Here is a 144179-nt window from a genome sequence, read left to right as displayed (position 1 = left end):
ATATATATATATATATATATATATATATTTTTTTTTTTTTTTTTTTTTTTTTTTTTTTTTTTTTACTTTATAGTTCTTCTGTTTTTCATAAAAATGACGATGGCAAAATCTGAGTTTGATAAAAAATAAATAAATAAATAAATTGACGACATAACTGTGGGTAATTGCGTTTAACATATAAACACATTTTTAACTGGAAAATAGAAATGCATGAAGCACATGCAGTGTCCCCAAGAGAAATCTGACTTACAGGTACATGAATTGTAATACCAAACTATAATCTGTAAAAGTAATGTTATGTTTGATGATCATGATTAAGGGAATGATTAACTGTACTGTATATTGACCAGTGCAGGATGTGGTGTGCATTAGCCAATTGTAATCCAGGAGGCAGTGTACTACCAGCCAATCCTAGAATAGGGGATTTACGATATACGAGTGAGAAACAAAATCCGGTTACTAGTAGAACGAGTTCAGCGTGAAGGAGAGGAGGCGGGGTCTCTCTCTCTCTCTCTCTCTCTCTCTCTCTCTCTCTCTCTCTCTCTCTCTCTCTCTCTCTCTCTCTCAGGACCTCGTTCCTGCCTTCACTTACAGCAGACACGCTTTGGATCCACAGCAAGGTAAAGGTTATTTCATTATCAGTTATAAACGTTGTCGATTTAATTCGCTCACACTGCTGCTGTATGATGACTACAGCAAAAGACAACCGATCACTCGAATGTTCTTGTTTCACAATGAAAAGCGCTTTCATCTGATGCAATTGGGGCTCTGTGTAATTGGGCTGTAATTTAGCTGTAATAAGAGTCTTACGGTACTGCATATGACATATTTAACCTCCGTCATCGTCGCGCGCGAGGCGTTCACTATACATAACGATGCCTCCTCGCCGTTACTTTTCTAAACCATAAATCCACCTAAAATCTTAGATCGGTATCGAACAGGATTCTGGCTCTACATATACATATAACCACATACATAAACACAATATATGCACAATATCCTTCTCACACCTACACCCCTGTGCGCGCGTATAGGTCTGCAGTCACGCTGCCTGCGCGCGTCGTGTGCTCGTCAGATTATGTGTGCGCGTGCGCAATAGGGTTTACAGTGGGGGCAGAAGCCACACTCAGAGACACCGTGAAGACCTCTGTTTCTGCTCACTGCACACACAGCTGTACACATATACACAATCATGAGATGTACCGGGTTTATAATCATATGGAAAACGTAAAAAACAGAAAAGGGTTTGCTTGTAAACGAATTTTATAATAAATGCTGATTTTATTAAAAAGTAAAAAAAAAATGTCAGTGGTCAGTTAACCGTTTTCATCTTGTTCCTGATGAACAGAACTGTGCAAAAGTTTTTGGCAGGTGTAAAGAAATGTTGTAAAGTAAGAATGCTTTTAATGTCATTTTTTCATTGTATATTTGTCAATTTATCAAATGCAAACATAATCTAAATCAAAACAATATTTGAGTGTGACCACTTTTTGAAAGACATGTCATTCTTACTGCTACATCATAAGATGTCCAGCAGTTCCATCAGCAAAGATTCAAAGGAAAGCAGTGGGACCAGGTACACTAATTCACTCTCTAGAGAATTCTGGTCAAAAATGATCTTTATGGTACAATTGAGGTCAAAAAGCCAGTCAAGGCTAAGTGAGTTAACTATGCATGGAACTGGGTTGTAGAAAAATGTCAGCAGGTGTCCTCGACTGATGAGACAAAATAAAAAAAATATTTGGCAGTAACAGGAGACAGTTTGTTCACTGAAGGGCTGAAGAGCGGTGCAATAATGAGTGTCTACAAGCAGCAGTAAAACGTGGTGGAGGTTCGTTGCAAGTTTGGGGCTGCAATTCTGCAAACAAAGTTGGAGTTTTGTTTAGGATTAATGGTGTCCTTAACAGGGCCAGTTCTAGCCAAATAAATTAGGGTGAGCTGGTACAAATAATAGGTGGGAAATCAGTGGTAGTGACCCCAAGACTGAATCCAGTTCTCATAACTAATATTTACAAAATTAGGGGGGAAAAAATCTAATTCAAACTAAAACTGAAAAGTGATTAAAAAAAAAAAACCTTTAAAAACTTTAAAACCTTTAAAATCTTTATTTTCACTTTGAACTACATAAATCTTGTTTTATTGGATCAGATTGGTTCTAAAATGAAATGATATACTAATATCAATGTATCAAGCCTGTTTTCAAAGTTTAGGACAAAATCAGAACATTATATAAAAGGTTTACTTTTTCCATTTTTTTCCCATTACTTTTCCGGTTTTTATTAAATATGTTTTTCTTTATCTCAAATTAGTACAGTATTGGAACATTATATAACCACTTAAATTTTTTTTTGCCAATTTTAATTACAAAAATGATCTTTTTTTATTAGTTTCCTCACTTTATTACTTACACATAACTAACAGCATTCTGAAACTTTATTTGTATTATTTATCAGTTATATCCCAATTTTTTTTTTCTGTCCATCCATCCATTTACCAGCAGCATTAGTCTTCTGTTTCCATTGACAAAAATCCTTACACATTTATTCTCTAAAGTATTTGTTATGAATTTCTCATGGGCCAAGATCTCTAAATGATACTTTAAATGATCATATGATGCTGAAGACACCAAACTCTAGGTCTCCAGCCATGGTCGTGTGCACGTCCAAGAAGAATATAATGAGCGTCATACATTACCGAAAGCATGCTTTGGGTAATTAGCTAATTTAAGCTGGACTGCAGCGTTGTTATTGAATTCGCTAACCGCCTGAACTGGGGCTAAAACAGCCAGGAGATGGGTGTGATTTGGGGCACTTGTTGAGGACTGAGGAGGAGTAGAGCTTGTGGAAGGTAAACTGAAATTAGCCATAGCCTCGGATGTGCGGCATTGCTAGAGATGAGCTGCACTAGGGTTGCTTATAGGCTTAAAAAATCATACATCACACACGTCAAGTTGTAATGACAATTGAATAAAGTGTAAAAAAATAAAAAATACAAATGTAATGTGAGTTTAACAAGCAGTCGTTACAATCAAAAACTAGGCTAACATAAAAAAAGAAATGCCAGTATGGAACTAACGCTTGTAAGTGTGTTGAACTAAAAGTAGTGTGAGGTAGGGGTAAAAAACTATTCTGTGCTGCTGAGGCTGTCTGGGATTACATAAAGAGACAGAATGATTTGAGGCAGCCTACATCCACAGATATGTTCCCCAAGATGTTTGGAACTACCTTCAAAAACTGTGCAAGTGTACCTAAAAGAATTGATGCTGTTTTTCAGGCACAGATGGATCATAACAAATATTGATTTGATTTGAGTTTTTCTTCATTTAATTCATTTACTTTCCATTTTGTTATTTGATTAAAAAAATAGTTACAAGTAGTTTTATTAAGCATTCTAATTTTGTAGCATTTTTTTCACACCTGCATAAAACTTTTGCACAGTACCATGTTTTGGATTTCCACTGAAAGATCCAGCAAGGACCCATTTGAATCTCTTTGGCAGAAGCAGTCCGGTGTTATATCATGTAACATCTGTTGATATTTGTTAGAGTCCAGGATGCCATGTACCCTAACAAAAATGTCTTCTGGCAGAGAAACAGTCCCAAAAAATTAAAGAACCACCACCAACAAGAGGCACTTTTCTAAATAGTTAACTCTCTCTCCAGACCAACCTCTGCTGTTTAATACCAAAAACCTCTATTTTGGTTTTATTTGACCATATTACCTGATTCTTTTTGAAGTTCCAGGAGTGTCTGGCAAACGGAACAATTTGTATTTAAACCATTCTCTATGTGCACCCAGATAATTACGCCACCAAGTTGATTTATAAAATTTCCAGTCCACTTTAACTTATTAATTATTGCCTGGTGAAATGAGAATTTCAATACGTTTTGCTATTTTCTTAAACTTTTGTCCGTTTTGTGAAGCTCAACAACCTTTTTTCTGATCTGATTATCATTGTAATGAATTACTAAAGGAATTTGGCCTATGTGTTACCTCACATTTATACCCTTGTGAAATTGCAAGTCGTGGTTAGATAATTTTTCTGTTCCTAATAAATTACTGTTTATTTAACAGTTAAATACTGTTAATGTAAATACAAGTAAACTGAATTATTTTTGCATTATTGCTTGGTAAAACTATTCGCTACATTAGTTTACTAGTAAAGTCCACATGACAAAGTGAATAAAAACAAATCTGCTGTTAACAAGCAGAATCACTGAAGGAAAGAACAAGAAACAAAACTACATACAGATACATAACTACATACAACTACATAATTAGCTGTATTCAAATGAATTAAAATAGGATGAATGAAACAAATACAAAAACACAATTACCAGCTTCACTTATTACAGTTTAACTTTATTTCTTTATTTCTGTTTTAGAGATCAGTGGTTGCTTTAGTTGGGCTCTTGACCCTTTAACATTAGTTTTTCTCAGAGTTTTTACTCTGAAATTGTAATTTGGTGGTTTTGGTTAACTATTGATGTTGATGTAATCAAAACCTTGGCCTGTTTTTTATAAGGTATTGTTTCAGTTGATGTTTAGTTGATGTTCTGAAAAGTTCGTTGTTTATGTCCATGTTTATCATTTATGCAAAAGTCAAACTGAAATAAAACGAAATGTTTGTTCATTTTCTTTTTCTTTTTTCATTCATTTTCAAAAGGGAAGCAGGTGAAACTAAAAGCAGAGTAGCGTGAAGGAGCAGTCAGTGCATTTAAAATCAAACTAAAAATACAGTTTACCTTCGGGCTTTTGATGGAGGAAGCGGGACAAAACTTATTGCAGGCGGGAGAAAATAACATATTTTTGCGGTAGCAGGAAAGAACTAAATTTAAGCTCTTGTGATGTAGCACATTCTGTATATGGCCTGATTTTAACTACTGGCATCCAGGATTTGGACTGAAGTATCTTGGAATGTTAGCGAATTTCTGATATTCTATCTTTATAAGACTCCCTGATGTACTCGCTCTGCATGTAGGAAGGGCTTCTTTCTTGCATTACTTGTAACAGAAACTGCTGTTAGTTGTGATCTTACAGTGTGGCATTTGAAACTCTAAGCCAATATCCAAAGACTGCTGTTATTCCACAGCTTGCAGCAGGTTCAAATAATATGCATTGTTTTGGGAACTCAATAGGCAAAGAGTTCCCTTTCCTTTTCCTATATCTTAGCAATAACAGACAGTATTTTTGTTAGAGTTCTGTGCCTTGTAAAGGTTAAAGCACTTTCATGATGCAAGATAAAGTGAAACATTAAACCAGAACTTTGATCAATAATTTTCTTTTGGAGATTAAGGTAAGAAGTTCCTCACTTCATTTAACTGTTGAAAGCAGTCTTTAATAGGAAACACAAAAATGTTAACATTTCCTTTCCATTCATTCATTCATTCATTCATTTCCTCCCGCTTATCCGTAATTCGGGTCGCGGGGGCAGCAGTCTAAGCAGGCCCCCGCCTTCGACTGCTGCCCAATCCTCACAGCACCGTCCCTTACGGTCCCTCCTGCAGGTGGTGAGCCCACGGGAAATTTCCTTTCCATGTTTTTTGTCAATTTGTCATAACAATACTGGTTAGCATGATTGCATTTAGGCAGGGGACAATCTTCATTCATATATTTAGCAGCACCTTCTTAAAAGCTTGCCCTATTGTTCTGAATTGCACATCCATTTGACTGCAGCTATTATTGTTTTGCACACACTCTTGTGTTTACATTGTTTATTTAGAGGTACACTTCTGTATACAGTTTACTTTTGCACATTGTACTGTATGACATACAATAGGTTTACTGGCAGCACTATTTTGTGTTTTGTGTGTTTGTTTTACAGTCTTATGTTGTCTGTTTGCACCAGGTTGCACTTTAGGTGGTGAGGACACTTATTTTAGTCCTTACCTCTGTGTTTTTCTGTTATATAGCTCTATGTTATTTTATGTTGTTTTTTGTAGCACCAGGGCTCTGGAGGAAGATTGACTCATATCACTGATGTACTGTGTTAAACTAGTAGATATTCCTAAAGCTGCTGGTACTGTATAAGTTTAAGTTGAGGCCTTGTGACCTTCATCGTAGCCTTAGCTGGCATCGGACTCAGACATAAAGGAGACTCGTCCAGAACACTCAGTTTTATTATTTATTTGCAATGCTGTGTAAAGGTCATCTTAATGTTTGTCAGGTATGTGAGGATTATCTGCATAGTTCCTAGTTAAGCCTTGTTGATGTTTAAACTCTGTTGGTAAACTTGAGATGTTTTAAGCCATCAACCACCAGAATGCCCCTAAAAGGCACAGGGATTAATTGGCCACCAAAATTACTACAGAAAACCACTATAACTGAGATTTTGGCTGCCTGCCTGAATTGCTGTTGCATTTTAACCCATTATGTAATTATATTTGTTTATGGCATAATCATGGTGTTGCTATTGTAAGATATATTTGAAGGTGAATCATTTACTACATCGTGCTCTTTACTTCTCCACAGAGGCACCAGTGAAGATTCTATGTTGCTGTAATAATCAACTTGTACTGCTCACACTGCTCTAGGGATATCATGGGAAACATAGACCAGATGAAATTCACTGCGGTGGACTATGCTATCTTCGTGCTTCTCCTCGTAGCATCAGCTGGCATTGGACTCTTCCATGCATTTTCAGGGGGCCGCCAGAGCACCACACGTGAGTTCCTGCTAGCTGACCGTAGCATGAGCTGCCTACCCGTGTCATTATCCTTACTTGCCACCTTCCAGTCGGCTGTAGCCATCCTGGGTGCACCAGCTGAAATCTATTCTTACGGCACACAGTATTGGTTCCTGGGCTGCTCCTACTTCCTGGGCCTGCTCATCCCGGCACACATCTTCATTCCCGTTTTTTACCGCCTGCGTCTTTGCAGCGCCTACCAGGTAGCCTGCATTCAAACATATTTTGATAGGGGTGAGTTTTCCAGGCAAAAATAATATAATGTTTCACTGCTTTCACTTATAATCTGTGCTTTACCAGCAAATGACTTTTCGTAGGTTTCATTTATTTAATTATTTATCTAATAATTAATTATAGGGTTTAATGACACTTCTGCTTGAGGGCAGTTTCTTTAGAAACTAAATAATACTCAAAAATGCTAAATATTCTGCTGTTTTTATGTTTTTGTTTTTCAATTATTAGAATTTTCTCAATTCTAAATTCTGTCCCTAACATTAATGCAAATATAGAGTAGATTAATGGAAAAGTCATTTGGTTTGTTTAAAAGTTATGGTTAGCTTTTTTTTTTTTTTTTTTTTTTTTTTTTAGCTAAGGCATAATAACGGTGTTTTTTTGTTTGGTAATACATTGTTGTTGTAGATTTGCAGAATCTGTTGTAATTTCAACTATTCACACAGTGCATGTACCAATATTTGCCTTTTGTCACTGATTGTTCAGTATTGTCCTGCTTATACAGTATTTTAGGTTTATGTATTATTTATGTGATTTTCTAATTCCAGTTAGAAATTAAAACTAGAAACATTCAGCTAGGAGAGCAGTCTCACAAAGTAGAAAGAGAGAGACACTTAAATAAAGTATATGTCTCTCTTCATCTCTTTGTGATAGCACTGATTTAAAGAAATGTCAAAACCCTCACATCTACAAGTCAGAAAAATTGAGTGAGATGAGATTTTATATATATATATATATATATATATATATATATATATATATATATATATATATATATATATATATATATATATATATATGTATGTGTGTATATATATATATATATATATATATATATATATATATACACACACACACACATATATATATATATATATACACTAGCTGAAAGTACCCGTGCTTCGCTACGGAAGGCAGAACGCTAAGCAATATGGCAATAAGCAGTAAGCACTGAGCAGGACTGGATGATCAGAGATCAGAACGTAACGTCAACAAATAACGTACTACCCATTTGTAGTACCGATACAGGGCAAACTACTGTGAAAATAATTTTTATCGTGCATCCAACATGTAATAAGAAACAATGTACTAAGTTTCATTAGGATTCGTACTGTTATTTCGAAGAGTTTACAATGCGTGAGAAATTGCGTTTTTATCCAGGGCGAATTTTTCAAAACCCTTTCTTAGTGAGCACCTAAGACCCAAGAGGAAGGTATGTTCCAAATTTCATTGCAATCCGTTCAGTGGTTTTTGAGATTTCGTGATGAGTGAGTGAGTCAGTCAGTGGTATTTGAGCTTTATAGATATATATATATACTTTTATATATATATATATATATATATATATATATATATATATATATATATATATATATATATATATATATATATATATATAATGTGTGTTGGAAGAATGTAAGTGAAATCTTGAATTTTGTATAAATATCTAATCTTGTTTCTTGTTTATCTAATCTTTTTACACTGCTCTTTCAGTATCTAGAGCTTCGCTTCAATAAAACTGTACGGATTTGTGGCACTGTGACCTTCATTTTTCAGATGGTGAGTTTGGTTTGGTCTGTGTTGCAGATTATCTTTTTTTATCTGAGTTGTTGAATAACTCATTCGGTAAATTAGTGCTCTGAAATAGTGTTCTCTTTATGTCCCTTTTGTCTAATTTAGTACGGTTAAGTGTAAGAATGTTTTTTTTTTTTTATATATTTTACGAATGTGAGACCCTTAAACTCTTTCTCCATTTTGTGTCGTTGTAGGTTATCTACATGGGAGTGGTGCTGTATGCTCCTGCTCTTGCACTGAATGCAGGTAAATAAACTTGTGCCTTTTAATAATTTTTTAATACTTAAAAAAAAAACTTAGTAAATATAATAAATGATAACAGATTTGTTTTTTTTATTAGCTAATAAATAACAAAACATTTTTAAACTGCTAGTAATTAGCTTTTTTTCCTGTGAATCTGACAGTAACTGGTTTTGACCTCTGGGGGGCAGTTTTGGCAATGGGGCTTGTGTGCACACTATACACAGCCTTGGTAAGCATGACCATTTGTCTCCCACCTAAACACTGTACAGATGCATAGAGGTAGTTGTGTATTTGCTGCTCAGTTTTTGCTGACACACTTAAATCATTTTAAACGCATTTTACTTGTATGATATCTGTTTATGATGTATATAATTGCACAGGAAGTAAGTCCTGTTAAACTGATTCTTAAACGTGTAAAGCTAATACATATTTATAAATAAACAATACTACCTCTATGTAATGAATAATTTTAGATATTTGTTTAGTATTCAGAGCCCTGACTTATTATCTCATGTTTCTGAGTTAATAATGGTTCACTGAAATTCCATCCTGTTTAATATTTAATTTTAAAACACTGGATTTTATTATCATTATAGTAAGGTGACACTGTTTTTTATGTTTCATTTATATTTGGTCATGCCACAGTGTGAGAAAGTGTTTTTTTTTTTTTCCCTATTCTTCTTAGCAGATTTGCTCTCGGTTGTTCAGGTTGGTTAGGGTAACACTTGTAGACTGCAATTTTCAAATCATATCACAGATTCTCGACAAGATTGATATCAGGACTTTGACCAGGACACTAAGGAACATTTATCTTTTGGTCCTTTAGCCACTGTAATGTTGCTTAAAATTGTGCTTGGGATGATTGTTTTGCTCAAAGGTTGACTGGTGCAGCATTATGCCGCTCTTCATTTTCCCTTAGATTTACAGTCTGACCATTGAACTTTCAATGGTGCTGTTTTTAAACATGAAATTGTAATCACTTTTATGTATGTCTGTATGTGTATATATATATATATATATATATATATATATATAGTATTTATACACAGTATTTATAAATATATATATATATATTGAGCTATTGAGAATTTTTTTTGCACCAGCTGTTTTTGTGATCTAATAAATCCTGAAAAATAATTTTGTTTATTTTTATGTGTACAGGGTGGCCTAAAAGCAGTCATCTGGACAGATGTGTTTCAGACAATTGTAATGTTTGCTGGGCAGCTGGCTGTCATTGTGGTAGGTGCCCACCAGGCAGGTGGCATTACCGAGGTGTGGATTAAAGCTCAGAACGGCAGCCGCATTTCAGGCATCGAGTGAGTCTGAGTTTTACTGTATATATACACACAGACACAGCTGAACTCATCAATGTATCGTACCACATATACGCTGTTACATTTGCCTGGTGTGCAAAACGTATCTAATCTATCTATCTATCTATCTATCTATCTATCTATCTATCTATCTATCTATCTATCTATCTATCTATCTATCTATCTATCTATCTATCTATCTATCTATCTATCTATCTATCTATCTATCTATCTATCTATCTATCTATCTATCTATCTATCTATGAGGAAAATAAGTGAGGAAAATAAGTATTTGAACACCCTGCTATTTTGCAAGTTCTCCCACTTAGAAATCATGGAGGGGTCTGAAATTGTCATCGTAGGTGCATGTCCACTGTGAGAGACATAATCTAAAAAAAAAAAATCCAGAAATCACAATATATGATTTTTAAACTATTTATTTGTATGATACAGCTGCAAATAAGTATTTGAACACCTGTCTATCAGCTAGAATTCTGACCCTCAAAGACCTGTAAGTCTGCCTTTAAAATGTCCACCTCCACTACATTTATTATCCTAAATTAGATGCACCTGTTTGAGGTCGTTAGCTGCATAAAGACACCTGTCCACCCCATACAATCAGTAAGAATCCAACTACTAACATGGCCAAGACCAAAGAGCTGTCCAAAGACACTAGAGACAAAATTGTACACCTCCACAAGGCTGGAAAGGGCTACGGGGAAATTGCCAAGCAGCTTGGTGAAAAAAGGTCCACTGTTGGAGCAACCATTAGAAAATGGAAGAAGCTAAACATGACTGTCAATCTTCCTCGGACTGGGGCTCCATGCAAGATCTCACCTCGTGGGGTCTCAATGATTCTAAGGAAGGTGAGAAATCAGCCCAGAACTACACGGGAGGAGTTGGTCAATGACCTGAAAAGAGCTGGGACCACCGTTTCCAAGGTTAATGTTGGCAATACACTAAGACGTCATGGTTTGAAATCATGCATGGCACGGAAGGTTCCCCTGCTTAAACCAGCACATGTCCAGGCACGTCTTAAGTTTGCCAATGACCATTTGGATGATCCAGAGGAGTCATGGGAGAAAGTCATGTGGTCAGATGAGACCAAAATAGAACTTTTGGGTCATAATTCCACTAAACGTGTTTGGAGGAAGAAGAATGATGAGTACCGTCCCAAGAACACCATCCCTACTGTGAAGCATGGGGGAGGTAGCATCATGCTTTGGGGGTGTTTTTCTGCACATGGGACAGGGTGACTGCACTGTATTAAGGAGAGGATGACCGGGGCCATGTATTGCGAGATTTTGGGAACAACCTCCTTCCCTCAGTTAGAGCATTGATGGTGGGTCGAGGCTGGGTCTTCCAACATGACAATGACCCGAAGCACACAGCCAGGATAACCAAGGACAGAGCCACTCCTTGGTTATCCTAGCTGTGTGCTTCGGGTCATTGTAGGATATAAGAAGCATATCAAAGTTCTGGCGTGGCCTAGCCAGTCTCCAGACCTAAACCCATTAGAGAATCTTTGGAGGGAGCTCAAACTCCGTGTTTCTCAGCGACAGGCCAGAAACCTGACTGATCTAGAGAAGATCTGTGTGGAGGAGTGGGCCAAAATCCCTCCTGCAGTGTGTGTAAACCTGGTAAAAAACTAAAGGAAACGTTTGACCTCTGTAATTGCAAACAAAGGCTCCTGTACCAAATATTAACATTGACTTTCTCAGGTGTTCAAATACTTATTTGCAGCTGTATCATACAAATAAATTGTTAAAAAAAAATTATACATTGTGATTTCTGGATTTTTTTTTAGATTATGTCTCTCACAGTGGACATGCGACGACAATTTCAGACCCCTCCATGATTTCTAAGTGGGAGAACTTGCAAAATAGCAGGGTGTTTAAATACTTATTTTCCTCACTCTATCTATCTATTTATCTATCTATCTATCTATCTATCTATCTATCTATCTATCTATCTATCTATCTATCTATCTATCTATCTATCTATCTATCTATCTATCTATCTATCTATCTTTCTAGAAAATCCACGGTTCAGGATATACCTCGGTTTTTAAGTCACGGTTCAGTATAATTTCGGTACAGTTAGAAGAAGAAATAAAAAAAAAAAGCCTGATAAATGCAATAAACGTTTTTTTTTCTATTGATTAAATTGATTAATCGATTAAATTGGAACAAACTAAATTAAGTAAAATTGTGTGTTTTTTACATTTAATATTTACATTTCTAGAAATATGTTTTACCTAACTTATCCACTTAATTCAGCAGACTTTGACAATGGCTTTCATTCCTTCCATCCTTAATTCATTCACTCCCTTGATATGTGGATGGAAGAAAGTGGCTGCAAAACATAATTTAAGTTTTACCATGCACTAAAATGTTTCGGTTTGAAAATGTATACCGTCAGAAATATTCAACCCCTAAAGAGTTTTAAGGATTTATAAATAAAACTCTTTTCAAAGTGCAGGATTCTGCTTTGGATGGCTTCTTAATGAGTTTAGTGATACATAAAATCAACACAGAAAATGTATGATGTAGTATTTGTGTGTAACAGTATATTTTGTTAAGATCTCCATGTCACAATTATTCAACCCCTATATAATATTGTTGTTTTTAAAGCTTTCTGACAGTTTTTATGGCCTGAAGTGGAGCTGAAACATCATTAAGCCTTTGGGAACTCTATAACGATCCTTCATTTGCTTCAGCTGTGATATATATATAAACCCCGACCATGAAGGTGTTCAAGGTGAGTTGCAATCATGGTAAAGACAAAGGAGCTTCAACAAAAGCTGAGAGAGGAAAATATTTCATCACATCTGAAGGGCCTTGGGTATAATAACATTTCCAAAAGATTTACCATTCTAAAAGACACCATTGGGAGCATTATAAGGAAGTTTAAAAGCTATGGAACAGCTGCAAACCTGCCTGGCCGTGGAAGAAAGCTTACAATTTCATCAAGGGCCCTTAGCAACGTAGTCAGGACAGCTAAGAAAATCCCACGTGTGACTGCAAGACAGCTAGAGGATGACATGATGAAGGCTGGTACAAGTGCTTCAGTGGCAACTATAAGACGTGCACTAAATAATCAAGGACTTCATGGCTGGACCCCAAGACTCCACTCCACTCTTGACCTGAAGGAACATCAGGAGTCGACTAGAATATGCCAGGAGGAATTTGAATAAAACTACAGAGTTCTGGGAGACAGTTCTATTGACTGATGAAACCAAACTGGAACTTTTTGTACATATGGACCAGCGGTATGTCTGGCATGCAAAAGGTCAGGCTTATGACCAGAAGAATACCATCCCCACGGTCAAGCACAGAGGTGGGTCAATAATGATGTGGGGCTGTTTTTCTGTGGCAGGAACTGGCAATCTTGATTGTGTACTTGGCATCATGGATTCCCGGAAATACCAGGTGATTTAGAAGAAGAACGTGATGCCTTCTGTTGACAAATTAAACCTTGGTGATCATTGGATCTTCCAGCATGACAATGATCCCAAGCACACCTCCAAATCAACCAAAGCTTGGTTGGGGAAAAGATGCTGGAGTGTTCTTGGAGTGGCCTTCTCAGTCACCAGATTTAAATCCAGTTGAAAATCTTTGGTGGGATTTGAAGAAGGCAGTTGCAGCACGGAAGCCATCAAACATCACTAAGTTAGAGGCTTTTGCACGTGAAGAATGGGCAAAGATTCCAATCGAGAGGTGTAAGAAGCTTGTCAGCACTTATCAAAAACGCTTTTTAGAAGTTATAAAAACTAAAGGGTGCTCCACAAGGTACTGAAGCTGGGGGTTGAATAATACTGCACATGCTCATGTGTTAAAAAGACACAAAAAAATTTTTTTTTTGAACTTCATTAATTAAAATTAAAATAAAACAATTTTCATTTGAACTTCAAAGTTAAGTCAACTTCTGTTGTCAAAATATCTCAAATATGTAGCAATAAATATTGTTTGTTATTTCACGAGTTTTTTTTTTTTTTTTTTTTCATTTATTTTCATTATTATTTTCACAGTAGTTTGCCCTGTATCCGTACTACAAATGGGTAGTACGTTATTTGTTGACGTTACGTTCTGATCTCTGATCATCCAGTCCTGCTCAGTGCTTACTGCTTATTGCCATATTGCTTAGCGTTCTGCCTTCCGTACCGAAGCACGGGTACTTTCAGCTAGTGTGTATATATATATATATATATATATATATATATATATATATATATATATATATATATATATATATATATATACACTAGATGTACGAAAGCCTGTTGTAGGAACCAAATGCGGAAAATGTTGGTGTCCACACGGACCTATTATGGTGTTGCGCAATGGCAGATAGCAGTGGATCAGTTCATACCTGCATGCTCGTTTTATGCTCTGTATTGTGCGTTTTATGCCTTAATACCACACACATTCATACAGACATCATTGCCATGAGATGATTGTTGCAGGTGACAACTCAAAGACTTTAATAAAGGCTACTGTATGAAGAATCTCTCCTCCACTGTCTGATTCTCTAACCGGAATCCTGTTCATATTTGGCCGCCTCAACCAGTTTAATTTAGAGGGATAACATCACTCCCTCACACTAGAGATTAGCCCGATACTCGGCTGAAACGAGTATCCAGTACGGATAAAGCACTTGCGCCGAGTACGAGTATTATACGAGTAATACGAGTGAATATCTGTACTCGGATTGAATGAAAATCATCATTGGGTAGCAACTGGTTTTGTCAGCGTTCTGTGATAGGCTCGTCACAGCGCCCCTCCCCTACACACATACAGATCCCGCCCTGCTCACTCACAGTCACACACACAACAGCTCTCTGTCTCTCCCTCAGTCACTCAGGTTCTACACACATACAGATCCCGCTCTGCTCACTCACAGTCTCACACACACAACAGCTCTCTGTCTCTCCCTCAGTCACTCGGGTTCTACACACATACAGATCCCGCTCTGCTCACTCACAGTCTCACACACACAACAGCTCTCTGTCTCTCCCTCAGTCACTCGGGTTCTACACACATACAGATCCCGCTCTGCTCACTCACAGTCTCACACACACAACAGCTCTCTGTCTCTCCCTCAGTCACTCGGGTTCTACACACATACAGATCCCGCTCTGCTCACTCACAGTCTCACACACACAACAGCTCTCTGTCTCTCCCTCAGTCACTCGGGTTCTACACACATACAGATCCCGCTCTGCTCACTCACAGTCTCACACACACAACAGCTCTCTGTCTCTCCCTCAGTCACTCGGGTTCTACACACATACAGATCCCGCTCTGCTCACTCACAGTCTCACACACACAACAGCTCTCTGTCTCTCCCTCAGTCACTCAGGTTCGCGGCTATTTTCCGTTAACGTTTAGGGTTTCTTCAGCTTTTTACTTCAGGTTGTAATGTTAATAATACGTACTTACTAACCAGTAGAGTTCTGGTAAACGTGGGTTCATTCAGACGTGGTGCTTGCTTGGTAGAATGCGACTCGCATTGCGTCTCTGCCTGTCTGAGATTTTTTTTTCTTTTTTAAACCTTCAGCTGTCTCTAACCAGTAACCAGACACTGAGTGTCTGACACGTTTTTGCTGTATTTCATAAAAAAATAACAGTAGCAAGCTAGTGTTATAAATATTACAAATTAATTAAGCTACATACACACACACACTATCTCTCTCGTGATCAAAACCATTTATCTGAAGCTCAATCCTGATGCTGTCCTGTAAATATTTTTCTAATCAGCAATAAATATAACCATTTCTGATCAACCCATATCAATTGCATGCTTAAAATAACATACCGGTTAAAGCCCTGCCTGTTTCAAGACAACCCCTGCCTACTTCTGGGTTAGGCCCCACTCACTCCGAGTACAGATACAGATAATTCATATGGTTTACAGATACAGATAATGCTGTACTCATTCATTCATTTTCTCCCGCTTATCCGTAATTCGGGTCGCGGGGGCAGCAGTCTAAGCAGGCACCGTCCCTTACGGTCCCTCCTGCAGGTGGTGAGCCCACGGGAAGGCGGCCCCACGTCACTTCGACGTCACAGACCTTGATATTTCCCTCGTAAGGGACCCCCATAGAGGGTTAAGGGCCTTGCTCAAGGGCCCAAGAGTGGCAGCCTGGCGATACCGGGGCTTGAACCCCTGACCTTCCGATCGGCAACCCAGCGCCTTAACCGCTGGAGCCACCACTCCCCCAATGCTGTACTCGCTCATCCCTCATACACACACACACAAGATTTAGACATGGAGAAATAATTAAGCTGTATTAAGTCTGTTCAGCATTGTATACTGTCCTTTTTCTCTTACTCTTGTGTCTGGCTATTCAGGCTAAATCCTGACCCCCTGGAGAGGCACACATTTTGGACATTGTCTGTCGGGGGAATCTTCTTAATGCTGGCACTCTATGGCGTGAACCAAGCTCAGGTCCAGAGATACCTCAGCTCCCGCTCTGAAAGAGAAGCCATTATGTCAGTAATATAACCACATTTCTGCTTAACTGTAAAGAAATAAATAGAAAACAACCTATACATGTGTTTAATTTGAATAATTAATGCAAATTCCAAAACATTTTTGTGTTTTTTTTATATAACTTGCTTTCTGGCTTTCTGCAACAAAAAAAAACCTGACATACTTTAATATGTCTATGTTCTGTACTAGGTCATGCTATCTGGTGTTTCCATGCCAGCAGATAGTTCTGGCACTGGGTTGTCTCATGGGACTGGTCATGTTTGCCCGGTATGGTGAAGACAGTCCTTTGGACAAGGGCTATGTTCAGACCAATGATCAGGTTTCGTCTTTCATGTCAAACAAACTTTCTGTAATGAAATGTTATTTATATTGACTTACTACTCCTAGATATTATTATAAAAAGATATATATTTTTTTAAATTCTCTTTCTGTAGATGGTGTTGTATTTTGTGATGGATGTGCTCAGAGACCTTCCTGGTTTGCCTGGACTATTTGTTGCTTGTCTTTTTAGCGGGGCTCTCAGGTAAAGGCCTTACATTTATAAATTCCTCAGAAACACATATTGGGTGCTTAGATGTTATCTTTGCTTGTTTTGTTTTTTACTTTTTATTGTAGCACAATTTCATCTGCCTTTAACTCTTTGGCAACGGTTACAATGGAAGATCTGATCAAGCCCTTTTATCCCGAAATGACAGAAAAGCGGGCCACTCTGCTGTCTAAAGCCCTTGGTAAGCATTGCTTTAACTCTTCCACCCAGAAGAGGGCAGTGGTAAAATTTTATTCTAAATGCTTTAAATAAAATACAATGTGCTTCGTGCACAAACCCAATAAACAGTTGGATTTTTTTCCACCATGTATCCTGGTTTGAGGAAACAGGATGTTATTACTTGAAACTGGATACCACCCAAGTATTATATTGGAAAGTTCCTTTTAATAGGGATTAATATTACCCAATCTGTCCCTCTGTGCCTTCAACTAACTGACTGGCTTGAAATGTGTGGTACAGCCCTTCATGTGGGTGGGAACAGTGAAATGTTGGTCGAGGCAGGTTTTTAAACCATTGTTTCCTGTAAAGACTCAGAGCTTGGAATCTGTGAAGGCCTAAAGATGTTCAAATGTGAAGACACTGTGCAGAAAGACATGCAGCAGTTCTTATTATATTCTATTATTTGTCTTTAATTATTCATTCTTAAATACTTGTTGTTTTACATTAATTTTGATTGCATTTTAAAGGAAAAACTACTGAAATGCTTATTGTAAAATCAGGTTAGTGTTTTAAATGCTAAGTCTGATTGGTGTGTGTGTTTATACTGTATTTCTATGTATTAGAATAGGAGGAGTAGAGTGTTAGTACACAAAATCAAAAGATTATCGATAATAGCTTGATAAATCTTTGATCTGTTGGTCTCAGCTCTTGGCTATGGACTGGTCTGTCTAGCTATGGCTTACCTCGCTTCTCTCATGGGCTCTGTGCTACAGGTATGGACTTAATTTGTTTATTTGAAATAAGTAGCATGCAAACAGCATAATACAGCACTTATCAAGAAATAATGGTATGACACTCAAACTCTAAATACACAATCTCTATTTAGATGGTATATTGTTGGTTTATGTACTCTCTAAGCTAACTCTTAGCTAAGCCGGTCACAAGTCTGGATAAATGGGAAGGGTTGTGTTATGAAGGGCATCCAGTGTAAAATGTGCCAAATCTTTTGCTAAAAGGGTGGAAATGGCAGTGGTAAACACTTATTTTAAGAAAAAGGAGGATCATAGGGTGATGTATAAGAGTTGAGGAAGGAGCACACAGGTGGACTATGTTCTATGCAGGAGATGCAACCTGAAGGAGATGGAGACTGTAAGGTGTCGGCAGGGAACAATGTACCTAGACAGTATCGGATGGTGTTCTGTAGGATGGTTTTGGAGGTGAAGAAGAAGAGGAGTAGAGTGAGGACTGAAAGAAGAATAAGATGGTGGAAACTGTAGTGTGAGATTCAGGGAAGAGGTCAGGCAGGGGCTCGGTGGTGGTGAAGAGGTGCTGGATGATTGAACAACTACTGCAGAAGTGATGAGGGAGACAGTTAGAAAGGTACTTGGTGTGACATCTGGAAATAGAAAGAAAGACAGAGATGTGGTGGTGGAATGAGGGAGTGCAGGAGAGCATAAGGAGAAAGAGGTTGGAGAAACAGAATTGGGATCGACAAATAGATGAGAAAAGTAGGCAGGAGTACAAGGAGATGCGGCAGCAGGTAAAAAGGCATGTGATGAAAGCAAAGGATAAGGCATATGAGGAGCTGTATGTGAAGTTCAACACTTAGGCAGGAGAAAAGGATTTGTACCGATTGGCTAGGCAGAGGGACCGAGCTGGGAAGGATGTGCTGCTAGTTGGAGCAATAAAGGATGGAGATGGAAATGTGTTGACTTGTGAGGAGAGCATGTTGAGAAGATGGAGGGAGTATTTTGAGCAGCTGATGAATGAGGAAAATGAGAGAGAAAGAAGGTTGGATGGTGTGGAGATGGTGAAGTGGATAGGATTAGTAAGGAGGAAGTGAGAGCAGCGATTAAGAGGATGAAGAATGGAAAGTCAGTTGGACCAGATGACATACCGGTAGAAGCTTGAAGATGTTTAGGAGAGATGCAGTGGAGTTTTCAACCAGATTGTTCAACAAGATTCTGGAAGGTGAGAGGATGCCTGAGGAATGGAGAAGGAGTGTGGTGGTACCGATCTTTAAGAATAAGAATGTGCAGACCTGCAGTAACTACAGGGGAATTAAGTTGATCAGTTACACCATGAAGTCATGGGAAAGAGTAGTGGAAGCCAGGCTGAGAGAAGAGGTGACCATCTGTGAGCAACAGTATGGTTTCATGGCGAGGAAGAGCACCACAGATGCCTTATTTGCTTTGAGAATGTTGATGGAGAGGTATAGAGAAGGTCAGAAGGAGTTTCATTGTGTGTTTGTGGATTTAGAGAAAGCGTACGACAGGGTGCCGAGAGAGGAGTTGTGGTATTGTATGAGGAAGTCAGGTGTGTCAGAGAAGTATGTGAGGGTGGTGCAGGACATGTATGAGGACAGTGTGACAGCAGTGAAGTGTGCAGTAGTAATGACAGACTGGTTCAAGTGGCGGTTGGACTGCATCCAGGATTGGCTCTGAGTTCTTTCCTGTTTGCATTGGTGATGGACAGGTTAAAGGACGAAGTCAGACAGGAGTCTCCGTGGACTATGATGTTTGCAGATAATATTGTTATTTGTGGGGAGAGGGAGTAGGTGAAGAGCCTGGAGAGGTGGAGGTATGCACTGGAGAGAAGGGGAATTGAAGTCAGTAGGAGTAAGACAGAGTACATGTGTGTGAATGAGAGGGAGGGCAGTGGAGTGATGCGGTTGCAGGGAGAAGAGGTGGAGAAGGTGGAGGAGTTTAAGTACCTGGGGTCAACAGTGCAAAGTAATGGATAGTGTGCATGTAGACAGCGCATGTAGGACATTTGAGATGGTTTGGAGATGGGGTATATTGGTAGAAGAATGCTGAGAATGGAGCCGGCAGGAAGGAGGAAATGAGGAAGACCAAGGAGGAGGTTTTAGGATGTTGTAAGGGAAGACATGCAGGTAGTTGGTGTGAAAGAGGCAGATGTAGAGGACAGTGTATGTGGGTATGGAGGCGGATGAGCCGCTGTGGTGACCCCTAATGGGAGAAGCCGGAAGAACAAGATGTGTATAATTGATGGCAGAAAAATATCTCTATCTTTTGTTTTCCAAAAGCCATAACTTTCAATTAAAGTAAACTATAGTTAACAATATGTATTAGAGTAGGATAACACCATTCAACTCTATATATGACCATTTCCCAGCAGCAAACGTTTGAAAGTGATAAAATGATAGAAATTTCTTAATGTATGCAAATCTGTTTTGTGTATCTGAATTTGTATCATTTTTTACTTTTATCCAGGCAGCTCTGAGTATTTTTGGGATGGTTGGTGGGCCTCTTCTTGGCGTCTTCTGTCTTGGCATGTTCTTTCCCTGTGCCAACTCTATTGTAAGTAGATTATTTATTTCAGACAATAGTTGTCTGAAATAAGCATTTAAATAATGAAGTGAGATTGCACAAGTAAAAGTAATGTTTAACTCACTTTCAGCAGGCTGTGATTCGTATGAAGGTGCAAGACGGCACATAATGACATTCGAGCTGATATTTAGTACAACAGCACTGTGTAATTGTGTTGTTACAACATGACTTTTATGCAACAGTTCTATGAACAAGCCACTCTATGAGCAATTTAGCAAAGCTAGATAACTAGACTGATTGTTGTGTGTTGCCATGCCAATTTACATATATATATATATATATATATATATATATATATATATATATATATATATATATATATATATATATATATATATACACACACACATACACGTACATATATAAACTTTTCACGACCGTAAACTGTAAAAACTTTGTGCAGCTGCATTCTGGATTAGTTGCAGAAGTCAAATGTCTGTCAGTGGCAGACATTTACTAAAATAAAGGGGTGAGTGAGTGTAGTCTTTAGATAATGAGGGCATGAACAAGTTCCCTGAGTTGCCTGTGTTGATAGAAATGGACAAATTCTTCTGCTCAAGTGAACAAGTTACAAATGTTAGATTCACAATGTAAGAAGAAAAAGACATTTGATTGTTTATTGTTATCTTAAGGTTGCATGCATTAATCTTGACTTGGAGATGAATCACCTGTAATGAAAAACAGTTTAGTTTTGCTGGAATTAAGTTTAAGCTTTAGCTGATGATCTGCTATCCACCATGAGATATCTGACAGACATGCTGAGATCCGAGCGGAAACAAGAGTCTGTAGAGAATTAATAAATTCAAGATTTGAGGGGGGAAAAAATCTAATTGTGATTTGTGACTTCAAATGTGATTTACTACTTACCGGTATGTATTTATTTTTTTATGTTCGTTTTATTTATTCATGCATTTCTGAGTTTTTTATGTAACGAGAAGCTACAGTGTTTTTATTGATGTTACTACCACTATTGTTACTACTATTGTTTATTAAAAAACACTTAACCTGAACAAAATTCCACCTGTCCCCTGTCAACTCCTAAATGTATGGTACAGTTTTGGGATGCTTGATTAAAGAACACATGAGGAGGAATGAGATATCTATTATCAAGTGTTTGGCTAAGATTCTTAAAACTTTTTGTTGACTGCCACCATATTTTTAACAAGGTAACTTGTTACTGCCTCTGTTATTAGTGAGGTTTTGTTGTAGTGTGTGACACTTTGTAATGATTGAGCCCTCTATCTGATGCTGGACTCGACAGCCATTCATTCATTATAGATTTGTCTATGATAGCTCTGAAGGAATTGATACAAGTTGATAGTATTGCCTTGCAAGGTTGACTGATGTAAGCAGGTTTTACAAAGTACATTAAAAAGTACATCAGAGCCTAATAATCCAATTAACTTTCCAAAAATGTGTAGGTACCAAGTCATCTGCATGATGTCACCTTTGTGAAGATAAACCATCTTTTCCAGCTAATGCTCTGAGCTTATTAATTCTGCATTTGTAGTTTTAAAAAGTATTTTTATTATGCCTCGATATTAATCATAGTACTTTCAGTAAGCAAACAGCTCATGAATACTTGTTACCTTATTTGATATTCCTTGATAATAATCAAAAAGAATTTGTCTCCACTTATTATTTATACATATATATATATATATATTATTATTATTATTATTATATAAAACAATTATATGAGCCGAAACAATTAAAATGAAATCTGCTCTTGCGATTTGATAATTCCACCATTTCAAACTGATGTTGGTTTACATATTAAAACCAAAATCATATTTGTAATTATTTATACCAATGTATTTATTTACATATTTATTGTTGTATATGTTGTATATATTTACATATTTATATTTTACACAACAAAACATAAAAACATGTCAAATGTTTAAACTGAGAAATTGTACTATTTACAGGGAAAAAAAATAGGGTCATTTTGAATTTATTGGCAACAACACTTCTCTTAAAAACTTAGGACGGGGCAACAAAAGGCTGGAAAAGTAAACATCAGTAAAAGAAACAGCTGGTGGAACATTTTGGAATATCGATCCTCGTTGGTGTGTCTGAGAGAATGATAGTGAATTATACGAACTTTGTTTCACGATGTGGAAAAATCTGATGTGTGTTTGTGTGCATTTCCAGGGAGCAGTGACTGGCTTGATAGCAGGACTAGTTATGGCTTTCTGGGTTGGCATTGGCAGCTTTGTCTCCCGTATGCAAGCACCCGGAACACCCATATTTAACACCACAATCCTTAATGACACAGGCAACACAACCGCCATCATGACTACAGTCATCACATCTATTACAGCAAAACCCAGGTAAATCTTTGGAAGGTCACAGATGTGATGTCTTTGCATGTGAAATCAATATTTAATTTATTTTAAATTTATTTAAAAAATTTACAAAAATTTTAAACATAGTCATGACTATGATGCAGACAATTGCAAATGTTACCGTTAGTAAACATGTAGCATCTAAATAAATTATTAAATTTTTTTGTGATGTCATCATCACCGTTTAATATTTATATATAAACATTAATATGTTAACTGAGCATGTGTTCAAAAAAAGATTTTTTTTAAGTAAACAAAATGAGAAAATTTTCCTGTGAGTTATTGTAATGTGTCTCTGTAGGCCGACGGGACTGCAAGCTCTCTATTCATTGTCCTACATGTGGTACAGTGCTCATAACTCAACCACAGTTGTAGTGGTAGGACTGTTGGTCAGCCTTCTCACTGGTATGTGTTTACACTGTATTACAGTTTTAAATATAGTAAGGATTTCATATTGTTTTGCTTAAGTTTTCTAAATATCCTATTTAAAAAAAAACAGCTGAAATACCTTGTGTGTCTTAGTGTCTCAGTCTTCGTGTCTCAGTTTAATTGAATGTTTAGCCATTAATCTACACTCAACTTCTTTGAGGGCCATGAGCCAAAAGTAAATGTTGCATTATACATGTATTATATTAAAATTTATGTTGCCATGGCTCCCCACATTTATGATTTAATATTACATTTAAAAACTACATAGAAGCATCATTCTGCTATCTGCTTAACTAATAAAATTTTATTTCATATGTTTTCTAGTTCAATTAAATTTATAGTACAATTAAAAAATCCATGAACATTTTAAGGTAAAAAGCTGTTTTCGCAGCTGTGGTTGCCAGAAATCTACCGTAAAAAAAATACGGTTAAACTGGTACTTTACATTGCAAAAATTGTCCTGTAAATTACGGTAAAATACTGTCAGCTCGAGTTAACCTTTTTTTGTTTGCAGAAACTGACTGCACCTAAATTAATAATTTGGATATTTTTTTCGGATAAGCGGGAGAGGATGGATGGATGGATATTTTTTTATAAACTAATATTTGTAATAATTAAATAATGTCCCATGACAACACTTACAGAATTATGCTAAATCATTAAAAGTTTAAATTTTAGTCAAATCTCTTGTAGATAATAGCAGCACACATTCATGTGCGTTTAAAATTAATGTTGAAATTAGTTACTGCCTTTATATAAATGATGTTATGCAACATACAGCAGGACATCAATATTTCTCTGCCCGTCCTTGACTTAAACACAGGCTCTACTCTCCTACACAGTGGTAACCCACAAAAAACAGCAGGAATTTGACTTTTAGGTTTTACAGTATTTCACTGTTTTTTATTTTATTTTATTTATTATTTTACGGTAAACTACTGGCAGCAGGGTTGTCAGTAAACTACTGGGTTTTTTTTTGTTTGTTTTTTTTTTACAGTTGTATATCACTGTTTAAATAAATTTCATAGCGTATTTTTTTATTTCACATATTTAAACCCTTTAATCCCACAGCAAAATCCTCAGTTTTAAAAGAGCACTTTTGTGTGTCCACACCACAGTGAAGTAACACTGAAGCAGTGATGAAGTTAATGAGACAATGAAGTGATTAATTAAATGAGGATTGAATTTTGATGAACACCTGTGAATAAGCAGAATCACTGATGGAAAGAGAATCAAGAGCAGAGAAACACAACTTACAGCCAAAGCTAAAAATAAAAATAAAATCAACTGAAAATAAAACACATTTAATCTCTCAAGATTTCAGCACAGTATCATTAAACAACCCTCAAAACAGCATCACCAGCTTCACTTATTAAAAGCTCTAATTGAGATTTTAGGTGTTTCGGTGTACTTTCATTTAAAGTCTCCATAATGGACATCAGTGTTTGCTATAGTGTTAACTATAACATAAAAAATAAAACAAAACAAAAACAAATTGTAAGAACATTCAGCTGGGTAATTTATTTATGCCGCAATGCATGCTGGGGGTTTTGTACTATTCTGGCACCCAGCATACATTGCGACATGAATAAATTACCCAGTACCCTTTGTCACAATGACAAAGTAAAAAGTAGCAAATAAAGATTTGCATTTTAGAAAATAGTGTTTTGCAAATGAATTAAAAACTAAAATCTCCCCTTGGATAAGCCACACCAGATCAAATGCTTGAATGCATCATTTGTTCTGTTTCATTATCATGACATATGGATAAAAGCCCCAAATGTAAGGTTCAACAATTCTGGAGCTTCATGCAAAGAAGAATAATAATTCAGTTTTTCTCCTTATCTGTGTACATCTAAATGCTCTGTTACTCTGTACTTATGAACAGGGCCCTCGAAGGAAAAGGATTTAACCCCAGGTACTGTTTTCCCTGTGCTGGGAATTCTGCTCTTCTTTCTACCTGAACGCTACAGAGAGAAGCTGTGTTGTGTCACTCCTCTGGGGTGCGAGGTAATGTTACCAACTTAACATTTCGCCTAACCCTTCGGTGTTGTATGTTAAAGAATGTGCTTTTTTTTTTGCTACTTTATTGAATTGTCATTAATTTGACAGGTTTTTTTTTTTAAAAAAACATGATTACATTAACCACCAGGTAAGTGACAGCCCCCAACCTGGGCCAATTTACTGTAGGCATTATTGCAGCTGAGTTTTTTCCAGAGTAACCTACAACAAAGATAAAATGCTATATAATGTAAGCATGTTGATGTTTAACCCAGCAGTTATGTAAATGGACTAAGAACTATCCAGATGTATTTGTAACCAATTACTTGTATACAGGTGTTAAAATTACTATATATTCTTACTAAGTCACATGTCCATTTATCTTGAATATTTAGTCCAAGGCTCTGGACAGGCAGTCATTTCAAAATGGAAAGAAAGACAACAGCACTGTCCAAGTCCAAGATGAAGACAAGAATGAAAAAGAGGAGTCCAAAATCTCACAGTCTTCTTACAAGCTGGTAAATGTGGAGCAGGAGACAGCTTTGTAGTGTCCTCTAATCAAATGCTCAGAAGGCCATATTTATTGTCATATAAACCATAAGAAATGACCATATTGATCTCAAAAAAGGTCCCTTTTTATGATGTTAACTGTTCGGATCATACTTTTGCACATTCTGATGTTATAATGATGAGGCAGTACTGAATTTAGCACTAAACTTAAATTGTGAGATGGGAAATGTACAATTAATTTTCTCAAAAAAATCGATAAACAGCCTCAGCGTTTGCACATTTCATAGAAATCTGTTGTGTGTGGCCTCAATTTTATTGAAACTTTTGTTTGAAATATGCTCCCAGTACAAAAAAAACTGTAGCTTGTGTCATTACTTTCTCATTTTACCCACAGTAGTAACCACATAGAAAAAAAAAATAATTATCAGATTTTTGTACACTTTACACACCTGTTCCCTGTTGTCATCGTTTTAAAATGTACTCTGCACAAAAATCACAAACGGCAACCTCTAAAACTGGCTAATGACTGACAGATACAGTTTTATGCTAAGTTAAATTGTTCCAGGTGGGTAGCTGTTGATGTTGATGATGTACGGTAAGGCACAATTATTTAAGAATATTTTGAGACATTTTTGTCTAAGGAGTATAAATGTTTTATATTGAGTTTAGCCATTATTAACCTTTACTCTAAAACCTCGCAGTTTGTAAATCAGTTAAGCAAATGGCCTAATAATCCTTGAAATGCCAGGAACTCCATAAGGGATGCTGCTGCTGGGAGACTTTAACATTTATTGGATTTATTTGATGTCACTGCAATGGTCAGTTGCTTAATTGTTCCATTTCTCCAAACGTCAGCACTCATCGATTATTGTAATCATTGTATCAAAGAAATGTGTTTTGTTTGCACTGTGCTAATGTTTAAAGCCTTCAGGTGTGTTTTATCCAAATACAGACACTATATATACTGAATATTAAAACCTGCAGTTATTTTATTTTAAATTTTTTTTAACAGGGTCATGTTTTATCTGCCAAACCCTCTAGCACCTAGGTCTTTAAATCGTTTTTTTTTTATTTAAAACCAGAAAGCCATCCTATGTGACATGGTTTCTTTTCTTTGAAAATGTAGTGTTTTTGCAAGTGTGAGATTTGTTTCCTATATTAACTTTGATAGTACCAGTGTAAAGTGGCATTTGTGATGTATCCTGTTTTTCTCATGCCATTTTCCTTCGGATTTATTTTAGTGTTTACATAATGGACCTGAAATTGATGTTCATCTCCAAAGATTTATAGATAAGATGGTTGCCTGACTTTCTTTGTTATTTTGCATTCTGGTTGACATGGAGAGTGTTTGCATTGTCTAAACCAGTGTTTCTGAAGGGCATTATTGATCATTTGACGATATCTGCATTCAACCTGTTACTACGAAGAACTTGAGTTTAAATGTTTATTTGTAGAATGACGGAATAAATACTACTAAACCTAGCTGCTGAAAAACTAGTAAACTAACTTCTACTGAAACTAGCTGCTCCCAAGACTAGATTATGCTGAGATCAGAACCCTTGTAGTTGTGCACTGAAGTAAATGGGTGTTAGTTTAGATCGAAGCATCACTGCCAGAGAGTCAGCCTGCCTTTTAGTATGTTAAACTAACAGGTTATTCGTTCTGTTGTCTTATCATGGTTGGATAGTTATGACATCATCATCATCTTTTCATACCTAAAATTACTTGAAAAATGTGCCCAAATGCTTTCTTTCATCACTTCATTTTCCACTGTCACAGTGTCAATAGGTACCTTCCATAGATTCATTTCAGATTGTTTTACAGTATATGAGGTTGAACTAAATCTTACTGTCATTCATTTAAAAGAGAAAAATATTTTATACTATATTTCCATATATGATTTTTAGATGTTCATTCATTCATTCATTTTCTTCCGCTTATCCGTAATTCGGGTCGCGGGGGCAGCAGTCTAAGCAGGCCTCCGCCTTCGACTGCTGCCCAATCCTCACAGCACCGTCCCTTACGGTCCCTCCTGCAGGTGGTGAGCCCACGGGAAGGCGGCCCCACGTCACTCCGACGTCACGGACCTTGATATTTCCCTCGTAAGGGACCCCCGGAGCATAGAGGGTTAAGGGCCTTGCTCAAGGGCCCAAGGGTGGCAGCCTGGCGATACCGGGGCTTGAACCCCAGACCTTCCGATCGGCAATCCAGCACCTTAACCGCTGGAGCCACCACTCCCCCGATTTTTAGATGTTGAATCTTCAATTTAATTAGAGAAAACTATACATTGTAAGAAATAAGTATATTGTTTATGGATTTTCTCTCCAGAAGTCCAGAATGCACTGTGATAGTCACTGCCGCCTCATGCCTTTATTTTTTTGTAAGCTTTTGAAAAAGGTCATTTTACTTTCGTAGGAAAGCATAACAGTCAAGTAATTACAATCCAGAGCATAATATTTGTATAATAAATATTATGAAAATATATATTTTTTTCAGTTATATATATTTTTTCAGTGATCTTCCATTTCATAGTCATTCCAACTGTGTATTACTCTTTCTCTCTCTCTCTCTCTCTCTCTCTAGATAGATAGATAGCTAGCTAGCCTCGGAGCTCGCGGCCTCAGCGCTCGCGCCCTCGCATGCTCGTGACTTTCATTCCGACCGGCGACTCTCATTCAGATCGGCTCGTGAGCAACCACGACCTGCTCAAAACGCTAGTTTTAACAATTCTAATCAAGGTTTATCTCATTAAATTTGTCTAATAATTAAGTGTTATGGAGTGAAATAGTGTTATTTACTCATTTAAATCGATTTCGTATAGTGTTCTTTGGGTTTTTACTGGGTTGGAAGGGGCGTATCAAAAGGTCGCGAAAATTCGGAACTCGCGACCAGTCTTGGCCCCTAACCCTCGCGAGCTCCGAGGTTCCACTGTATATATTTTATATACACATATATATATATATATATATATATATATATATATATATATATATATATATATATATATATATAAGGGCTATATTTTAATCAATTGTTTAAAATATTTCAAATGAATAATCGAAACCGAATCCACACATTTTTATCTGTTCCAAATGTACCTGTGTAAAGTTTTTAATACTTTAATGCTTTATGCTAATGTATTTTGAGTTTGGTTTCACTAATAATAATAGAGTATGATGACAAAATATTCTTAATTATGGTGTTTTAAATTGTCAATCATCAGGACAATAATTAACACGTTAATTCTGAGAGCCCTAATAAATAAATACATACATTATATATATATATATATATATATATATATATATATATATATATATATATATATATATATATATATATATATATATATATAAATAATTCATTCATTCATTCATTTGGCTGTGCCTTCACTCTGTTTCTATTATTGATTGGGTTGTCAGAGCTTCACATTATCTTTAGAAAGCACTATGAAGTGATGTGTTATGGGCTCTTGAGCAATGATAGCGATGACACTTTTCACACTTACTTGAGCAATGATAGCGATGACACTTTTCACACTTACTTGAGCAATGATAGCGATGACACTTTTCACACTTACTTGAGCAATGATAGCGATGACACTTTTCACACTTACTTGAGCAATGATAGCGATGACACTTCCTTTGTGCTCTTAAAAGCCAATCAAATCAATTTGTAATTCAAAACAATGTTCTTCATTGTGTACTCTTTTTGTAAAAAATTTAAGTCTACCTGGGATTTGTAGTGTTTATTGTTACCATTTAGATTCATTCCCTTTTGACTTGAAATCATTGGATGAAATCATTGTTAAAATTTTGTGAAATAAACATTAATATGAGGAAGAGTGTGAATGTATTTCTATAACAAGTAGGATAAACAGCAAAAAGGATGTCTGAGACAAAATATTACCATTGGTGTTTTGTATGGGCTGATACTGTTCAGGACAAATAAACCACTTCAAAATAGGGAGAAAAGTGAACAGCCAAAAGGCTGTTTATACATATTTTTTTAGAGGAATTAATATAAGCATATGTATGTGCATACGTTCATGCTTATTATGTAACATTTAAAGTATACATTATTGTTAATATTTCAATTGACAATTTTAAACAGAAAAACGCATTCAGTTACAGAGAAATTTTAGTACATCAATAAGAAGTCCTGCAGAGACAGCGAGTGAAAACCAAAGCAGAAATTTGTGTAAATTATTATTATTTTTTGTCATTATTTTGAAAGCATTTCTTTGAATTAGCACTCTGGTATTATTCTTGCTAATCTTAGTATTAGTATCGATTAGTAGAAACACAGTGTTTTTTACATTTTCCCCTCCACAATCTTGACAAACTTCTGGATATCCTGGGCCATTAGCTCTGGTTCTTCCATGGCAGCAAAATGGCCACCTCTTGGCATTGTGGTGTAGCTCACAAGTTTTTGGTAATTCTGTCTGGCCCACAGTTCTGGAGTGTGCACCAGCTCATTAGGGAACATTGCCAAACCCGTTGGAACAAGGACTGGGATTCTAAAGATACACAGGGCAGCAAAAAAGCTAATTTAGGAGATACTCAATTGAAATGAAAATAGCACAGAAATTCAAATACAATGATTTCTTCACATACTTTGAATATGGCGGAGAAAGCCCTTGGCTGAAGTTCTCCTTGTAGAGACGCATGGAGGGGATGATGGAACTGGTAGTCCAGTAGATCATTACATTGGTCAGCAAGTCATCCAGACAAAACTTACTGTAACGTAAGTTACGAGGGGAAAAAAAGAGTTAGCATTACCCCTGTACACCACCAAAGTGGATTTGAAATGAAGCAATCAATATGTGATTGAACTGCAGACTTCCACTTTAATTCCTAAACAGTTATATTTTGCAATACTTTTTGTTTAATCCACTAAATAATGGGTTTATAATAACGCTGTTGGGCCCCTTCATTGTTATACCCTCTTTCAGCAGGATACTGCACCTTGTAACACTGTAAAAATTGCTCAAGAACGGATTTAAAAACATGACAAAAAGTTCGAGGCCTCCGCACTCCTCAGATCTCAAGCTGATCAAGCATCTATGGGACATAGAGATCCCAATTCCAATTCATAAAGGCTTCACCTCATGGCTTACAGGATTTACAGGCTGCTAATATCTTGCCAGAATCCACAGCAAACCTTCAGAAGTCAGAGCTGTTTTGGTGGCACAAGGGGGGGATCTACAAAATATTCGTGCTTCAGTGACGGGATATGGCTAAAGTATACAAACTAAACATGCATTTGCAAGCCTCCATCTTCAAGGTTTGAGAACGTATGGTCAGTCCAGGTGGAAAACTTCTCCAGGATGTACGCAGCCAAGCCAACAGGAGAGTCATTCAGCCCACGCCCTGTAAATCAGAACATAATAAACAATAGAAAAAAAGATAATTACTCTTAAAAACTGGGAGCGTGAGATCAAACTGATTTTCTGCTGAGTGATGAATTTTTTTAACAATAAAAGATGGTCTTTTACCAGCAGTATCAGGCTTGGTGGCTTGTATGTGCATGTATCCTGACTCCTTCAATCTATTGACAATTAACTTTCGCCCAAGGGGAAAGATTCTTGTTATATCATGATGAGTGAAGCCAAAGAGTCTTGGGAAGTAGTGGCCCAAAAGCATGGATGATAACATGGTCAGATTTGTTTTGAATGGAGGAGCAAAGTTGATATGCAGACCCTTTACAATCCTGAAATAACAGCAAATCCAAGGGTATATTCACATTATTTTTTATCATGCATTCTAAAGTAGTATTTCTTGTAACTTAGAAAAAGGATTCAACCCTGAAATTAATCAGATTTGTTTCAATTACAAATGATTAAAGCACATATTTGTTCAGTCAGTATTTTCCACTCATGTCCTTCACAGATAATTTTCTAAATGAAGGAAGTATCAAAGTATTTTAAAGAAATTCAAAAACTGACAAAAAATTTGATCATAAATGCAAAAGTATTCAAACCTCTTAAGCTCTTAAAATCTATTTTCCTAACAGGGATATTATTTAGGAATTAAGTGTAACATCTAAGAGCTTGGACATCCCAGTAAGCTGTATTATACCACTCAATCAACTGCATGAATGTTCTACAGTGGCCAAATCCAGATCTGAATCTCATTAAAAATCTGTAACACTGTTAATAGCAATCAACAGGAAACATCCCACCAGCCTGAAAAACCTGGAGCAAATTTCTCTAAAAGAACAAGAACAAATAACTCCCAAATTGTGTCCGTGGGAAATTCACTGGCCCCAACAAGTCAGAAAGGCGTGACCCTTTTTTTATTTCATTAATTCGGAATTATTGGTAATATAAGAAATTGGATATAATATTATACCAGTAGATATAAAATAAACATAAGATTAGACTGGTTTGCAAAAATCCGATAATTTGAGGGGTTTAAATAGTTGTTTGAATATTTCTGGAATTCACTGGTTATGGCCACATTTATGTGTTTATTTGTATGTTAAAATGTTTGTAGAATATCACTTTACAGAAATGGGCAGAAAGTCTAGCTAGATGTGGCTGTGTGACTCTTACTTGGGCTCCAGCTGAGCCATGTTAGTAGTGATAATCGAGCCCCAATCTCCTCCTTGAGTGTAAAACTGGCTGAAACCGAGTCGCTTCATTAGCTTCAGGAACACTCGTGCTGCACACACAGAGTCGAAACCTACGCCAAACAGAAATCAGACAAAATCTATTTCAAGCATAAAGCAAGTGAAATGTAAGGGATGAAAATGGCTCTCCATTAGTTTCAAAACAAACAGAACATGAACTTTTGTGAACAGAAATAGTTGTATGAAGCCGGCATCATAAGTTTGCGTACCTTTTTTATGTGGTGCCTCGGAATAACCATAGCCAGGAATTGAGGGGCAGATGACCTCAAAAGCAATGTCCTCAGGGGACCTTGGCTCCGTGAGGAGGGGCAAAATGCCATAGAATTCATAAAAGGAACCAGGCCAGCCATGCACCATCATCAGCGGTATGCTACATGCTCCTTTCGGCAGGTTCTTGGGTTTCGCATGGATATAATGGACATCAATACCTTAAATTTCAGACAATCAGACAGGCACACAAGATGAATACTTTAAATGGTCATAACTAGTATAATACTATGATATACTTGATATACTATATATAAATATTAGGGATGTGCGTCTCCATAACTGAGGCCGATGCGATTCGCATCTGGATGCATAGCCAATGATCCAATACATTAAAGATACATATGAAGCGGCTACCGAAGCGATGTGATACGATTCACTTCAATTAAGATGCAGTGTGCTCCAAATTAGATTCAATGCAATATGATGCAATGGAAAAAAACACGATGCTCTGCAATTCAATAAAGTACAGATATTTCACTTCTTTTTCTTTTTTTCAGACAGACAGCAAATCATCAATTTACTAATATGCCTTCTGACTTCTAATACATGGTCCTTTCACAAACGCCTTTGTCGTGCAAAAGGAACAAATACAGTGGGGCAAAAAAGTATTTATTCAGCCACCAATTGTACAAGTTCTCCTACTTAAAAAGATGAGAGAGACCTGTAATTTTCATCATAGGTACACTTTAACTATAAAGACAAAATGAGAAAAGAAAAATCCAGAAAATCACATTGCCTTTATGGTGGAAAATAAGTATTTGGTCAATAACAAAAGTTCATCTCAATACTTTGTATATATAGCCTTTGTTGGCAATGACAGAGATCAAATGTTTTCTGTAAGTCTCCTCAAGGTTTTTACACACTGTTGCTGGTAGTTTGGCCAGTTTCTCCATGCAGATCTCCTCTAGAGCAGTGATGTTTTGGGGCTGTCGCTTCCAACTCCCTCCAAAGATTTTCTATGGGGTTGAGATCTGGAGACTGGCTAGGCCACTCCAGGACCTTGAAATGCTTCTTACGAGGCCACTCCTTCGTTGCCCGGGTGGTGTGTTTGGGATCATTGTCATGCTGAAAGACCCAGCCATGTTTCATCTTTAATGCCCTTGCTGATGGAAGGAGGTTTTCACTCAAAATCTCATTATACATGGCCCCATTCATTCTTTTCTTTACACGGATCAGTCGTCCTGGTCCCTTTGCAGAAAAACAGCCCTGAAGCATGATGTTTCCCCCCCCATGCTTCACACTAGGTATGTTGTTCTTTGGATGCAACTCAGCATTCTTTCTCCTCCAAACACCACAAATTGAGTTTTTGCCAAAAAGTTATATTTTGGTTTCATCTGACCATATGACATTCTCCCAATCCTCTTCTGGATCATCCAAATGCTCTCTAGCAAACTTCAGACGGGCCTGGACATGTACTGGTTTAAGCAGGGGGACACGTCTGGCACTGCAGGATTTGAGTCCCTGGCGGCATAGTGTGTTACTGAGGTTGCCTTTGTTACTTTGGTCCCAGCTCTCTGCGGATCATTCACTAGGTCCACTCATGTGGTTCTGGGATTTTTGCTCACCGTTCTTGTGATCATTTTGACCCCACGGGGTGAGATCTTGCATGTAGCCACAGATCGAGGGAGATTATCAGTGGTCTTGTATGTCTTCCATTTTCTAATAATTGCTCCCACAGTTGATTTCTTCACACCAATTCAGATTCAGTTTTCCCAGCCTGGTGCAGGTCTACAATTTTGTTTCTGGTGTCCTTTGACAGCTCTTTGGTCTTGGCCATAGTGGAGTTTGGAGTCTGACTGTTTGAGGTTGTGGACAGGTGCCTTTTATACTGATAACGAGTTCAAACAGGTGCCATTAATACAGGTAACAAGTGGAGGACAGAGAAGCCTCTTAAAGAAGAAGTTTCCACCATAATTTGCAAATAAATTTTTAAAAATCAGACAATGTAATTTTCTGGATTTTTTTTCTCATTTTGTCTCTCATAGTTTAAGTGTACCTATAATGAAAATTACAGGACTCTCTCATGTTTTTTAAGTGGGAGAACTTGCAAAATTGGTGGCTGAATAAATCAGCACTCTGATCACTATTTATGTCAGTGCTAATAAAATATATATGGCCAAAACTCATTGATATGTCCAAAAATATTTGGTCACTTTGCCCTTATATGGTAGTGATCATACACACCTTCAATTTTGGTTTTAAAATGGGGATATTGGTTCAGTTTGTCCACTTGTCTCCTCCAGTCAAAATCATTCCTCCAGTACGAGACCACCTTCTGCAGGTAACATGAGTTGAAGCCATAGTGGAACTGGGTGTCTTCTACAGATGGAACGGGTCGCGTCCGATCAATACGATGATGCAAATCCTAGAGGTGACCGACCAAAGAATCATTAGAATCATCAACATATCAACAACAAAGAAATTATATTGATCAGGCCGTATGATATAAACGACTTTATATACTGTACATTATACATCATGTATATACACTGAACAAAATTATAAACGCAACACTTGGTTTTGCCCCCATTTTTCATGAGCTGAACTCAAAGACGTTTCCTATGTACGTTTTCTATGTACACAAAAGGCCTATTTCTATCGAATATTGTTCACAAATCTGTCTAAATCGGTGTTAGTGAGCACTTCTGCTTTGCTGAGAGAATCATCCACCTCACAGGTGTGGCAGATCAAGATGCTGATTAGACAGCATGATTAGTGCACAGGTGTGATTCAGGCTGGCTACTCTAAAATGTACAGTTTTATCACACGTTTTAGAGTGGCCTTTTGTTGTGGCCAGCCAAAAGCACACCTGTGCAATAATCATGCTGTCTAATCAGCATCTTGATATGCCACACTTGTGATGTGGATGGATTCTCTCAGCAAAGATAAATATTGATTCTGAATTGCTCCAGATGATGTAGGTGGCACAGTTGCGGTTGGAGTGTAGAGGTTTGGAGCTTGGCTGTAAAGTCTGGAAGTGGAAAACAAAACCTTTCCCGGGTTGAGACAAGCTAGCTAGCTTCGGGGTTGGGCGACCTCCCCTCATGATGTTTAGCTTTTCTAGAAAATGTGTTTTTAAGTATGTCCAAGATCAAATCAACTATTTTCTTCCTCCGTAGGCATAAAAAAGTCTAACTAAGATGTATTAATGTGTGCAGCGCAACAGACGTGTTTTGCCAGTCAAACTTGGATGTAAAAGTTTCCCTCTGACCAACCAATCAGAGGACGGGAATTCTGGGCCTGCTAGCGGCCCTGTGAGGCGAATCTGAAATCTGATTCGTTAAAGAAATAGATTTATTTCTAATAGAGACTAAGGTAAAAAGGCCAGCACTACTGATTCTGAAGGCCCTGGGCAGATTAGATTGATATGGCAGCACATAGAGGCTGAAATCTGATTGGACAAAAAAGAGATCTCTGTCTCACATCTATTTTTTAGCCTCGCAGGTGCGCGCATTAAGATATTGTCACCCGCCAAGGTTATTTAAGCTTTACAACCAGTCAAAAAAGTAATGTTCCGATAGCTTAAGGAAACAGTACTGAGTGTAGCAATTGATAGGGAACGGGTTTGCATGATGTCTGTACTGTTGCAAGATCATAAAGGAAAACTGAGACCAGTTGCATATTTTTCTGACAAATTACATCCTGTGGCAGCAGGATTTCTCACATGCTTAAGAGCAGTGGCAGCAGCTAAAAAATTCATCAATGCCCAGTTGAATGGCAACCCAATATGTGTATGACTAACCTTTCATCACCAACAGTGGATCTTAAAGACTCTTGCTACGGCAGAAGATACAAGAACCTGGACATAAGCAGGGTGTGAGACTAAACCTTGGGGTTAGGTATAGCCCCAGTGGTAAGTCTTGCCAAACAAGAAATCTTCCTATATTATGCTAAATTGACACATAGTGGGATATATGTGTATATATAGTATCTCGTGCCATTGGTATATTAAAGGCTTCACTAATTACTCCCAAAGATTTTGTGAAAGTCGTGTAATTTGTGCCAAAAACAACACAGATAGAGGTGTTAAAACCTCACAGAGCCCTCATCCACCTGCAGGTTGGCCATTTTAACACGTGTAGATAGATTTTATTGAACTCAGCTTAAGTGAAGGTAAACATTATTGTCTGGTCATAGTAGACATGTTCGCAAAGTGGGTCGAAGCTTTTCCAACATATAAATAAGACGCTAGGGCAGTAGCTTAAAGTGCTACTGACTGAAATAATTTCACATTGGGGAATCCCAGACAAAATCAGCAGTAACAATAGAACCCCATTTGGCAACAAAGTGCTACAAAAGGTGGGGGAAAAGCTAGGAACAGATCTAAAACAGCACTATGCTTATCATCCAGCTCATGGTGGGGCAGTAGAACAAGAAAATGGCACATTTAAAAACATACAAAATGCTAGTGAGACTAGTTTGTCCTGCCAAACTTCCAAAAGTGCTTTTGCACATGAGAACCAGGATCAGGATAAGAGCCAACTTGAGGCACATTTAAGATTTTTTATCAGGCCTCCTAACACAGTATAGGTTCCCAAGGAACAATGTACAAACCTTGTACAAACCTGTCCTCTGATCTGTCTGTTGTCCATAAGCAGGCAAAGGATGCCCTTACAGAATCAAAGCCGACCAATCTGCACAACCTAAAACCTAACCACTGGATCCTTGTGAAAGACTTCTGCTGGAAAGCTGGAAAGCAAAGAGGTGGCTGTGATCTTTCCAGGTGCTGCTGATGACACAGACTGCAGTGTAGGTCGTGAAAACACCAACGTGGATTTACGCCTGCCATTGCCAAGCGAGTGCCAGAGCAAAAGCAAGATTCAGCCAAAGGGGGGAACCAAGACAACCTAATAAAGGAAGACAACTACAGGCGAGGCTGAGATATCCATGAGATTTTGGCTGATGGCCTGTAAGGCCCAGTAATGACCAAAGGAGAAAGCTATCTTTCGAGAAAAAAAAATCCATATGCTCCCCTGCACCAGGAACGAGAATCTGGTTCTGCATACTGTATGGGCATTCCTGGAAGTGTCTTAGGTGCTTTGGAGGTGAGAGGGAGAGACTGATACAAAGCCAACACAAAACACATGACTCTACTTCTGATAACCATCTTGAGCTTGATCCTGGCTGTAAAAGTTGTTCTTAAAAAGATTAGAGGGTAAGGCTACGAGGTAAAGGGTACGGTCTACACTCTGACCACCAACAAACGTCAAGAAGGGCAAAGGCTCACCAAAGAGTTTAGTTAAGAAACCACTTACAAGGAATCGGTGAGTTCCTAAAACCCAGTAACACCACGGTAAGAACAAGATCTAGAGGTTGCTCACCTCTTTGCACTTTCTTTCACATGCTCTTAAGAGGAAGATAATGTCCTGACTGCAGAGAAGAAGATCAACCACTGATCAATAGTTCCAGGTGGGATGCAGGCAAAGGAACTTAGAATCAGTGACAACGTGAACAAAAGGCTCCTGTCAAAGGAAAATGCAGCTTGTGATTCTGACAATTTTGATTATGAGCATGTCACAAGTGCAAGTAAAAGAAATGACCTACTCAGATCCTCACAGCAACTACAACTCGACTTTAGAAGATAATGAAGACTGTGACTGAACAAGGTTCAAGGAGACCTGTTCTCAACTCCACATAATCATTTCCGTGCACACTGTGTGGGAGCGGACATGCTGTTGGAAGCAGGAATAGCAGTAGACTTTAAACAAAGATTTGGCAATTGAAGAACTCAAGCGGCAAAAGAAATCTACAAGGCAATGTGCTGTCTCACAAGAACGAAACAAATATTATTTGGTGACAAAACAGTTTAGTAAGAACAATTCAACATACACGGCCCTGAAACAGAGTTTAATTGACATGAAAAATCATTGTTGTAAACATAATGTAAAACAATTAAGCATGCCAAGAATTGTTTGTGGGCTAGACAGACTTATCTGTATCGAGTAAAGTAAATTCCCATAATTGTGAGAAAACTGTCTGATTACATCAATCTCTTCTTGCGTGGTCTCCACTCGGAAAGGCCAAATGCTGTCATCTTCTGGACTTTCCAGTGGCGTTCTCACACCCCACCAGCCATCTTCTGTCTCTAAACACTTTTTCTTGTTTTTCAGAAGTACAAGAAGTACCACTGCACCCAATACTACTGCCAATGCCAACTCCACATACATTATGCAGCTGGGGCAAATAAAAAAAAAATACACATATAAACATACGATTGTAAACACAAAAATATACAAAGCAACTATCATAACTTAAAAAAGTCAAGCATCATTTTTCACTGAATTATTTAGACGTTATAACAGGTATTGGGGCGAGCATTGGGTTGTTCATGCGTAGTAATTCAGGGAGGAATAGCCCAATCCAGCACAACCCTACATCCGGGTCTGATTAAATATTTGATGAAAGTGGAAACTGTTAGCAGATTTTCTTTCTCTGGTGCTGTCAAATATTATATGATTACTGAAAAATACTCCCCTTTAAACACTCATATTACACAGGAAAGAAAGTCAGTATAAATAACAATTCAATGCTAAATGTGTAGAAAAAGAAAAAAAAACTGCTAAAAACAAATAAGAATTCTACATGCATAAAAAAATGCATAGACAGAAAAAAACCTGGGTCAAGGAACCCAGGGTTCAAGGTCATTCTGGGGTCATGATAGAAAAGTGCTTATTCTTAAAAACATAGACAAAGTATAACACAACATAAAGTATTCTTTATCAGGCAGCTTTACTGATTTAATACCATGTATTTACTTTGTCTTTTTTACACAATTTACCACGCATTAATAAAAATGAACACAATAAAAAAAAAGCCCCTTTCTAATTGAAGAGTTGAAATTTTTTATCCTGTCAAATAAAGGTTGTGAACATTTTTGCAATATAACAAAGAGTACAAAAAAGTATATTATTTACAGTATATAATTCAATAAAGCCAGCAGCTCAGGTAAACCATTCCACCTTAATATGAGGTAAGGAATATAAGGAAATATTACGGAGATTTATGTTAACAAGTTCCGCCACTTCTTCTTCTTCTTTTTCGGCTGCTCCGTCGTCTACATCTGCCTTTTTCAAACCAACTACCTGCATGTCTTCATTGACCCTATTCATTAAATTCCTTCTTGTTTTTTCCTCTTTTCCTCCCTCCTGGTGGCTCCATCCTCAGCATTCTCCTACCTGCTTCACCATCTCCACACCATCCAACCCTCTCTCTCTCTCTTTGTTGCTCTAACTTGTAGCACGTTCTTCCCAGCTCGGTCTCTCTGCCTGGCCAATCGGTACAAATCCTTTTCTCCTTCCTTAGTGTCCAACTTCTAATACAGCTTCTCATATGCCTTTTCCTTGGCTTTAACCCTGCCTACTTTTCTCATCACTCTGTCGATCCCAATTCTGTTTCTTCAACCTCTTTCTCTTTATGCTCTCCTGCACTTCCTCATTCCACCACCACGCCTCTTTCTCTTCCTTTCTAATTCCAGATGTTACATCAAGTATCTTTCTAGCTGTCTCCCTCATCACTTCTGCAGTAGTTGCCCAATCATCCAGCACCTCTTCACCAACGTCGAGCCCCTGTCTGACCTCTTCCCTGAATCTCACACTACAGTCTTCCTCTCTCAGGTTTCCACCATCTTATTCTTCTTTCAGTCCTCACTCTCCTCCTCTTCTTCTTCACCTCCAAAACCATCCTACAGACCACCATCCGATGCTGTCTAGCTACACTGTCCCCTATCAACATCTTACAGTTTACAATCTCCTTCAGGTTGCATCTCCTGCATAGAACATAGTCTACCTGTGTGCACCTTCCTCCACTCTTATACGTCACCCTATGATCTTCTTTCTTCTTAAAATACTTATTCACCACTGCCATTTCCATCCTTTTAGCAAAATCTACCACCATCTGCCCTTCCACATTCCTCTTCTTAAGGCCATACCTACCCATCACCTCCTCTTCACCTCTGTTCCCTTCACCTATGTGCCCATTAAAGTCTGTTCCAATCACTAATCGTTCATTCCTAGGTACACCTTCTACCACTGCATCTAACTCACTCCAGAATTTTTCCTTCTCCTCCATCTCACAACCCACTTGTGGAGCATAAGCACTGATTACATTTATCATCACCCCTTTAACTTCCAGCTTCACGTTCATCACCCTGTGAGAAACTCTCTTCACCTCCACTTGGTTTGGTATAATAAAATTGTTGGATCGCAGGACCCTACAGCAGATAGTGAGGACGGCTGAGCACATCATCAGGGTCTCTCTTCCATCCATCATGGACATTTTACACCACACTCTGTATCCAGCAGCATTGTAGCCAATGACTCACACACACCCCTCACAAACACTCTTCAATACGAAGAAAACAATATCTCTGACACCATCACACTGATAACTGAGGGCTGTGTGCTCAGTTCACTACTGTTCACACTGCTGACTCATGACTCTGCAGCAACCACATCAAGTTTAACTGTTCTATTAGAAAGGGGCTCTGTCATTCCAGTGTTTATTTTTATTAATGCGTGGTAAATGGTATAAAGAAGACAAAGTAAATACATGGTTTTAAATAAGTAAAGCTGCCTGTTAAAGAATACTTTATGTTGTGTTATACTTTGTCTATGTGTAAACATTGTAATATGGGTGATATGATTTTCAAATAACTCCCAGGTCTTTTACTATTGAAAAAACTATAGTAGTTACAGTATACTCTTCTAAATGCAAGTTTTTGGTTTTCTGGTGTTTGGGCCAATGAGCAAAATCTCTGTCTCATCAGAATTTAATAATAGTAAGTTATGTGTCATCCAATCTTTTAACTCAACACACTCATTTACCTGAGCCAATTGAGATGGTTCCTCTAGTTTCTATGAGATATATAGTTGGATATCATCGGCATAACAGTGGAAGCTGATCCCATGACTTCTAATAATATTTCCAAAGAGTAGCATTTTTGTTTCACTTTGTGAAAAGCAGGGGTCCTAGAACTAAACCTTGTGGCACCCCATAATTTACTTGCATTAAACTGGATAGATCTCTCTAGAAGAAAGTCATGATCTACAGTGTTCAATGCAGCAGTAAGATCTAGTAAAACTAACAGAGAGCTGTAGCCTTGGTCTAAAGCTAACAACAGGTCATTAGTAATTTACCCACAGCAGTTTCTGTGCTATGATTGGGCCTGAAACCTGACTGAAACTCTTCTTTAGTAAAAAGGAAACATAACTGGGCAGACACAATCTTTTCTAAAATCTTTGACATAAATGGAAGATTTGAAAGGGGTCTGTAATTTGATAGTGTGTTTCTATGAGTTTGTTCAGGTGCTCAGCTCTAGCAGCATTTAGCGCCTGTCTGTAGTTGAGCATACTGTCTTTATATGCAATTCCAAATACCTCCAATTTAGTTTTCCTCCATTTTTCCTCCAGATTACCGGCTGTTCTCTTGAGGGCATAATTATGACTATTATACCAAGTTGCAGGTGTTTTTTCTCAAAACTTTTTTAACCGGATGGGGCAACGGTGTCTAATGTGCTAGTGAGGATAAGGTCTATGTTGTTAGCCATGTCATCAAGATTATTAGCATTTAGGGGTTTAGTAAGATGTTGAGAGATCACGCAGTTTATTAATGAATCTGTCCTTAGTGATTGCCCTACCGAGTAGAAAACGTGTTAAGACACAGCTAATCTGCTCTACCGATAGTGTGTACAATATGAGGTAATGGTCTGTGATGTCATCACTCTGAGGTAAAATATCTATATCAGTGACGTCTGCTCCATGGGATATTATTAGGTCTAGTGTGTGATTAAAATGATGGAGAACTCCTGAAGAAAATCAACGTAGAGCCCTGGGGGTCTGTGCACGGTGGCCAGAGCGAGAGATAGTAGGGGTTTTCTATGTATGTCTGAAAGTACAACAGTAAAACGAGCACCTGAAATGATTTAAACCTGAATCCTAATCTGTGACTAACATTAAGAAGGGCACTGTAAATGGTAGCTACACCACCCCCACGACCAGTCTGAAGGGGATCATGCTTATAAGCATATCCTGATGCTGTAGAATGATTTAGACCAATATACTCATTTGGTTTAATCCATGTCTCAGTGAAACACATATATGGGGCTTCTCCTCTGCTTTGGGATGAATAGGAAGAATAACACACCTGACCTATCCATTCTCTGTCCAGCTCAGGAAAAAGGTGTCTCCTGTAGATTTTCCTTCTTTAAATTTTTTTTTATATATTTTCAGACTTTTTTACATGTGTCCACAAAACATTTTCCGGTAGCATTTTGTCCACAAGAACTTTAGCTGCAGAACTGGCAGCAATGTTCCTTTTCTCCTTGTAATCCTATCATGAACACTGTGTTGTATTACTGATACTATATGATACAGAAAATGTGCATTGTTAAAAGTGCTATAGAAATAAAATGTTATTTAATTTAATGTTCTCCTGGTGGACTCATGACTGTGGTGTCGAAAGAACAAATGGTTTTGTAACCTTTTCCAGCCTCATGAACATTACCAACTCTTTTTTTTTTTTTTTTGGTGGTTCTCAGAAATCTTTTGTTTTTGTGCCATGATGCACTCACTCACATCTGATTACCATCCTAATGACTGAAAGCACCTGAGAAACCTCCAACCGCCAAGATGCCACATACAATCTTCAAAAGACATTAAAAAACTTCCGGTAAACAAATCACAGAGTCTATATATCCCATAAGTGTTCCAAGCTTAAAAACCAGAGTCTGACAGAGTGCAAACAGAGTGGAAACACTGGGTTATTGTAAATGGGAGTTATGGAAGAAGACTATTCAGCCCTGCCCTCTAACCTACATATAATAGACCAGGCATTCCACGTATTCCATACAATTCTGTTATCACATAATGACTTAACTACCTTGAAGCCTCTAACAAATAATACATTCTTTAGAGGGCAAGATAACTGAGAGGACTCCAAGTCAATCCAAATAGATCCAGGGTCCTCTTTAAGCCATTCAGCCTTGAATCTTAGCTGGCAGGCCAACTGATATTTTCTCACATTTGGCAAATCCAAGCCCCCCAGAAGAACTAAAAAGCTGTAATTTAGAGAGTTTTAGTCTATTCTTCCGCTTATTTCATATAAATGAACTAAACCATCCGTTCAATTCCTTTATTCTTTTATTCGGCAATAGAAACGGTATCATCCGTAGCCTGGGCATTACATTCATCTTGACCACTGCAATCTTTCCGAGCCAGGAGAGAGAAAGATCTGACCATTTAATTAGATCATTCCGAACTTTATCCAACAGTGATATAAAATTAGCTTTAGACAAATCGTGGGTGTAATTTTGATTCCTAAATATGTAAAACCAGATTCGGGAACTTTAAATGGAGAGGTAGACATATTAATTTAACATACGCGTGCGCCAGCAATTCTCAAGTTGTATTAAGTGTAAAGCAACAGATTTGGAAAAATGTATTTTGTACCGTGAGAATTTCCCAAATAAACTAATAATCTCCAATAAACTCAGCACAGAAGACTCAAAATTCTTTCGAAAAAAAAGCAGGATATCATCAGCATAAAGGGAGATTTTAAGCTCTTTCGCACCCACCGACACTCCAGACATGGTCGTGCCCCCCCCCCCCCCCCCCCCAATTGCCTGAGCCAGTGGCTCTATCGCTAAGGCAAAAAGCAGTGGGGAGAGGGGACATCCCTGTCTAGTGGCCCAAAACAGAATAAAATTGTCAGAGTTGTGGCCGTTTGTGACAACGGCTGCAAGAGGTGCAGAGTAAAGTACACAAACCCATTGAATACATTTATCACCAATTCCAAACCTTTCTAGACTGTAAAATAAATAAGGCCACTCCACTCGGTCAAAAGCCTTCTCCGTATCTAAAGATAAAGGTGTCAGTATTACAATTGTGAGAAAAAGCTCAAGGACATTAAGAAGTTGCCTAATCTTGTTACTGGAACTTCTACTCTTAATGAGTTTAGTCTTCATCAATTTTAGAGGGAAGAATTTTCTCTAATCGCAATGCGAGAATTTTGGAGAGCAGCTTTAAATCTATGTTCAACAAAGAGATCGGACTGTAGGACCCCCAACTCTCTTTACCTTTTATTTTATTTTTTTAAATAAGAGAGACACTGGCCTCTCTCAGTGACTGAGGCAACCTATTCATCATAACCATCCGGACCAGGAGATTTACCAGATTGTAGCCTATGTAAAGCCACTAAGGCTTTTTCCTTTGGAATGGGGCCATTTAAGACCTTTTTTGTTCATCCGATACACATAGGAGTGTTAAAACTGTTCTAAGTGTAGAATTTAAAAAGTGTAGAAAATGTATTCCATCACAGTTTAATAGTGAGGACTTCATGAATTTCTTTACTGAAAAAAAGTATTAAAAAGTTTTAGAAAAACAATTGTGGAGGTCCAACCTGTGAGATCATCTCATAATCCAGTCTCACCCAAAGCTCCACAATTACAACTACACTGCTTTACACGTATAGGTTAGGAAAAGCTGTATGATCTTATCACCAAAACTAAATCAACATGTCTGTTAGATCCCATTCCAACTAAACTACTGAAAGAAGTATTACATACAGCTGGAGAGCCTTTTCTCAATATTATTAACTCCTCACTATCTGTAATTCATGTACATAAACCCCTCAAGTTGGCAGTTATTAAGCCCCTCATTAATAAACCTAATTTTGATCCAAACACTATAAAATTACAAATCTCCCATTTATGTCTAAGATTTTAGAAAAGATTGTCTCTGCTCAGTTATGTTCCTACTTACAAGAGAACAATATCTTTGAAGAGTTTTAGTCAGGTTTTAGGCCCTATCCTAGCACAGAAACTGCTCTAGTTAAAATCACTAATGACTTGTTTTTAGCTTCAGACCAAGGCTACATCTCTCTGTAAGTTTTACTAGATCTTAGTGCTGCATTTTAATCCCACCTGTCTGAGTCTTTGTGTTATTGTATGTGACGCGACAGAGCATCATGTTAGAAAATGAATGGCAATAGGTCTATTTTGAAAAACATCAGCTTAAAGGAAAGATTTATCTCAGATGTGAAGCGTGTCTGACAGACGGTAAAATGACCTATTCACTTTCTAACATGACGTTCTGTCGTTTCACACACAATAACACAAAGACTTGAAGCAGTACCAGGAGATGTCAGATCCGCAGTCCAGCGGTAGCACCGGTGGAGAACACGTATGCAATATAAATGAATTCAAACAAAAACAAAAATGCGTTTCTCTCACAAACAATCGAAATCCTGCAATTGGCTCTTCCTCAGATATGTGCTTTGTTCTTGGTTACTTTTAAACAATGGACTCAAAGTCATGTGCGCTCTTGGAATGGAAATCGGTTAATGCAAGGTGGATGAAAAAGAAATGTATTTAAATATCCATGATTGGCGTAATATTGAGTGTATATACTGATATGATGCTAAGCTACTTAATCTAATGAAACATAACAGTTTGAACTAAAATGCATTTTGTTTTTTATTCTGATAGATGTCTGGGCAGAAAACAAATCCTCTGTGGGAATGCTTTACAGATCCAACACCAGTATTTGCATTGTGGTGGTTAAAATGGGAGCTGTAACAGTGTAAACGTGTTCACTGTAGTGTTAACACACTAGTTAACATTTTGTTTAGATTTAGTTTGTTTTAATATTTATTTATTTATTTGGTTGTTTTAGAAGAGATTTGGAATTTTCCCAGAAACATGGCAATTTCTTTACAATTTCTATTTCAGCACACACTTTTTTTGGTCATTATTTTTTTAATGCTGAGTTTGACATGCATGTAGTGCACCAAATATCATGTGTTAAAATTGTAATCTATCAATTCATATTCATCTTTTGAACTCAAACCTTAATAGGGTAAAGAGCAGTAAAATGCTAGGGAACATGATGTAAAAATTTCAGTAATGCACATTCTTCTTACTACAGAATAACCTTTGTGAAGGAAAAGACAAACAGAGCAAAGTTCTTGTGTTTCCCAAGCAGTGGGAGGATTAGGTACAAAGTTCACACCATAGAAAAAACACACACACAAAACTATACTTGGGCTTCATTTATCTTTTTAGGTGTATAAAATCGCTTTGAAGCCTTTATCCTCATGCTAGTTTATGAGATAAGGAGCTGAGAGTAGCTTTTAAAACAATTAAATTGAAAGCCCACATTTTATATCACTGGGAAATTATTAGCTGTGAAAAAAATAGACCCTCTTTAAATTCTATGATTTTACATATTTAGGGATAAAAAAAACCCCCTCATTTTCTCATATCAGGTCTTAGAATGAGGTAATTACAACCTAAGATGAACAACATCAAACACCGTGCGATTATTTATTTTACAAACGGCAACCCAATTTGGAGAAACAATGCGACAAAAACGAAACACACGTTACTGATTCTTTAGAATTTTAGATAGAAAGTAGCAGCCTGGTGCTACTAGCCTAGTTAAATGTCCTTGATTCTTTGAATATCTGCAAGTGCGACCACCTCTACAAAAGCCTAATGTTTTATCAGTTTGCTGGTGTGAAGCGTTCAGGTGTGTGTTAACACAACACCAATGAGGAAAGCCATTAGAAATGATGCTGTTCCCCGTCTTGCAAAACTGCAAAGAAGAATTTGCCAAAATTGCTCAGTCATACAGAACACCACTCATTCATCAAGTTTTTACTGCTAAAGGTGGTCCTACATCTATTCAATCATAAGGTGGACCCACACAAAGTTTCTCCATTCCGGGAGGTTTTTTGTAAAATAAATATCAGACACATCCTTGCAGATTTTTTCCCCCAAACAAAAGCTGATATGATCAATGAATAAATCAGTAGATGGATAGGTACAGAGTTTTTACACTCCACGAGCCTCTGATATGTATTGAACTCTCTGAACTTGTCAAAATAAACAGTACTATTGTAATGAATGCAATGCTTTGTTTGTAGAAAAAAAACACATATGCAGTTCACTGCAAACCTGAGACAGTCTTCAGTTACACTGTGGAAACACCGCTGATACTCTATAGTTCAATATAAAGTAATTAATTAAGAACACGCAGGATCATTAAGCTATTAAATATGAACTATTAATAGAACAGCTACAGTACATGATATAGTTTACATTTAACACATCATACACACATTTATTTTCTAAATTATTATACTTTCAGCAAAATGTAACTTACCAGTCTCAGAGATCCGGTACTGTGTCAGAGCTGTGAACTGATTGGTGGTGTGTGAGTGGTGTGTGAGCTGATGTGAGTGGAGTTGGAGAGTGTTGCAAGTGCTGTGTGAGTAGTGCTGTGTGAGGGGTGTGGCAGTGCTGTAAGTAGTGTGTGAATGTTGTGTAAGTGTTGTGAATGGTGTGTAGGTGTGGTGACAGTGTTGAGTGGTGTGTGGGTGTTGTGAGCTGCTATTATTGGTGTGACAGTGTTGTGAGTGGTGTGGCAATGATGTAACAGTGTTGTGAGTGGTGTGTAACTGTTGTAATAGTTTGATGAGTGGTGTGTAAGTGTTATGAGTAGTTTGAGTGTTGTGAGGGTGATGCGACAATGATGTAACAGTGTTGTCAGTGATGTAACAGTGTTGTGAGTGGTGTGTACTGTTGTGAGTAGTGTGAGTGGTGAGTGTTGTCAGAGTGATGTAACAGTGTTGTGAGTGGTGTGTACTGTTGTGAGTAGTGTGAGTGGTGAGTGTTGTCAGTGATGTAACAGTGTTGTGAGTGGTGTGTACTGTTGTGAGTAGTGTGAGTGGTGAGTGTTGTCAGTGATGTAACAGTGTTGTGAGTGGTGTGTACTGTTGTGAGTAGTGTGAGTGGTGAGTGTTGTCAGTGATGTAACAGTGTTGTGAGTGGTGTGTACTGTTGTGAGTAGTGTGAGAGGTGAGTGTTGTCAGAGTGATGTAACAGTGTTGTGAGTGGTGTGTACTGTTGTGAGTAGTGTGAGTGGTGAGTGTTGTCAGTGATGTAACAGTGTTGTGAGTGGTGTGTACTGTTGTGAGTAGTGTGAGTGGTGAGTGTTGTCAGTGATGTAACAGTGTTGTGAGTGGTGTGTACTGTTGTGAGTAGTGTGAGTGGTGAGTGTTGTCAGTGATGTAACAGTGTTGTGAGTGGTGTGTACTGTTGTGAGTAGTGTGAGTGGTGAGTGTTGTCAGTGATGTAACAGTGTTGTGAGTGGTGTGAGTGGTGAGTGTTGTCAGTGATGTAACAGTGTTGTGAGTGGTGTGTACTGTTGTGAGTAGTGTGAGTGGTGAGTGTTGTCAGTGATGTAACAGTGTTGTGAGTGGTGTGTACTGTTGTGAGTAGTGTGAGTGGTGAGTGTTGTCAGTGATGTAACAGTGTTGTGAGTGGTGTGAGTGGTGAGTGTTGTCAGTGATGTAACAGTGTTGTGAGTGGTGTGTACTGTTGTGAGTAGTGTGAGTGTTGTCAGTGATGTAACAGTGTTGTGAGTGGTGTGTAATGTTGTGAGTAGTGTGAGTGGTGAGTGTTGTCAGTGATGTAAAAGTGTTGTGAGTGGTGTGTACTGTTGTGAGTAGTGTGAGTGGTGAGTGTTGTCAGAGTGATGTAACAGTGTTGTGAGTAGTGTGAGTGGTGAGTGTTGTGTACTGTTGTGAGTAGTGTGAGTGGTGAGTGTTGTCAAAGTGATGTAATAGTGTTGTGAGCTGCTATGAGTGATGTGTGAGTAGTATGAGTGATAAGCAGTATTATGAGAAGATGTCTCACACACACACTGTTTCCGGGTTTATCTGTAGTCCTTCAGTCCGGTTTATGTCTCATTCTGTTCCTTTTACATCCGTCTGACACTTCAAAATAAGCTTGTAGTCGATCGGTGTTTGTCTGAGTGTCGAAGCTGAAAGTCAGAACACAATTTCATTTGAGTTACACAGCAGCAGACTACGGAAACCCGCTGTGGACATCCCTAATCCGGACCATCACGTTGCGATACATCGGGCACTCCAAACCTGTCGACTCAGACTGCCATTTATCTCAAATTTTTAAAAAGATTAAATATTATATATACAATAAAAAAAATGAAAAAACAGAATTATGAAGAAGACGTGTGGAGTTTTTTTATATTCACATTACAGGGAGGCAGAAACAGTTTGACATATTTATTAGGAGTGCAAGATGTGCAACTAAAATGTTTGTGTTGTGCAAAAGGGCAACAATCAGGATGAAGAAGTCAGTTTTGTATAAAGAAAAAAGGGGCTGAGGTCCTTCATTATCTTCCTGGCCTTGGTACAGCAATGGTTGCTGTAGATAGACTGGAGGTTATGGATCTGATGGCTGATGGCATTACCCTCTGGAGAGTTTGTAGTCCAGCTTTGTGCTGCTTCCTAACCAGGCTGCAATGTTTTCCATCATGATGCTCTCAGTAGTGCAGGTGTAACAGTTCCTGAGCACTTTGTCGAGCGGTTTAAAGACTAAATTGTCGAAGGAGAAACTGACAGGCCTTCTTCATCAATGTGTTAATGTGGCAGAACGCTACCAGGTCCTGTGTGGTCTTCTATCTCTACTAGGGTCTCATTGATCACCACAACAGTGTTGTCTAAGTTTTTTGCCTGCATTTGCCAGAATCTGAGCAGAAAGTATAGAAACTTTTTAGTTCATATTGTCCAGTATATAATACTTTGGTACTGGAGTCTTTGTGCGCCCTCTACAGGGGAAACACCATGCAAAGCTTCAGGTGTGTAATGAGATCGTAAACCTGCAGCTTTGTATTTTATTAATAATTTAAATTAATTTTAATTATAATAACATTCAAAATTAATAAACAAACTTCAACTCATTATTCATCCTAGACATAATGAATATCCTTCTTCTTCTTTTGTCTAATGAATGTATCCAGGTTGAACATCGACCATGTAGAACACAAGCAGAGTAAAGATGATGATCAGGTGATCAGGAATGTGTCTGTTCTCAGTCATGTTTACATCACTGACTCCCTCTGTCTCAACCACGTTAACCTCAGACTTCTTGTTACCTTCTGCCTTGCTTGATGTTATCTTCACAGCTAGCCTACGTCTGTGGTGTGTGAGAGCCATGAAATGAAATAAAAAAGAAAAAAAAAGATTTAAATTAATGATTTGACTTGGAAATGAATGAATAATCAATTTAAAATCTGTTATGAGTTGAAAAAAAAAGAAGAGGCCAGTTTCTAAAGTAAGAACTTTTCATTAATTGGAAACAAGTGTCCACCAATAGGACAATAAATAATATATTGGATGAGTTTGACATTAATACCACAGTTACAAAAATGTAAGGGTTCCTCCTGACTTTATTCCTGTAGAATCTCAAAGGGGAGCCGACCGAGATCAAATTGATCAGCCCCGATGAAGAAGCAGAACAAGCTGCTTTAAAGCCACTTTATTAAATGAAAGTCTTTAATAGTGGAAAATTAGCAGATGCTGGCCTGCAAAAAAAAAAAAAAAAAAAAGAGAAAAAAGAACAATTGGAAATCCAGATTTGTCGGTTGCTGCTGAATTGCTCCTGTCAACATCTTGAAAGAAGCAGAATCACTGGTCAGCCTTGTGGATGGAGGGAATATTTTGACAAAAGACAAATGTGCGTAGGAAATCAAACCATTCACCAGAAGAAGCAGTGAAGAGGATCACAATTAATATGTAATAATGTTTTTGTACTCACGTCTCCATCAGTAAACAATCCCTGTAAACAAAAACACACTTCATATTAAACCTACTGTATAATTATTATTCAATTGCACCTTCTGACCAAACAGTAAACAGTATAATAGAAGGGAATTATTGACAATTGCCTTCTAGATAGAGTACTTCCTGTTTTTTCATCATTTACCAAATGTGTTTCTTGCTGTGTTGAGTTTAAAATAGGACATGTTCTACTTTTCACTTTTTATTTTTAAGTCTCAGAGAATGTAGCACAGCAGTTTTGCTCATAGCTCCATAGAAGGAACATTCGTGAAATGTATCAGTCAGAGACAGCACTGGTAAAAGGTAAAGTTTATCATGATTATAAAATAATACTACTGCCATATAAACCATTGAATGGTCTCTAACAGCAGGAAGCAAAGTATTGTTACGTTCCAGCATCCATTAAACCAGAGAATCCACGGACTCTACAGGCATTTGATGAAAATTAAATGACTGAATTTTGGTATCACACACATGAGGATGGTTCCCTTTTGAATTAGGGCTGCTTAAACTTTATCTCTCATCAAAACTTTCAAGCCAAAAATCTTAGACAAACAATTCATTTCTTACAATGTTTATATTCATATTGGGGCTAAAAATGAAGAACGTGTACTTATCAGTTGAGTAGTAAAAGTCAAGATGAACAAAGTTCAAACAAAATAGTGAAATATGCATTTTTGGATAAACATTTGGTACATGTTCCCATATGGGGTATATCCTATAAAGAAGAAAATTATTAAGAATAGGGGTGGGGGAGTGGTGGCTCCAGCGGTTAAGGCGCTGGGTTGCCGATCGGAAGGTCTGGGGTTCAAGCCCCGGTATCGCCACGCTGCCACTCTTGGGCCCTTGAGCAAGGCCCTTAACCCTCTATGCTCCGGGGGTCCCTTACGAGGGGAATATCAAGGTCCGTGACGTCGGAGTGACGTGGGGCTGCCTTCCCGTTGGCTCACCACCTGCAGGAGGGACCGTAAGGGACGGTGCTGTGAGGATTGGGCAGCAGTCGAAGGCGGGGGCCTGCTTCTCCCGCGACCCGAATTACGGATAAGCGGGAGAAAATGAATGAATGAATGAATTAAGAGTAGGCTTTGATTGTGTAGCATCAGGTTCTTGAAATTTACTTTTCTGGGCGGGGCGGAGCGGAAAGTGTCAGAAATGGGCGGAGCGGGACACGTCACTGTGTCACGTGTCTGTCCGGCGGCTCTGCACGGAGCAGGATTCGAGCCTCGGCTGTGTGTTTTCTGTAACCAAGCACCGGTTCAATGCGGCGGTAGGTGACAGCACTGGAGATGGAGGTTGAGGTGGAGGTGAAGGAGCAGATGTGAGAGCTGATGGAAGCCATTGGGGAAGATCTCGACGCTGTGTTACAACGCTAACAGTGTTAGCCGTGTGAGCTAGCGACGCGGCCGGTAGCAGCAGGAGGAGGAGGAGGTTGTTGATATTTTCCCTGGTCCTGTTACACAGTGACAGTGTTGTGCCGTGTCTACCAGGAAGAAGCCATTAAACATGATGAAGAAGAAGAAGTTCAAGTTTAAAGTGGATTTTGAGCTGGACGAGCTGTCTTCGGTGCCGTTCGTGAACGGGGTCCTTTTTTGTAAAATCCGGTTGCTGGACGGCGGTTTCTCCGAGGAGTCATCCCGGTAAAGACTCCCCGAGTCCGGCTTCACTGCCACTGTCTTACTGACTACGTTAACATTTATTTTTGTTACTATTTTTTTTATCATTAATTTCGATTATTCTAACCGTAATAATGTCTGAATGATGTCCTAATGTGTCTGATATCCTTCTGAAGGAACCCTGTTGTGTACACTAACCTTTTCTCCTGGATTTAGCTGGGCCAGGAACAGTTCAGTACACAATGGAGAAGCATCCTAAAGGGCTCAGGGAAATCTGTCCCTGTCTCCTGTCAGAGTTTAGGGAAATCTGTCCCTGTCTCCTGTCAGAGTTTAGTGAAATCTGTCCCTGTCTCCTTTTAGAGTTTAGAGAAAAAATGCCCCGTCTCCTTTTAGAGTTTAGGGAAATCTGCCCCTGTCTCCTTTTAGAGTTTAGGGAAATCTGCCCCTGTCTCCTTTCACAGTTAAGGTTAATCTGCCCCTGTCTCCTTTCACAGTTTAGGGAAATCTGCCCCTGTCTCCTTTCACAGTTTAGGGAAATCTGCCCCTCTCTCCTTTCACAGTTTAGGGAAATCTGCCCCTCTCTCCTTTCACAGTTTAGGGAAATCTGCCCCTGTCTCCTTTCACAGTTTAGGGAAATCTGCCCCTGTCTTCTTTCACAATTTAGGGAAATCTGCCCCTGTCTCCTTTTAGAGTTTAGGAAAATCTGCCCCTGTCTCCTTTTAGAGTTTAGTGAAATCTGCCCCGTCTCCTGTCAGAGTTTAGTGAAATTTGCCCCTGTCTCCTTTTAGAGTTTAGTGAAATTTGCCCCTGTCTCCTTTTAGAGTTTAGTGAAATCTGCCAGTGTCTCCTTTTAGAGTTTAGTGAAATCTGCCCCTGTCTCCTTTTAGAGTTTAGGGAAATCTGCCCCTGTCTCCTTTTAGAGTTTAGGGAAATCTGCCCCTGTCTCCTTTTAGTTTAGTGAAATTTGCCCCTGTCTCCACTCACTGTAACTCAGGTTTGGTTCGAGCTGGTTGTAAGTGGTAGTTTGGAAGGTGCTGTTTGCTAATGTCTGAGACCATGTGAGCATCCTCTCATGTGGATCTTTCAGGATGATGATTATTATGGTCAGGGTTATAGATTTACACAAGCACTCTGTATTTGAAGCCAATGCCACTGTAAACATTTAACAGCTCGACTGCACTTTATACATTGGGATACAGGTGAGGAAACCGGTAACAAGTCCTGTTTTGACCAGATTTGATTGTTATTACCCTTTTAATTTCTTCATGTCCACAGTATTTCACTTGGTCCATAAATTGAGCAGCTCTACTGTGGAAGTACTGCTTTGCTTGAGAGAGAGAGAGAGAGAGAGAGAGAGAGAGAGAGAGAGAGAGAGAGAGAGAGAGAGAGAAAGAGAAAGAGAAAGAGAGAGAGGGCGGGCATGAGAGTGTGTTAATGCTTTCAGTATTATGTCCTGTTATAATTTTTTTGTCAGATGGATAATACTCCCAGCTGGTTAGGTGTATCCAAGTTCTGTCATTCCTGATAGGAGGTATTTCAGTATGTGCAGAATCAGGGACTTGTTTTTAGAGTATTCCTTTACTATGCTGTGTAAACCGATCAGCCATGTAACTTTCAAACCAGCTGCCTAATATAATGTGGTGGTTGTAAGATGAGCTGCTTAATGTCCAAGCTGTTCTCACCCTGTCGCTTCTCTTACTGTAAGGTCCAGAACTGTGTAGGTTTATTAAGAAAATGTGAGACAGCTGACCAATGTCTTCTGTCCCCTAACGTTATAAAAGAGTCTTCTTCATGATAAGGTTCGGCTCGCTGAATTCTCGTTAATCAGTCTGTCATTGGCCGTCATTTACATTGCGAAGTCTCCTCAGGAGCGAATTAAAACGCACCAGACTATTAAACATTGTACCACCATTCATAAAATCTCACTGAGTGTGTGTAATGCAGTGGGTATAGTGTGTGTCCAGGTGTGTTTTTTTTCTCTGAAGTCTGACAGTGTCGTGTGTGTATTATAGAGAAACGGTCCAGGCGAACTGTGTGCGCTGGAGAACCCGGTTCTCGTTTCCATGTAAAATGAGTGCCAGTGCCGGAACAGGAGTTCTCGATCCTTGCATATGTCGTGTTTCTGTCAGAAAGGTACATTTTCATTTCGACACAAAGAGAACTAACAGCCAAAAGTAGTCAAATGCTGGTGATGTATTCATTGACTTTTTGTCTTACAGGAAATGAAAGGTGGGAAGACATATGCAAAGGTAAATGATTTTCAGCTGTAATCAAGCGTTCATGCTGGAGGTGGTGTGGCAGCGGTGGGGGTTGGTGGGGCTGATTAAGGGACATATAATTGTCTCTGCATTGAGGGGTTCAAGCACACATGTGCCAGATGTGTAGTATTCAACTTATTCTTCAGTGATTTACCAATAATTAGAATAAAAGATCTTTAAGATTTTTAGATTCACCAGAATGGGGATGAATAATGTCACTAACCATGGCATGGTTGTTGGTATATGAGATGGTTTGATGTTTTTTTTTTTAAATAAAGTGAATGGAAGCTCTGCAGGCTGAAAGACAACTCAAATAAGCAGCTTTTACACCTGTGGTGAGCATCTCAGAAAACACAACCCAGGAAACTTCGAGGTTGATAAGCTAAAACAGCTGAAAACCGTATCAGATTCTTCTCCTGTCAGCCAAAAATCAGAATTAATTTCCTCCCAAAGAACCGTTGATCAAAATGTAAAGCAAGTTCAATTATGGACATTGACCAAAGCATCTTTACAGCAGTAAATACGACAATTTCAATTCCAAAAAAGGCGCTGTGTTAAATGTAAGTAAAAATCTTACAAACCTATTTTTTATTGACAATAGTAAAAACAGAAATGAAAGAGAAATCAAGTGTTTAAAGAGAGGAAATGAATCTTTACAAGGTTAATATAAAGTCATTTTGAATTTGATGGCTGCATCAGGTCTCAAAGTTAGAAAAAAAAACCGTGGAGAAAAAAACTTTTTCACTGTGTGGCATCCCTCTTTTAACAACAGTCTGTATACCAGGGGTCACCAACCTTTTTGAAACTGAGAGCTACGTCTTGGGTACCGATTAATGTAAAGGGTTACCAGTTTGATACACACTTCTGAAATAACAAATTTGCTCAATTTACCTTTAATTATGTTATTATTAATAATTATTGATGTTTATCTATATCTAGTCATCTATACTTTAATATTTTCATTTTTAAATTCACACCAATGCAAGTGTGATTTTAAAAAGAATAGCAACAAAAAAAAATTGATGCAGCTCACTGGTAAGTGGTGCTATGGTGAGCTATTTTTAGAAAAGGTTGGTGACCCCTGCTGTATACATTTGGGAACTGAGGAGATCAGTTGCTGGTTATCCTGTTCATGTCTGATACAGGAGTTTATCTGCCCAACAGTCTTGGGTCTTCTTTGTCATATATTTCGTTTTATGATGCACCAAATGTTTTTAATTGGTGAAGAGTCTGGACTGCAGGCAGGCCAGTTCAACACCTGCACTCTACTACTATGTAGCCTTGCTGTAATAAATGCAAATCCATTTTCATGGTTCTTGAGTTCAGACCATCCACAGTAAAATGGATCTTTAGGCTGTTCATGTGGAATTATCCTCAGCAGTGAGTATTTTATATTTCACAACATCCGAATTGGAAAATCCCCAGACATCAGCAGATTGTATAATACGCTAAAACCAACTGGTGCCAACAAACCATATAATGGTTAAAGTCACTTGGCCTGTATCTGGATACATAGAGATGCATTGGTGTTCTAAAAGCAATCCTAATTCGGCTCTTGCCTTATTGTGTGTTCTCAGCTGGGCTTTGCTGATCTAAACCTGGCTGAGTTTGCAGGTTCAGGGAGCACCACACGTCGATGTTTACTGGAGGGATATGACACCCGGAACACCAGACAGGACAATTCCATTCTCAAGGTACAGGCCCGTATACAGTTGATGTTTGTTCATTTATGTATCTCTAAAAGATTTTTGGTAAATAAATGAATTTGGAGAAACAGGACTGCATGAATTGTGTAAATTAATTTCTCTCAGAAGTGGAACAGCATTTCTTTGCTATAAACTGAAGTCATTAGAGACGAAGCGATGAATACAAGATAAAGGAGCATCAGATTTTATTTCCCATATTTCCATCTAGATGTGTTAAACAAAACATTTTAAATTATTGATCTCATGAGTAATTTATAATGTAATTTACATTAAAAGCTTAGTTTTATTTTCTCAATTTTTTGTGTGTGTTCTCTTATTGTTCAGGTGATCATCTGTACTCATCTAATGTCTGGAGACCCCTGTTTCAAAACGTAAGTGTTTCTGCAAAACGAGACCTGGTTCATTTGCATTTTGGCAGAGTATAGATTCAATACAAAAGAATATTCAGGGTTTTTGGAATAGTTTTATTTATATACACTAAAGGGGTCATCAGATTTTCATTTATTATACTCACTTGGAATTCGTACTAAAGAAAAAAGCCATGTCGGAGAGGAGTTCTTGATAGTTGAGCAATTAGCAAGACTTAAATGATGAATTCGATTACTCAGGCGATTAGCAGAAGATGAAGAAGTGCTTCCTGTCAGCAGCTTTCCAGGGAGATGGTGATTCCATTTACACCCTTGACTTGTGTTGAATAGGCGCTCTACAAATAGTCTGCAGTCAGATTTTCAACAATTCCTTTTCTTTCTTTTTTTTGTGTTTTTTGACAAGTTGACAAGACTATTGCTGAGTCATTGAAAAGATTTCCAGAAGAAGCCACTGCTGGTGTAATTGGTAAATGTGTGCTGCCATGCGGTACAGACCGACCGACCGACAGCTTGTTTACATTTGATGAAATAATGGCAAATCAGATATTTGTTTAATAACCACTAAAGCCAATAGATACTTGTTGGGTGTATATTAAATACAGATTCCAATTCTAGGTCATTTATAAACATTGAAAGTTTTTATGTAACAGTGCAATGATGAAGTGTTTCCAGAGCACTCTCTCGGACGTGTTTCCTGAATTCATTCCGGTGTCTCCATTAAGCGTTGCCCCATATACAGGGCTCGATATAGAACAGATTATAAATAGTGTGTAAAGAAAATGGTTTTATACAGCACATTTCTTAATTTGGGTGTTCAAATGAAGTCTCAAAGCTTCCCAAATGATCTGTCACTCCATTGCAGGAGAAGACATTTAGGTTTTAATGTCGGACCTCTCTTATATGTAGCTATTTTATTATTTTATTTTTTTTATCTCTTTTGAATCGCTGCAGAAGATATATAAAAACAGCATCCGCAAAACAACACTTCAGAGCTGAAACAATCATGTTCTATGAAAAATGGCTATGTCACTGGAATGTCCACACTGTAGATTAAAAAAAAAGTGGAAAGTGGGTTTAGAGCCTTTTTCAACTACATATAGGTATTTAGTCAATTGAGGTCAACTCCTTAATGATATAGAAACAAACCTTTGCATTAACTACCGTTTTTAAAACATATCCTGATATGCTGTTTTTGTTGTTGGGGCATAAGCATTGTGATGCTGTCTAAATGCATTTGTCTAGCATATGAACATGTGTCTATGGGATTTGCAGGTTCTTAAATTGTAATTTATTTCCATCAAAGGCCTCCATCCACTGCCACAGTGATTGGGATCCAGGGAGATGGAGTGAGTCTGCTGGAAGAGCGAAGAGGTGGAGACACACAGAATCCCTACCTGGGGCTCTCAGGTATGTTCACTTCTGATTGTGAACGAAGATTAATACAGTCGCATGAAAAAGAAAGCACACCCTCTTTGATAATAAAACTCCTCCGGTCCTTATCAGGTCTTAGAATTCGGTAGGCCTGCTGGTGTGGACTTTGCAGACTTGCTGGTGTGCCAGGGATCATTATCTGGTTGACTCAATTTGGCCGAGCTTTAGCCGCCGGACAGATGGCCTCCCATTGTTCTTTATAATAATTTGGTATAAAGTGGAGTTCTTGACCAGTGCTTGACAGTCGGTATGTGGTGTTTGGGCTGATATGCTGTGTTTGGTTTTCTACTAGCATGGCTCTATGTATTATCTACTTTGGACTTTGTTTTCGTCTTCACAAAGGACGTGCTCTTTTTATCGAGAGAAGAGGCTTTCTCTTCGCAACCCTTCCAAACAAACAATACTCATTTAGTCTTTTTCACATTTAACATGATGACTGAGGTCTATAGATGTGTTGTGTTTTTGCAATGTTTCTGATCATTGCATGGTCTGACGTGGAAGTCGATTTACTGGGACTTCTGTAGCAAACCCCCAGCCAGACAATGGTGAAGCGTACTGATGTTTCAAAAAGCCTTTATTTTGTGTTCAGCCGTCAGCCTTTTCTTTGGGCAACACAAAATCTACCTTTCCTTAATGAAAAACCTTTTCTTAGTGAAACACCGTAAGTGCTACAGAACAGATAAATAACAAATAATACAATCAGCTCTTACAAACATAAACATGAATAGCCATTTATAAGAAGCCCTTTTGTGATTTTACCAAATGATGTCACAGATGTGAGTGTCATGTGACACTGACGTATCACATGACATAAGTGATAACAACACATTAAAACACTTCTTCACAGTTAAATAGATTAACCCACCTATTAATGCATATACACATTAAACAAATCAAACATAGTACCTTGTTCCCGTTCCAGCTAGGTGCTTAATTATCCCTTACTTTCCTTGAGAACTTTGTACGATTTCAGAGCATTTTAGCGACATGACTTTACTTTTCCATGTGTGCGTCTCACTAACTAGTGGGGGCAGAGTTAAAGGACTATACCGTACGGGGGGCGGAGTTAAATTACTATACCGTATGGGGGCGGAGTTAAAGGACTATACCATATGGGGCGGAAGAGACCAAACAAAATGGAGCTCAAAAGAATTACCTTATTTACTCTTTTCTTAGAGTTAGTTACAACTTCCACTCCTGGGAAGATACAAGATGTCTTGTATGTTTTTAATTGGTGAAAATTGTCTTCACTGTAGAGTGTTTTGAATGTATTGAAATTATTTTATAAATGGCCTTATAACCCTTTCCAGAATAATGGGCAGCATTACTGAAGTATATTCCCCCTGGTGTCCTGTTAACAAACATTTGAATACTCCAGACCAGCAAACTGATTACACTTAGGCTTTTTTTGTTGTTGTTGTTTTGTAGAGGTGGTCACACCATTTAACTAGCAGCATGTGGCTACTAATACTATTAATTCATATGGAAACAGTCAAGGTGTATTAGATTTTCTCACTTGATTTCTCCATTTTGGCTTGATTTTTGTAAAATAAATAATGACATGCCAGATGATTTCTATGACTTCCTGATATTTAACACCATAGAAGTCAAAGAGGGTTAATAAATGTCTTCTGACAGGAATAGAAGTATTCTCATTATTCTCTCTTTCCTGTCAGTCACAATGACACTAGCCAATCGTAGACATGCATCATTGCATCCCAGGTGAGCTCATTAGAGTGCTTTGAAAAATTTTTTTCCTCCTTTCTGATTTTTTATAATATTTTTTTGCATAATGATCACACTAAAATGATCAAGCAAATTTTTATATTAGACAAACATAATCAGAGTAAATAAAAATTGCCATTTTTAAATGGCTTTTTTTTATTAAGTGGCAAAAAGCTGTTTAAAACTGCCATATGTAAAACGAAGAAAATTATTAAGTAATTGGGGTCATAAAGTGATGGCTGAACATATGCAGGTAGAATTCATGGTTCCAACAATTATGGCAAGCTGTCCAGGTCCTTAAGCTGCAAAGCAGCCCCAGACCATCATACAACCACCACCATGTTTGACTGTTGGAATGATACAATCTTGTTTGAAAAATGTATGTTCTTTTTATGAAATGCTGTGTTAGCGTTATGCCAGATGTAACAGGATGCACAACTTCTAAAAAGTTAACGTTTTAGTTCAGTCAACGGAATATTTGTTTAAAAGTCTTGGGGATAATCAAGATGTTTTTGGTAAAAGTGAGATGAGCCTTTGTGTTCTTTTTGGTCAGCAGTGAGGCCTGCAGTTCTTTAGATGTTGTTCTGGGTTTTTTTATGAACTCCTAGATGAGTTGTCATTTTGCTCATGGAGTAATTTTGGTAAGCTGGCCAGTTCTTGGAAGGTTCACCACTGTTCCAAGTTTTCTCCATTTGTGGAAAATTTCTTTCACCGTGGTTCACTAGAGTCCCACAACTTTAGAAAAGTTTTTTTTTCTTTAGAAAAAACTGCATTTTATGTTTACTCAGGTTATCTTTGAGTAATATAAACATTTGCATGATGATCTCAATTATTTAACTGTGACAAATATGCAAAAAAATCAGAAAGTAGGAAATACTTTTTCACAGCACTGTATATGGCAGACGACAGTTAACTCTCTCCAAGCACTGCCCTATAATGTAGCATGAGCTGAAGAGTGATGAGTTGTGGTGTCAGAACTGTACATTAGTTCTCAGAACTGTACATGTCCTGCATCCTTTAACTTAATTGGTTAGGGGGTGGGTGCTAAAAGAGTTGCTAAAAGAGTGAACAAGCACACGATGGCTTATTACAGATAAACCTGGATGTTGTAAAGTAGAATCTCCCATGCTGTATTCAGGCTTGCAGTGTAATGGAGAAAGAACTTAACAGGCCAGGAACGCTCTACAGTTATGTGCAGTGTCAGATGCTGAAACCTGAGAGCTGTCAGGATACATCTCCAGTGGTGCATAGCAACCTTAGTTGGGGCTTTTAACACATTAGGAGCTACATTGTAGATTGAAGAGCAGCTTATAGATCAGTGTAGACAACGTTTTTACACTGTTAACCCAGACAGGTGGAACGTCACTGAAAGCAATTAAGGATGTGTGTTAAATATCGTCATAGTGTTAAGTATTTCTTTGTCTAATAAAAGTTCTTATTATCTACAGAAACCACAGGCAAGTGTATCTCTCTGCCAGAGGAGCTGGGAATCTGTGGTCATTCTCGAACCTCCAGCTATGCTAGTCAACAGTCTAAAGTATCAGGTAGGTGCGCCGTCCTGATTTTTTTCTTTCTCCTGACTTTTCTGATTCCCAAATTCAAGGATTTAAATGATATTTGTGTTAGTAATTTTACCAGGTGTTTTACATTTGCATGTTTATTTCATTCTATATGTTTTTGGCCATAACATTGTTAACAATGTTTGATAATGTAGCACAGCGTGTTTGCCACTAAAGATCAAAACATACAGAAATGTGTTGTGTTGCAGAGCAGATGGCCAAGTATTTCTCAACACTTATTTGAGACCAACTGGGAGATTTATTGGTTATTTTTTACCATGGTATCTGTATAGCCATACCATATGTACTCTAGTATGTCTGTGGCAGTCCATAAAACCGGCTGGTTGGTTGTACAGACTTCCATGTGCTAGCCAACAGCATTCATACTCATAATTGGTACCAGGAAAAAATCTTCAGAGCTGTTGTCAGAACTTACACTGGTAAAGTGGGCCCTGGGTTCCTCCTGTTTTGATCGTTTCTGTACGACAAGGCACTGATGCCTCGATAGATTTTATTTTAATTGTACTGTGAGACATTTTAGGCAGTTGTGAAAAAATGCTGTAAAGTTAGAATCCTTTAAAAAAATAGAACTGTTAAAAGTTAAAAAAAATTTCAGTTAACAAAATGGAAAGTAAATGGAAAAGAGAAATCCAAATTTTTGATGGTACACTGCAGGTAGGATGCTCCAAACAGCTTGGAGAACTAACCTTAGATCTTTTGTAGATGTAGGCTGCCTCAAATCCATCTGTCACTTCATGTTATTAAATGTGTATATAAAATAAAATTTTGCATTTAACTTTGTTTTTTTTCAAGGCTACAGCACCGGCCACTCTCGTTCATCCAGCCTATCAGAGTTCACCCATAGGAGGAACACATCAATAGGTAGCACATCCACAGGCATCGCTAGCATCCCAGAGCCCAGTGAGGAGAGCCTGAGTTTCACAGCACCTGCTGCTGCTTCTGCCCTTGGAGCCTGTAGTGCATCGTCAGTAAACCCTGCTACACCAGAGCGAACTTCTAGCAGGTCAGACGAGAATGCGCTGCTACATGAAATAGTACCACTGCACAGTATAGGATTTAAACAGCACACCTGGTGTTAGTCAGAAAGCTTTTCTTAAGCTGCCCTGATTCTTGTTTTTGGATGATCAGAGTGGAGCCCAATGTGGCTACCTGCGGTAACCCGTCTATGTCTAGGTTTGGTGTATAGGTTTTGTTCATGCTGGTGATGCTCCTCTTATCGATTTTATTTAATTTTTTTGGTTTTTCCACTACAACTCTAGAGAGAAAATCACCAATTTGTTCTGATATTTGATCTAAAAAAAAAAAAAACTATAACCTCTGTGCTGTATTTATGATATAGCACTGGTTTCGGTTAATTTGCATAGAAGTTTCAACTGACAGTGGTGAGGGAAAACCTCCCTGAGAAGATATGAAGAAACCTTGACAGGTACCAGTCCAGTGCTGGTGGTTTTATAAAGTCGTGCTTCTCCTCTGCAGGCACCCGATGAAGCAGGACTCAATGGAATCTCAGCTGAAGCGGGTGGATGCCACTAGGGTTGATGCTGATGATGTAGTGGAGAAAATCCTACAGAGCCAAGACTTCACTCCTGGCATATTTGACTCGAGCAATGAAGGTAACCATAACACCTCCTATCTCTGACCAGCCTGTAGACTTTTTTTTTTACATTAGACCTCTTTAAGGCTGAAGAAAACCATCAATGTTTGGTGTGTTTCAGAGGAGGGACTTCGTTTATTTGTGGGTCCTGGAGGAAGCACAGCATTCGGGAGCCATCATCTACCCACCAGGTACTCGTCACCCTTAACAGCACCTCATCACTCACAAGAGGATGTTTTTAAGCCCCTGTTAAAATGACGGCTTCTATAGTAAAAAAAAAACATTAAACAAAAATAAATCAAGAAAACCTTTTCCAACTTTTATCTGATCTCGCAACCAGCACAATTTGAGTGAAGATTAAATAAATATATTTTTAGGGGAAAATTTGACAGTAGCCTGGTCGTGTCTGTAACCAATAGCTCTGACTTTGCCATTCCACAATGTTGCTCTTCTGAAGCCATTACTTGGATACCTTGAATTTGTGCCAAAAATAAATTTGCATTTTGATCTGTCTAGAGCAGGGGTGTCCAATCTTTTCCACTCATTACATTAAACAGGTAGAATTTGTTGTCGACTTTCTTGTGGTTGGAATGAAAACCTGCACCCACTGGCACTAAGTAAAAAATAGTGGACCCCCCCCCTGGGCTCCTGAGCCTCTGTCCCAGTGTAGGAGAAACCACATATCATGATGATTCCACCAAAATGCTTCATCTTAGTTATTGTCTTGTTTAGAAAATAAAATTTTTTAATGGGAAAAAAAAAAGACAGCTTATGTTACAGACTATTCCTCCAAATACAAACAATACCACATAATGACACCGTGAAAGAAGTGTATTTAAAATCTGTGCAAATTTATAAAAGAAAATAAAAAATCACGTACATAAGTATCACATCTTAACAGCACCTCGTCACTCACAAGAGGATGTTTTTAAGCCCCTGTTAAAATGACAGGCTTCTACAGTCAAAAAGAAATCAAGAAAACCTTTTCCTCCTTTTATCTAATCTCGCAACCAACACAATTTGATAGTAGCATGTACACAGCCTTTGCTCAATACTTAGTTGAAGCACCTTTGGCACCAATTACAGCCTCAGGTCTTTTTGAGTTTGATGTTATTAGCTTGGCACCTATTTTTGGGCAGAGTTTTCTCTAGAGAACCTCTTAAGCTCTATCGGGTTGGATAGGAAGCATTGGTGCACAGCCATTTTCAGATCTCCAGAGATGTTTATTCGGGTTCAAGTCTGTGCTCTGGCTGGGCCACTCAAGGACATTTACAGAGTCGTCTCGTATCCACTCCTTTGTTATCTTGGCTGTGTGCTTAGGGTCGTTTCCTGTTGGAAGATAAACCGTCAGCCCAGTCTGAGGTCCAGAGCGCTTTGGAGCAGGTTTTTTTATCAAATAGGTCTCTACATTCCTGCATTCATCATTCCATTGATCCTGACCAGTCTCCCAGTTCCTGCTGCTGAAAAACATCCCCACGGCATGATGCTGCCACACCATGCTTCACTGTAGGGATTGTATTTAAAAAAATAAGGTCTTGAGCAATGCCTGGTTTCCTCCAGACATTACGCTTGGCATTCCAGCCAAAGAGTTCAATCTTAGTTTTTCATGGTCTGAGAGTCCTTCAGGTAATTAAGGCAAACTCCAGGTGGGCTGTCATGGGCCTTTTACTGAGGTGTGGCTTCTGTCTGGCCACTCTACCATACAGGCCTGATTGGTGGAGCTCTGCAGAGATGGTTGTTCCTCTGGAAGGTTCTCCTCTCTCCATAGAGAAACGCTGGAGCTCTTTCAGAGTGACCAACAGGTTCTTGGTCACCTCCCTGACAAAGGCCCTTCTTCCCCGCTCGCTCAGTCTGGCGGGGTGGCCGCTCTAGAAAGAGTCCTGTGATTCCAAACTTCTACTGTGCTTATTCGGACCTTCAATGCTGCAGAAATGTTTCTGAACCCTTCCCCAGATCCGTGCCTCAATACAATCCTGTCTCTGAGGCCTACAGACAATTTCTTGAACTTCATAGGAGTTTGTGCTCTTACATGCACTGTTAACTGTGGGACCTTCTATAGACAGGTGTGGGCCTTTCCAAGTCATGTCCAATCAACTGATGGATGATCAGAGGAAACAGGATGCACCTGAGCTCAGTTTTGAGTGTCTTGGCAAAAGCTGTGAATACTTATGTACATGTTATTTTTATTTTTAATACATTCGCAAAGATTTTAGACAAACTTCTGTCACGTTGTCATTATGGGGTGTTGTTTGTCGAAAGTAATAAATTAAAATTTATTTTGGAATAAAGCTGTAACATAATGTGGAAACAGTGAAGCTCTGTAAATCCTTTCTGGATGCACTGTATTGTCAGCCTCATTGCTGAGAAGATACCAGATATTCTTGCAGCTCATTTAATGTTCTTTAACCAGGCTCTTGTAACTAATTTTTTTTCTTCTTGTTTTCTAAAATATTTTTTTAAACGTTTTACTGATGGCTGTATCACATCAAAAGTGGGGAAAGATGAAGTCAATTATTAATTATATTCATTCAACATAATAGAGGTGTGTAGACTTTGTATATACACAGTATGTGAACAGGAAGCATTAACAGTCTTACTGTTAATGCTTCCTGTAAGTAAGAAAATAACTGTAAGTAAGAAAATAACTTTTCATATATTTAGTTCTGATTTATATATTTAGTATTTTTGTGTCTTGCAGGGTTGGTGCTGGTGCCTACGAACAAGTGGTGATCAAGCGCTAGCGCTAAAAGGTGTGAAAGGTGCCAAGTAGAGAGGTTACACAAACCAAAGTACAGAAGAGAGTGAGGTCTCTCCAAGCTCCCTGCTATCCCAGCAGTGTGATTCCTTTGACCTTCCCATTCACTCACTGCTGCTGGGGTCTGGGAATTTGCAAAGAGAAGCCTCTGCCATCATTATGGAGGCATGGGCTCCTCTGAATCGCAGGATAACTGCACTTTTTTCCCCCAACTCTGCTTTCCTCTTTATCTCATTTATAAAACATCTGACAAAGGCAGGAAACTAGTCTTACATTTTGGAAGAGGAAATAATCCAAAAAGGGTTTAGCTGCGTTGGCAGTTTTGTTCCAGTGTTTCGTCAGCTGTGTGGTGAAGATTTTAGCTCTTCATAAGATTGTGTATTCAGAGGTATGGGTTCACATATTGAAAGTGGCTGTATTCAGTCGAGTCATGCATCCGCAGCTCAGTATTTGTGTGTAGGTGAGAACCATGTGTATTCCTGCAGCGCTTGGCTGAAGGTCACATCACCATGGCGTACCACTTGCTTCGGCTGATCTCATTACACAGAAGAGCTGACTTTAGCACAGACAATTACTTACACTCACTAGACGAAGTGTCACTTCTACATTCAAATAAATTCTGAAAGCACTTAATAGAATAATAGTTGAAATAGTTGTTGGTCCTTGTAGTCTGTTTCCTGTCAGATTTTTACAATTGTTTGTTAGAACTGGTCTGTTTTCAACTGTTGTTTGTGTGTGTCTGTGTGCAGTTCAGTCCGAGTCGAAATGTCAAACAATTGTTGTGTATTTGGCTGTGCGGCCATTTCAAGTGGCGTCTTACTCCTTCAGCACAGCACACACGGGGCCAAAGTTAAGCTACTCAGAAACTGCCATTATTAATAGCTGGTCTGTGTAATAAAGCAGTTTGACCTTTCAGTCATAATTGCACTATGTACACATCATAGCTAATTAGCTCCTTTATTGAGCACAGAGCATATGATTTAAAAGCCAAAGGGCAGGAATTCACATTTTTATTATAGTGAATTATTGCCTTTGTAGCTGTGAAAGCAGTTTTTTTTGTAGGTTTAAATTTCCCTTGAGTTGCTACAGAGATGTAGTCTGATATCGACCCTCTTTACTTTGACTTGTACTGCGTACACTTCTCGCTGTTGTCTTCTTTATTTTTTATATATACAGTATAGATCACACAACACTACAAATGTCTATTGGTGTGTGCCGAGTTTCTTGTTTTTTTGAGATATCTTGTTTCTTATAAGGGATTGTTTGAGTATTTTGATGTCTTTTTGTTTGCGTGCTGTCTGCTAGTCTAGCCATGAACCAGGTTCTTATTGGTTTTATGTGCCACTACAAAAGCCATGTTTTACAAAATGAGCCCACTTTTCTCTTCCCGGTTCTGTAATGGAGCGAGTGTGTGTTACTGTGTACATAGCATAATTTTTTTTGCTAGCTCATTGGTGTATCTAAACTCTCGCCCTAGGAAATAAGTATGTAGGGTTTGATTTAACTACCAAAGTCTATTACTACTTATGAATATGCCTTCAGTGTATCTATGCCTGTAATAATTGATAATATTGTTTCTTAAATGATGTAATAACAGTGCTATCCTATGAGAAGCTGGAGATTTAGGCCAGGACCAAACACTACTGCAAAACGTCAGTGTTGTTTCCCACAGCTCGGACCACCAGGTTTCCACAGTGCAGTGTTTCATACATTATATGTTTACAGAGTACCATTACAGAATCCCTAAATATTTCAATAGTTTGCATTGAGTGTGTAGGTACCTTGTTTTATAGTAAACACCATGGTGTTTTTATCTCTTCTGTGAAGCTTTTGCGCCTCGTACAGTGTCTGATGTAATGACTGTCAGATAAAAATGTTTACTGTTCTGCATTGCTGTCGTGATGTTTAACTCCTTTTAACCAGTGCTGATTACATGTACCGCACACTGTTCAATAAACACAGTACATAAAAACAATGATGTCAGATAAGATCCTCTGGGAATATTTCCGACCGCAGAACACAAGCCAACATATAAAACCAATATATTACATGTTACCAAGATTAATCATGTCAGATCTTTTTATTTTACACTCACATTCTTTTATAATCAAGTATGTGACTGCTCATATTTAAAAAAAAAAAGACAAAAGTGTAGCAAATAGACCTGAAATTTGAATTGTCGTCTGAAGAGACCAGCCTAGGATGAAAATAATAAAAATAGAAATAATTTCACCATATTCATACCCATGGTTCAGATTTTTCATTAGAAATCCTGCAATTTTAATGAAAACCTTTGCAACCAAAACTCCAAAAAAGTTGGGACACTGTAAAACAGAATGCAATGAAAATGAAAATTGGATGCCTGGAGGACATCTATTTCAGCGAAACAAGTTGCAGCTAACAAATTCTAAATAACCTTGAATGTACATTTCCAAATGTTTTTTTGGGAATTGCAGTTGTAAAATGTTCACACACACCCGTTGTAGTTGTAGATTTGATATACAGTATGTGAGCCTTTCCCACACTCTCATGAGATATTGACTGTTAAAGTTACATACCAAGATACTTTACACAGAAAATGTAATCATACAGAATTGACTGTTGAAATAATCAGTTACTAATGCATGGGGCAGAAATTGTGCATAATAACAGACTGGCCTGTCAGTAATTGGATTATTGTCCTTTATTGATTGTAAAGCTGACAAGAGCGCCAAAAGGTGGTGTTGTTACAGAGGTCTCCAAGATAAGAAAATTATCAAAGTTCACTCTCCCAGTCCTCTCCTACATTGTCGTTCACAGACCGTAGCACACATTCTGCTTTTCCATCCTCATCCGTTTCCTCTTCCTCCTCTTCATAATCATCAGGCAGCATTATAGCTTCTCTGTCAGCATCGAGCTGTATTCCCAAGTCCACCTGCAGGGTGGCTCTGAGGTGCTGGATATTCCTGCATAAAGCTCGAACTGTGGAAGCAGCCCACACGCTTACGAGTGGCACACACACCAAACTCCCCTGGCGGTACAACTCAGCAGCTGAAAGCGTGTGTTCAGAGGTGGTGAAATCATTCTGCTCACCTTCCTGAGCCTTCAGCCATTCTGTCTTCAGCTTCTCTGCTCTGTATAATGCTTCACTAATGACAGTCCTTTGAAAGATATTGTTGTCACAGAGGCTTGGGTAAACCACCCTGTACAGCTAACAGGAATGAATAGAAGAGAAAGTTGAAATGACAGGCATGAAATTGAAACATTCCCTCTGTTCATCACAGCATTCACTACCTACCAGCTGATATACTGTAGGCTCCTGCTCCATGTTGTTCATTTGTGCATTTAAATCACCATCAACTTTATGGAACACTCCAATCTGGGAGCAGAATCCAACATCTCTGGTATCACCAGGAGCCTCTCCTACTCCTGTGAACTCCACCGAATAGCCATATCTCCTACAAACCCCATCGGCCCTAAAGAAATGAAATCAAAATATAGGTATTACAATTGGAAAGGCGTCTTAACAATGCTGTCATACTGCACTAATTTATTTCTAACTTACTAACTTATATCACTTTCAGTAACTATTTCGATTCCTATTCTTAAATTTTTATAAAAAATTTTTTTACATATTTTCTATCCAATTCTGTCCTATCATGTGAGTGTGTGGTAAGTGTACACCCCTTGCCGTCTAGCTCAGGGCAACACACACACTCACAGATACAATACAGATACTTGACCAATACGGAGAGCTAGATTGGATCGTAATTGCCGATAACTGATTAATGGCTATTCTTCAAAATGGATCTTCTTCTTTTGGCTGCTCCCATTAGGAGTTGCCACAGCAGATCATCCACACTCTCTGTTGACCCCAGGTACCTGAACTTCTCCACCTCTTCTCCCTGCAACCGCACCACTCCACTGCCCTTCCTCTCATTCACACACATGTACTCTGTCTTACTCCTTCTGACTTTCATTCCCCTTCTCTCCACCTCTGGATGCACATACCTCCACCTCTCCAGGCTCTTCTCAACCTGCTCCCTACTCTCACAACAAATAACAATATCATCCGCAAACATCATAGACCACAAAGACTCCTGTCTGACCTCGTCCGTCAACCTGTCCATCATCACTGCAAACAGGAAAGGGCTCAGAGCTGATCCTTGATGCAGTCGTTCCTACTGCACACTTCACTGCTGTCACACTGTCCTCATACATGTCCTGCACCACCCTCACATACTTCTCTGACACACCGGACTTCCTCATACAATACCACAACTCCTCTCTCGGCACCCTCTCATATGCTTTCTCTACATCCACAAATTATACTTTCCCATCAACATTCTCAAAGCAAATTTCACCCTGTTGGCTAACAAAACCTGTGGCAGTCGTTGGTAACCTGGTCTTCCCACTAACCTAGGATTTAAAAATATATATATATATTTTCCCTTAAATTCCATTTTGTTTAGCTTCACAAAAAAAGAAAAAATATCTTATCAATATCTTTTATTTTTTTATTTTTACAAACCTGATTCCAAAAAAGTTTGGACACAGTACAAATTGTGATTAAAAAAGGAATGCAATAATTTACAAATCTCATAATTTACAAATCTCACTTATATTTTATTCACAATAGAATATAGATAACATATCAAATGTTGAAAGTGAGATTTTTAAATGTCATGCCAAATATTGGCTCATTTTGGATTTTATGAGAGCTACACATTCCAAAAAAGTTGGGAGAGAGGCCAGAAAAGTTAAATGTACATATAAGGAACAGCTGGAGGACCAATTTGCAACTTATTAGGTCATTTGGCAACATGATTGGGTATAAAAAGAGCCTCTCAGAAGTCAAGATGGGCAGAGGATCACCAATTCCCCCAATGCTGTGGCGAAAAATAGCGGAGCAATATCATAAAGGAGATTCAGAGAATATGGAACAATCTATGTGCGTAAGGGTCAAGGCCTGAAAACCATACTGGATGGCATTGCATCACATACAGGAATGCTACTGTAATGGAAATCACAACATGGGCTCAGGAATACTTCTAGAAAACATTGTCGGTGAATACAATCCACTGTGCCACTCGCCGTTGCAGGCTAAAACTAAAAAAAGAAGCCATATCTAAACATGATCCAGAAGCGCAGGCGTTTTCTCTGGGCCAAGGCTCATTTAAATTAGACTGTGGCAAAGTGGAAAGCTGTTCTGTTGTCAGACGAATCAGAATTTGAAGGTCTTTTTGGAAAACTGGGCCGCCATGTCATCCGGACTAAAGAGGATAAGGACAAACCAAGTTGTTATCAGCGCTCAGTTCAGAAGCCTGCATCTCTGATGGTATGGGGTTGCATGAGTGCGTGTGGCATGGGCAGCTTTCACATCTGGAAAGGCATCATCAATGCTGAAAGGTATATCCAAGTTCTAGAACAACATATGGTCCCATCCAGATGTCGTCTCTTTCAGGGAAGACCTTGCATTTTCCAACATGACAATGCCAGACCACATACTGCATCAATTACAACATCATGGCTGCGTAGAAGAAGGATCCGGGTACTGAAATGGTCAGCCTGCAGTCCAGATCTTTCACCCATAAAAAACATTTGGCGCATCATAAAGAGGAAGATGTGACAAAGAAGACCTGAGACAGTTGAGCAACTAGAAGCCTGTATTAGACAAGAATGGGACAACATTCCTATTCCTAAACTTGAGCAACTTGTCTCCTTAGTCCCCAGATGTTTGCAGATGCCACACAGTAGTAAACATGGCCTTGTCCCAACTTTTTTTAAATGTGTTGATGCCATGAAATTTTTGAAATCAACTTGTTTTTTCCCTTAAAATTATACATTTTCTCAGTTTAAACATTTGATATGCCATCTATGTATTCTGAATAAAATATTGAAATTTAAAACTTCCACATCATTGCATTCTGTTTTTATTCACAATTTGTACAGTGTCCCAACTTTTTTTAGAATCAAGTTTGTATCTTTTGTAACAGATTTTCCATGTCTTATTCCCTTATAAAGCCATGGTCTAATTCTGATTATGTAAAATAACATTACATACCAGGTTTGAGCTTACAAATCTTTTGCTATGACAACAAATCTAGGAAGAACTTCGAAGAACCAAATAATCATAGATCATGTCAAACCATCAACAGCCAATAATAACCAGCCAGCGACATCACCAACATCCTCCACAGTTTAGGAGTTAAAGAAAGCAGAAACATAAACCATAAACCTCTACCAAAGTGATGGAAAGCCAAGAGTGGGAAGAAAGAAAGGATCTGGTTATCCAAAACATACAACTCGTGAGTGAAGCACGGTGGTGGTAGGCCGTAGGCTTGCATGCATTTACATTTATGGCCTTTTCCAGAGCAACGTGCAAAACTGCTTTGAAGTCTATCAATGAATAAATCAACACTAGTTCACTAGTTTGCAAAATAGAGACCAGTCGAGCGGTGCTAGAAGATCTGGTAGAGCATGGTGCAGTGCAAGGAGTGATCAGAGCTTTAAGGTTAGAGGGGGCAGATACATTTTTTGATCTTATATAATTAGTCAAATCATTCTGATGTTGTGGAGTAGAAACCAGCATGATCATGTCACATTAGCAACATGTGAGGAAAATAACAGTTGATTGTCTGTGGTTACTCCAAGGTTGTGAGCAGCGGATGAAGGGGAGATCAGAAAGTCGTGTAATGACCTGGAGATGAATCACCTGGGATGACCAGCAGTTTAGTTTTGCTGGGATTAAGCTTCATCTGATGAGTCGCTATCCATGATTATATGTCAGATGTTGAGATCCGAGCAGAAGCATGGAACAGACTCACTAATCTCTACAAATGCTGTAATGTCTTCTAGAAACAAAATTGAATTCAGAGATCTACAAAAAGAGTCTGACAATTTACAAAGAAATGCATCCAAACGAATTCATCAGCAGGCAAAGCAGCATTTCATGGAAAAGCCACACAAATGGGAAAGCATCACAAATGAACAACAGTGATAAATGTAAATATTGGAAAATGAGGTGGGAGGAGCCTGGTGAACTCAAAGGAAACCCATGAAGTAGAGCGGATCTCCAGCTTCAAGTTAGATTTTCCCGTTGCATCATTGAGAGCATGCTATTGTAACTCCCTCTATCCTGTGTGTGAATGAAAAGCCCTGCAAAGGATGGTCAAATCCACCCAACGCATCACTGGCACCCAACTACCTGCCATAGAGCACCTTCACAGAGTGTGTTGTCTGCACAGAGTTCACATCATCATCAAGGACTCTTCACATCCCGGTCACAAACTGTTTAACCTCCTTCTATTAAGAAGGAGATACAGGAACATACACACCAGAACCAGCAGGTTCAGGGACAGCTTTTTCCCAATCTACCGTCACACTACTGAACTCCACACTACACTGCTAGGACACCGATATGTTACTGCTACACATTTCTGCTCCACTCTGTAAATTCTGAATCATCTCTGGATAAATAAAAGTGTTTTTAATCCTAGTTTACCTTCTACATATCTATCTGTATATACACTGTGTATAACTTTTATACAGTTCTTCAAACAATTTACATTCCTCATATTGGACACACACACACACACACATACATACATACACACACACACACATACATACATACATACATACACTTTATATATATATATATGCCTTTATATTTATTTGCTGTACATATATTTATCTGCACTTGTCATTTTGCACAGTTGTTACTATTTGCACTTCTGGATTTCGTTGCTGTGGACCTGTACTATGCAATGATAGGAAAGCTGTATCTGTGTGGATATGGTGGGAATGTGCAAAGAAAAACACAAGACACTATAAGCTCAGGATTGAACCCAGGACATACACACATTACAGAGATGTATACATTTGAAGGCTTACCAAGCTTGAAACTGTGCTCCGGTCCACTCGAATTTGTGGTCTTTGTGTCTGAAGCCTGTTAATCCTGGAAACAAAGGATTGAAGTCGGCGTTTGGCGTGCTTATGATCACAGCGCGTGGCTCCATGTGCTCAAACAAAACATCTGAAAACCTCCCCAGTTCCCCAAGATGAAGGTGCTCCATGCTTTAAAACAGGGCATCAAATCATACATTTAAACCATCAGTGGCATCTTACTCAGAATCATCAATCATGAACGCAGATGGAATATGTTTGAATGCACTCACACTTCCATGCAGGTGATGAGATCGAAGCCCTTGGTGCACGGCTCTGTCTCAGTGATGGAGCCTTGATAAAGCTGGATGGTCAGTGGTCTAGCACTTGGCTGGAGGTATTCAGTCATGAGAGGGGCTAAGGCATACCTAGCACACAGTAATGCCAAAGATCAGGTCCATCATTCACACCAGAGACAACAAATCCTCAGCACTATTAAAGCCATCACATTAATTGATGATGAAGGAAAATACTGACATGTTTTGTCGGATGGCGGTGCCGTCGATGTCTACGCCCGCCAGTACTTCTAGACCGTGGCGATGAAATCGCAGTTTTCTCAGCAGGGCACATTCAGAGCATCCTAAATCCAGCAACTAAACAAACAAACAAATTCAGTTTCTTCAGTCGTGGCAGTGCAGAAGCTCTCGGGAGAGCAGATATCTAGTTAAAGTTTTGTTACCGTTCTGGGCCTGGATGCTTTCACAAACTCAATCACAAACTCGTGCCTCTGGATAAACAGAGGAGGCGAGAAGAATCTGTTGCTCCTGTTCCTGAGCATCTCGCCGACTTCTCCTGCAGCATGGACCAAAACATCTACTAAACCTATAGGCATCTACACAACGGCCAACACACAAATACTCACTATGTAATTAATAGATGCACAAAGTGCTCCTAATTAAACACGTAACACTCTGTAGATTTTCCAAAAAAAAAAAAAAAAGTATAATTTATATCCTGATATTCAGTTTACGTAAGGAAACTTTAAGTAAAATACGTCAAATACGTAAAATCTCTCTGAGGACCTCTAGTGGCTGACTGACAGAGCGCAGCACAGAAGCTCTGGCTCTGATGATCTAGTTTGTTGCATAGAAACAAAAGGAACATGAACTTGTCTCTTACAAACCATACAAGACTCAGTGTTTTCTAACTTTTGACAGACACTGAATAAAAATCAGACAGACAGACAGACAGACAGACAGACAGACAGACAGACAGACAGATAGACAGACACACACACACACACACACACACACACACACACACACACACACACACACACACACACACACACCTTTAAAAACAAACACAAATACCTGAATATTTAGTTGCAGGGTATTAATATGAATTACAAAAGTTATATGACTATGGTCCACTGCAGTGTCCAGTTACTTTTGAGCCTGCCGAAATGGACAGGCTTATATAATATATAGCTGTAATTCGTAAACAATGAACATAATTCTTGTTAAATCCTTTGAGGTTTAAACAGTAAACATGCCAGGTTTTGTTAATTCCTTCTTCTTAACTGTGAAAATATCATCAGAACAATTAATTATAGGAAAAGCAATTTAAAAAATCCAAAATGCAATATTTTTGTTAAACCCATGGGATTACGTCTTGATCGTTTCATTTTAAAATCCATTGTGGTGGTATACAAAGGCAAAAATTTCAAACATTGCATCATTGTCCAGAATAATCTCAACTGTATTGAATCCAGTTTTAATGTTTTATTTGTATCGCACTTTTAACACTGGATATTGTCTTTATTTAGCCTTGTGTTGTGTTATAGCTCTATGTTGTTTAGTGTAGCACCAGGGTACTGAAGGAACGTTGTCTGGTTTTTACTGTGTACTGTGTACCACTGTGTATAGTAGTAATAACAATAAAAGCCTCTTGACTTGACTTGACTTGTCAGAATGCAGCTTTACAGAACGAGATTAGAATATACATTATATATTTATAACAAGTCAGAGGTATGATGCAACTATATGGAAATGGTATAAGGAAGAAACCTTAAGAGAAACCAGACTGGAAAGGGAATTTATCCTCAACTGAGTGAATCTGAATGTCCATTCATTACAGCTCCATCATGAAGCTATTAACTGGTCATTGATGGACAGTTGAGTCTAAAACAGACATTATAGTGAGTGTTTATATTACTTACACTCCAAATCCATCTTACTGGTTTCCACAGTAACCTCAGTTTTTTCAGCTGTAGATGTGGCCATTCTCAGCAGTAGCAAGTGGTGTCCAGTTGATAAGAAATTCATCAGAGCACCAGAAACTTTCCTATCAGATTGCTCTGAGAATGTGCAAACAAACTGGCAGATGTTCTCACTGACATTTTCACTATTTCTCTGTGTAGCCCTGTGCTTTAAGGATACCACTTTCACCCACCTGGACAAAAAGGAGACATCCGTTTAAAGACCTCAGCTCAGCATTCAAGACAATTATTCCTCCTAATTCCTGATTGAGACAAACTTACTTATAAAGAACATATTCACTTTTAATCACCACATTATCTGTGTAAGCTGCTTTGAGACAATATTCATTGTTAAAAGCGCTATACAAATAAAAATAAATTGAATTGAATTAAATTGAATTAGCCTGTTGGGCCTGAACTCTCTGCAGCTGGATCCTGGACTTCCTGAGGTGGAAGACTTAGTCAGTCTGGACCAGGAATAGCATCCCTAACACCACTGACTGATCACCAAGAGGCCAGACTCAAACAGGAACCTCATCCTAAACTGGGTGACAAACCAAGTTTGCTGATGACACAACCGTGATGGGTCTCATCAGAAAGAATGTCGAGTCATCTTACAGAGAGCTTTCTCTGAATGTGGACAAAACAAAAGAGGTAGTTTTCACTTCAGGAGAACACCAGGCAACCAATCTCCTCTGCCCATCATTGTCTTCCAGTAGAAATGACCAAGAGCCCCACACCTCTTGGTGTTCACTGGCAGAGAGCTTCACATGGTCCCCCAACAGCAACTCTATTACTATGCCCAGCAGTGTCTAAATTATGAGACGGCTTGATGAAATCTCAGCTCTCACCACTCACCTTCACCACATTCTACAGGGGGGCAATCAAGAGCATCCTGAGCAGCAGTATCACTACCTAGAATTGCACCATCTCTGATTGCAAGGCAATTGCAGGATTGCAGAATGCTTTTCTCTCCACCAGCATCATGTAAGACCCAGCTTACCTCTCACACTTTTTACCCTTCTGCCACCTGGCAAAAGGTATGAAGCATCCACATATCATATTTACACACACACAATTTATTGAATGAAAGATATATTTTTACTGTTCCTATCTATTGTTCTGTTTTTGGCACTTATCGTAATGTGTTGTGGTTTTTTTGCAGCTGTGAATTTTATGTTGTCCTGTATGTAGGTCTGCTTGTGTCTTTGTTCATTTTTGTCTTTTTTATGTAGCATCTTGAAATAACAATAAAGCCACGTGACCTGAGTCTAACCTGCAGATATACCAGGCTGTACTCAGTTGATTCAAAATATTAAAACATGTGAATTATATAAATCGCATATACAAATACAAAATATTGTATAGCTTTTGTAATGAACATATTTATCAATAATCAATATTTTGTCATTAATATTAGGTACCACACCAATCATAGATCATAGGCGCACTTAGTGCTTACGTGTGACAATAAAGCTGCGCTCTCATTGGTTCAAAAACGGACCAATCAGGATGGTTCTTATTGCGGCCATGTTTGCCTTCCTCTGAGTTCGCTGATGTGGTATAGAGCTGTAGCAAGGCAGAGGCGAGGACCTGTGGTTAAAATATTCCTGTCCCGATCACTAGTTGTTAAATCATGCCGTACTATCAGACCTGGGAGGAGTTTGCTCGGGCGGCAGAAAAACTCTATCTGACGGATCCGATGAAGGTAAAGCAGTTTTAAAACCCGATCGCGTTGTGTGTGTGTGTCCGTCCCCCCCCCGTTTCGAGTTTTTACTTTGTGTTGTCGCGTTAAAACAGTTTTATCGCTGTAAAAGTGTAAATGTTCAAGACCAAACGGTTACAGCTGCTTCACCACCACAATCATCGAGTCACTTACACACTCACTCACTCACTCTCATTCACTCACTCACTCTCATTCACTCACTCACTCTCATTCACTCACTCACTCTCATTCACTCACTCATGCACACACACTCACTCATGCACACACACTCACTCATGCACACACACTCACTCACTCATGCACACACAAACACTCACTCATGCACTCACTCACACTCACTCATGCACTCACTCACACTCACTCATGCACTCACTCACACTCACTCATGCACTCACTCACACTCACTCATGCACTCACTCACACTCACTCATGCACTCACTCACACTCACTCATGCACTCACTCACACTCACTCATGCACTCACTCACACTCACTCATGCACTCACTCACACTCACTCATTCACTCACACTCACTCATTCACTCACACTCATTCACATACACTCACTCACTCACTCTCATCCACTCTCACACATGCACACACACTCACACATGCACACACTCTCACACATGCACACACTCTCACACATGCACACACTCACTCACACATGCACACACTCACTCACACATGCACACTCGCATACACACTAGGGGTGGCACGGTTCACAAAACCCACGGTTCGTATCACGGTTTTCGGTTCTGTACGGTTTTTGTTTTTTCTTTTACTCTTCAACACTCCGGAAATTTCCTTCAGCATTTGATATATAGCTTATTAGCTTTATTAATCACATTATTGGGACCATCTCTGAGTAAAAGCTAGGTGAGATTTTGATACAGCAAGAGAGAAGACATTGATGATGACATGCTTTTCGTTTATTTGGCAAAAAAAAAAGTGTCGGCGAGAGGGAATATTAAACCACGGCTCGAGTACATTCATCAGCTGACGAAATCCTTCACACTTAATCATGCTGCACGGTTGAATATCTTTTGCTATAAACATCCCTGATGCTTTAGTTATGGCTATTGCCCTGTCGACTGATCACTGAGCGGCTGTTTAAATGCTGCGGACAGTAGAAGTTGTTTCCTAACCGGCTCTCTCCTGTTTGTGTTTATCGACACATTGTCGTGATGTCTTCTCAAATGAACAGTCATATTAGAAGTGTTGCCATTAGCATATTGAATGCATTTTGCACAATGCTTGCACACAGTCACAGTTCAATCTACTGTTTTATTTCCGTTGTCATCGTAAGTAACATTAAAAATGTTTCCACACACCGGTTTTAAACGCCGCTGGCGCATCCGCCAACTCCGTGCAGCCTTCATTATCTCCTCCACTTGCCATTTCTGCAGCAGTCCTTACTCAACTTTTACTGTCTATGTATGTTCACGCGAAACTGTCTGAGGCGAAACTGAGCACGGGGCTACATTGCGCATGCGTCGAACCGTGCGACGCACACACGAACCGAACCGAGACAAGCGAACCGAACGGTTCGGGTGTTTTTCCATGTATCGTGCCACCCCTAATACACACCCACTCGCGCACACAACCACTTACTCACACAACTACTCGGTCACATACACCTTCACATACTGGGCACACACACACTCGGAAGTACAGTGTAAATGTGAATATTGAATGGACCTAAACGCTGGATTTCTCTGTGCAGGTCCGAGTCGTGCTGAAATATCGCCACTGTGACGGGAACCTGTGTATGAAGGTCACAGATAATGCCGTGGTCAGTTCCTTTTCTCAGCAAATCCGATCCTCGGACTGACACGTTTCTTTCACATTTGATTTCTGACTGCCTTTTCTGTGCTTTTCAGTGTTTGCAGTACAAAACGGATCAGGCGCAGGATGTCAAGAAGATCGAGAAGCTGCACGGAAAGCTGATGAGACTTATGGTGTCCAAGGAGTCCCACAGTGGGGCCATGGAGACAGACTGAGTGATAGACTTGAGCAAAGGACAGAGACCGACTGATGGATGGTCTCGGTGGTTCTTCTCACGATCGTTGTATGAGGAGCATGGACCTGAAGCTCCTGTGTTTGGAAGGCTTTGAGGAACATTCTGTCCCCATTTACACAGGAACATCCTGAGGAGCTGACCTCTCATTTCAGATTCTGTGTGGACCTTTTAAGTTATTTTGTGATTGATCAGTGAACATTCTAAAGCCCGACATGAGAGCAGGGGGTGAAATGGGGGGAAAAAAAGCATGTCTGAGCCCAGAGTCTGTTCTGTTGTGATTACAGTGATCTGAAACAATCCTCATTCTTTCTGTAATGAATCTTTCATGATTTGCCCCCCCCACAAAATATTTGTTTATGGTGCAATTCTGTTTTTTTTTTTTTATTTAGCATAAATAAAGAGAGGTCTAAACAGCCGGGTGTGAGATACCTGATCTGTTACATACTGATAAACCGAAAGGTACACCGTTGATCCGAAGTTTAAAAACACCTCATATAAGAGTTTTCTTTATATTGTTTTTTTCTTTCTTTTAGATTTCTAAAAAGAACGCTTCATTGTACATTTACATGCTCTGCAAATGATCAGCAGCGGTGACAGTTTCTTAAAGCAGCTTCACAGAAATAAAGTTTTATAATAATAGGTTTGGTGTGTATAAATGTGTTTGGAAGAACCCTTAAGAGGAACCAGACTCAAAAGGGAGCCCAGGCAAATGAATCAGACGGAACAGAAGAGAAGAAGGAGACAGGATCACTGGTCCCTGGTACCTCAGGAGCATGCCGAACCCTGCCAGAGGTGCAAAGAAGATCTGAAAATCATACTTGAGTAAAAGCAAAGATCTTATTGAAAAAAACTATCACAGGTTAAAAGTCACTAATTCCAATATGTACTTGAGTGTTTGACTTGTATTGCACGTAGGCCCAAAGATGCACTGGTCATCAACGTGAAGACACACGTTAGAAAAAAAACAGCCGATTTGTGAGGTGTTTGATTTGAAATTTAGGAAATGAAACACCTCACTTCATTAACCAACATCAAAACAATAAAACAAAGACCAACCAAACGGTGAAAAAAAAATCTTTCAAAAACGGGCTTCAGTTAACAATGACAGAATCATGTCACAAAGTAGAAGAACTATTAATATTCAATGAACATATAAAGGTGAAGGAAATTATTTTAGATAAAATAAAACCAAATATTCAGGGCTGGTTGACACTCGTCAGTTAAAATATAATGGAGTAAAAAGTACATTTACTCGAATAATTGACACTATTGAACACTTCTTCTTTCGGCTGCTCCCATTAGGGGTCGCCACAGCGGATCATCCGTCTCCATACCACCCTGTCCTCTACATCTGCCTCTTTCACACCAACTACCTGCATGTCTTCCCTCACCACATCCATGAACCTCCTCCTTGGCCTTCCTCTTTTCCTCCTACCTGGTGGCTCCATCTTCAGCATTTTTCTACCAATATAATTCATGTCCCTTCTCTGCACATGTCCAAACCATTTCAATCTCGCCTCCCTCACCTTGTCACCAAAACATCCTACATGTGCTGTCCCTCTAATAAACTCATTTCTAATCTTGTCCATCCTCGTCACTCCCAACGAAAACCTTAACATCTTCAGCTCTGCTACCTCCAGCTCCACCTCCTGTCTTTTACTCAATGCCACTGTCTCTAATCCATACAACATCGCAGGTCTCACCACAGTCCTATAAACTTTCCCTTTCATTCTTGCAGATACCCTACTATCACAAATCACTCCTGTCACTCTTCTCCACCCACTCCACCCTGCCTGCACTCTTTTCTTTACTTCTCAAACACACTCTCCATTACTTTGCACTGTTGACCCCAGGTACCTGAACTTCTCCACCTCTTCTCCCTGCAACCGCATCACTCCACTGCACTCCCTCTCATTTAAACACATGTACTCTGTCTTACTCCTACTGACTTTCATTCCCCTTCTCTCCAGCGCATATCTCCACCTCTCCAGGCTCTTCTCAACCTGCTCTCTACTCTCACCACAAATCACAATATCATCTGCAAACATCATAGTCCAGGGAGACTCCTGTCTGACCTCGTCCGTCAACCTGTCCATCACCACTGCAAACAGGAAAGGGCTCAGGGCCGATCCTTGATGCAGTCCAACCTTCACCCTGAACCAGTCTGTCGTACCTACTGCACACTTCACTGCCGTCACACTGTCCTCATACATGTCCTGCACCACCCTCACATACTTCTCTGACACACCTGAGTTCCTCATACAATACCACAACTCCTCTCTCGGCACCCTGTTGTACGCTTTCTCTAAATCCACAAATACACAATGCAATTCCTTCTGTCCCTCTCTATACTTCTCCATCAACATCCTCAAAGCAAATAATGCGTCTGTGGTGCTCTTCCTCGGCATGAAACCATACTGTTGCTCACAGATGGTCACCTCTTCTCTCAGCCTGGCTTCCACTACTCTTTCCCATAACTTCATGGTGTGACTGATCAACTTAATTCCCCTGTAGTTACTGCAGGTCTGCACATCTCCCTTATGCTTAAAGATCGGTACCAGCACACTCCTTCTCCATTCCTCAGGCATCCTCTCCCCTTCCAGAATCCTGTTAAACAATCTGGTTAAAAACTCCACTGCCATCTCTCCTAAACATCTCCACGCTTCTACCGGTATGTCATCTGGTCCAACCGACTTTCCATTCTTCATCCTCTTAATCGCTGCTCTCACTTCCTCCTTAATAATCCTATCTACATCCTGCTTCACCAACTCCACATCCTCCAACCTTCTCTCTCTCTGATTTTCCTCATTCATCAGCTGCTCAAAATACTCCCTCCATCTTCTCAACACACTCTCCTCACTAGTCAACACATTTCCCTCTCCATCCTTTATTGCTCTAACTTGCGGTACATCCTTCCCAGCTCGGTCCATCTGCCTGGCCAATCGGTATAAATCCTTTTCTCCTTCCTTAGTGTCCAACCTCTTATACAGCTCCTCATATGCCTTTTCCTTGGCTTTCGCCACATCCCTTTTTACCTGCTGCCGCATCTCCTTGTACTCCTGCCTACTTTTCTCATCACTCTGTCGATTCCACTTCTGTTTTGCCAACCTCTTTCCCCTAATGCTCTCCTGTACTTCCTCATTCCACCACCACGTCTCCTTGTCTTGCTTTCTATTTCCAGATGTCACACCAAGTACTTTTCTAGCTGCCTCCCTCATCACTCCTGCAGTAGTTGCCCAATCATCCGGCACCTCTTTACCACCCCCAAGCCCCTGTCTGACCTCTTCCCTGAACCTCACACTTCACTATTCCTCCTTCAGTTTCCACCATCTTATTCTTCTTTCAATCCTCACTCTCCTCCTCTTCTTCTTCGCCTCCAAAATCATCCTACAGACCACCATCCGATGCTGTCTAGCTACACTGTCCCCCGCCAACACCTTACAGTCTCCAATCTCCTTCAGGTTGTATCTCCTACACAGAACATAATCCACCTGTGTGCACCTTCCTGCCTGCATTTAGACGGTTGTTCTGTAACTACTAGTTCAACGGTAAAAGACCTGGGAGTTATTTTAGACAGCAACTTATCTTTTAAAAATCACATCAATCAAGTTACAAAAACAGCCTTCTTTCACCTTAGAAATATTTCTAAGCTAAGAAATATGTTATCTATATCTGATGCAGAGAAGCTCGTCCATGCGTTTATGACCTCTAGAATAGACTACTGTAATGCATTACTAGGTGGATGTCCTGCATCATTAATAAACAAGCTTCAGTTAGTTCAGAATGCAGCAGCAAGAGTTCTTACTAGGTCAAGAAAATACGATCATATAACCCCAATCTTATCGTCCCTACATTGGCTTCCTATTAAGTTTCGAATAGACTACAAACTACTGCTACTCACTTATAAAGCACTAAATGGTTTGGCTCCCATGTATCTATCCAGTCTCTTAACACGCTACAATCCGTCACGCTCCCTGAGATCTCAAAACTCTGGGCTTCTAGTAGTTCCTAGAATAGCAAAGTCCACTAAAGGCGGTAGAGCATTTTCACATTTAGCTCCTAAACTCTGGAATAGTCTTCCTGACAGTGTTCGGGGTTCAGATACACTCTCCCAGTTTAAGTGCAGATTAAAAACATATCTTTTTAGCAAAGCCTACACATAACACACATCACACACATCACATCACAACCTTGTGCTCCAGAACATCTGATCACATGCACATTATCAACTTGTGCTGTTAATATCATGAACAGCAGCTACGCTAATTCCTCTCCACTGCTTCTCTTTCTCTCCCCATCCCGAGGCATCCTGAGGTTTGGCCAGCTCCAGTCACGTCCCACCTCGTGAAGATTATGGACCTATGGATGATCATGGAGAAGTAGATGCCGAGTGTTTAAAGGCCCTGGCATGGAGAAGCTGATGCTGGATCTATGATGATCACAAATTGTTCTGTATTGTTGAAAGATTTATGACCAAACTTTTGATGTCACCCATATGAGGATGGGTTCCCCTTTGAGTCTCGTTCCTCTCAAGGTTTCTTCCTCATATCATCTAAGGGAGTTTTTCCTTGCCACTGTCGCCACGGCTGCTCATCAGGGACAAACGCACACCATTCACCTTCACTGTTGTTTTCTGTAAAGCTGCTTTGAGACAATGTCTGTTGTGAAAAGCGCTATACAAATAAACTTGACTTGACTTGACTTGACCTTCCTCCACTCTTATACGTCACCCTATGATCCTCCTTCTTCTTAAAATACGTGTTCACCACTGCAATTTCCATCCTTTTAGCAAAATCTACCACCGTTTGCCCTTCCACATTCCTCTCCTTAAAACCATACCTACCCATCACCTCCTCATCACCTCTGTTCCCTTCACCTACATGCCCATTATAGTCTGCCCCAATCACCAATCGTTCTTTCCTAGGTACACCATCTACCACTTCATCTAATTCACTCCAGAATCTTTCCTTCTCCTCCATCTCACAGCCAACTTGTGGAGCATAGGCACTGATGACATTTATCATCATTCCTTCAACTTCCACCTTCACGATCATCACCCTATCAGAAACTCTCTTCACCTCCACTACACTCTTACTGTACTTTTCCTTCAGAATCACCCCTACACCATTTCTCTTTCCATCCACACCATGATAAAACAGTTTAAACCCACCTCCAATGTTCCTGGCCTTATTCCCTTTCCACTTGGTCTCCTGAACACACAGCATATCTACCTTTCTCCTCTCCATCATATCGGCTACCTCTCTCCCTTTACCCGTCATATTACCAACATTTAAAGTACCAACCCGAACCTCTACTCTCTTACACTGCTTCTTTTCCTGCCGTCTCTGTAGACGCCTTCCTTCTCTCCTTCTCCTCCTTCGGCTAACAGTAGCCCAATTTCCACAGGTACCCTGTCGGCTAACGATACCTGTGGCGGTCGTTGTTAACCCGGGCCTCGACCGATCCGGTATGAAATTCTCATTTGTGATCCGCATATTTGATTTGGCACATGTTTTACACTGGATGCCCTTCCTAACGCAACCCTCCCCATTTACCCGGGCTTGGGACAGGCACTAAGAGTGCACTGGCTTGTGCCCCCCTAATGGCTGGGTTGACACTATTGAACACTGCGAGGCCTAAATAAGTCACAGCATGATGCAGCTTGTAGGAACTTTCTCTCAAGTGAGCAGTAGATGGCGCTATGGTGCTTCCACCGGAGCGCACTTTTGGACGCGTGTTGAAATAAAAAAACACACCGGTGGTTAAAGTGCATGGAAAAAAATGCCGAATTTGCTGAAAACAGCTGGAGCTGACGTTGAAAGTCTCATGCTCACAGATCTCACCCATGCCCTGGTTGTGATGGTGATGATGATGATGAGTGCAGGGTAATGATGGAGAAGTCCTTGGCGTAATCCCATGTTGCCACCCACTCCTTGTCCCCCTCCAGTTCCTGCAGTCTTCCCTCCTCTCCTCACTTTCTCCAAGCTGGAACAGGCTGCTTCTGTCTCTCTGTCCTCAAACCACAGACAGTCCGCGCACCTGTTCATATGGACAACATTAAGAACGCTGAATTGTCCAGTCTCTGTCCTTTCAATGACTGGACCAGATCAGAACCTACTCAGATACATGACCCATTTTCTCTGTAATAATAAAAAAAAAGATCTAGAGGAGGACATCGGCAGTCCCGTACTTTCCTTTTCTTCTCCGAAAGAATCGGTGTAGATTAAATCGCTTTGCGGTTCCGCGATGGAAACAATGATGTTTTGGTTCCTGGTGTTGGTGGTTTTGACTTCAGCAGCTCCACACACACCTAGATCTCCTCAGCAGAACCAAACTTTTCAAGTTGAGCTTGAAGATCCGGGTAAGGTTTTGATTGAGGTAAGAAACGACACCATGTGAAGTTATTTTGTTTTCTTCTGATGATGCATGAATACGCTTTAGGGTTACATCAGGATATTGTGCGCGCGCTGCAGCCTGCTTTAAAGAACAGATCAGTGAAAGTTTGCCTTGATCTTGATGGAGTGAGTGTGTGTGTGTGTGTGTGTGTGTGTGTGTGTGTGTGTGTGTGTGTGTGTGTGTGTGTGTGTGTGTGTATACACGCGTCCTGTTCTCTCTGTAGCTTCTGGCTGATTATGACCCACACCGAGAAGCTGACTGCGGCTGTAAGTGTGCTGTCAGGGCCCCGGGCTGGAGCGCGCACCCTTCGGACTCCTACAGGGTTCCGCACGCTTGTAAGTGCGCATGCGCAGCATCTCCACCGCCAGCACAGCAACCCTGCGAGAAACATTCGGGAGACAAGAAGCTGCAACAGACTGCGGGAGAAAACGACAAGGTGATTAAACCCCAAGAACACTTAATAATGTACACATACCATGGAGATACACTTTCTCAGGTCCAGGTAGATCTCTAGTAAATTCAGATCAATTCAGTTTAATATAGACATTGCCCAAAGCAGATTTACAGAGATACAGAGGTTATACAGTATGAATGTACATGTTAGTGCAACAGTGGCATGGAAAATCTCCCTGAGATGGAAGAGGAAAAAAACCCTTGAGATGAATCCAAAATCCTCATCTGGGTGGACTCATGTCCATTCGTTACAGTTCCATCATAGTTCAGTGATGAGTGCTTAAAAACCGTTCATGCAAATTGCAGTTGTAAAGTCATTGTAGCAGACTGTTGATATTTAGCGCAGTCCAAATCCATTCTCATATTTCTTGAGTTGCTCATAGATCTTTAGGCGGTTCATGTGGAACCATCTTCAGCTGCACTGAAGAGGTCTCCAACTAAAGATAACTTCATCCAGAGGAATGGCAATAAAGAAAAGGGCAGGAACACACTGGTACCTCTGGAGTGTATTTAACTCAACAGAGGAGAGAGGGGGAACGACTCACTATGGCAGCAGAACTAAAAGAGAGTGCCAGAAGGAAACAGACATGAGGATCTCTGGGATAAGAAATGGCCCACCAAACCCACACTGTCTTAGTGGTACTCCTTTATTACTGATCAGCCTATAGAGGTTCATGAAACAAAATGTACGTATGAGTTCGGTTTGTTCGATTATGGATATTATCTTATTGTTTGCAAATGCAAAATTAATTAATCAGCAAAAGTGTTTTCATTGTTTTGCTGTACACTCCCAAGCAAGTTATGATTTTTTAGAATTTGTAGTACAGAAGCCCCTAGACAGGTACATTTAACATCAAGATGACCTTGTAGCACATAGAAAATGTTACTCAGACTTACTACTATGTTACTCAGCTGACTACTGAATTGGATAAAAACCATTAAGTTAAAGGATATGATAAGGCTGTCAGCAAGAACTGTTCATCCCCAACTCTGTGCACATGTGCATACACCAAGAGAACGCTACATGCCTGAATATCCGATGGGTCGGTTTTTGTGTGACATATAATATGGACAAACATTTGTGGACACCTGCGTATAAGTCTGGTATCTGCTTTCTGAACATCCCATTCCACATTTAGCTTTAATGTAATGGTATAATAAACTCCACATTTTCAGAAAGATGTTCGTCTAGATTTCAGAGTGTGTTTGTCACGATTCATTTAGCCATAAGGGTAAAGTCAGGTACTAATGGAGACGAGGTGAGGAGGCCTGGGATGCAATGAGCAAACCAACTCATTTCAAAGGTGTTAAATAGGGTTGGAGATCTATGGCTGGAGATCTTCCACTTCCAACTTCTAGTTCAAGTGAAGGGAACATCAGTGGTGTGGAAAAGTCAGTTGTCCCAATACTTATATGTTGGGGTTCACATATAAGGCAGCAGGTGAACATTCAGGTTTTCATGTGGTGTATGCAGGGGAAATGGACAAGTATAAGAATCTGAGTGACTTTAACCAGGGTCAGATTGTAACAGCTTGATGACTGGGTCAGAGCCGCTCCAGAACTGCGGGTCTTGTGAGATGTTCTTGGTGTGTAGTCTTTATGGGCGCTCGAGGCTCATTGATGCATATGAGGAGCAAAAACCAGCTTCTTTGATGGACAAGAGTCAGTGGACAAGTGAGCATCAGCACTAGACAATGGAGCAGTGGAAGAATGAGGTCTGATGAATCACTTTGTTTTTTTGCCTCATGGACATGGACGACTATAGCATAAGGATGCACTTATGCACTTATTTAAATAAGGCAAGCCGATGGAAGTTGATTTTGGTGGATTTTCTGATGGGAAGCCTTGTTTCATGCGGATGCTACTTTGACATGCACCACCTGCCTAGACGTTGTTGGAAACAATGGTTTGAGACCAGCAATAAAAATAATTTGTGAGATGAGCTGCAAGGTTTGTTCCAAGCTTTATTGTGACAGCTATTTGTTGCTCTTTACAGCTCCTGGCAATAATGGACTTGCTGGAGGACACTTTCTCGAAAGCAAATCTGGTGAAGTTGCTTAAGCTGAGTGCGATCACTACAGAGCTGCTGGAGCGGGTGACCAACATCGAGAGGGTGAGTTTGCGAAAAAGATATGGGGAAAAGTCTTTTTCTGTTTTCCTTGTACTGCTTTTGAAAAATGTGAACTGCCAGCACCCTTAAGCTGCCACTATTGGGCCCTTAAACAAGGCCCTTAACAACGAACTGCTTAGTTGTATCCTGCCCTAATTGTAAGTCGCTTTAAGTGTTCAGCGATTTCGGTAAAATTCTATTCACTGTTTTCTTTAGCTTTGAACTTCTCTTTAATAGATTCTCTATTAACAGATATTAACATTAAAATCTCCTTTGGTTTTCTATGAATTCTCCTGTTTTGGTAAATTCTAACATTAGAAATGGCATATTTAAGATGTCTGTATTTGAATTATTTTTTAGAGAGATAATTCACAGCTCAAGATGCCTCAAGATGAGTAAATATTTTCAAAATGGTGTTTTCTCTTTAATTGTAAGGCTCGTTTTTTTCTGGACGCAGGAAAATGTTTATGAATAATTCATTGACTGCATGATATTAAAATAACTCGACTCTCAAGTTTCCCTCTAATGTATATCAGTACGACACAATATTATGAGTGGTCACGTCTCGGGGGTTGTTATATTTCTGTTTCTTTTGGTTTTATTTCTACGTACATCTTAGTGAACAATTTCTTTGCATATAAATTATTTGCGCCATCTTTTGTTGCTGCAATAAACACAGACTTCTAACAAAAAGTAGTTTTTTGTGTGCAACCCTTCAGGTATTATTTCAGAATCGGACTATTGAAGAGACTATAGAAGAGAGTGTCCCTCCAGAACCGGAAATAAGAGCAGTCCTCCCCATGACCACACCCCCACCATGGCAAGATGAGAGAAAGAGTAACGAGGCTGCAGCTTATCAGCATACAGAGGTATCCCAGGCCTGGAAAATTCTTGTACTTCCTAATTATCCTGTGCATTATTTGCCGATTTATTCTTGGCTGAAATACTGTTAAAACCTTGTGCTTTTACTTCACAAATCACAAAATGCCTCTTATGTTTATATTTAGACCTTCAATTCAAAGTTCAACAGTCAAAGTAGAATATAACAACGATACAAATCAATGTAATAACAGCTTACAGAGGAATTTATGTCACGTGATTTGACCTGTCATTTGGACAGACTAAGTATGAAGAGAAGTTTGTCGGAGGCCTGTTAAAAAGAAAGAGGCCTGGACCAGAAGATGCTGAAACTGTACAGCATCAACAGCATCATGTAAAGCAGCAGCACCCGAAGCTGATTGTTAAGGGGATCACATACTACAAATCGGACCTGGTTCATGAGACTGAGTCAGAGGAGACCTGTGAGTAAATACAATTGGTTTCATTCATGCTCTAAATAAAGATGCATCTAGAAAAGGGTTATTAAAGAGGACAAGTCCAGCTGTTATCCACATGTGTTAGTTTGTTTTCCCCAATGGTTCTTGAGTGCATACAAATAGGGAACTTGGTAGGTTTTAGCTACAAAAATATACTTTTTGCTAAAATCTTTGTAGCTACATTATCAAATATTTAAAGGTTTGGCCCTCTCTATACCTGATTTAATGAATTAGCCACTGGAGCACATTCAAGATCAAGAACACACTTTACTCACCAAATGAACATGTGCTGCTCAGCTCTATCTCCTAAACAGTAGCAAAGAAATGCAGCGCCATACGTTCAGAAGATGTTTCCCCAATTTAATTTGATGATGATAGTGGAAAATGTTCAAAGCATATGATTTGCATCATTTTCCCTCTCAACAAACCTTCCAAAAAACTTCCAAAGGAAGTGTTTTTCACACAACAATATTCTGATCCGAGGGCTTTGATTGAAAATGTAGCACTTTGTAATATATTTAAAATAAGAATGCTATAATCATCATTTATACTGAGTGATTTGTTGTCTAATCTCTTTCTGTAGTGGGTGAAGACGAGAGCCACAGTGGCGATGATTCTGTAGATCTGTTTGCAGAGGAGGAACTTCTTCCTCTCAGTACACCTTTGTTGAGAACTGTCACCAAATCATGGCCAGGTTCAACTAAACCCAAGACTCCAACACAGGATGGAACAATAACACAAAGTGTGCCTAAGACTATGCTGGAACAGTCCGACTCTTTTCTGCCTGTCAAGATGAATGTGAATGATTCAGGAATTGCATTGACAAAAACATTCCAGTCCACAGAAGAAAGCGTCACCAATCACCAAGACCTGCAGCCTTCAACTACCACAGATACTTTCAGAATCATCCAGTCCACAACACACTCCACACCTCAAACACATGCTGGATTAGAGGAAGATATAAAGACAAGAACTCCTTCTCAGATTATGCTGAATGTGCAATCGAGTCACAAAAAGACGGAATCTAATTCAGCTTCTCCAGAAGTGCTTGGAAACATCATAGCAAGCACAGTTGCTGCTTCCATCAGTCAGTCAGAGGTCACAATGAAAGCTTTATATGAGCAAACCCACAACACTGAAACCATTTCCATGAAGAATTCCAGTCAGGCCATGGAGCAAAACACACTGTCAAGTGCGACACCATCACCAACCACTTACAGTCAAACTGCTCCTATTCCAGAAAATTATTCCACCACAGATGAACAGCACATGAAGTCCAGTGCTGGGATGACAGCCACTACTATAAACTCTGGCTATACAGGAACACCTATGAACACATCACATGTAATTGAGGGTGAAAGTGATTCTAGAACAACTGGATTAATGAGCACAGAGAGACCGGTCACCAGCACCACTGGCAAGCCAGTCAAACCAGTCAAACCAGGCAAACACAAAAAACACAACATTCATTTTGTTCAAAAACAGCAAGACTCAAAACGAAAGATCATTACACTAGTGAACGATAAGGCTGTTATGAAGAAAACTCCGAAACACTCAGGTAGACAAAAGCCTCTGTTTTCAATGCCTTAAAGTTGAACTACAGTAATACCATATGACTGTTGTAAGTCACAGTCTACTCTTAAGTACAATAAGAACTGTATACTAATGAGGACTGATCTCTTGTTTGCAGGCGAATGCAAGGACACGCTGGCCACTATCGCAGAACCCATAGCACACAACACTTACGGCCGTAACGAAGGTGCCTGGATGAAAGACCCATTGGCTTTTGATAATAAGATCTATGTTGCTAATTATTATTATGGCAACAGCCTGCTGGAGTTTCAGAACATGGACGTCTTTAAACAAGGTATTATTTCTGGTGACTATCCAGTGTGCAGCATTTCATTTGGAAAGTTTCTATTTTTCACAAAGCTATGCTCTTCATTTCATAGCTTTTCTCTCAGTTGTGCTACGTCCAGCAGTTAGAGTTTCTACCCAATCAGATTTCAGCCTTTATGTGTTGCCAGGATAAAAATCGATCTGCCATGAGGCCTTCAGAATCAGCAGTGCGGGCGCATGTAGCTTTAAATACACGACAACATGACTGTTATTCAACCAATCAGATTTTGAATTCGCAGGTTGTTTCTTGCTTTAGTAATGACGTTCATTCTCACTGTATGAGATTCCTGTCTGTGATGCTGATGGTGCTGAGCTCTGTTATAAAGCACCTCTATTGAATACTGATGTTTTCCATAGCGGTGACAGCATAATGAGGTATTAAGAGATTGATTCAGGTAGGAGACCACTGAAGGTCCAGGTTTGAATAATTTTACTAACCAATTTAACATGCAGTGTTTGGTGTAATTATCAACTACACAAGGCTGATGATAATCTTTCTATTCTATAATATGGACCCCCTCTTACTCTTGGTGAATATGAATATAACATTTTAAACTGTTCATACTGAGTTCATATTGATTCCAGGTCGTTTCACCAACTTCTATAAGCTGCCCTATAGCTGGCTGGGCACAGGTCATGTAGTCTTCGACGGTGCCTTTTTCTTCAACCGTGCTTTCTCACGTGACATCATCAAGTACGACCTCCGGCGGCGGCACGTGGCCGCCTGGACCATGTTGCACGATGCTGCACTTGAGAGCGATGAGGCATCGTCATGGCGATGGAGAGGCCGCTCAGATGTGGAGTTGGCTGTCGATGAAAGTGGCCTCTGGGTCATCTACTCTGCGCTGGATGACGAGGGCTTCCTGCAGGAGGTGATGGTGCTGAGTCGTCTGAACCCTGCTGACCTGACTACACAGCGAGAAACCACATGGAGAACCGGGCTGAGACGGGGAATCTACGGCAACTGTTTTATCGTGTGCGGTGTCCTTTATGCCACTGACCACCATGAAGAACAGCGGGAGAACCACCTGAGTTATGCCTTCGATACACATACCAATACACAAATGACCCCTCGGCTTCCTTTTCGCAATAACTCCACTAACATTGCTCAGATCGACTATAACCCCAAAGAGAGGGCCCTGTACGCCTGGAACAACGGACACCAGATTACCTATGACGTTGTTTTCGCATACGTAGACCCGCTTTAAATTGGAATCCTTCTACAGAGGTGAAATGCTTATATATGTGTATGATATCTGGACTGTGGAGCAGTCCACTTTGCGTTGTTGTATTATCCCTGATATTTCTCAATATGCTGATGTTTCTTACTGGTTATCTTCAGTCAACTCCATTATTGCCGTCTTTATAAAATTGAGCAAAATATTTTCCACCTGCAAAATCTTGCTTCTCTGGGAGAATGTACCAAAATGCAACTTCTGACATGCCATTTCAATATAGTTGTTGATTTTGAGGATTCTGCGTCATTCCACCATAAAAAAACAAAACAAAACCGTGTGCATGTGGACTTTTCTCTTCAACACATTCAAAACTTCGATTCATGGCTTTGGCTCATCAGCATTTTAGAAGCTCTATGTTTGGCCTCCTGGCAGAGGCGACCAGCTTCTAACTGAAAGGTCCAGGCTTGAAATCAAACGGAATTTAAAAGGACACACACTTGGTGACTAGTTCTTTGATGTGACCCTGTGATATTTTGAACCTGAAGGTGCTTTGCTTTCTTGACTTTACTATGCAAATAAAAAACAAACAAACAGCAGTTTTCTGAATTTTATGTAGAAAATTTCAAATATTAAATTGGAGTATTTTAATTTTTGGCAACAGTTCTGGAGTTATAATGCTGTCGATGTATGTCTTCATGATACTAATGTCACTTTGTTTTGCACTGCATTTGCAACAGTTAAAAAAATACAGTTTACATTGAAAGAAATGACCATTTATATTTCAGATCACTTTTGTTTTACTTACATTGTTTGGTTATTTAATTATTCTGTTCCGGTACATCCAACATCCAACTTCTGATTTTCCGCAGATAAAAGTATATATTCATGTGCCTAAATATAAACAAAATTAATTGGAAAAAGTTTTCGGACACCACATTAAAATTTTTGCTGCCATATACAGCTTTTGGGATTGCAAGCAAGTTTTTTTCTTTCTTGCAGATTTGAAGATCTCTGCTATGGCTTTGTGGATGTTTTCGTGCCATGGTCGTTAAACATCATCGAAATTTGTGCGAGATAAAAACCGATGAACTGAAGGTATATTAAATAACACAAAATATATTTAATATATATTAATATATTTAATATACCTTCTTATATATATAAGAAGGTATATTAAATAACACAAAACAAGTGTCTGAATTCTTATTTCTACACACACATTTGAGTTCACATACAATCATGTACAGTTTAAATACAGTCACTCATGTTTTAGTCATCAGAGTGGAAGAAAATAACAGATGTGTCGTCCTCCACACTCCAACTTATCGTTGCTCTACTGCAGATTTCTTTCAACCCGATAGCTTTCGATATGTTCGAAAGGAGTTGATTCTCCACAGCACGGCTGACAAGAGGACGTGGTGGTCTGTTTTTGTATCTTATCTGCGTTTTACAGTAAAACAAACCAGGAGTCAAAGAACCATCACAAAGACACTCATAGTCCAGTGTTTATTTCCGTTTCGCTTCAATTTGAAAATCAGAAATGGGGAAGTTCAAAAAATGCTTTGTAACAATTACACAATATATTAATTACTACATAAAATCGAAGAATGTAAAAGTTTGCATATGTGCCCTGCTGGACGCTTGGAAACAAACTTCATGAGTACATGTAGGCACAGTGCAGAAAAAGAAAAGCTGAAAAATGCAGTTTGATCCAAATACACAGAGATCCTAGAAACAGAGTAAGTCTGAACACAAACTAGATATTATTTCCTGAGAGTTTTAATAATTACAGCTTACAAATTTTAAGATGCACCTAAAATAAGTGTTGGGGCAGTAAGGAGGGGGGGGTGAGGGGCGGTAAGGGGGCAGGGGAAATAATGGACCTGTCATTTTTCAATCAGAGTGGTTTTCTCAAATTCTACTTTAGATTTTTTACAATTGTACTCCAATTCCAAAAAGCTCTTCTGCTATCAAGCAGAGCCCATGAGAACACCAACAGGTGGTGAAGCATGACTGTTAGAAGGGGCAGAGTGGTAGAACGAGTCAGCCTCAGTTTCGTTGACCCGCAGGATGGGTGGGATACTGGAGGACTTGATGTGAAGGATCCTGGTGTCCATGACCTCACAGTCGATCTGCATCATCACTTCAAACTCTTTGTCTTTAATCACTCTTTCTGTGTGGGGGGGGAAAACAAACACTATATTTTAAAATCACACGCATTTCACTCTTCTGAGGCACACAGCTGAAGCAAGTCACATGTAGGCTTTTAAATATGTACATTTGTGTATATTGAGACTCCTTTCTATCAGAACCAGTAACTTTCTCAACAGCTTTCAACTTGTGCTTCAGAATCTTCTCTGTGGGATCGGACCAGATGGGCATGTTTTCGTTCGTCACACACATCAGCGAGCCTTTCTTTTGATAGATACACAAAAACCTGTATACTTTAAACACTCCACAACACCTTCTGCTCTGGAGAAGCACTGACCCAGTCGTCTAGGCGTCTAGACATACAATCTATTCCAAAATTTTTTACACTTGCCCATTTTTCCCACTTTGAACTCATCAGCTTCAAAACCCACTGTTAACTTGCTGCCAAATATCGTCCCAGCTCTTCTACAGGAATCCACAGGATAAATGAGTGTCTCCTCACTGTGCTTTTACTTCAGGATAACCATATGAAAGCCATTTACAAGCTGTTGGAACTAAATGGATGCAGCATGTAGCTGAAAGAATTGAACGCAGATTTCCGCACGGAAAGAAAGTGTGTCACGCTGCCACCTAAACTTTGATCAGAAAGTCGTGTTGGCATTAGTGTGTTAAAGAGAGTGGAACAGAGTGCCAACTGGCCGTACTCTAATCAATTACAAAAACGCAGCAGTTCTTTATGGAATTTGTTTGTAGTCGCAGTGTTTCTGAGAGCCGTCGGAGCTCCTACAAGGAAAACTGCCCCAGAATCAAAAATTGAAGCGTAGAAGTTCACAGGAAAGTTTTGGTACTGCATGCTCATTTATTCCCAAACTACCACAGCCTGTCAGTCTGTTTACCCGAAACTACAATGCTTCATCGGCCACATTCTATTTGTCTATGAAAATGATTTATCAACATACAGTATTTTACAAAAGTAAGTACACCCCAAACATTTCAGCCATTTTATTAGATCTTCTCAAGGGACAATACTATAGAAATGAAACTCGGACATATTTTAGAGTATCAATACGCATACAGCCGTTATTGTCTAAATCACCGCCAACAAAAGTGATAACAGCTGTACGGCATGTAAACATGCAAAGCCACACGTCCTATTCATCACGTTCATGTTTTTGTCTGCTTGACAGGACCATACAAAATTGTGTATTTTGTTTTAGAGAAGTTAAAATGTGGTGCTTTGAGTACCACATACTGAGCCTCTCATACTGACCACTGGATGTTCAACATGAAACCTCATGGCAAAGATTCTCTGAAGATTTGAAAGGCTATTAGATCTATAACAACCGGAAACTGGCCAGGGTCATACGGAGGTTTTCCAAGACAGGTTCCACTCAGAACAGGTCTATTAAAAACGTTGAGTCCTTGTGCTGTGCGTCAACATGATGTTTTCCGACATAATAACGACCCCAAACACACCAGCAAGATGACAACTGCTTTGCTGAGGAAGCTGAAGGTGATGGAGTGGCCAAGTATGTCTCCAGACCTGAACCTCTTGTTAACATTTGGATTAAAAATAAAAAAAACTTAGTCATAATTCCACAGTCTGAAGCTATTTCAGACCATTATCTCATCTCTTTTAAAATTTGCCTCAGTCTTTCTCTTATAAAGCCCCACAGTTATGGAACAGCCTTCCAATCAGTGTTCAGGACTCAGACACAGTCTCAGTGTTCAAGTCGAGGTTAAAAACACATTTATTTAGTCAAGGGGAGGGAGCATGGATATAGAGTGTTTGGTGAACTGGGATATTTGTATGCTGTCGTTCCCCTCACATTCACACGTTCACTCAGGTTTGTTGACGGTGGTGTGGTGGGTCGTCTCTTATCCCAGAGATCCTCATGTCTGTGTTACCTTCTGGTTCTCCCTTGTAGTTATGCTGCCAGAGCGAGTCCAAACTGCACAGTGATATTAATTAACTTTCATACAACAATAAGGACACTTAATAATCTATATCCTTCTCTTCCTGTCACCCTCTTCTTTCTCTCTCTCTCTCTCTCTCTCTCTCTCTCTCTCTCTCTCTCTCTCTTGGTCGAGTTAAACATGCTCCTGAGGCTCCAGTGACCACTGTTCCTGCCCCCCTCCCCCCATGAATTGAATTGAACCCTATTGAGCACCTGTGGGCCTCAAGCGGAAGGTGGAGGAGTGGAAGAGGATCCCAGCAACAACCTGTGCAGCTCTGGTGAATTCCATGCCGAGGAGGATGAAGGCAGTGCTGGATATAACAATTGTGCTCCACACCAAATATTCACACTTTAAACACAGTTTTGACAGGTTCATTTCGAGTGGACTCACTTTTTTTAGTTATTTACTAGTATTTACTTCAGTAGTATTTACTTTTTTACTAGTTATTTAGACAACAATGGCTGTATGTTAAGTTCTTTTTAGAGGACAGTAAATCTGTACTGCTGTACAAACTGCACATCGACTAAAATATATCCAAGACAAAGGAAATCTACACAGATTCAGCATTGAATAAAAAACGGGCAACACTGCCGGTAAACATTATGAACAGCTTTCTCCAAATATGATCTAACCCTCAACATTTGTTTGCATTTCTTGCGATTGTACTAATGCTGTTGTTTAACACAGATACGAACGTATAAACAAAGGTATACTACACAAAATATTGTATTTTTTTCATTTATCTTTCCATATCAAATAATGAAGTAAAACAAATTGAAAAATAAAATCTAGAGTCGAAAAACAGTTGAGCTCATAAAACTGGCCCGAAAGTAAATCTGATTACTAATGCATGCGTCACTCTAATCCACCTGGCCCAGATATTGTGCCTTATCCAGAAAGCTCAGTGTCCCAGTCAAAGTCATATGGCTGGAAACAGAGAGTAAAATATATCTGTTCCTTCAATAGTGACCCCCAGAAAGCTTTTTGTTCTCTTTGCTTAATGCGTTGACTTAACCAAGGTTGTCTCTGAAGTATATGAGATAAAGACGAGTGCTCGGTCTCACCATTTATATTCATCGCTGGAAGCACCACTGACATCTTTGGTCTGCTTCCTCTGTTGTGGTTGGTGGCAGGAAGGAGGAGGTGATCCTGGGAAAAGACAACCTCAGATCAACATCACACATATTACACCGTGTCATTATTTCTTTTTACAAAAATCAAGCCAAAGTGGAGGAAAAGTTCACCTTAACTGTTTCCATAGGATTTAGATATAGATATAAAAGATACCAACAAAGATAACGCTCAGCAATGATCTTAGTCTACGTCTACGCTCGTCTAAAAACGCTCCGCGTCACGTTCATTTACTTTCCGCCTCTTTGAAACCGATGAAAAAATGTGCCGTGGTTATCGAAAGAATCCGTTTTCGCAGTCTAATCGGCGCTTTAGAATTTTTGAGAAAAGTTTTCAAAAAGCTACATTGACTAAAAAAAAGCGTCTCGGCGTGGACGAAAGGCCGAAATGTAGAAAAAAATATAAGTTTTTAGACGAAAGTGTGGACCTGGCCTTAGAAAAGCATCTGTTGCTGCAAATCAGCTAAGGAAGGGTTATAATGGCATTTCCAAAAAAAAAAAAATTATATATAAAAAAAAATTAAAATTACAAAACTCATAATTTTACAGCGAGGACAATTATTCACAAGTGGAAACCATTCAGGATGGTTGCCTTCCCACCTTCCCAAGAGGCATGTGGTAGTGTTCATCTGAGGGTGTATTTGCCTTATTCTAAGACCTGATGATTTTTTTTATTATTCCAAACTCTCACACACAGAAACGATCAGACTTAATAGGAACACCTGGATTATGCAGTGATTCAGTCTACTGGAGATGCAGCTTTAACTGAGATGCACAGTGAAGAACGATTTTATGACTTTATACTTCCTGGGAGCTTGAACCCACCGACTTTCCTCTCATACTAGTAAAGCTTTTTTTCACCCCACAAAATGAAAATTAACTCAATGTTTTTGTATCAGATTCTTGTATTGAGAATGGGGTGTGTGTGTGTGTATATGTTTGTGTGTGTGTGTGTGTGTGTGTGTGTGTGTGTGTGTGTGTATGTGTGTGTAAAATCCCATGAGATCAGCAGTTTCTGAAAATTTTCCTTGGGTAATTCTGGCACAAGACATCTAAAATACAAGTAGAAATTTTGATGGTAATCATATCACGCTTTGTAAGCCTATTGTTCCTCTGCTTCTGAGGAGTCACATTACCGTTCCTAGGTTCCAGGCATCATTCGAGTTGTGGTGAGTGGTGACCTGATTCTACTTTCCACCTGTCCTGTGAGCATCCAGAGCATGTGTGAAAAATGTGTGCGGTATAGGATATGAGAAAAACAGATAGAAGATGTGTGGCATGTTAGATCCATCTTCCACTTGCCGCTGCAGTCAAGCCTGCAGCACCACTGAAACCTGTGGAACCAAATTCCTCGAGACTTAATAGCTGCACTCAAAAGAGCATGGAGAGAAAACCTCTCTCTGGGTTTACAGAGCGCAGAAGTGAAACAGCGTTATTCTCCGATGGGTAGAAGGGAGAAGGTCCTCCAAGTCAAATCTTTCCCAGGACTCCAGGTTCTCTTCAAGCCAATAATGTTGCAATCTGCTTACATAAGCAATAAAGGGGCAATGGAAACAGTGATGATACATGTTGGAAATGTTAAAGGGGCAGCATGGGAGTTGGGGGCTAAAAAAAGAAAAAAAAATGCAATATTCATAAGAGATTTGAAATGGAGATCAGCAAAGGATGCAAAGATCTAAATGGAACAGAGCACAGCAGGGAGGGTGGGAACAAGAAAACACCATGGAGGCACACACCCGAAATCCCAGGAAACCAAATACATGAAAAAATAAATAAGCTAATAAACTCCATCCACGTCACGCTTTCCCCATTTTCTGGCATTCCGCGACTCAAAAAAAACCCAAGTTCCTGTTGTTTTTGGTGTAAACGTCTCAAAGATCTCGGAAAAAGTTCCAATAGCAAACACGCTGCCTGGTTTCGATTAGAAAAAGGAGCGATCGCGTAATCGCCTTGTAAACTACCGATAAGCAAAGCAGTCTGATTGTTTCAAACCGTCAGAGAGTTTTTAAGAGAACATGTCAACTTCTCGAACTCATTCACTAATCCTGCCAAAATCTGAGCAGAAGGTGATACCAGACACCATCAATCCCTTGATCAGTAAACAGCATAATGTTAAAGTTCACACACTACATGCCACAGACACCTCAGTTAAAAAGTGATCTCAGATACAAAAAAAAAAAAAAAAAAATCCAGTGGTTTCTTCATCTGACTCACCAGAGCCACAACCCATTCCTGGACCAGACTCTGAACAAGAATTTTAAAAACAAGATGCTTTTTCGAAATTTTCGTTGCCGCATCAACGGGTCTCGTGTGTGTGTGTGTGTGTGTGTGTGTGTGTGTGTGTAGAGCATCTATTTACACAGGGAAAACAAACAGGGCTCAGTGTTTTCAGATGCATTACTCATCTTTTTAAAAGAAATAACGGAAATACAAAACAGATTAGAACAAGCACAAAAAACACTGCGTACATTGAACCCAATATTTCCTGCGAGGGAGGGAGGATACTGTCTGGTGTTGTAACGACTAAGAAATTATTCAACGCAGGTTTCCGCTTCACTTACGAAAGGAGACAAATATGTACTACAGCAAGTTTGAACATTTGGTCCTCAAAGTTGACGTGTTTGAAGCAGGAAAAATGGGCGAGCGTAAGGAATTTGAGCGAGTTCGACAAAATTGTGAGGTCTAGACGACTGGGGCAGAGCATCTCCAAAACTGCAGCTCTTGTGGCATGTTCTGCAGGTCTGCAGTGGTCAGTGTCTATCAAAAGTGTTTAATGGAAGGCTGGTCCGTTTGGTCCCTTCATCCAACAGACGAGCTCCAGTAGCTCAAATTGTTGAAGAATCGTATGGATTCTGTGCTGTGGATTCTCGATATACACTGGCGATCAAAATTTGAGAACAATTTATAAACAATTGAACAATTCTGAAATAATGTCATCTTCACTGCTCAACAGTTAAAGGAGTTTTTGTCCTGTCTATACCATGCTACCAGAACACCTTTTCCACAAATTAACTAAGGCATTTAAAAACAAAACATTATTTTCCAAAAAAACACACTGATCAAAATTAGAGAACACTTTCAGATACCTCCCAGTTATTGGTGTTAATCTGGCACCTGGTGCTAATTTCCTTGGTTATCTGTCAACCCCTATTTAACTTGCAGCCTAACTTCCAGTTTAACTGACTCTGCAAGAAGGTGGGCCGTTCTAAAGTGACTGAAAGCCTCCGGCAGCAGGTTGTCCAGATGAAGGCCAAAGGGATGACCCTATCAGCCATAGCAAGACAAGTTGGTCATTCCAAATCTGTGATTTTAAGAATATTGAATCTTTACATCACAAACTCATTCAAGTCCGCCAAGAAAGCTGGTCGTCCACGGAAGACAAATACAAGAGAGGACAGGATACTGCGGAGGATCTCAATGGGCAATCGTTTCCACACTGCAGCTGGAATTGCTCACCAGTTCAGTGCTGAACAGGGTAAGGATCTGTCTCGTCATACAGTGTCTCGACGTTTAAGAGCATTTGGACTGAAAGCCCACTCTGCAGTGACCAAACCTCTCATTAGCAGAAAGAATCAAAAGGCTAGACTAAGTTTTGCTAAGGAGCATGTTGTGTGGACAGAGGAGAACTGGTCCGAAGTTCACTTCAGTGATAAAAGCAAGTTTAATTTATTTGGGTCTGATGGGAAACATTATGTTCGGCGACAAACTGAAGAAAGACTGAACCCAAAGTGTGTAAAGAAGTCAGTGAAAAGTGGAGGAGGAAGAGTCATGGTTTGGGGCATTTTTTCTGCAGCAGGAGTTGGGCCTCTTATACAGCTACATGGCAGAGTGAATGCAAATGTTTATCAGAACCTTCTTCAACAACATATGGTTCCTTCCCTGCGTTCATCACCCAATCAGCCCGCAGTGTTCATACAGGACATGGACTGCCCAGAGTCCTGATCTCAACCCAATAGAGAACCTCTGGAAAATCCTTGGCGACAAAGTTATGGCCAAGAAACCCACTACAGTCACCGAACTGTGGAGGAGACTGGAAGAAGTGTGGACCAAAATCACACCAGAGCAGTGTGAGAGACTAGTGCTGTCCTGTGGACGCAGATGTGCTGAAGTCATTTAGAGCAGAGGCCTGTACACTTCCTACTAATTGCTGACTGTTGTAACCTTCAGAACATTAAGTTGTAATCTTTTTCCATGCTACAGTCATTGTTGTTAATTTGAATCAGTGTGTTTTTTTGCAAAATAATGTTTTTTTTTTTTTAAATGCCCTAGTTAATTTGTGGAAAAGGTGTTTTGGTAGCATGGTATAGACAGGACAAAAACTCCTTCAACTGTTGAGCAGTGAAGATGACATTATTTCAGAATTGTTCAATTGTTTATAAATTGTTCTCTATTTTTGAACGCCAGTGTGTATGTATATATATATGTATATATGTATATATATATATATATATATATATATATATATATATATATATATATATATATATATATATATATATATATATACATAAATTAGACAGCGTGTCATGCTTATGTTTGCGTCTTCGGCTGGAGTCTCATTTCTTCTTAGACCCATTTGCATACAAAGATGTTTGTCAAAGGCAAAACCCAAAGGTTCTTACTCTAAGTGAGACCATATGGTTTCTCTCTTACTTAAAGAGGGCGGGACGTTGGAGAGAGTCGCTCCCTACAGCATAACATTCCTGTTCCAACCTCACATGCTCTTCATTAATAAAATTTATTTGTTTACAGGGGGAGCCTGAGTTTGATGGTGGAATCGTGGTGTCTAAGAATCTAAGACACTGATTCTGGTGCATCCCTATTGCAAGCATGTGGAACGTTGCAGCCTACGTTTTTTTTTACCTCACAGAAAACTTTAGTAGATCTTTCATCATGGGATGAAGATATTCCTCCTCACCATAATCAGGATAATCCTGAGATGTGTGTTAATCCCAGACAAATCATTGACCTCGTTATCCGTTAAAATCAGAAGGCCAAAGCAACAACATGGTTATAGTTACAGCGTTTATGCGACAAAAGTGTTTTTAACATATTTGCATCTACATTTATTTAAATATAATACGCTTTTATTATTTACAAACTGACCAATAATTTGGGAGCGATATTTGATATGTAGTTTGATTTCTCATCTCTAAACTGTTTATCGAGTGCGTTCTCTCAGCACCGCTGCTGCTACGTGAACATACGAGTTCACCTGAGAGTCACATAGAATACAGATTTACATGGCAGAGGTAGAGCTACAACTTCCTGCAGACAGAACAGGAAAAGAAGTAACTTAAGTAAACTGATGAAATTTATTGCATTGAATCACATCGTGTTGAAGGGAAATTAAATCACACTGCATCATAATAGTGGTGAATCGAATCGTAGCTGCTTCATGTGTATCCGTATTGTTGGCTATGATGCGAAATTCAGCCCCAGTTATAGAGACGCACATCCCTAGTTTCCATTATTAAACGCACTCTGCAAATAATTGAACGAAATAAAATCAATTAAAAAGAAAAGAAAAGAAAAGATTTAACAATGCCTACTCACTCTGCGGAAAGAGATCACATAGAAGGTGTCTCCTCTTCGGTTGAGCTCATCAAAGAAATGGCTGTAGGTGCGGTGCGGGGCGTAGTAAACCTGCAGCTCGTTGCTTGAAAGCCTAAAAACAGGAAAACGTTCAGCCCAGGTAAAGCCTCTACCTTTCTCTATGTATCTCTAAGTGTATCTTGACATGTTGTTGGAAACACCGGTGATGTTTACTTAAAGCAGTTAAGTAGCTATAGAGAAAAAAACCCTCTTAAATAGTTCAAGTTCCTTTCCCTGGAACAGCTAAAGCTTCACTACAGTCAGACAACAAAACTATTAAATCCAAGTCAAAACCAGTGATACATAACAGGCTTATCTTTAAGAGCATTTCGATCACAGCACAATATGACATGGGGAAAATAAAAATAGTGTATAAAAGCAGGGCGGTGAAATTCAGTCAACCTGCATGCAGTTGGCTGACATTTATTTTAGAAATGTGCACATAAACAAATAACAGTTTTGTCCTGTTGCCCCGTAATCCCTCGCTCCATTCCACCTGACCTGAACACCCAAACAGACCTTCAGTCGTTCAGGAGACTGTAGTTGTAGTGGATCGATGGGCTGTAAGAACTTCTAACCAGTACGTTCACTGCTCTTGCCGAATTTCAGAACTATTTTATTAACGTTTGATTCGCGAAGCCGAGACTTCACTCGAAGTCATTAGGTTTATAACACAAGCGTGTCCGTCCACGTAATTTAGTAAGGCGTAAATAATTATAGTTCCTGAGCGACCCGTAATGGTTTTTACATCACAACCAGCAGCTTCAAGCTTATCATCACTCACTTTTCATGAGAGTCCGTGTACTGCACCGTCAAGATCTGCGCCACTTCAGACTTCTTGTTGCCCGTTTTCTTTGGAAAAAAAAAAGAAAGGAAAAAGAATGCAAAACAGTTAATTATGAAACACCGTATTTATTATTTATGCTTCGACAGCATTTACTTTCAGTGTGGGAACAGGATTTCAATATCAATGTAGATCGAGTCTAAAGAAATGGATGATCGTGGGAAAGAATCGTCCTCACAGGAAAGTGTTCTATACTTTTTATATTGAAGCAATTTGATGTTAATTTTATGTCATTTTTCTTTAGGTCATTTACTTTTTTCTGCCTCTTAAACGTCACGAGACAGGGAAGGTCTCTTTCAATATACACGCTACAACACATCAGAATCAGAATCAGGTTTATTGGCCAAGTGTGTTGACATACACAAGGAATTTGGTTCCAGCTGTTAGTGACTCTCAAAAGTACAGACATAAATAAAACCTATACATGACAAAACAGACAAGACAAGACAAAAACAGACTATACAAGACAATACAGACAATGTGAGACAGTATAGACAGTGTGGGAATTAAATAGGGATAAAGATCAGTAATGTACATAAAGTGTGAGAGTGCATGGTAGTGCAAATGACAGTATTGTGTGTCAGGTATGATAGAGAGTTACTATAAAACTTTGTACAGTATATAGCAGCCATAGTGTGTGCAACATATACAGATGATGTGATGACTGACAGTTCTGTGCAGTACTTATAGATATGAGCAGGGAATATAATTATGGTCAGTTGTTAGTGAGGCTAATTGGGGAAAGAAACTGTTCCTGTGTCTGGCAGTTTTGGTGAACAAAGTTCTGTAGCGCCTGCCAGAAGGGAGGAGCTGGAAGATGTTGTGACCAGGGTGTGAAGGGTCATTAATAATTTTTTCTGCCCGGTTTCTGGTTCTTGTTTGGTACAAGTCCTGGAGAGTGGGCAGAGGAACACCAATGATTTTTTCTGCTGTTTTAACAGTTTTCTGCAGTCTGTTTCTGTCCTGTTTTGTTGCTGCTCCAAACCAGATGGTGATTGATGAGCACAGGACAGATTCAATGACTGCAGTGTAGAACTGCATCAACAGCTCCTGTGGCAGACACATTGACATTGAAATTTTCTTCTCTTAATACCCCAAACAATTAGGAAGGTGGAGCCAGAGCTCAGGGCTGTGGTGCAGAGAGAGTCTGCAGAGAGTGTAAGGGTCTTGCTCAAGGGCCCAGCATTGACTGCCCATTAAATATATACAGTGAGGAAAATAAGTATTTGAACACCCTGCTATTTTGCAAGTTCTCCCACTTAGACATCATGGAGGGGTCTGAAATTGTCATCGTAGGTGCATGTCCACTGTGAGAGACATAATCTAAAAAAAAAAATCCAGAAATCACAATATATGATTTTTTAACTATTTATTTGTATGATACAGCTGCAAATAAGTATTTGAACACCTGTCTATCAGCTAGAATTATGACCCTCAAAGACCTGTTAGTCTGCCTTTAAAATGTCCACCTACACTACATTTATTATCCTAAATTAGATGCACCTGTTTGAGGTCGTTAGCTGCAAAAAGACACCTGTCCACCCCATACAATCAGTAAGAATCCAACTACTAACATGGCCAAGACCAAAGAGCTGTCCAAAGACACTAGAGACAAAATTGTACACCTCCACAAGGCTGGAAAGGGCTACGGGGAAATTGCCAAGCAGCTTGGTGAAAAAAGGTCCACTGTTGGAGCAATCATTAGAAAATGGAAGAAGCTAAACATGACTGTCAATCGCCCTCGGACTGGGGCTCCATGCAAGATCTCACCTCGTGGGGTCTCAATGATTCTAAGGAAGGTGAGAAATCAGCCCAGAACTACACGGGAGGAGCTGGTCAATGACCTGAAAAGAGCTGGGACCACCGTTTCCAAAATTACTGTTGGTAATACACTAAGACGTCATGGTTTAAAATCATGCATGGCACGGAAGGTTCCCCTGCTTAAACCAGCACATGTCCAGGCACGTCTTAAGTTTGCCAATGACCATTTGGATGATCCAGAGGAGTCATGGGAGAAAGTCATGTGGTCAGATGAGACCAAAATAGAACTTTTGGGTCATAATTCCACTAAACGTGTTTGGAGGAAGAAGAATGATGAGTACCATCCCAAGAACACCATCCCTACTGTGAAGCATGGGGGTGGTAGCATCATGCTTTGGGGGTGTTTTTCTGCACATGGGACAGGGTGACTGCACTGTATTAAGGAGAGGATGACCGGGGCCATGTATTGCGAGATTTTGGGGAACAACCTCCTTCCCTCAGTTAGAGCATTGAAGATGGGTCGAGCCAGAGTCTTCCAACATGACAATGACCCGAAGCACACAGCCAGGATAACCAAGGAGTGGCTCTGTAAGAAGCATATCAAGGTTCTGGCGTGGCCTAGCCAGTCTCCAGACCTAAACCCAATAGAGAATCCTTGGAGGGAGCTCAAACTCCATGTTTCTCAGCAACAGGCCAGAAACCTGACTGATCTAGAGAAGATCTGTGTGGAGGAGTGGGCCAAAATCCCTCCTGCAGTGTGTGCAAACCTGGTGAAAAACTACAGGAAACGTTTGACCTCTGTAATTGCAAACAAAGGCTACTGTACCAAATATTAACATTGACTTTCTCAGGTGTTCAAATACTTATTTGCAGCTGTATCATACAAATAAATAGTAAAAAAATCATACATTGTGATTTCTGGATTTTTTTTTTTAGATTATGTCTCTCACAGTGGACATGCACCTACGATTTCAGACCCTCCATGATTTCTAAGTGGGAGAACTTGCAAAATAGCAGGGTGTTCAAATACTTATTGGAAGATGCAGAAGGAGGAGAAGGAGAGGAGGAGGTGTAGGAGAGTGGAGGTTCAGGTTGGTACTTTAAATGTTGGTAGTATGACTGGTAAAGGGAGAGCGGGAGCTGATATGATGAAGAGGAGAAAGGTCGATATGTTGTGTTTTCTGGAGACCAAGTGGAAATGAAGTAAGGTCAGGAACTTAGGAGGTGCATTTAAACTTTTCTATCATGGTGTGGATGGAAAGAGAAATGGTGTAGGGGTGATTCTGAAGGAAGAGTACAGTAAGAGTGTAGTGGAGGTGAAGAGAGTTTCTGATAGGGTGATGTACGTGTAGCTGGAAGTTAAAGGGGTAATGATAAATGTCATCAGTGCCTATGCTCCACAAGTCGGCTGTTATATGAAGAAGAAGGAAAAATTCTGGAGTAAGTTAGATGAAGTGGTTGATGCTGTACCTAGGAATAAAAGATTGGTGATTGGGGCAGACTTTAATGGGCATGTAGGTAGAGAGAACAGAGGTGATGAGAAGGTAATGGGTAGGTATGGCCTTAAGGAGAGAAATGTGGAAGGGCAGATGGTGGTAGATTTTGCTTAAAGGATGGAAATGGCAGTGGTGAACACAGAGGTAAAGAAAAGGAGGAGGGGAGTGAGAACTGAAAGAATACTTAGATGGTGGAAACTGAAGGAAGAAAACTATAGTGTGAGATTCAGGGAAAAAGTCAGACAGGGGCTCAGTGGTGGTGAAGAGATGCTGGATGATTATCTCCTCTACTGTACCTGTGTCACTTAAGACTGCTGCTGTTACTCCCATACTCAAAAAGACTAATCTGGACCCGGCAGACTTATCCAACTACCGCCCTATTTCCAACCTGCCATTTGTATCGAAGATCATGGAAAAGGCTGTGGCCTCTCAGCTGCAGTCATTCCTAGCTGGTAACAACCTCTTTGATATTTTTCGATCTGGCTTCCGCCAGCAGCATAGCACGGAGACCGCGCTAGTAAAGGTTGTTAATGATCTTTTACTCATTGGAGACTCAGGTAGTCTCTCTATACTTCTGTTATTAGACCTCAGCTCTGCCTTTGACACTGTCTGTCATAAGATTTTACTTTCACGATTAGCGAAATTAGGCATATCAGGCTCTGCACTCTCCTGGTTTTCCTCTTATCTCACGGGCAGGCAATATCACATCTCCATACACAATTCCAAATCTCCTAATGTCTTACTTAAACAGGGTGTCCCACAGGGCTCTGTTCTTGGCCCACTACTATTCATTCTGTACATTCAGCCGCTTGGCAACATCATTCGTAGACATGGTTTTAGTTATCATTGTTATGCTGATGATATTCAGTTATAAACTGCTTGTCAACCAGATTCTGTTAATGTAAAATCCTTACTCTCCTCTTGTGTTAGTGAGTTAAAACAATGGCTACACTCAAATTTTCTTAGCCTGAATCTGGGTAAAATCGACATTCTGATAACTGGTCCCGCATCTCTAATAAAAAACAACTCTGTGGACTTTAGTCTTGATCTGGATGCTACTACGATTTTCCCCTCAGCTACTGTTAGAAATTTAGGTATCATACTCGACCCCTCACTATCCTTTGATGCCCATATTTGCAGCCTCTCCAAAACATGTTTTTTTCATTTACAACGCATTGTCAAACTGCGACCTTTCATCTGCAGAAATGATGCCGAAACATTAGTGCATGCTCTGATTATGTCCCGTCTCGACTACTGCAATTCACTCTTCTCTGGTCTATCACCTCATTTAATCTCACGTTTACAGTACATACAAAACTCGGCTGCCAGAATGTTAACCTCCAATAAAAAATCTGGCCACATTACCCCAATATTATTTGATCTTTACTGGCTGCCAGTCTCATCTCGCATAAAATATAAAATCATACTCCTCACTTATAAGGCACTAAATGCTCTTTCCCCTCACTATCTTTCCGATCTTCTCTCATCCTATGTTCCTTCACAATCACTCCGGTCTTAAAATTCAGAACTTCTTTGTGTACCTAGATACCGTCTATCCTCTGCGGGTGGCAGATCCTTTTTTGTCATTGCTCCAATACTATGGAACTCCTTACCCATTGCACTCAGAACCATTACCACTTTGACTGAATTTAAATCAAGGCTTAAGACCCACCTTTTCAACCTCCACTATCAGTCAATGCATATGTGTTAGGAGTCCTTCATTTTTCTGAAATGTGGTGTATGTTTCATGTACTATGTAGTGTTCTATCTCTTGTCCTGTATGTTTTTATGTCTATGTTGTCTCTGCTATTAACTCATGCAGCTCCATGTGATCCTTCGTCCTGGGCAAATGTCCGACGAATATGTTTATGTTTATGTATGTTCATTATATTTCATCTGTCTTGATATATTGAAATATTGTACCTTGTAAAGCGTCCTTGAGCTTGGGAAAGGCGCTATATAAATTAAACTTATTATTATTATTATTATTATTACAAAAACAGAAAGGAATCCATTAGGTGTAGTAAAACTACACAGACCCAAAACCTGCGGCAGTATAAACGGTTTCAGATCTGAAATTAAACTCGAACACTTAGAACATAACAGAAGCAGTACCACCCTGAGAGTTACTTCTGCTGACTCATTAATTACACTCACACAAGCTTTTTCTCTCAGAAAAAAAAACTTTCAGCTTGGCTAATTGTAGGGTTCTTTACCTTCTGTCTGTAAAAGGCTATAGAACAGCCTGCAGCCCACTTGGTTACACAATGCTGACAACATACCTTACATGCAGAAATAATTCTTGTCTCTCCATAATGTTAGCAAGAAACGTGAAAGGAAACATGTGAAATAACACAAAGAAAGTTGAAGGTTGAAGGAAACTATGATCTGAGAGCTTTCACGATCAATGGGACTTTATGGAAGCAGAAAAAAAAAAAAGAAGCTGACTGAATAAGCGCCTTTGATCACTCGTACCGTGATGGTTCGAGCTCTGGAGTGGGTGCTGCTGTTACGCTGGTTCTTAGTGCGCTCTGCCTCGTGCCGGTGGACCCACCCCCTCAGCTCACTGGCCATCCTACACAAAAGAACACAAAATACACAACATTTTTTAGTTACATGCAAATATACAGGACGCTAAATACGCATTTATTTTAGAGCCGGTTTGTGAAGTTGCTCAGCAGCACTGAAGGGAAATTCTGTTCAACTCTAGAAACTCGTGTGTGAAAATCCGAGATAATGAGCAGTTTCTGAAAAACTCAGACTGGCCCATTATATTATACGTTATACAGTATATATATTACAATGACCACTGTAGAATATATTAGGCAGAAAGTAAACTTTCAGGTCTCAAAGTTCACATGACATCACCAACAGCCTCCACAAAACAGGGGTGAAAGAATCACAGTCCAAAAATGTTTGAGAGCATCAAGAATCAGAAGACCAGACACATTTTCTGTGGAATTCACAAAAAATACAGGGACGAGCCAAGTTTTTGACCAAAGTGATGCAAAGGTGTGGAGAAAGTATGGATCTGTTCATGACTAAAAACACACACGCTCATGGGTGAAGCATGGTGGCAGTAGTGCCACGGCTGTTTCTGGTACAGACGTGCTAACCTTTATTCATTTGACCGATATAAAGAAAAAAGCAAAAATAAACAAACACAAGCATCTTAAATTAAGAATGCAACAGTTGGTGATGTCACTTGCAATTTATGTTGCGGTATTATGCCACCAAAAAGTTGTTTTTACTTCCCAACTTCTCTGTTTCTTTACTTTTCTCACCCAAAATATTGATTTGTCTGACAAAAGGTTTAAATATTTTAAACATCTAGATGGGGTGGGGGGTGTTTAAAATACGGCGTATAGTGTAGATAAAATAAAACTGTAGCAGTTTGTGGTCTCTCAGTACTAACCTTAGACACTTGGTCCTGTTGACTGAAGGCTGGCAGGGAGGAGGAGCAGCAGGAGGAGTTCTAAGGAAGAGAGGATCTCTTTTAACCACCATGAGAGCTTTCTCCTCTGGAATCGATTCCAAGTCCTCCAGTCTAGTAAAAAGAAAAGAGGGCAAAAAACGGAACATGACAATGAGTAAAACCTACAGGGGAGAACAAACATAAAACAGGCTTGGTTGGAAGAGAGGACACTCACTTTTGAGAAGAATCTGTGTCGATCTTTGACGAGAAGCTAAGCAGATGTCTGCTAATGGGACCAGAAGATGGTGCAAATTTGGAGTCTGCATCTCCCTTAAAAATGCTTCCGATAGAAAGGAAAGAGACAACAAGACTAGTTAGGGAAATTAATAATGTCGCAGTGCCACAAAGGACCCGAACATGCTGAGGTTAAACTAGTAGTTTGACACATAACAGAACCTGAATCCAGCAAATAGCACCATAAAACAGCAGAAACGTTTAAATATTAAATATAAATATTCAACTATTGGTAAACCCTGACAGCAAACAGACAGAGAATGCACTCATAGTTGATGAATTGGAAGCAGGAAAAATGGGCAAGCATAAGGATCAGTGCGAGTTTGTCATGTCGGGAGCTTCAAATAAAAATCCCAAAACCAACAGGCAGTGACATCACCAACACCCTGCACCAAACAGGACAAATCAAGATAAACCGTAAAAAAAATGATGGAAAGGCAAGAGTGTGGAGAAAGAAAGGATTTTCTTTCGCCCATCTTTTTTCGCAATGGAACTCATCATCACAAATGCAGTTTTATGCAACCAAAAAGTGTTTTTACTTAAAAAAAAAATAAATAAATAAATAAATAAACTTGAGCTATTCCTATACTTTTGCTTGACCAAAAAACTGGGTGGTTTTAATGTGATTTTTATAATGGCGCTAGAAATCCCTAATCTCCCTGTGTAATTAAAGACATTTCCCATGCAAACGTATCTCACCTAAAAAATGTTTTATCAGAAAATGGTTTATTTTTTAATTTTTTTTTATTTTTTATAATAAACCATCCTCCAATACAAGTTAAAAATCCTTCCCGTAAATGATAGTTATACGTATGACCATTCTATCATCAACTGTACAGCCTGTAAGTGCATTCATCCGAACAAGAAATTTCTCACTGGAAGTCTTTACCATGTGTGTAGTTTGTTACCTCAACGGCACGACGTTGATGGCCAAGAAAACCAGGACCACCATGAGACACACGGCTCGTCTCTTTGGTGCAGTTGCCTTCAGAATGGTGTTCTAAACACGAGCATGGGGGAGAATTCAGCAGAAAGTCAGGCGCAAGAAAATATCATCCCTTTGGTCCTTCTGGTACAGTAAAACTGATTGCTGTGGTTATTATTTGACTTATGTTAGTGCACAACTTAACTTATGTCTCTATCCATCTTTATAGAAATACTGCACGACCTACTTCATTTAAAAGACCCTCCAGTTGCCGTTTTAACGTCCCGTTTTCACTTTTTAGCTGCTCGTTCTCGGACAGCGCAACCTTCAGACGGGCCTCCAAGGTCAGCAAGTACTCCTTCTTCTTCTTCCTTGATAAAGATGCAGACTCTCTGTTCTTGATCATCCGCTGCTGCCGTCGCGACACGTTGGACTGGAAGAAAAAAAAAAATAAATAAATAAATTAGGGGTTTATTTATTCCTCTTTGTTTTAGGAATATATGCAGCAATTGATTATTATAAAATGAAGCTAAAACTAATATATTTTCCTTTCAAGTTTTTCAAATATGGGTGGGTTCTGCTGGTTGCCTGATTCAGGGAGCTTGTGGTTAACATCTGGTGCTGTAAAGTTGGCACTACTCCCACATTCCCCACACTGTTTAGTGCTACATCTGCTATTCTAAGCCTGCTAATACATAGCGCCTTTATTTAGAATGTGTATTCACAATGTGCGAATGTTTTTTTTTTTTATTACACTTCGGTTCATTCATAAGTGTACACTGCACTGAGTGGTCATGCCAAGTAGTTGAAAAACAAGAGCTGGAGATACGTTCCAAAAATTCTGTTCTACATAACATGCAGCATTAATTGTTGGGTGTGTGATTTGTCACTGTGATTCCAACTAATTTATTTTTAACTCCTCATTTTTGAACTTCCACACACTAAACTTAATGATTGCCCTAGCCATAGCAATGACACTTTTTCACACAGTACCAATGACTGCAGGCTTTTTTCTGCCAAGGTGCAAAGCCTGTAATAGAAGCTTTGCTGGAAGATAATGGCAGGTCCCATGCTGTGCTGTGGATCACAAGCAAGGATAATAAGATAATGCACTATTGCTAGATGTTCTCTGTGTCTAGGCACCAAGCACATCTTGGGACAGATCCTTCAACAGATCCTGAAAATGGGGCTCAAGGCCTTTCTAATTTCAAACAAGACCAAAATAAATGTTGGCCTCTTAGGAAGCGATGCTGTAGAAATTATATATTCCCCACAGTTTCAAACAGAACAGTCTTATTCAAGTTGTCAGATTTGGTCTAGTGTCACATGGGAACTAAAGTTTGATGGGGCCCCATGTGTAACGTCCACCATCCAGCTTTAGTGAAGTTTTATCTTGCACTCAAGTCATTATCGACACGTTCTGGTCTGCTCAGACAGCATTGTGACCATTAGGGCAGCAGAAGATTGATTGGCTCTTTGCAACTTGTCAGCGGAAGCTTCTCAGCTGGGCCTTAAAAACTAGCTTGACTGCCAGGACTGTGCAATGGTATGGCCCTGAGGCTATTTGTATTGTAAAATGGTATGGCCCAGAGAAAATATTACATCTTGCAGAGCTGGACAGTCCTCTGGGTCAAAATTATATGGCCCTCACATGTAATCCCTATTTTATTTACAATGGTGATGCTTCCCAGGGTGTACAGAATTATGTATCTATGCCAAACAACCCTACCTCTGGACACATAATGACCACACTGTTGCTTTCACTGGTTATCTGTAGAGGTTGACTGATGCATCCGTTTTGGCAAATAAATAGTTGATTGCTTGCACTAACGGCGAAAAATCCATACTGTTAGTTTTTCCGGGTTGCGTTATACAGTATGAGAGCAACCTCTAGATGCAAATCACTGACACTGAAGTGTCTTTTTTTTCATCATTTTGCATGTAACTTTTTATTTGGAGTGTTATATTTTTTGTTTGTTTGAATGCATGTCTTTTTTTTAACTCAATATTTATTAATATAATATAATCATTAAGCCCATTTTCATGATTCTGTACTGTTTATTATTTTCGTAATAATGTTCATTACTATTTTACATGGTATGTCGGTCGACCTTTAGTTGTAAGGACACCCTGAAGGCTTTCTCCCCAAGTTGATCTGCTGTCCTTGATTGATGATGAGATCTCATATACACAGCCTTAGTTTGGAGTTACATCCCTCAAACTTAATCACTAGTCATTGCTAATGTTACATAGCAATCCAAAAAAACATTTCTGAATGCAAAAGACCCAGTCATACTGTATACCTTATCAGCTGGACACAGTACAAGGTCCAATGTATTTTTGGCTACGCTGCCTCTAAATGCGTATAAGGAAGCAATCACAGCGAAGCGCTGCACTGTAGACTGTCTCACTCTAAGATCTTATTTGTTTATTTCTGCCTTTCCTAGGAGGACAAAAGGGCCGATTGGACGTGGAAAATTTACTCCTTAATCCTATACGTGACATAGACTTGAAGTGCTAGAAGAGCTTGAGAGAGTTTCAGCAGATATTAGCGATTCAATTCTGATCTGGCTCGTCATTTTGTAAAAGCTTGTAATCGTTTAGTGTATAGATCTATCGAAACAGACAATTTAGTAAAGCGGCATGGGAATACTTGCTGAACAAATGAAATGGTTTGCACACAAGCTGGAGGCAAATCCACCACAAAACCAGAAAAACAGATAGAAGGAGAAAGAGAGAGAGAGAGTAAGAATGGAAGACAACAAAGCTATTACTGTTCTGGCCTGATTTGCTCCCACAGCCAGGCCTTTTTAAGTGTTTGCCCTCAGCATAGCCATAATTAGGCTGTTTGGATCCCCACATGGTACGTTTGCATGTAATCCCCTGAGAAATAGTTCCTTACTCAGGGATTTTTGCTATGGGCAGGGTCTGGGAACAAACAAAATGCTGGATAATCAGGGGTCAACAGGCCAACAGTTAGCCTTGGATATTAAACAGGGTTAGGCTGATTTCTGGAGAAGGGAAGGATCTTTTTTTTTATTTTGGCTGAGACATTGAATGGTAAAGTACAGTACACACTTAAACAACTGCTAAACCAATAATCCATGGCTCAATCAATCTAAAGCCGGTCACTACAATGGCTTTTTTTAAAACAAAAAACAAAGTAAGATTATGAGAATAAAATCGTATCAATGTGGGAATAAAGTCGAAATATTTTGAGAATAAAGTTGTAGCAATACGCATATTAATGTGATAATATATGGAGAAAAGTCACAGAATTGCGAGAAACGGTTTGCTGTTTTGCGTACCAGATGTGGAGGATTTGTTTCAATCCTACTTTAGGTTAGGATTTCGCAAAAAAGGAAATTCTTTGTCTTTTGGCAAATCAGCACAAAGTTATAAATAGTAAACGGACACTGCAGCAGTTCGGTAGGAAACATAATTAATTCAGAAAAATAAAATTAGACAAACATTGAGGAAATTGCCTTTTTTAGGATAGTGGATAATGATGGTTACTGCATATCTGCATGCTATTCGAAGAAGAAATGTTGTTTCTCAAGAGATTATGAGGAATGTGATCAAAGAAATCGTCCCTGAAGGAGATGAACACCACCACATGACTTTTTTCTTCTCATATAGCTACAACTTTAATCTCATAAATTTGACTTTATTCTTAAAAAAATGTTTCTCATATTGCTGCGACTTTAATCTCTTTATTTTGACTATTATTGATAAAAACGCCACCTGGGTTTAGCTTCTCATTTCTTAAACAACCATGTCGGAATGTTAATCTGTTTCAGCAAAGTCAAATGATTGGCATGCATCACGCAAAGAAAACATCTAAGAAGATTGCTGAAGCTACTAAAATTGGGTTAAGAACCGTTTAACGCATTATTAAAGACTGGAAGGATGGTGGACAACCATCATCTTGTTGGAAGAAATGTGGTCGACGATCGCTTAAACTTTTGGTGAAATCAAGTCGAACTCACGCCTATGTTTGTTTAATAGTGAAAGTTGGAGCATTTCCACACGCACAATGCGAAGGGAACTCAAGGGATTGGGACTAAACAGCTGTGTAGCCTTAAGAAAACCACTTACCGGTGAGGCTAATCGGAAAAACAGGCTTCCATAAAGATTAAACTTTGGAGCAATGGAAGAAGGTCATGTGGTTTGATGAGTCCTGTTCCAGAGTGATGGGCGCATCAGGGTAAGAAGAGAGGCAGAGGAACTGATGCACCCATCTTGTTTAGTGCCTAGCGTACAAGCCTGTTGGGGCAGTGGTGTGATCTGAGGTCGCCGCAGTTGGTCAGGTCTCAGTTCAGCAACGTTATGTGCCCAAAGAATGAGGTCAGCTGACTACCTGAATATACTGAATAATATACTGAAAATCCATCATTGGATTTTTTCTTCACTGATGGAACAGGCATATTCCAAGAAGACAATGCCAGGATTCATCTGGCCCAAATTGTGAGAGTGGTTCAGGGAGCATGAGACCTCATTTTCACACATGGATTGTCCACCACAGAGTCCAAACTGTGCTGGAGAAGACTTTGCACAGCGGTCCGACTCTCCCATCATTAATACAAGATCTTGGATTTCGACGGGAATAAACGTTGTGACTTGCAGAAGCTGATCAAAACGATGCAACGGCGAATGCGTGCCGTGATCAAAGCTAAAGGCGGTCCAACAAAATATTAGTGTGAGATTTTTTTTTGGACATGCAGTGTATTTTGACTTTATTTTAGTATTGCTACTACTTATATTTTGACTTTATTCTTGTATTGTTATGACTTTAATCTTGGATTTAAAAATTTTTTCACGTGGCACTAAAACTCTGTCCTATGTTACTTGAACAAAAACAATAAAAAAAATTGAAGTGCCTGGTTATTAATATACATACATAAAACTACATAAAAAACTAATTACATCATATGGTACTTGATGTGCTGGAGGACTTTATCAGTTATGCACATCATTGTGGAGGAATTTGGACTCATTCTTCGAACAATATTGCTTCAGTTTATTGAGGTTTCCGTGTATTTGTTTATGCACAGCTCTCTTAAGGTTCTTCCTCTGCATTTGAGTTGGATTGAGGTCCGGACTTTGACTGGGGCATCATACATCTGGATTCTGTTCTTTTTCATTCATTCTGTGGTAGATTTGCTGATGTGCTTGGGATCATTGTTGCATGGCAAGTTTAGCTGTTGGACAATGCAAATGTTACCTTTAGGCAGCTCACCTCAGATTTATTCAATACCGGGTTCATTCTAGCTGAGGACAAAAGTCACCATTTCTTCTTTGCACCTCATGTCATACCCACTCAGCCATGCATTCTTTTGTTACATTGCAATACTCCTGCTGAAAATCTACACTAATTAAAAAAGTCTCTTTTATTTACTTTAAATGCTGCTGCTGGGAAGCAGACAAGTTTTTATAGTGGGTTTATAGGCCTCCTTTATATAGGCTACCAAGGCTTTAAGCAGTAAATTCACCATAAAGTAAAACTTCTATTTTATTTGTAAATGCTCTTTCAACAATGGTCATTGTCTCAAGCAGCTTTACAGAGACAAAACAGATGACAAACATTTAATTTACAAGTTAGTCACTAAAGGATTATCTCAGGGAAAAAACCTTGAGAGGAACCAGACCCAAAAGGGAACCCATCCTCATCCGATGACAACCAATGTCCTTTCATTATAGTTCCATCTGTTCCCTGGGCAAAATTATTCATGGCAATTGTAGAAGCGATTGTATATAACTTGATATTAATAAATAAATAAATAAAGAAAGAAAGAAATAGGCTTTTACTTGTCACATACAGACAACAGCAGGGTGAAATTCTTATTCTTTTTTTATTCTCTCATATCCCAGCTTGTTAAGTAGCAGAGTGGGTTAAGAACCTCACACAAGGGCCAAACAGTAGCAGCTTGGCAGTACTGGGCATTGAACCCCTGACCTCCAGATAACCTACTGAGCTACTGAGCTACTACTTCCCTGGCCACATTAAAATCGAAATCTATATACAGTATGTGAAACTTTTCGTGGCTTTCACTAATGGAAGAATCTCCTGTGTTAAATCTTTGTTCTTTTACAAACAGCTTCATATAAACTGGACCCAGACCTGCCCATTAATGTAGTGGAACAGTGGAACAGCTAATGCATGTTTTACATCCCTGTTTATTCTGGTCAAGCTCTAAAACCTTCTGCATTGGCAGTGAGACAGCTGTCCCGGTCCTCTGTGACTCTACAGTCTGAACTTTGTTAAGCTGGTATTTTTTTTTTTTTACCCTTAACCTTATATCAAAGGCTTCCAGGTCCAGCACTTAGTTCAGCGAGACCAGGGGTCCCCAAACCATGGCCCTCTGAACAATGCTCATATCATAACTGTTTTTGATAATAAAGGTCGTCTTTGAAACTAAAAAACATCCCTTAGTTATTAATAGAGGTTTATTAATCTGCACTGAGAGTTGATATGATTTTTTTTTTTTTTACTTCCGGTCCGCTGTCATTACAAGAGCAGCATCTAGAGGAGAATCACTGATTGTTTTACACGCGAGACTACAAGCTGCACGGAGAGCCCTATATTATATTTATTATTTATAATTAATGAATGATAGATTTATTCATGAATATATTTATATAAATAACAATAAATATGAAAATATTCATGAATATATTCATATTTATTGTTATTTATATATAAATATATATTTATATTAAAAAGTATCGGTTGATAAATTGGTTATCGGTACAATCCACTATCGCTCGACCTCTAGTTATTAATGTAGCCTAATTATTTGTGAGATTTACTCAGCAACCATATGCATAAGAAACTAACTGTTTTAATTTCAATTTAAATTAATATTTAAAAAAATTTCATTAGGACCATAATAATGCTCCTTTAATAGGTGATATATCTTGTCTGTACCGTTGCAGAACAAAATGACATACTAATCGAGCATAAGGAGGTAAAATATATCTCAACAATAATTGAGATATAACAAACCTGCCCCCATTAAAGACAGGAAAATGTATGTAGCCCTCGCAGAAAAAAGTTTGGGGACCCCTAAGTAAGACGAACTGAAACAATCTTTTGACAAGCAATATATAGTGCATCCTGTCGACCTAATGATTCTTGGGATTAACACGCACTACTGCGGGTTTAATAATTTTTTTAATACTTTCAGTTTAAAAAGTAAAACACAAGCACTCGTATGGTCCACGTTACAGTCAAGGCGGTACAGCAGACAGACTTTCAGGCTCACAGCTGGCCAAAAGCTACAGAAACTTTTTTTCAAACCCTCATGGTCAGAAATGAAACTATTATTAAAATCATATGTGAATCAAACAGACTTCAGAGTATCGATCATAGACTAACAGCATTGTTCACAATGTCCAACCAATAGTCACTTTCTTATGATGGAGTAAGAAGAATTGTTTAAATAAATATTTCAAAATCACTTCTGGGCATCTTACACATTTTATTAATCAACTCTGATTTTTTATTTTTTTTACATTTCAAGTGCAAAAATATAAAGTCTACAGGGAAAGAAACTGCCTTTCCCTCCGCCTTGCAGTGACACTGAGCTGCTGTGGGTGGTTTTTCATGGAGCTGTGCGTGCATGTGTGTGTCATCTGCCACGTTGGAGCAGAAATTTCTGACCCTGTGTACCTTTCAGAGGGAAAAAAAGGCAGCAAAAGACAAAAGCAGAAGGAGAGAGAAACAGAGACGAAAAAGAGGGACAGAGAAAAACACATAATGCTGCCCTTTCATTACACAGCATATACTATCAAACTATAGTGTACAATCCTAAACATCAATCACACAACAACTATGATGTTGGCAACACACACACAATTGGGTCAATTAGAAAAACCTGTTGTTGTCCCTGGTTGACTTTGCGTGATCATCGCCACAATCCTGGCTTTTTGCAAAATCATGACTTCATTAGAGTCCTTAATACGCCCAAAAAATAAAATAAAATAAAAAAATAACACTAAAACATTTTATCCAATCTCTGAGGAATTTCTGATCGATCACTGGATAAAGGAATGCACATACAATTCCAATATGGAGCTGTGTGTGTGTGTGTGTGTGTGTGTGTGTGTGTGTGTGTGTGTGTGAGATCTTTTTTTTTTTATCTACATTGTACACCTAAATAAAATATTGAAAATCAGCAACAACACAAACACACATAATGCGTGTTTATTTGTTTAGTGCTTTTTAACAATGAACATCTTCCCAAAAGCAGCTTCACGGAAAATTCTAAAATAGGAATTTATGTATTAGTGCTATAGGTTTATCCCTTATAAGCAGACTGCTCATCTGGCTTACTGTACTTTCCGGCTTACGGTCCACTGCCATTATGAAAGTGGCCTCTACAGGCGATCACTGACACTAACATGCTGTTTGTTATTACTAGCGGAATGGCATGCTGCACGGAGAGCGCTGTATTACATTTATTTATAATTGATTGATTATATAATTATATCTATTAGCGAAAATATTCATTTTACCTCATTTAGCACATTTTCATGATTCAGTACTGGATTTTATTAAAATATTTTATTATCAAGTTTTTTAAAGTTCAGTATTATTTGCATGAAGTGCTTGTTTTTCTGTTACAGTACGCCTTGGTCAACATTAAAGAAAGAAAAAATGATGTGGCCTTTTACAGAAAAAAGTCTGGGGACCCCCTGACCTAGAGAATAATATCTAGATGCAAGTATCAGGCTTGCGAATTCGAATCTACCGTCACGATCTTAAACCCAAATGTCATTAAATGTTACCGTTACTATGACAGCACTTGTGGAGGGGCTGTGTGTGTAAAATCTCCTACCATTTCTGATTTGAGTTTCTGACCATAAAGACGTTTTTAAACCTTCAAAATAAAAACTGTAACTTGGGCTGACTGAAAAATCATTTGTTATCACCATAGATGGCAAAACAACACCCGTGGATCTCACCAGAATGTACCGAAACGCCAAAGTTTAAAGGTCCAGGACTTCTCAGAGTTTCTGGCTCCATACGAGTCCCCTGACAAACTCGCAACCACTTGGAACAATCTCAGGAAATAGTTTCTAATTACAGCGTTCCGTTGCTGTTATCCAAGAGAGAAAACAGTGCAGCTAGTTTATTGACTACATTAAACCCAGAAACACTGTGCTCAGGTAGTTTATCTGCAAAAATCAGTGACTGAGCTGTTCTCGACATCATCTTACACATTCGCTACTTAATCAAAGATCTAATCCGCAATAGGATAAAGTTCATGTTATGTTTTAACATTGAAAATAAGGTAATGAAAAATAATTTTTCAAAGGGGAGGTTACATTCAATCCTTGCCCCTTTTTGCCACTTATTATTATTTTTTATTGTGGATGTATTCTACTAAAAAGCTGAGAAATAATTATGTATCGTCATTGTACCATTGCTGAAACGTACAAATCTAATGGTGTCTTTGCACACACAGTGCTGTATATCCGCTCATGAGTTTTTTTTAAACATTTGAACATCTGTGCATCCGCAAGCTAAAAAAAAAGACAAAGTAATGGCGGTAAAAGCATTCAGACACCACAAGTCTGAGTAGAGTGGTGTTGCTAATTACACCTTTGGGGAATTTGTGGTTCGAGGTTATTAGAGATTTGTAGCATTGTGGTATTTGGTTCATTCTCCCTAAACAAAACCTCAAGGTTCGATTCTCCACTCACAAATTCTATGTTTTCTATCAATCTGCAATGGGATTCATGTCAGAAGATTGGGATTGTTAAAATGTGAAAATTGTGGATTACATACTCAATCCTTCGTTTTTTCTAAATCCTTTGAAGAGAAAAAGAAAGACAGACTGAGCAAACACTGAATCCAATTAAAGCACAAACGAGCCGAATCCTGTGAACTGTGAATGTGGAGAACGCAGCTTTGCTGTATACTGTGCTGTTGTTCTGAGAAACCCGACATGATTACAGACCTGACTTTAAATGGTGTGTATTTCAGTGAACGTGTTCCTGCGTGTAGATTTATGCCTGCACTATAACACAAATCGTTTTATAACTGTATATTCTAAATACGAGGGGTTGTGTTCTGAATGCTGCTCTGACATACATCTTTATGGCAAAACAATGTGACTCCACATTCTGGAAACCACCATCTCCTCTTCACTCCCTCAGTGAGCTTCTCTTTATCTCACACCCACCCGCATGACACGTGTCAGTCGGAGGAGGGGTTTTTTTTTTTTTCTGTCCCCACTGAGCACAGCCCATCAATGCAAACCATTTGATGACCAAATGTTTTTATATCCAGGACCAAAGCTTAAAATTTTACTTTTGTTGCTCTCATCAGCTCGACATCTGCTTGAACGAACTCGCTTGATCGTAACGATACATGATGTGCACATAAAGACCTTTTCCTTAAACCTCAGTAAAATTAGAGCTGAGCGCATCATCTGCCTCACGCAGCTCGAGAATCACACAATTGTTTTACCAACAACGCTGTTTCCAGTAGCGGGCCTGCAGGTCCAGCAAGGCCTTCTCCTCCAGCCTAAACATTACCAGAATCGCTGACTGACAAAATATTAACAACATATGTTCAGATTTTTTTTTCCATTAATATGTATACAATTATTTCCAATAGTCTATTCTCTTCATTTTATTCTCGTTGCACTGCTTCAACGACTAAGTTTTCGGTTCGCATTTCTATATATCTGATAAGATTTCAGCCGCCATATCACGCTGCCAGGGTCAAAATCTGCCACTAGGCCTTCGGAATCCACTGTGCGGCTGCATGTAGCGTAAAGTACGTCGTGCACAAAGGCCTTTGCTTTATATCAATAAGATTTAGCGTTGCCAACACTGGGACCTGGGGTCAAGCCGGCATCCAATAAGGTCAACATTTTCACCTGCTATAATTGAATGGTCAGAGAGAGAGAGCACTGGTCAGAGCTCGCAACCCGCATCTGTAGCAAACCGCATAAGCTCAAATATATTAGTGTAGATTTAACAGCTACTTTTTAATTCCACAACGGCAGAGGAGATTAAATTGATTTGATCGCAGGTACAATGGTTTGAGGGTAAAAAACTTGCCCCCTTTTTCTCCTTTTCACATTAATGTGATGGCCTCTGACCCTGGAGCTAGGAGACCATCTAGTGTTAATGCATTTATACTGGCAGAAAAAGGGAAAATTAATAAAGAAAGGAAAGATGAATGCCACAGGGCTGTCACAGAGTTCATTGTTAAAGGTTTGCTGCCTTTTTCTACAGTCCATGGTGGAGGTAAGTAAGCTGTAAGGGGTGTTGGCTAAGTTTGTATTTAGTCTCTTAATCTAGATATTTGATTGTTTTAACCTTTTATAGTAGGCAACAATGATCAAACAATGCTATTTTTACGTTTTATGTTTGATGTCAACTTTAGGGAGATGAAACCCCCAGATACCAGTCCCTCAGCCGAGACATGCTCTCAAAAACCCTCATACATGCAGTACAAAAGAAAACATCAAGAAAGATTTACAAGATGTGAGGGATGAGGCTGAGACTGCTGATGGCTGGACCAGTATTGCACAAGACCACTACCTGACTGTGTGAGAGAGGGCTTCATAAGAGAAAGTCCTACATACAAGGGCAGTAAACACATCCCAGACAGGGAAAATTTTAGCACAAGAGAGAGGAGATATTCCTGATGGATTCAATATAAAGGACATAGTAGTTGCTGTGACAGTGGATAATGCAGCAAACATGGATGTAGCAGTAAAAAGGATAAGTATTGAAAAAATTGCTGCTTTGCTCACACTCTCAATATTGCTGTATGGACGCTATACCCTTGAGGTGAGAACAAGGTGGAACAGCTTGTTCCTCAGGGTGGAGCGATTCCTGAAACAGTTCCCTGCCATTTAGGCCACTTCCATGGACCCTCGGCTTAAAGAACTCTGTAATTAGCTTATTCCATTTGCAGTGTGAACCATTGTGCTCATAAAACTTTAGTCTAGCTAATGAATCTGATTATGTTTTACAGACTGCAGAGTTTCTGATGAAGTTTTTAGAAAAGCAAAACAGTTTGTCAAAGGTACAAAAAACTTTACACTTTAACCCACTCTGCTGAAAGAAGCCCAACCTTGAGTCAGATTCTGCCAATCTTAAATAAATGCTCCCATTATGGGTCGCCACAGCGGATCATTCTGTAATATACTGTAAAAGTGTTATGGAAAGAAAGTTATAGAAGAATGGCATCTATTAACAGGTTGACTTACATCATCGTCTGATGAAGGGTTCCGGAGCGGAATGCCAACAACAGGCATGGTGGCAGCGGAGGGGGCGGGGTTTGTAGGCCTTTCCTGTGCCAGGCTGGGCATGGTGAGCACCCGGGCACCTGCAGGAACAACCTGCGGAGGCTGCAGCTGCAGAACCTGGGTGGGCTGAGAGAGCATGTTGGGATGACCTGAGCAAAGAAAAAAAAAATTCTAATGCACATTCTGAGACTCGGACGGCACGCGGGAAAGCTGCAGAAGGTGCACGTGAGGAACGCTGTCAAACAAAACGTGACTTGTTTCTCTCCATTATTTCCACCGCCCCATTCACGACAGCAGAGCCACCAGGTAGAGGCGGCGGAGAGAGACAGCCCAGGCTTGGTGCACTTAACGTGATCCCAGAGTTTACACTAAAGACCAGGAGAACGAGCTGCAAACTGTCCGGCGTTTATTTTATCGCACACGGAGTGCAGCTGTCAGCGTGTAGGGGAATCGCACCACGATGAGTCACGGCTGTCACGGGACATCTCCCCGAATTCCACCCTTATATCTAGCAATAAGATCATTGCAGCGAATTGTCACTAGAACAACCTAGCACTCGAGTTTTACAAGCTAAACCGTGTAAAACTGTTCATGGTGACTGCAGTTCCATGGATCTGATTGGCCGATAGCAGCTGTGCATTTAAACCTTTACAAACGTATATCCAAGATTTCAGCTAAAATGTGACTTAATGAATGGCAGATTTGATTGGGTTTTATGGGTCACGGTTATTTCTTTTGAGGTGCTGCACCACATTTGCACTTTAAGTCATTATTTTTAACAATATACCGTAATTTCCGGACTATAAAGCGCACCCTTGTATAAGCACCCACTGAATTTTACAAATATTTTTATTTTGAACATAAATAAGCCGCACCTGTCTATAAGCCGCAGTCTACACTTAAACTTATGAACTTTACACAGGCTTTACCGAAAGAGTGTCTGTTACACGGTGTAACGGGTGAAATATGTTGTGGCTCCTTTAAGAGCAGAGCAGCATTTTGGGAACAGCACGTCACTGCATTCCTCCGGTATTACTGCATGTGTGTGCGTGTGCGACTGAGGATTATGCACTTATTATTTTCTGATGCTCATTTCTAAGTTTCTTTGACTAACCCATAACGCTGTTGCCAAGAAAAATTTAAAAACACGAGTTTTGGAAACCTGTCTGTGCTTATATGATTTCTGTTGCAACTGTAGTTAGTGAGCTCTCCCTTCACTCAGACTCAACGGCTTGTATCTAAACAGTAGCCTACCAAGAAAGTCATTGTTCACTGTCTTCCTCCTTCCTTTCACAACTGCTATATTTCTCTGGGGAGTTTTTCTTTTGGCATCGTCGTGCGTTTACAAATCAACACCGGTGAAAGTTTTTCTCCCGATGCCGTGCAGCTCAGAACACAGGTAAGGTGCGTTTTTTCGTTTCCATTCGGAAATTTCATTGGTCTAATGTTATGTCGCTCAGTTTTTTAGCTTGAAGTTTGTGAAACCAGGAAAAACCCAGGAAAAATCCATAAATTAGCCGCTTCGTTGTTTAAGCTGCGGGGTTCAAAACGTGGGAAAAAAGTAGCGGCTTATAGTCCGGAAAATACGGTACATTGTCTCAGACCGGCTTTACACAGATACAGCGGCTCTCAAAGTAAGTAGAAGTTCCTTATCATTTTAAGTTTGTCCCTAAAGAGCGAGCCAGTGGTGACTGTACCCAAAAAAAACTCCCTGAGAAACCTTGAGCGGAACCAGACTCCAAAGTGTGTGTGTGTGTTTTATGCTATTGCTGACTGACACTTGATGAAAACATAGACCTCACCCTCAGCAATGTTCTCAGAAGGGTTGAATAAACAGATCTTGTGTTGACAGCCAGGGCAGGAGAAAGCTCTTTCATACCAAAGAATCGCAGCACGAGGAACTGAAGTCATCATCTGCTTTGACTGTAAGAGGTACAGTGTGTTTAAAACAATGTGACCTGGAGCTCTTAGAATCTAATAAGGCATGAAAGCTTCACACAGACACACAGAAAATAAAGATGCCTGAGGCATCTAGAGATGTACCAGCTCCGGTTAGATCATGAAGCATTAAGATTTCGGGCACTGGATAAACAACCAATACTCAAAACAACATTCTCCATATGCTGTTTCACCTGTGTTAAATCTATGATGATCTCAGACGTTAGACTAATTTATGAGTTGCTCAGGAGGTCCACCTGACTGTAGAAGATTGTAGAAGGACATCACTCACAATTACACAGTCATTTTGAGTCCTGATATTTCTCACTTTCTGGTGTTTGTAATGTTTTAATGATTTATATTCGCACTGTCATCGGTGTCACCCAGATGAGGATGAGGTTTTGAGTCTGGTTCCTCTCAAGGTTTCTTCCTCATACCATCTAAGGGAGTTTTTTCCTGCCAAAGTCACGCCATCGCTGCGCATCGGGGGATAAATACACATACATTTAAAAATAAGTGGATTTCTTATATATATGCATTCTGTAAAGATGCTTAGTAACAATGTCTATTGTTAAAAGTGGTATAGAAATAAAATTGTACTGAATTGAATTTAAAAGAAAACTTGTAATGTATTACATTTCCACCAGATGGATGGAAGCAGAAACAAAAGTTTTTTAAATAGAGGCAACCGATATTGGATTGTACCGATACGGTGATTAATGACTGATTAATTAAACGATAGTTTTTTTAATTGGATACTGGATAAAAAAAACAAAAAAAACCAAAAAAAAACGGAAAACTATGTAAAATAAAAAAAAATTATAGAATTTTAATGCTCCGGCGTTGTGAAGACAAGTTCACTTCCGTTTTATCTGTTAACTTTAGTTAATGCACTATGAACTGACGTGAACGAGGCACAGCGTGCAGTTGCACGTGGCTTCAGCGATTCGCCTCTAGAGGCCGCTCTTGTACTGTATAATGAAAGCAGACCTTCTAAGCGGCTCCCGCGCAAACGCAACCCAGAAAAACTATCGGCGTGGATTTTTTTGCCGATGGTTCCGGCAATTCACCAGTTGACCTCTATTTTTAGAACTAGAAAAATGAGCGATACTAATGGAACCAGACAGAGGTTCATCACGGCATCATGTGACAGTTTAAGATTCAAGCATTAGCAAGCACAATGTTTCTGTAGATCAGGAAGCTCAATCAGGTATAAAAAAAACATCTGAACCCTTGCCTCCTGTGGGGGGCGCCGGCTGGATTGTGACGGGTGCCGGTTTGACCACTGGCATGATGGTAGTCTGTACCGGCTGGATAATGATGGTTTTGGTGTGAAGAGAAGCTGCAGGCTGAGCAAAAGGCAGTGTTGTGATCAGTGGTTTAGGCTGAATGGAGACTTTAGGGCTCAGATGAATGGGCCTCAGGACAGGTTTAGCTATAAGGAAAAGAAACACACTATTAACACTACTACACTGGATGCATTAAACCTCAAATCATGAGCTTGTGGACAGTGCTACATGCTACTTGCTAAGAGATTACCTTTTATCTGATTGCTTTTCTTGACTGACTTTTTCTCCGCTGGTGGTTCGGTCGAGCTGCTGGAATCGGAGCAGACAGAGAGTGGAGAAGGCTGAGAGTGGGAGGAGAGTGGAGACAGAGCTTCATCCTGCACAGACCAGAAAACAACAGCAAGACTCATAAGTAGCAGTAAGAGTGCAGGAAGTCCCACCATAGCCTCTGTACAGCAACAGTCCTTCACCTTATTCAACAGCAGAAAGTTATACTCATCCCTCTGTCACTGTACCACTCATCCCTCCATCCGCCATTACTGTACCAATCATACCTCCATCCTCTACCACTCTACTCACTTATCCCTTCAACCTCCATCACTGTACCACTCATCCCTCCATCCTCTACCACTGTATCACTCATCCCTCCATCCTCTACCACTGTATCACTTATCCCTCCATCCTCTACCACTGTACCACTTATCCTTCCATCCTCTACCACTGTATCACTCATCCCTCCATCCTCTACCACTGTATCACTCATCCCTCCATCCTCTACCACTGTATCACTCATCCCTCCATCCTCTATCACTGTAGTACTCATCCCTCCATCCTCTACCTCTGTTCTGGCAATGAGGTGGAGGAATGAACAGCTCTCTAGCAGTCTTCATACAATGTCTAAACACTTATCTCCTTCAGCAGCACTATGTTGCATGTCTATTAGTCTTTGGGGTTATAAGGCCATTTTGTTCAGAAGTGGCAGACAGTTTCCAATATTATCAGGAATGGACTTCACACCAAAGTCAGACTGTGCAATGGTGAGGGAAAGTCTCAGTCATTACAGTTAGCATTCAGATCAATTCAATTCATTTTTATTTGTATTGTGCTTTTAACAATGAACATTGTCTCAAAGCAGCTTTACACAGATAATGTGGTGATTAAAAGTAAATATGTTCTTTATCCCTGATGAGCAACTGTGGCAAGGAAAAATTCCCCAAGATGGCATAAGGAAGAAACCCTGAGAGGAACTAGACTCAAGAGGGAACCCATCCTCATCTGGGTTGCACCGAATGTCAATTTAACGCAGATATACAATGTTGCGTGGTACAGTGATGATGATCAGAAGCAAACTGTATCCTGCTAGTAGCGAAAGTTTAAAACAGTACAATTAGCTAAATGGTTTGTTTGGAAGGGTTGCCTAACGAAAGCATCTTTTCTCTAAAAAGATGGCAGTAAGGCTTAGCTTTGCAAAGTTGCATCTGAACAAACGCCAAATGACGTGTAAAAATTTGTGGCCATAATAAACAGTGCCACTTTTGGTGAAAACCAAACACAGCACAGCAGCACAAACCACAAATCAACTGTCAAAAATGACAGTGGAGTAAAGATTTGAGGTTGTTTTGCAGTTGACCATTAACTCCTAACCAAATTATTCTAGAAACAAATGTGAGGTCATCTGTCTGACAGCTTGGCCGAAATTCCAGGCCTCAACCCGACTGACATGCAGCGGCAGAACTTAAGAGAGCTGTGCATAAACCTCAATGAAGTGAAGCAACACTGTAAAGAAGAATGAGCCAAAAGTGAGAGAATGACAGAGACAAGTTACTACAGTAACAGCTGCTAAAGGTGGTTCGATATTTTTTGAATCATAAGGTACACTTAGTTTTTCCCCAAACATGTTTTCTTCATTTTGGCTTGATTATATTTTTAAAAATAAAAGAAATAATGCTACAGTGTATTAATGGGTATAACGGTACACATTCATTATTAAATTTTTCGGTTCAGGTCTTTTTTACGTGCGGAACAATATAATGTATAACGATAACCTGCGCTCTATGAAGACAGCTTGCCGTTAAAATGGAGCGCAAGTGGCGTGACTCAGGTCTGAATGTATTTTATCAGTCCTGGAAGAACACCCTGGGGGAATACAGAGCTGAAATTGAGTCTGTGAGATCCGCATATTTTTCTCAGATCATTGACAACAATCAAAGTAATCCTAGACATCTTTTTAACACCATAAACCGACTTCTGAAAGTTAATGTTGGCACTTCTTTACCTGTCTCAAATTGGCGGTGTAACGATTTTCTTAATTTTTTCAGTTCTAAAATTGACAATGTTTACAAACTTATTCATGCTGCACAAAATCCATATTTTGTTCACCTAGTTTTTCTGGCACACCCTTCTCTACCTTTTCACAAATTGATACTGAGGTGCTCACTAGGGAAGTATCACGTATGAAAGTTACCACTTGCTTGCTTGATCCCCTCCCTACAAGCCTGTTTAAATCCTGTTTGGATTCATTGTGCCCTGCTGTTCTCAGTATTGTTAATGATTCCCTGCATACTGGTGCTGTCCCAGCGGCATTGAAAACTGCTGCTGTAACACCTATCCTAAAAAAACAAAACAGTGACTTGGACAACTTAAACAATTATCGTCCTATCCTAAATCTACCGTTCTTGCTAAATTTCTGGAACGTCTTGTGGCTCTGCAGCTACATAGTCATCTCACAGCAAATAATCTCTTCGAACCTCTTCAGTCTGGATTTCGAAAATCTCATAGTACTAAGACAGCCTTGGTCACCAATGACCTGTTATTGATTCTGGTGCTCTCTCTATTCTGACCCTTCTAAATCTTAGTGCTGCATTTAACACTGTTAATCACAAGCTGTTACTTGAACGTCTGGAAAATGTCTTTGGTATTTCTGGGACTGTTAAAACTTGGTTTAGATCATACCTCTCTGATCGTCAACAGTTTGTATCTATGAGTGGATACCGGTCTGTGACTGGTTTTGTCTGTACGGGTGTTCCTCAGGGTTCCATCTTAGGCCCCTTACTTTTGGATTGCTTTTAAGAACACTTGGGCTAAATTATCACTTTTATGCGGACGATACTCAGATTTATATTCACTCTAAGCCTAATCAACATTTGGACCTTTCTTTTTTAACACACTGTATTGCTGAGATAAAAACATGGATGTCTCAAAACTTCTTGTGCCTCAATAGTGATAAGACAGAGGTCTTGCTTATTGGCACCCCCTCACCAGCTTCGCAAAGCTGGTTCATTATCCCTAAATGTAGACGGCTCTGTTCTGGAAGTACAAACCAAATTAAAAAATCTAGGAGTCATCTTTGACTCAAGTCTATCTTTTGACTCTCACATTCGGTATACTGTAAAGAACTCATTTTTTCATCTCAGAAATATCGCTAGTCTTCGCCATATGTTATCCCATTCTGTGACTGAAAGGCTTATTAATACTTTTGTGTTTTCCCGCATTGATTATTGCAATGCACTTCTGGCTGGGGTTCCTAAAACTACACTTAATAAACTGCAATGTGTACAAAATTCAGCTGCTAGGATCCTGAGTGGAGCCAGGCAAAATGAGCACATTACACCAATTCTCAAGTCCTTGCATTGGCTTCCAGTCAGGTTCCGAGTAGATTTTAAAGTTCTCATGCTTACATACAAGGCACTGCATGGTCTTGCCCCCCAGTATCTGTCTGCACTTTTAACTGTATACACACCCAAGCGTATCATACGCTCCTCACAAGTAGGTCTATTGGTTGTTCCACAGACACGGCTGCGTTCAGTAGGGGATAGGGCTTTTTCATCGTATGCACCAAGACTTTGGAATTCACTCCCTCCTCACATCAGAGACGCACAGAACTTCAGTACTTTTAAATCCCTTTTAAAAACTCAACTTTTTTTATGGTTGCTTTTTTTTAACATTTTGATTTTGTGTGTAATTATAAGTGTGTGTGTATTATTTGCTCTATTTTGTGTGTGTTGTATTCTTGTTTGCCTGTATGTAAAGCGCCTTGAGAAGCGACTTTAAAGGCGCTATATAAAAGTAAAGTTATTATTATTATTATTATTATTATAATACTAATATGTGAGTTTGCTCAGGAACGTATTAATTGGCGGACCGCAAGTTTGTTTAGTCTCTGCCTCGCGCTTTGGGCGCAATTTTAAATTATTATTATTAAACTTAAAAACATAGACAACAATGCCTGGGGTAAAAATAAACAAATAAATAAATAGTAAAAATAAAGAAACTAGAGTTAGCGCAGTGTCAATGTGGCTACTGGCTTCGTGCTGGAAATACGATTTGTTTTGCGCATTAATTTTAATCTGATTTTTAAACATTTAATCAGTATAATAGAAAGTCTATTGCATTAATTGATTTATTCTATTTGATACAGTATTTTTATGAAACATTATTTTATATATAAATTAACCAAGTTATTAATAAATGGATGAACTGCATTAATAAAAAAAACTATAAGCAATTTTATGTTCTGCATTTTGTTTTGCATGTACCGAACCGTGACGTAAAATTGTGTTCCATTCACTATACAGTGTAATGTCACGTGGTGTTCATCTGAGGTGGTATTTATCTCATTCTAAGACCTGATTAGTAACAGATCATTTTTTTTTTATTACTTCCTGATATGTAATGCTCAAATAGAGAGCGAGAGCGAATATCGTTTGAACCAGTGATACTCAAAAGCAGGTTGCGAGAAACCATGATATAGATTTGGATCCCTAAAAAGCAAACCAGAAGAGGCTGTCGTGAGGAGACTTACCAGGCAGAAACCGTGTGCTTTGAGAGAAATTAAAATACTGTTACTCAATGTTTTTTTGCAAAAATATACCGCTGAATTCGATTAGATGATTATTTGTTTAGCGCTTGTACAATAGCAGGTGCTACAAATGAGTTTTTCGGGTGAGAGACAGGAGCAAGTCGCAGGCTGAGACGTGTTAGCGATCGACAGGCCGCTGCGGTGGTGAAGAACTCTGAGCTGTCAGCGGGTTGTCACACATTTTCACAACGAGTCTAATTAGCAAAAATGACGATTGTTAGCGCAACGGCATCTTAATTAGAGAGCCATAACCGTGGGAATGGAAGTGTCTAGATTTAAGCTTCTCACGCTGTGTGACTGCTGGTGCGCGCACACACACACACACACACACACACACACACACACACACACTCACACCATCTGGACAGGTTAATTCTTATTCTCAGGACAGCTGTGAAAGGTCAGTCATTATTTCTCACACCGTATAGCAATTCAGTCAGGTGTACTGATATACAGCTACTATTATCAGGTAGACAGTCCTGTTCAGTCTTCGTAGAATAACCGGCTTCATGTTTTAGGTTAGAAACTACGGAAAAGCCACTTTATATTCGTCGACATTCGAATTTCGCTGATAGTAGGATTTATTGCTGGCCAAGCCAAAACCAGTGCCGTTCATTCACTCGTTCAAGAAGAAGTCGATTTTGAGGCCTCAGTCATGTTACTGAACTGTTTGCCAGAAATATCCTTCTTGAAAGGTGTATTCTGTTCTAATTTCATTCTCCATTTGCTTTGGATTGGGTTTTTTTTCGGGCGTCGATCAGGTCGTCTATACATTTTTTTCTATATTGTTGTTTTTTTTGTTTTTTGTTTATCCACTTTGCCTTCCATTTCAACTTTACAAAGATAAAAGGCATCGTCAGTTCCGATTCAAATACGCAAATCCTTAGTCTGGGACAGCCCGAAAAAATAAACTAAAGAAAAGTCAGAGCACAATAAAACAAATCAGTTCATGCAGCTAAATTGTATCATTTAGAAATTTTTATGTCTCTAATTACTGATAAATAAAAAAGAAACAAATAATCCTAATCCCGGAACGGTACGGGTTCATACGGCCCAGGTTCTTTAACTGAAATCTCGTAAGTGGTCCGCTCGGACAAACGAAAGGAAAAATACTACGAAGAAAAGTCCACCAAAAAAAATTTCAAAAACAAATAAGATGCAAAGGGATGCTGGAGAACCCTGAGAGGCTTAAAACAATCTTATACGGAAAACATGCAGATGTTAAAACAAATATAAAAACACATACACACATACACACACACACACACACACACACACACACACACAGACAGACACACGTGAGTTTGCCTACCAGTAGAGAGTAGGGTGAATGGGCCTCTGTTGACGTGGGTGAAGAGACGGAACTGAGTGTGTGGGCTGGAGAGAGCAAGTCTGCTGAAACGTCTCCATCTGCAGGTCAAAACCAATCAATGACCATATGCATAAAAACAAAAACAAATCTAAAGTAGAAAATAATCTAAAATACAAATGCAGAGTGACGCTCAGCCCGGTTCCTAGTGTAAAATGTGGAAGTAAAAGCACTAGAGTAGAAGGTGTACACCTGTACCTGTACTGCTGGTGTCTCCCCACACGCCTGCGCTCCACACAGGCAGATCGACGTCCAGGTTCAAGTCAGCAGCATTTTCCAACTGGGAACACACAGAATAAATCATGCTCTCATGGGCAAATGTGAAAAACATCTCCAACAACTCCAGAGCAATAACGTGAACGCAGATTCGAATCTCAAATTCGGAAATGGGATAAAGCTAATAAAGTGGATGCGCGGTTTAATTCGCGAAATTCTAGCACAAATGTTTGATTCCACATTTATACGTTTGAACTGGAAGACATAGTTCCTTCTCCAGGATTATTTCCTCAAGTAAACCAAAAATATCTAACATATGGTTGCATCTCTATGGGCAGGTCAAATGCTCCAAACCCAATGTGTATAATATGTGGAGCTAGTGTTAGCTAGCTATGTTAGCTAGTGAGTCAATGTAGCCCTCAACATTGCTTCGACATCCTGAAACTAAGCACCCAGATGTTCTGATCCGATTTATATATAAATACATAAATATATACAGCCACACCACCAGCTGATCTTGGAGAATTCACTCAAAATGAAACTGGTCTGTGGTGAACAAAAGGTTGGAGACCCCTGGTATAGAGGAAGTGAAACCATTTATGGCGTTCACGCATGAGTTCATCGTAATTCATCCAAGCGTATAATCAACAGGCCGATCCACTCACAGACCTGATACCACCTGCTGGAGCGGAAAATGTCCGAGTCCCAACAAAACATATCAATTGATAGCATACCGCAAATCCAGGTTTAAAGCTCTACCACACTAAGAAGAAGCCATATGTGAACATGATCTAGAAATGCTGATGTCTGCTCTGGGCCACAGCTCTTTTAAAATGTACTGAGGCAACGTGGAAAACTGTTCTGCAGTCAGACAAATTTTTAATTCTTTCTGTAAACCTGTAGATGCAGAGACCTCCGGGCTAAAGAGGAGAGGAATCATCCAGCTTGTTAGCGGTGCTCAGTTTAAAAACCTGCACCTCTAATGGTATGGGAGTGCATGAGTGCCTATGAAATGGCAAATAAGAACAAAAACAAAAAACAACAACAAAGAAAACCAAAGACTGTTGAGCAGCCAGAATCCTGTATCAGACACTAATGGGACAACATTCCTCTACCAAAGGTGCAGCTGAGAATAAAACATGGCTTTTTAAGATTTGCAAATCATTGCATTCGGTTTTCAGTTGCATTTAACCCAAGTTTAAAGTGTGTGTGTGTGTGTGTGTGTGTGTGTGTGTGTGTGTGTGTGTGTGTGTGTGTGCGTGTGTGCGTGTGTGCGTGTGTGCGTGTGTGTTAGAGAGAGAGATATGGACTTACATAGCCAGCATTTTCGAGAGCCTGCAGCAATGCTTCAGCGTCTCCCAAGTCGTCCAATTCGTCAAACAAACTGATATCTGAACAGGAAAATGAGAAGAAGTTGATGATGGATATAATGAATAATATATAAACTCTTCCTACATTTATGAAATGTATCAGTCGGGATTTCGTCTTCGTCACAGCACGCTAGTTAAAGTGATCAATGACTGTTATTGACCTCTGATTCGTTTTTTTTTTCTTTTTTTTCTCTCATTTACTTGATCTTAGTGCAGATTTTGACACCAGTGATCATAATCTCCTCCTGGCTGGACTTGAGAATGTTGTTGGAATGAAAGTAACAGCTCTCTCCTGGCTCAGGTCTTATCTGACTGAACGCTATCAGTTTGTTGATGTAAATGGGAAGTTCTCCACACTCTCTGAAGTAAAGTTTGGTGTTACACACGTTACTGCACACCTCAACAATGTAATTACAGTGAATGGACATTCGGTGCCACCCACATGAGGATGAGGTTTCCTTTTGAGTCTGGTTCCTCTCAAGGTTTCTTCCTCATACCATCTCAGGGAGTTTTTCCTCACCACAGTCACCACTTACACATTCTTTTATACAACATTATTTCAGCTTTATCGGTGTAAAACTGCTGTTCAGTGTAAAAAGCGCAATACAAATACAATGTTATTGAACTTATGAGGATTATGAGGATGATGATGAGGAGGAGGAGGAGTGTTAAATAATGTGTAAAAACCTTGACATGCAAACCCTGTTGGTGAGGACGTGTTCCGTACATGTGTATTACACATAGAGTGATGATTTATGGTTTAATAACAGAAGCTGATGATGATTGGTGGATCCCTGTAAGGTGTACAAACTGCCTGTTCTACAAAAAACATCAATATTTTCTGACCAATCAGCTTGGAGAATTTGACAGCAGTGTGGTATATAACAGTATGAGAAGCTCTAAAGGAGGTATGAGGCAGCTTGAGAAGATGAGGGGTGTAAGAAGATGTGAGGAGCTGTGAGGAGGTGTGAGGAAGTGTGAGGAAGTGTGAGGAGTTGTGAGGAGTTGTGAGGAGTTGTGAGGAGGTGTCAGGAGCTGTGAGGAGGTGTCAGGAGCTGTGAGGAGGTGTCAGGAGCTGTGAGGAGGTGTCAGGAGCTGTGAGGAGCTGTGAGGAGGTGTCAGGAGCTGTGAGGAGGTGTCAGGAGCTGTGAGGAGGTGTCAGGAGCTGTGAGGAGGTGTCAGGAGCTGTGAGGAGGTGTCAGGAGCTGTGAGGAGTTGTGAGGAGGTGTCAGGAGCTGTGAGGAGGTGTAAGGGGATGTCAGGAGCTGTGAGGAGGTGTCGTCAGCAGCTGTGAGGAGGTGTCGTCAGGAGGTGTGAGGAGGTGTGAGGGGATGTCAGGAGGTGTAAGGTGTGAGGAGATGTCAAGAGGAGATGTGAGGAGCTGCGAGGAGATGTTTGGAGATGTGAGATGGTGTGAGGAGCTGTGAGGAGGTTTAAGTGGATGTCAGAAGCTGTGAAGGGGTGTAAGATGTCAGGAGCTGTGAGGAGATGTAAAGAGGAGATGTGAGGAGCTGTGAGAAGATGTTTGGAGATGTGAGATGGTGTAAGATGATGTAAGATGATGTAAGTTGATGTAAGATGATGTAAGTTGACGTAAGATGATGTAAGGAGATGTGAGATGGTGTAAGATGATGTGAGATGGTGTAAGATGATGTGAGATGGTGTAAGATGATGTGAGATGGTGTAGGATGATGTGAGGAGATGTAAGATGGTGTAAGATGATGCAGAGGTGGGAAGTAACGGAGTACAAATACTTTGTTACTGTACTTAAGTAGATTTTTCTGGGATCAGTACTTTACTCCACTATTTATTTTTCTACTATTAACTTTTTACTTTTACTCATTACATTTTTACACAAATATCTGTACTTTTTACTTCTTACATTTTCAAAACCGGCTCGTTACTTTAGTTTTAATCCACTGATTTGGTAAAATATTTTTTTTTATTTTCACTGCGCGCCGATTTCAGCCGAACAACTGATTTCCTGCTACTGCGTGTCTTTTTCAATCCGCTGGTGTATAAAGTCCTGACTCTCACTCTTTACGAAGCTAAGAATCAGCAGGCAGAAGGCAGTAAGAAGTTTGGGGTTAATGTGGATGAGACAGAGGGAGACAGTGATTAAACATGACTGAGAACAGACACATTCATCATCATCATCTTTTCTCTGCTTGTGTTCTGTACGTGGATCTTCAGCCTGCATACATTTATTAGGTAACAACATTTTTAATTAGTTTTGTATTCATATATATATATATATATATATATATATATATATATATATATATATATATATATATATATATATATATATATATATATATATACAGTGAGGAAAATAAGTATTTGAACACCCTGCTATTTTGCAAGTTCTCCCACTTAGAAATCATGGAGGGGTCTGAAATTGTCATCGTAGGTGCATGTCCACTGTGAGAGACATAATCTAAAAAAAAATCCAGAAATCACAATGTATGATTTTTTAACTATTTATTTGTATGATACAGCTGCAAATAAGTATTTGAACACCTGAGAAAGTCAATGTTAATATTTGGTACAGTAGCCTTTGTTTGAGGTCAAACGTTTCCTGTAGTTTTTCATCAGGTTTGCACACACTGCAGGAGGGATTTTGGCCCACTCCTCCACACAGATCTTCTCTAGATCAGTCAGGTTTATATCCTGTCACTGAGGAACACGGAGTTTGCGCTCCCTCCAAAGATTCTCTATTGGGTTTAGGTCTGGAGACTGGCTAGGCCACGCCAGAACCTTGATATGCTTCTTACAGAGTCACTCCTTGGTTATCCTGGCTGTGTGCTTCGGGTCATTGTCATGTTGGAAGACCCAGCCTTGCCCCATCTTCAATGCTTTAACTGAGGGAAGGAGGTTGTTCCCCAAAATCTCGCAATACATGGCCCCGGTCATCCTCTCCTTAATACAGTGCAGTCGCCCTGTCCCATGTGCAGAAAAACACCCCCAAAGCATGATGCTACCACCCCCATGCTTCACAGTAGTGATGGTGTTCTTGGGATGGTACTCATCATTCTTCTTCCTCCAAACACGTTTAGTGAAATTATGACCCAAAAGTTCTATTTTGGTCGCATCTGACCACATGACTTTCTCCCATGACTCCTCTGGATCATCCAAATGGTCATTGGCAAACTTAAGACGTGCCTGGACATATGCTGGTTTAAGCAGGGGAACCTTCCGTGCCATGCATGATTTCAAACCATGTCGTCTTAGTGTATTACCATCAGTAACCTTGGAAACGGTGGTCTCAGCTCTTTTCAGGTCATTGACCAGCTCCTCCCGTGTAGTTCTGGGTTGATTTCTCACCTTCCTTAGGATCATTGAGACCCCACGAGGTGAGATCTTGCATGGAGCCCCAGTCCGAGGGAGATTGACAGTCATGTTTAGCTTTTTCCATTTTCTAATGATTGCTCCAACAGTGGACCTTTTTTCACCGAGCTGCTTGGCAATTTCCCTGTAGCCCTTTCCAGCCTTGTGGAGGTGTACAATTTTGTCTCTAGTGTCTTTGGACAGCTCTTTGGTCTTGGCCACGTTAGTAGTTGGATTCTTACTGATTGTATGGGGTGGACAGGTGTCTTTATGCAGCTAACGACCTCAAACAGGTGCATCTAATTTAGGATAATAAATGTAGTGGAGGTGGACATTTTAAAGGCAGACTAACAGGTCTTTGAGGGTCAGAATTCTAGCTGATAGACAGGTGTTCAAATACTTATTTGCAGCTGTATCATACAAATAAATTGTTAAAAAATCATATATTGTGATTTCTGGATTTTTTTTTTTAGATTATGTCTCTCACAGTGGACATGCACCTACGATGAAAATTTCAGACCCCTCCATGATTTCTAAGTGAGAGAACTTGCAAAATAGCAGGGTGTTCAAATACTTATTTTCCTCACTGTATATATATATATATATATATATATATATATATATATATATATATATATATATATATATATATATATATATATATATATATTTGGCTGTCAAATTAAAGTTATTGTAAACAGCACTAAATGTTATTAACACGCTATCAATTCAGCGGCATTTCTGTTTTTACCATTTTTATAAAAAGTATAAATACATAAATAAATAACAATATAAAATAGGCGAAATTAAAACCTCCAGCAAAACATACACTTATTCACGACGTCCCTTCTTTACTTAGATTTAAAATAAATAAATAAACTCCACCGAAATATAATTTTAATCAGCAAACTTTTGTTTTATTTCTGCACAAAGTCTCAAATCAAACACCAAATCCGCCATGTTTTACACAATTTACCCTCTGGGTGGCGTTTTGTGGGTTTTTCCCTCATAATGGCGACACGAACTTAAATTACTGTCTTTATTGATCGTACAGATAAAAACAATACATCATTCAAATCTGTAAAATGTCTATGATTATATATAAAATCTTATTGACTTGATTTGAAGAGGTGCACTTTCTCCGGTATCACCTCATTAACTGTCCGTGTGGAAACATAGCAAAGGCTCTTAATGATGTCCACACGTCTCTGCACTGTTATAGCCTTTATATTTAATCACTGTACATATGCTTACATATATATCACATGCTGTACATATTATACATATTTATCTGCACTATTTGCAAGATTTTGCACTTCTGGTAGATGCCAAACTGCATTTCGTTGCTGTGTACCTGTACTATGCAATGACAATGTTCTTTCTTTCTTTCTTTCTTTCTTTCTTTCTTTCTTTCTTTCTTTCTTTCTTTCTTTCTTTCTATCTGTCTGTCTGTCTGTCAAATATTAATATGATGTGAGGTCCAGTTAACAGCTAAAACAGGTAGAAGTAATAACTACTTTTTACTGAAGTACATGTCAGAGCCAAGACTTCTTTACTTTCACTTAAGTAAAAAGGTATAATCAGTACTTCAACTTTTACCCGAGTATTTTAAACACGAGTATCTGTACTTCTACTTTAAGTAAAGGATGTGTGTACTTTTGCCACCTCTGAGATGATGTAAGATGTAAGGAGATGGGTGTAAGATGGTGTAAGATGTGAGATGAGATGAAAAGTGAGGAGATAAGAAGTGATGTGATGAGAAGTAGTGAGATGTGATGAGAAGTGATGAGAGGAGAAGTGATGAGAACTGATGTGAGGAGAAGTGATGAGAAGTGATGTGAGGAGAAGTGATGAGAAGTGATGAGAAGTGATGTGAGGAGAATTAGTGAGATGTGATGAGAAGTAGTGAGATGTGATGAGAAGTGATGAGATGTGATGAGAAGTAATGTGAGGAAAAGTGATGTGAGTAGAAGTGATGTGAGTAGAAGTAATGAGATGTGATGAGAAGTGATGTGAGGAGAATTAGTGAGATGTGATGAGAAGTAGTGAGATGTGATGAGAAGTAATAAGAAGTGATGAGATGTGATGAGAAGTAATGTGAGGAGAAGTGATGTGAGTAGAAGTGATGTGAGTAGAAGTAATGAGATGTGATGAGAAGTGATGTGAGGAGAATTAGTGAGATGTGAGGAGAATTAGTGAGATGTGATGAGAAGTAGTGAGATGTGATGAGAAGTAGTGAGATGTGATGAGAAGTAGTGAAGTAGTGAGATGTGATGAGAAGTAGTGAGATGTGATGAGAAGTAGTGAGATGTGATGAGAAGTAATGAGAAGTAATGAGATGTGATGAGAAGTGATGTGAGGAGAATTAGTGAGATGTGATGAGAAGTAGTGAGATGTGATGAGCAGTGATGTGATATATCTACCCCACTCTCCGTCCTGATCGAAGGACATGTTCGCTGTGTCGTTATTCATCACTGTAGCAGTTCGGAAACTCGGCGGATCCTCGACGTTCAACAACAACTGTTTCGACATGTTTCCTTGAAGACATCAGTGACGCTGTGCCACTCAGAGAATGAAATCGAAATGAAACCTGGTTAAAAATCGCTGTCCATCATCGACTTCTTGTTGCTCTTCATTTCACTTCCTGTTCTAGAGAAATCCGCACTACGTCCACGTCTAACTTCGGAATACATCTACGGCTACCGCAAAGGGCCTCGCGGTGATGAGCTTCGCGTTTCCGAAAAATGTTTGTCGCCGCAAGATGGCAGCAAAATACATAAAAGCGTACAGATACAGGTTAAGATCATGATAAGCTCAGTAATTATCACGTGATTATGTCCGCATCATTATCCAAATGAAGAGAAAGGGTGATCTTAATGGTTTTATCTGCGGCATAGATTTTGGTGCCAGATAGGCTGCTTTGAGTCATTTTCTAAACTTGCTGATCTCCTTGGATTTTCCCACAGGAGAACCTGGTGAGGAAAACAAGAGACATGGCAGACTTGTGGATGAGACAACATCAAACATGCTTCTGAGGTAGCAGCAATTCCTTCCCTTTCTTCTTTTCAGAACATCATAGAATAGAATAGCCTTTATTTGTCACATATACATTACAGCACAGTAAAATTCTTTCTTCACGTTTTCCCAGCTTGCCCCCCCTTGAGCACAGAGAGTTAAGGGCCTTTTTCAAGGGCACAAGAGTTACAGCTTGGTGATATGGGGGCTTGAACCCTGACCTTTTGATCAGTAACCCAGCACCTTAACCACTGAGCTCCCACTGCCCTGCATCCTGAAGCCCTACCTCTAGATGGAGTTCTTTTCAATTATAGACCACACGCTGGTGCTGAAGAGAGGTTTTCCAAATGAACAGTCTAAAAATCTATGAGATTTCTGTAGAGGGTTCAACTTTTAAACCATGAGAATAGATTTGGACGATAATTCATATTAACAGTCAATTCAATTCAATTCAATTAATTTTTATTTGTATAGCGCTTTTAACAATGAACATTGTCTCAAAGCAGCTTTACACAGATAATGCGGTGATTAAAAATGAATATGTTTTTTATGAGTAAGTTTGTCCCTGATGAGCAAGCCGGTGGCGACTGGCGACTGTGGCAAGGAAAAACTCCCCGAGATGGCATAAGGAAGAAACCTTGAGAGGAACCAGACTCAAGAAGGAACCCATCCTCATCTGGGTTACACCGAATGTCCATTTGTGGCGGGTATACAATGTTGCGGGGTGCAGTGATGATGATCAAAAGCGAAATGTATTCCTGAGTCAGTGTAGGAGACTGTTGACATCAACTACAGTCCAATCCATCCTCAAAGCTCCCGTTCTTACTCCGGAATTTCATGGAACCACCCAAGGCGTTGATGACAAACCTTTCCCAGCTGCACAGAGTGGCCTCCAGTCAAAGAGAACACTATCCAGAGGCAGGCCTGGATGAAGTGGGAAGATCCACGGAGGGGAGAGGGGCAGGGACAGTGGTCACTGGAGCCTCAGGAGCATGTTTAACTCGACAGAGAGAGAGAGAGAGAGAGAGAGAGAGAGAGAGAGAGAGAGAGAGAGAGAGAGAGAGAAGAGGGTGACAGGAAGAGAAGGATATGGATTATTAAGTGTACCTATTGTTGCATGAGAGTAAAGTCACTGTGCAGTTTGGACTCTGGCAAGACTCGCTATGGGAGCATAACTAAAAGAAAGAACCAGAAGGCAACACAGACATGAGGGATCTCTGGGATAAGAGACGGCCCACCACACCACCATCAACAAACCTGAGTG

At 39.4% G+C, this 144179-nt stretch overlaps 7 protein-coding genes and 1 long non-coding RNA gene across 11 annotated transcripts; 4 read left to right on the top strand and 4 right to left on the bottom strand.

Moving 5' to 3' along the window:
• The first annotated feature begins 462 nt into the window (after positions 1-462).
• On the top strand, positions 463-27195 carry slc5a6a (solute carrier family 5 member 6a). 3 transcript variants are annotated; one of them, XM_083563058.1, is made up of 17 exons: positions 473-620; positions 6471-6663; positions 6789-6887; positions 8410-8475; positions 8685-8736; positions 8895-8962; positions 9895-10049; positions 16400-16540; positions 16731-16860; positions 16976-17064; positions 17157-17269; positions 17953-18020; positions 20481-20567; positions 22755-22933; positions 23250-23353; positions 25266-25387; positions 25774-27195. In XM_083563058.1, the coding sequence occupies exons 2-17, from the start codon at positions 6631-6633 to the stop codon at positions 25924-25926; spliced, it is 1659 nt and encodes a 552-aa protein (XP_083419184.1). In that variant the 5' UTR covers positions 473-620; positions 6471-6630; the 3' UTR covers positions 25927-27195. The 3 variants fall into 3 exon arrangements, with proteins under 3 accessions (XP_083419182.1, XP_083419184.1, XP_083419183.1); XM_083563056.1 differs by having other exon boundaries at positions 463-620; positions 6471-6887; XM_083563057.1 differs by lacking the exon at positions 473-620 and adding an exon at positions 5138-5295 and having other exon boundaries at positions 6471-6887.
• A 2365-nt stretch (positions 27196-29560) lies between these two features.
• Positions 29561-48084, bottom strand: ephx1 (epoxide hydrolase 1, microsomal (xenobiotic)). 2 transcript variants are annotated; one of them, XM_083563077.1, is made up of 9 exons: positions 47950-48084; positions 38776-38965; positions 34976-35156; positions 32731-32949; positions 32445-32574; positions 31386-31600; positions 31148-31260; positions 30505-30623; positions 29561-30407 (listed from the first exon to the last, which is right to left on the bottom strand). In XM_083563077.1, the coding sequence occupies exons 2-9, from the start codon at positions 38956-38958 to the stop codon at positions 30203-30205; spliced, it is 1365 nt and encodes a 454-aa protein (XP_083419203.1). In that variant the 5' UTR covers positions 38959-38965; positions 47950-48084; the 3' UTR covers positions 29561-30202. The 2 variants fall into 2 exon arrangements, with proteins under 2 accessions (XP_083419203.1, XP_083419202.1); XM_083563076.1 differs by lacking the exon at positions 47950-48084 and adding an exon at positions 39591-41696 and having other exon boundaries at positions 38776-39041.
• LOC310738327 lies at positions 35834-38769 on the bottom strand. Its single transcript, XR_014537044.1, has 2 exons — positions 38336-38769; positions 35834-38253 (listed from the first exon to the last, which is right to left on the bottom strand). It is a non-coding gene; the product is annotated as an uncharacterized lncRNA (long non-coding RNA).
• Positions 48085-52577: 4493 nt separating the features above from the next.
• On the top strand, positions 52578-68435 carry fam102bb (family with sequence similarity 102 member Bb). Its single transcript, XM_083563100.1, has 11 exons — positions 52578-53067; positions 55056-55176; positions 55263-55292; positions 56879-56995; positions 57332-57378; positions 58679-58782; positions 61980-62075; positions 62904-63114; positions 63588-63724; positions 63827-63896; positions 66404-68435. Exons 1-11 carry the CDS (start codon positions 52934-52936, stop codon positions 66444-66446), a joined length of 1110 nt encoding a protein of 369 aa, XP_083419226.1. The 5' UTR covers positions 52578-52933; the 3' UTR covers positions 66447-68435.
• A 693-nt stretch (positions 68436-69128) lies between these two features.
• henmt1 (HEN methyltransferase 1) lies at positions 69129-75303 on the bottom strand. Its single transcript, XM_083563087.1, has 6 exons — positions 75066-75303; positions 74864-74979; positions 74620-74754; positions 74336-74518; positions 69738-69915; positions 69129-69650 (listed from the first exon to the last, which is right to left on the bottom strand). The coding sequence occupies exons 1-6, from the start codon at positions 75216-75218 to the stop codon at positions 69216-69218; spliced, it is 1200 nt and encodes a 399-aa protein (XP_083419213.1). The 5' UTR covers positions 75219-75303; the 3' UTR covers positions 69129-69215.
• Positions 75304-78090: 2787 nt separating this feature from the next.
• On the top strand, positions 78091-80971 carry srp9 (signal recognition particle 9). Its single transcript, XM_083563255.1, has 3 exons — positions 78091-78294; positions 80037-80105; positions 80194-80971. The coding sequence occupies exons 1-3, from the start codon at positions 78223-78225 to the stop codon at positions 80311-80313; spliced, it is 261 nt and encodes an 86-aa protein (XP_083419381.1). The 5' UTR covers positions 78091-78222; the 3' UTR covers positions 80314-80971.
• A 5340-nt stretch (positions 80972-86311) lies between these two features.
• olfml2ba (olfactomedin-like 2Ba) lies at positions 86312-94278 on the top strand. The gene is made up of 8 exons (XM_083563018.1): positions 86312-86711; positions 86953-87165; positions 89179-89295; positions 90012-90161; positions 90413-90593; positions 91192-92166; positions 92299-92475; positions 93093-94278. Exons 1-8 carry the CDS (start codon positions 86580-86582, stop codon positions 93713-93715), a joined length of 2568 nt encoding a protein of 855 aa, XP_083419144.1. The 5' UTR covers positions 86312-86579; the 3' UTR covers positions 93716-94278.
• An 899-nt stretch (positions 94279-95177) lies between these two features.
• On the bottom strand, positions 95178-142619 carry atf6 (activating transcription factor 6). The gene is made up of 16 exons (XM_083563051.1): positions 142324-142619; positions 136515-136591; positions 135183-135264; positions 134928-135025; positions 129008-129134; positions 128706-128903; positions 125492-125679; positions 113503-113688; positions 113239-113330; positions 112272-112376; positions 112037-112168; positions 111097-111196; positions 105305-105372; positions 104482-104593; positions 98860-98944; positions 95178-95858 (listed from the first exon to the last, which is right to left on the bottom strand). The coding sequence occupies exons 1-16, from the start codon at positions 142430-142432 to the stop codon at positions 95656-95658; spliced, it is 1962 nt and encodes a 653-aa protein (XP_083419177.1). The 5' UTR covers positions 142433-142619; the 3' UTR covers positions 95178-95655.
• Between the last annotated feature and the right edge of the window lie 1560 nt (positions 142620-144179).

Source organism: Silurus aristotelis, assembly GCF_946808225.1.
Source record: "Silurus aristotelis genome assembly, chromosome: 15".
NCBI lineage: Eukaryota > Metazoa > Chordata > Actinopteri > Siluriformes > Siluridae > Silurus > Silurus aristotelis.
The sequence above is the reverse complement of the archived record's forward strand: the minus strand, read 5'-3'. Positions and strand labels throughout refer to the sequence as shown.

What these genes read in the sequence shown, in the direction of transcription:
- olfml2ba (XM_083563018.1), top strand. Translation starts at nt 86,580, where the DNA reads ATGGAAACAATGATGTTTTGGTTCCTGGTGTTGGTGGTTTTGACTTCA. An exon ending in GACTGAGTCAGAGGAGACCT is followed by an intron (nt 90,594 to 91,191) that starts GTGAGTAAATAC and finishes CTCTTTCTGTAG; the next exon opens with TGGGTGAAGACGAGAGCCAC. An exon ending in CATGGACGTCTTTAAACAAG is followed by an intron (nt 92,476 to 93,092) that starts GTATTATTTCTG and finishes TATTGATTCCAG; the next exon opens with GTCGTTTCACCAACTTCTAT.
- henmt1 (XM_083563087.1), bottom strand. Translation starts at nt 75,218, where the DNA reads ATGCCTATAGGTTTAGTAGATGTTTTGGTCCATGCTGCAGGAGAAGTC. An exon ending in AAGCATCCAGGCCCAGAACG is followed by an intron (nt 74,980 to 75,065) that starts GTAACAAAACTT and finishes TTGTTTGTTTAG; the next exon opens with TTGCTGGATTTAGGATGCTC. An exon ending in ACCGCCATCCGACAAAACAT is followed by an intron (nt 74,755 to 74,863) that starts GTCAGTATTTTC and finishes ACTGTGTGCTAG; the next exon opens with GTATGCCTTAGCCCCTCTCA.
- atf6 (XM_083563051.1), bottom strand. Translation starts at nt 142,432, where the DNA reads ATGTCGAAACAGTTGTTGTTGAACGTCGAGGATCCGCCGAGTTTCCGA. An exon ending in TGGAGGGTCTTTTAAATGAA is followed by an intron (nt 113,331 to 113,502) that starts GTAGGTCGTGCA and finishes GCTCGTGTTTAG; the next exon opens with AACACCATTCTGAAGGCAAC. An exon ending in CCAGAGCTCGAACCATCACG is followed by an intron (nt 105,373 to 111,096) that starts GTACGAGTGATC and finishes TTTTTTCCAAAG; the next exon opens with AAAACGGGCAACAAGAAGTC.
- fam102bb (XM_083563100.1), top strand. Translation starts at nt 52,934, where the DNA reads ATGATGAAGAAGAAGAAGTTCAAGTTTAAAGTGGATTTTGAGCTGGAC. An exon ending in GGAGACCCCTGTTTCAAAAC is followed by an intron (nt 57,379 to 58,678) that starts GTAAGTGTTTCT and finishes TTTCCATCAAAG; the next exon opens with GCCTCCATCCACTGCCACAG. An exon ending in AGCCATCATCTACCCACCAG is followed by an intron (nt 63,897 to 66,403) that starts GTACTCGTCACC and finishes TGTGTCTTGCAG; the next exon opens with GGTTGGTGCTGGTGCCTACG.
- slc5a6a (XM_083563056.1), top strand. Translation starts at nt 6,540, where the DNA reads ATGGGAAACATAGACCAGATGAAATTCACTGCGGTGGACTATGCTATC. An exon ending in AGCCGCATTTCAGGCATCGA is followed by an intron (nt 10,050 to 16,399) that starts GTGAGTCTGAGT and finishes CTGGCTATTCAG; the next exon opens with GCTAAATCCTGACCCCCTGG. An exon ending in TCACTCCTCTGGGGTGCGAG is followed by an intron (nt 25,388 to 25,773) that starts GTAATGTTACCA and finishes TTGAATATTTAG; the next exon opens with TCCAAGGCTCTGGACAGGCA.
- ephx1 (XM_083563076.1), bottom strand. Translation starts at nt 39,039, where the DNA reads ATGATAGTTGCTTTGTATATTTTTGTGTTTACAATCGTATGTTTATAT. An exon ending in CGAGGCACCACATAAAAAAG is followed by an intron (nt 32,575 to 32,730) that starts GTACGCAAACTT and finishes TGTTTGGCGTAG; the next exon opens with GTTTCGACTCTGTGTGTGCA. An exon ending in CTTTCTCCGCCATATTCAAA is followed by an intron (nt 30,408 to 30,504) that starts GTATGTGAAGAA and finishes GTGTATCTTTAG; the next exon opens with AATCCCAGTCCTTGTTCCAA.
- srp9 (XM_083563255.1), top strand. Translation starts at nt 78,223, where the DNA reads ATGCCGTACTATCAGACCTGGGAGGAGTTTGCTCGGGCGGCAGAAAAA. An exon ending in ATCTGACGGATCCGATGAAG is followed by an intron (nt 78,295 to 80,036) that starts GTAAAGCAGTTT and finishes TTCTCTGTGCAG; the next exon opens with GTCCGAGTCGTGCTGAAATA. An exon ending in AGGTCACAGATAATGCCGTG is followed by an intron (nt 80,106 to 80,193) that starts GTCAGTTCCTTT and finishes TGTGCTTTTCAG; the next exon opens with TGTTTGCAGTACAAAACGGA.